Source organism: Grampus griseus (assembly GCF_964374135.1).
Source record: "Grampus griseus genome assembly, chromosome: 19".
NCBI classification, from domain to species: domain Eukaryota; kingdom Metazoa; phylum Chordata; class Mammalia; order Artiodactyla; family Delphinidae; genus Grampus; species Grampus griseus.
Genome location: NC_139013.1, coordinates 38,108,576 through 38,252,754, shown reverse-complemented (window position 1 = coordinate 38,252,754; position 144,179 = coordinate 38,108,576). Strand labels below are relative to the sequence as shown.

The 144,179-nt window shown below is 42.7% G+C and overlaps 1 long non-coding RNA gene across 1 annotated transcript; it reads right to left on the bottom strand.

The window, feature by feature from the left end:
- Positions 1-34,828: 34,828 nt before the first annotated feature.
- LOC309837432 lies at positions 34,829-129,676 on the bottom strand. The gene is made up of 3 exons (XR_014298250.1): positions 129,534-129,676; positions 73,823-73,930; positions 34,829-34,841 (listed from the first exon to the last, which is right to left on the bottom strand). It is a non-coding gene; the product is annotated as an uncharacterized lncRNA (long non-coding RNA).
- Between the last annotated feature and the right edge of the window lie 14,503 nt (positions 129,677-144,179).

Here is a 144,179-nt window from a genome sequence, read left to right as displayed (position 1 = left end):
AATTGGGGGATTGAGAATTGGAGTCCTCAAAGAAATACGTTCAAAGATGTGAAGGCAAAGGTCTTCATTCATAAAAGGGAGATGGAGTAACACGGCCAAGCTCCTTTCCTCACCCCCACCTTGCATCACCCCATCAGCACCCAACCTTGGGTGCTTTTAAAGCCACTCTTGGCTTTCTTTGAGCTAAAATCTCTCTAAGATTCATTTTCTTAAGAAGACTGACATGGAGTAAACTTTTGGGCGGTACCATTTCCAGTATTTCGGATTCCTACTTTCTCTCTCTCACATTCCTATTTCTTTTTATTTATTCTTCTTAAACTGCTGAGTCTGATAAATTAGGGCTATTAAGAGACTGTTTGTTATTCTGTCCTGAGTTACTATTTTGAGAGCTAAAAACACTCATAAATATAGGAATGTTCCGACTGTAAATGGATATATTTTAGCCAGTGAAAAATTCATTTCCTCTAATACACGTTTTTAAAGTGTCCTCCTGAAATTCTGCATGTTATCTCACCATGATCTTTCACTGTCCCTCCCATTTTTATCCAATAAAAGCAGATCTATCATCATTGCAGTTCCTTTTTCTCTGCACCATAAATAACAGCTGGGGAAGGGGAGCATCTCCCACAATACAGCGGCTTCATATTTTAACCAATTTTGGAATTTATTGTTAAGCCTTCTTGGGATGGGCACCGAAAGTACCTGCATGCCCATCAGTTATCTCATGGCCTTTCTCGTTTTGGACAAAAAGGCACTCCAAGCAGAGTGAATTTTGCATGTGATTTCAGCCTGACTTTCTGGGTGGAAGATGGGATATGGTAGGTTGTCATACACCCAGGATCTTCTGGGCCAGCCTCAGTTTTTGATTATGGGCCCAGTGAAGTTATTGAGAGCTACCTTTGTTACTGTCAAAAGTGTCCTGGCTTGGATGATAAATGATACGGTCACTGTAGATGTAGGTTTAGAAACCCAGTGTCCTATATTGCGTCTCACCTTTTCCCTGTTTCCCATCAGGTGCTCATTCTGTGTGTTGAAACCTCCCTTCCCTTCCATCAACCACTCATCATAGTCAGGAGACTTACAATCAGAGGTAACATCTCCAGGCTGGCAAAAAAGAGAGAGAAAGAAAGAAACATGATGTTATTTCCCACCGTGTGCAAGGCCCTATGCGAGAAGCTTTTCAAAACAGTCATGCTTTCACTCTAAGGGCAGCCCCCACGAGGCACTGTAATTCATCAGTATCAAGAGGCATCTTTTTTCATTCATTAATGTCTGGAAATTGGGCTGTGCCTTATCACTGCTGTCATCTTATAATTGCTGTTGGTCCTGCAGCATCGTGATGTACCTGTCATTGGCTGTGTTTGTACAAGCATCAAAACCCACAGAATGGGTGTCGGCAAGTTGGATGAAAATCCTAGAAGCGTTCTAGGAGCATTCTTTTAGACCCCAGGAATCAAACAATTGTGGAGGAAGGGATGCAGAATTGGCCGATCAGAGCTATTTAGCAATGTCTGGGGGGCAGACATCGATAGTAGACCAGTGCTACGTTGCTGCAAAGCCAGATTAAACACTCAGCAGACACGACTTTTGGCTCTTTTCAGGATTCTTGTAAGAAATGCTGCGTCACCAATAATCTTGATGACACGGAGGGCCGGGGAAAGTTACGTATCTGATGATTTTGGATGGCAGAGTGACTCTGAATATGAAGAACGTTTAGGAATACTTCAACCAGTTGGATTCATTTATCAGTTTTCCTTTTTATGTGTGCCCAAGAGTGACATGGGATAAAATCTACGCCAATTAAATCTCAAAGAGACTTTAAGCTAATTATGAAATGAAAATTCCAAGAGATAAAAAACATCAGGTCAAAGGTTTTTGGAAGTCTTCTTTCTTTCTTAGTGCTTTATAAGAAGACAGGTGTGCTGCAGTCGATGGTGTCTTCTGGTGAGTAACTAGTAATATACTAGTTACTCCTGAGCGCATTTCACAGGTGAAACTTGAAACTAGATGTGTTTTGTTTTCCCTAAGATGAGGTAGTTAGCTAGTGGCCATGCAGGAGCAGGGTTGGAATGACTCAAAAAGCTGACTTAGATAACAGTCATGGCGTTGCTATGAAGTACCAGACAGCGTCCGGGAGACCCAGCAGTGAAGGAAACAGGTTCGGTCCCTGCCCTCACAGAGCTTCCAGTCCTGGGAGTGGAGGGAGGGACGGGGGGGACAAAGAGGTGGGTAATTGTGTACGTCCTGAAGGGTCTGATGGTAGCAAGAGAATCAGCCCTGAACCTGGGGCTCTGGGGTAGCACCCAGGAGGAAGGGGCTCCCAAGTCATGGCCTGGAGAGTAAGGAGGGATTATTAGTCAAGCAAGAGCTCCTCTTCCGGGGAGAAGGAACTGTTCCACGCAGCGGGAGAGCCAGTACAAACCCCTGGTGATGCCGCTGCCAGCATCCTTTGCATGAGAGCACCACTCGGCCTTCTGGAGTTGTTGATGGTGGCTGGCTGGGCAGTGCCCTGTGAGAGACAGCCGCAGCTCTCCTGTGGAGAAATAAGATGAACTTCCCTGTGTCCTGAGGCTTTGGACCTTGGTTTCCCTAATTCTCACAGAAGCAGGGGGTTGGCATTAAAAACTCCAATCTGAAGGTGAGAAAAAACAAAGTCCCAAGTGCTAACGTGCTGTGCCCAAGGTCATATAGGTCATAAGTGATGGAGGTAAGGCGTGAACCCCAGTGGATTTCACTCAAAGTGAGTTTGCCAAATATCAAAGTAGGTCACACGCTCCGGGACAAGAGGAGACGCAGGATCCATCTGACTTCATCCCCCACACCCTGGTGTTTGGGGTGGAGGGAAACAGAGGCACCACCGGGGAGACGTGACCTGCCCGGGTCACACACGGCCAAGGTCAAGCTAGGAAGTGAGGTGTCAAGGGGCGTCTTCTCCACTCACTCGTATGCCCCTGGCTTTTATCAACTTGTATTTAAGGATCGTCCAAGCAGAGCAAACCACAGCTTTGAAGCAATTACTTGGTGATGATTAGGAGGGGCTGAGGGGATTGTTTGCTTATTTGTGTGAACCTAAAATTCCTGCTTTCTTAATTAAGCTTTAACTCTGGGTTTTGCCTCAAGCTTTCCTTTTTTTTTTTTTCTCTTTAACAGGTCTCAGCCCTCCTCCGTCACTGAAAGCCTTGGGCATTGCCTGTTTGATTTCTCTCTTCTGAGAAGCATCTGCTCCTGCCCCACCACTGAGGATACCTCCCTTTTTTAGCCCCAGTCCTCAGCTGCTTTGAATTTCATGATTATCAGCCACGAGGAATCGGTTTCTTGATGACTCAGGAGCGAGGCATGCAGGGAGTTCTCTACCTGGGGCTGCTTCCTCAAGAACTCACCCCAAGTCCCCTGCAAGGGAGCAGCCTTCCCTGATTAGCACTGAGTCTGTCTGAGGGGCTCCAGGTCTGGCCGTCATGGCCCTGGTGACCTCGTGGTTTTTTGGCTTTAAACCTCCAGCAACTGGCAAAGCAACCGGTACACAGGAGATGCGTGATAGACGCTTCTTGAACAAATAAATGCATGGAGGAATGAATGGACAAATAAACCAGGCCAGTGTTCAGGTGAGTGCAAGTGTCTGGAGGGGGTGTGGGCGGCGGGGGAGTTGTCACCTGTCTTATCAAGTAATATTGTTAGGAATCGCTTATCACAGATGGAAATGTTTAGAGCTGTTTAATAGTCACGTGTTGGAATATCTGTTTGCCCGGCCTCCTCGGCTGGACATAATTTGTGCATCAGTTCCTTCCTAGCCTGCTTGCTGGCTTTAAGAATTTGGTTGTGTCCTTAGCTCACTTCTCACCCCTAATCGGGAACCCCTTAGAAATCCCGGTGTTGCATTCCTCATTCATATTTACTGGACAGCGACTGTGCTCCCTGTTAGAGGCACAGGGCTGAGGCAGACAGACACGGGATCCTTGCCTCTGGAGACCTTTTTTTTGTTTGTTTTCTTTAAACATCTTTATTGGAGTATGATTGCTTTACAGTGGTGTGTTGGTTTCTGCTTTACAACAAAGTGAATCAGTTATACATATGTTCCCATATCTCTTCCCTCTTGCGTCTCCCTCCCACCCTCCCTATCCCACCCCTCTAGGTGGTCACAAAGCACTGAGCTGATCTCCCTGTGCTATGCGGCTGCTTCCCACTAGCTATCTATTTTACGTTTGGTAGTGTATATATGTCCATGCCTCTCTCTCACTTTGTCCTAGCTTACCCTTCCCCCCCCCCCGTGTCCTCAACTCCATTCTCTATGTCTGCGTCTTTATTGCCGTCTTGCTTCTAGTTTCTTCGTGACCATTTTTTTTTTTTTAGATTCCATATATATGTGTTAGCATACGGTATTTGTTTTTCTCTTTCTGACTTACTTCACTCTGTATGACCTTTAAGGCATTGGGAGAGAAGTTGGGCACATTCAGATGGGCGAGGTGTGGATTTCTATGGGAACGTGGAGCGGAGGCACCTAAGATGGACTTCTGTCATCAGAAGAGGCTTCCCGAGGAACCGGGTGCATGCCTGTTAGTCAACAGAGGGGAGGGAGAGAGAGTGTGGGGTTCTCTGTTACTGTGTAACTAGCTGCCCCAAAACGTAGTGGTTAAGACAGCCACCATTTTGCTGTATCTCACGATTCTGTGAGCCAGGAGTTTGGATAGGGCTCATTAGGGGAATTCTGCTCCATGTGGCATTAATTGAGGTCCTTTGACAGTATTCAGCTGGAGGCTAGTCTGGTCTGGTGGCTCCTAGAGGGCTTCCGTCTGACGCCCGGGGCCTCGGAGGGGGCAGTTGGCGGCTGGCCTCTCCAGTAGGCAGGCGGCTTTCTTGCAGGCCACGCAGGGGTCCAACACAGAGGGGGTGGCAGCTGCCAGTCTCTTAAGGTTTGGGGCCACAAGCTGGCAGGGCGTTCCCTCCCCGAGCCCCGCTGCTCAAGGCAGCCACTGAGCCTGCCCAGATTCAAGGGGAGAGGACGAAGGCCGCCCCGGTTGATGGAGACGGGCCAAGGCGTCCGTGGCCATCTGGAATCTGCCATCATGGAGAGCTGGAAAGTGGGTTCCAGGCAGAGTGCAGAGGTGAGAGCCTGACCCAGTGGGGGTGATTGGAAGCAAGCCCTCAGAGGCTGGACCCGAGGCTGCAGGGGCCGCAGCCAGGGACCAGGCTTCAGAGCGGGCAGAGGTCAAGCAGAGCAGACCTTGTTGGGACGTGTCGTGGAGTGTGGGATTTGCCCTGGGGACAACAGGAAGGCACTGAAGGATTCTGAGCAGGGATGTGACACGATCTGATTTATACCTGAGCATCACTCTGGTGGCCGTGTGGAGAATGTGGGAAAAAGTTTGCAGAGGGAGCCAGTGACACTGGCAGGGAGGATGGGGTTGAAGTCAGCAGGTGAGAGAGATGGATGCCTTCAAAAAGGCAGGGGTGGGGCTTCCCTGGTGGCGCAGTGGTTGAGAGTCCGCCTGCCGATGCAGGGGACATGGGTTCATGCCCTGGTCCAGGAAGATCCCACATGCCGCGGAGCGGCTGGGCCCATGAGCCATGGCCGCTGAGCCTGCGCATCCGGAGCCTGTGCTCCGCAACGGGAGAGGCCACAGGGTGAGAGGCTCGCGTACCGCAAAAAAAAAAAAAAAAAAATTGCAGGGGTGGTGGGAACAACTAGACAGAAGGGGGGATGTTAGGGACATGGGTGCAGAGAAGGACTTAGCACCCTGCCGGCCCCTGTCTCTGGCTGCCCAGCCTCGCTCCTGCATGTCAGAGAAGACCCCATCCTATGCCACCCCCATGACAAACGTCTGGGCAGCAGTGTGCACGTTGGCCCTGCACACACAGTTGCACAAGCAGCTGAGTTTTTTTAACTTTTTAAATTTAATTTTTTATTTTTTTAATATCTTTTTTGGAGTATAATTGGTTTACAATGTTGTGTTAGTTTCTGCTGTATAACAAAGTGCATCAGCTATATGTATAATACATCCCCTCCCTCTTGCGTCTCCTTCCCACCCTCCCTATCCCACCCCTCTAGGTGGTAACAAAGCACTGAGCTGACCTCCCTGTGCTACGTGGCTGCTCCCCACTAGCTAGCTATTTTACGTTTGTTAGTGTGTATATGTCCATGCCACTCTCTTACTTCGCCCCAGCTTACCCTTCCCGTGTCCTCAAGTCCATTCTCCATGTCTGCGCCTTTATTCCTGTTCTGCCCCTAGGTTCATCAGAACCACTTTTTTTTTTTAGATTCCATATATATGTGTTAGCATACGGTATTTTTCTCTTTCTGAATTACTTCATTCTGTATGACAATCTCTAGGTCCATCCACCTCACTACAAACAACTCAATTTCTTTTTTTCTGGCTGAGTAATATTCCATTATATATATGTGCCACATCTTCTTGATCCATTCATCTGTCAGTGGACACTTAGGTTGATTCCATGCCCTGGCTATTGTAAATAGAGCTGCAGTGAACATTGTGGTACATGACTCTTTTTGAATTATGGTTTTCTCATGGTATAAGGCAGTGGAGTTTTAATCCCAGCATTTCAAGCATCAGTCAGCTTCCCGTACTTGAAAAATGGGGATGATAGTATTAAATGTGACAAACATTTAACCATCTCTGAAGCTGTGATCTCGGTAGCAGCTGGGAAGAAATGATCAAGTGGTGACAAGGACGGAAATCAGATTTCCTGTTGGAGAAGTTGAGAAAACATTTCCTTTTTCTAAACAGAGAGATTTTCATTGACCTGACTCATTTCAAACCTTCATGGGCTTATTTTGGAACCCTCAGATCTGGAATTCGTAGGCTTGAGGGTTTCTTCCTTCCCAAATTGGTCCCCTATGTTCCAGGGAGGTGAGAAGACCCACAGAGCATGAAGTCTGCATCAGGCCTGCTTGGATTTGAAACCCTCCCCAGCTGAGTCACCCATCTGAGCATCAGTTTCCTTATTCATAGAATGAGAATCACTGATTTCCACTCCACACAGTTGGTGTGAGCATGCCATGTGATACTGCGGACAGCTGGACAAGTGCTGCTAAACTGACCCTCACACACATTCTACGTGTTCGTTCAGGGCCTTCCTCGTGCAAATGTGAGGGAATGGAGGCTCCAAGGGGTCAAGTAGTGTATCCACCCAAGTGCACCTCCAAGAAGAGGTTTGAAGCTCTGCGATGGTGACACGGGTGAGACTTTCTCTCTGGCTCTGGAACACAGCACTCGGAGAGTGGATGGGAGTCACGTGGAAGCAAGTGTGAACTCTATTCACGGAGTATCTTCCTTGCAAGTAGTTACACAGGCACGTGCGTGTGTGGTAGTGAGCTCCCCATCACCAGAAGTGTTCAAACAGAAGCTGGAGTCACCTGGTCAGAACTCTGGTTGAGAGAATTTTGTGACTCACTGGAGGGATCAGAGCAGCCCGGCTTGGAGAGTCTCTAGAACCATAAAATACATGTTTCCTGAACAAATGCTGAAATCACCCTAAAGGGTTATTTGTAGCTGGCCCCTCGACAGTGGGTCCTTTGCTGGGTGGCTTAGTGTCAGGATGAATTGGCTCTCTGAGGGGTGGCTGGCCATGCCTGCAGACACAGCCGGGGCCAGCTGGGTTTCCTAGAACACCTTGGACCACAATAAACATCACATTCCCCTGCGTACAGGTCGTCTTCTGCCAATTCCATTAGGCCTCTGTGATGGAGGCCAGGATGGACTGGCCTCGGCTTCCCGGGGTGTATCCGGTTTCTCCACCAACAGGGAAACCTGAGGAGACCCCATCTACCATCATGCTGTGGAGAAGGACTGACAGTAACTCTGAAACAAGTGGGCTAGCCGGGCCCTGGGGCCAAAAACACAGTGTAATGGAGTGTGTTTGGTTTTAAATTCAGCATTCCTCCCTCCTGTCTCTCTCACCCTGGCCCCTGCACCCACCCAATGCAAGTTTGTCTCCCTTTAACGGCTTGGTCATCTCACTCGGGGGTCAGAAAGCTTTTTCTTAAAGGACCAGAGAGTACATATCTTCAGCTTTGCAGGCCGTATGGCCTCTGTCACAGCTGCTCAGCCCTGCTGCCATTGTGCAGAGAGGGCTGTGGACAATACGTGGATAAATAAGCACCACCATGTTATAAATACAGCCAGAGACAAGACAAAAATAAATACAGCCCCATGGGCGTGGATATAAATACATGGGCGTGGATAAAATTGCATTTACAAAAGGAGGCAGCAGGCTAGATTTGGCCTGTGGGCCTCAGTTTCCTGACCCATCATTTCTAGCTGGTCCTCAACAAATCGAGAGGAAAATAAAGTACATCCCTTATGCCGAGGCGTGGTGGTGCGGGAGTTAAGGAATTCACTCCGCAAAGTGGAACGCGGCATCAGCCTCACGTAACAAGGTCTGGGGAGACGGTCAGAAGGCAGAGTCTCAGCACCTCCCTTCTCTTCTTTCTCCTCCTCCTAAACCTCCCCGCCCCCCCCCCCCCCGCAGTTAGAATCTGCATTTTCACAACATTTTCCAAATGATTCACATACACATTCAAGTTTGGAAAATACTGCGTTATGAGAGGGAGCAATCTTCGGGGTTGTGATTAACACCTGAGTTTAAATAATTTGTGTGTTCGTCATTGCTGATTGGACAGTGCGGTAGAGAGTAAGTACCACAAATTATTAGACTCTGCCAATAGAGGATCAGTGGAGAAAGGGTAATTGTGAGACTTCTTTTGATAGCTATTGTGATGATGGCTAATCTTCTCAGTGTTTGGCATTTTCCAAACTGAGCTAACAAATGAAATTCTCACAGTACTCCTTTGGATGAAAGATCACAGCTCTGCTCAGCTCCAGGGGTGCTCCTTACATGTGGCGCCCCCTGGATTTGTACAGTGCACAGCCTGTGCAGCTGTCTGCAGCAGCCCGGCCTGGAAGGCAGCTTCACAGCCTCAGATTTTCTGATGTATAAGCTGAGGCCAGCAGCTTGTGAGGAGAGGGGCATGTGGAGGTCCGTTTGGAAGAATGATTCCGTAGTTGCATAAGGGAGGGGAAGAGGCAAACAACACCTGTGTAGTGTTTGCCACGTCGGAGGCATTTCTGCGTTTTGACCCTCAGCGTCCTGTGAGGTAGACGGGTATTACTGCTGTCGCTCCCATCTTCTGCTTGGGAAAACTGGAGCTGAAGGGGGAGCCAGGACTCACGCGTAGGCCTGCCCTTCCCCGCATCACGTCCCCACGTGGGGTGTCCTCCCCGAGCCTGATGCCAGCCTTTCCTCTCAGGTGTGCACCCCGCTCCCTTTGTCCTGGCAGGAAGGTTGGAACGTGAACGGCCTGCAGGTGACCCAGATTGGGGTCTTTTAGTCTCCCTGGCCTGACCTGAGCCTTGGAGAGGTAGCCCCGTGGGGCACGGATGGGGCCTTTGAGTCAGGAGCATTGGATTCTGGGCTCACTCATCTCACTGTGGCCGCCGAGGAGCTGAGAGACCCTGGGCCGTGCACTTGTGCTTCCTGAGCCATTCTGTCTCCTTGAAGGATGAAGGCATTGTAGATGGACGCTCTCAAGCAGGCTGCCTGTGTCCAGCGCGTGAGGTCTCTCTTCCTCCCCTTGACCATGGACGTGCTGGCTGTCTTGCGTCCCCCTCAGGAACAAGCAGGGTCCCGTGGCTTTCAGAGGCGGCCCCTAAGTCCTGTTTCTGTTCACATCCATGTTCAGAGTCTGTCTCTACCGTGGGTCTAAGAAAACTGGCGTTTCATCCCTTCTCATCTTTAGAAGATGAGGGGTGGTCTCTCCAGGTCACACGGGAGTGAGCCAGGTTTCCTCTGCTCCCCCACGGCTGGCTGGCCCGTCTGGGAGGAGTCAGCACACGGCAGCTGGGGGAGCCGAGGGCCCCGTCCTTCTACAAGCTGTGTGACGGTGGGTGACTCGCTGCTCTGCTCGGAGCCCCAACCCCAAGCAGCCCCAATGAGGAAGCGCTGGGAACCGGTGAGCCCTGGGAACGTAAGGGTCCAGAGCTGGTCTCCGCATGTACTGCGTGGCTGGGCCCACGCGGGTCCTCTCACACGCCGTGTCGCTAATGTTCACCCCAAGCCTAACGTCCTCCCACTTCACAGACGTCAGAACTGAATTTCAGGTGTTCCATCACGTGCACAAGGGCACGCAGGGGCTCATTTTTTGAGCAGCCCCTAAGCCTGACCCTTGCCCAGTAGGATCTGAGATGTGGTCTGTGGGGTCTGTTGCTTTAGGGGATGCAGATGCAATGCGGTCGTAAGGGAGCCGCTGGCTCACATACGGAAGCCGGCGTCCGGCACCTTGATTATTTGCTTGGGGTTTTGCTGAAGCTCCTGCTCAGGATGAGACCATGAAAATCTGGAGTGACAACACCATCGTTCAGGGTATCCGAAGCCCTTCATGTTCCTTCTCATGCTGACTGGTGTCTGTGTCATTAAAATACATTGTGGATTAATATTTGAGCAGCCGTGCAGGGTATGCATGTCACCAGGCCCCACGTTTCTCATCCATTTCTGCTCCTGCAACTCTCGCCTCGCCCTTTGGGTTTCCTTTTATTCTCCCTTAGTCCTTCCCCATTTGGTCCACACACCCCCAGTCAGGACGGACTGAAGAGCCCAGTGCAGTCAGTGTAAACAGCGCTGAAACACCTCAGCTTGTCCCCGCCCAGCCCAGCCCAAGGCTGATTCCCCTTATACCCTAGAGCGCTCCTCCTGAGACAGTCTCTCAGGCCCACTCTCTGCTTTTCCTTCCATGCTGTGGTCTGCTCAAATGACTCCTTGCTATTTCACAAGGCAACTTGCTTGGCAGGTCCTCTGAGAGAGGCCATTGCCTGAGCTGGGGGACATCCTTCCCCAAACTCTCCTTAGTTGGAATTTCATTTTGATCACGAGGGGCAGTAGCCTCTGTTCCAGAATTTCTCCCTGAGTAACCTCAGGCAAGTCTCTTAACCTCACTGACCCTCAGTTTTTTGTCTCTAAAATGGGGGTGATCACAGTACCTACCTTTGGGGGATTGTCGTGAGAACTGGATAAGGTGATGATGCCTTTTAAATGCAGTGTCCCAAAAGCTTCAGTGCAATTTTAAGTTTTAATAACATACATGCTATAAACCTACCAAATGAATTTTGAAAGTTGAAGCTTTTCCATTCTTTAAGTGTTTAGTTTTGTGAATTTATACATTTTTAATTTAAATTTTTGTTTCCGTCAGTATTCACTGTGTTTAGCCGGAGGAGCTGGGAAGAAAAAAAGGAAATTTAAAGACTTATTTTAAAAAATTCACCAACGTGAATAAATGCAAAAGAAATGTAGACCAACTTTCAAATGAGTTTTCTGTATATTTATAGCATTTCTATCTCTGAAGCTATTAAAGCTTAAGACTTCGCTAAGACTCAGGAAGTGCTGCAGAAAGAGAAGCTCTTCTTTTATTATTTCTGTCAGAGTCGTCACAGTCACCATCATCATTCGGTCGAAGCAGTCGTAAAGGGAATCCTTCTTTGATATTAATTACTGGAGACCGAGCACCCGTGTTCTGTTTCTGCCACTCCTTTCGTGCTGGTCTCGGGCCCCCAGGGCTCCCATGCTGCTTCCTTCCACCTCCATCTTATAGAGCTTGGTTGCTGTGCTGTGATAGGCCTGCATCCCTTGCTAAGATCTTTCTTCTCACCCCCTCACTAGCTCACCTACTGAGCTTTCGTAAGACAAGTGGACTCAGACCCTGGCAGGAAGCAGGGAGTGGGGGGCAGCACATTTGTGGCAGCGCTACAGAAAACTTGCACCCATGTTCCTTTTTTTTTTTTTTTTTTTTTTTTGTGGTACGCGGGCCTCTCACTGTTGTGGCCTCTCCCGTTGCGGAGCACAGGCTCCGGAAGCGCAGGCTCAGCGGCCATGGCTCACGGGCCCAGCCGCTCCGCGGCATGTGGGATCTTCCCGGACCGGGGCACGAACCCGTGTCCCCTGCATCGGCAGGCGAACTCTCAACCACTGCGCCACCAGGGAAGCCCCCATGTTCCATTTTGAACGTAGATGTCGGCTCATCTCATCTGTATCCTTTCCCCAAATCCCACTCTGCCCTTGACTCTACCCATCACCGTCTCCATGTCAATGACACGCCTCCTTGGACCGAGCACTCTCACCTCCTTCCTTATGGCCTCCACACCCCCGCTCAGCCTCCACCCACCCTCTCCCACCTACTTACTTCCACCCCACGCATTCTGGAACCTCCGCTCCATCCATTACAGAACCTCCCTCAATGCCTTAACCTCTTCATGGGATCCTTGACCCTCATGATTCCCCTGATGGAATATTCCTCCCCTCAAAGGACATCTGTTGATGTCCAACAGAATATTGGGGATAAAAGAGATATGAAGTTTAGGAGGAAATCTTCTGCTTGTAGCCGCTGAGTTTGTAGTGATCTCGGCTACATGAGATGGATGTGAAATGAATGAGTTTGTTCTTAAATGCTGAATGCCAGGGGTCTCCGTGGGATCTAGGAGGTGGTTGGATAGATGGGTCTGAACCTTCAAGAAGATGTCTATGTGGGCATTAACCTGGGCCCCCTCAACCTGGAGGTGCTGGAAGGGCTGACCAGGGAGACCATGCTGCATGAGTGGAGAAGGGAAGAGGCTGGAACCCAGGAGAAATACAAGAGAAGCTTGTTTGGCAATGATTCTGGAAGGACTATGTCTGAGTTCACAGATGCCGAAAGGGGATGGGGATTCAGTGAAATGGCAAAGAGTGGCTGATGCTGGAGAGATGTCAAGATGGATGAAGACTGATGGAGGTGGCTCCTAGGAGACCAGCGGTGACGCTGGAACAAGCAGTGTCGGTAGGAGTGGGAGGGGGAGATGGGAGTAACGGCAGGACAGAGTGAGAAGCTAGGATGGTGATTCTAGCCAAGAGGGGTCGCAGCAGGAAGCTGAGTGTTGGTTAGGGAGGGAGAGATTTTAGAGCAGCCGATGCTGAAGCAGAGGATGGAGAGGTGTGGCGGTTTGTGGTGTTTTGAGCTCTGCCACCTTCTGAAGGTCTGATGGAAGCTCTGAGAGACCCACCTTCCCTGCAAACTTGACCCCCACACAGATCTTACGTCCTGTGGTGCAGAGTTTACAGACTCTCTGAAGCCTACCCGGGACCCCAGGAGGAGCCGCCAGGGTCAGGGAAGAAAGAAGGTGCTGGGGGGGGGGGCGCGGCGGTGCCTAACTGGGGACCCTCGGGCCTTTCCTTGGAGCCCTTGCTTCTCTCTTTGATTCAAGGCCACACTTCCTCTCTTTCACTAGGACTGTCCCCATTTTACAGGTGGGAAAACAGGCATGAGGGCTGGAGTTACCATGCTTAACTCTCTTCAGCAGAGGCAGGAGGCAACCCAGCGCTGCTGAGTCACGTGGTCTAATCAGCCTCTAATTGAGTTCCCTCGCCTTCCTCTCCTGCGTCACAGTGACATTAAATTACAGGATTCAAATATATAATTTCCTAAACTTAAATGTGATTTATCTTAATAGGACTTTGTACCAGGTCGCTTTTTCATGCACAGTGCCAGAGACCAGATCTATTATTCACAGCCACTATACTGAATCAGAGAAGCTGGAGCTTGGAGCGACCTTGAGGGGTCAGCTTGTGTTCAACTCAGCTGCCCCCAGCCCTGGGCAGCCCCTCGCCCCATGCTGGCAGCCTGTGAGTGGCAGCTGGGTTCAAGTGTGAGCAGAAAAGGAGAGGCCCAACCTTCACAAACCTCTCATCCTGCTTGGGGTCTAGCTTAAAGCCTTGCTGCTTTAAGTCTTCTCAAGTAAAGAGACTACGTGTATCATGCTGGTTCCGCGTCTGTGTGCCTGGGTTCTGGTGTGGTTAGTAACCAGGCTGTGCTGTTCACTAGATCAATGCGTCAGAGTCATAGTATCTCAGGGCAGGAAGATGGCGGGTATATCACATCATTCATTAATTCATCGGTTCATTCATTCAGTCATTTCATAGTTTAGACAGGCCAGGCTTGCTGTACAGATGGAGAAACAAAAACCAAGAGAGGAGAAGTGACTTGCCCAAGGTCACACTTGCCCAAGGGTAGCAGCAGAGCTTGGATTCAAACCCAGGCCTCCCCAGTCCCTGGCCCCGTCGTCTTGTCCTCCCTCCAGGTGACATGTGCTCTTTGAAGGTGGCGGTAGGAGGAGTAGACGGTTGATGTTTATGTCTGTGATGAATGGAGTTCCGCTGGGCAACTTGATTTTCAGCCTTTGTGACTTTGGGAAGACAGAGGGTGATCAAAAGAATGTATTTTTCTAATGAAACACACCTTTGGAAATCCAGTATACCACTCTGTCAGCCTCCCGAGTCAGGGGAGGATGGATGGGGAAGATCTGTTGTGAGCAAGCCTGCCGTTGACAAGTTGACCTAAATGTGTGCAAGCCGTTCGGTCTCTGCGAGCGCCAGCCAGGCTCCAGATACGTGCTGAAGAAATCCGAAGGCAGAGAGGTGGGGCTCGCACGGCAGTTCTGAGCTGCGGCCCTGGACCCAGGTCACTGGAGCTTGAACCCTGAAAGGCAGCTTGACCACTTAATATCTGTGTGGCCGGCCAGGCAGATACTCTGCTACTCGCTGTCTTGATTTCCTGTTCGGTAAAGCCGGGGTAGTTGAACTTAGCTCATCAGGTTGTTTTGAGGGTAAAGGAGAGAAGGGATGTAAGATGTGTAGCGTGGGGCTGGGTAGGTACACCGCGAATCCTCCACACTGCTGGCTGTTTTTGTATAACCCCAACCTGTAATGCCGGCTTTTGTTAAACACACTGTTACCTTCTTTTCCCAAACCCAGAATGGACAGAGCGCGGTCTTCCTGGGGCAGAATTTGCCCCCCTATTTGGTAAGCTCAGACACGTGCTCCTGAATTGAGCGGAGGAGTGGGTGTAACCCTCTGAGACCCTCAGTCTTTGCAAGCCCCTTCCTCGGGGGCCCCAGGGTACAAGCTCATAAAACGAGGGAAGGAAGCCCCTTTAGTGTCCCTGTTCCTGGTGTTGGAGTGACATAGGTTCCTGTTGTCAGGAGCAGTGCAGAAAGCAGGGATGTTAAAAGTGGCTTAGAACCAGGTGTTATGGTCTGAACTCGGCTGACTGGGACACCCATGTGGACAGACTGCTGCTGGGAGGTGGAGGGGATGTAGGGGCACAAATGAGAGAGGGCAGTTTTGTGGATTCTGGTTAGGAGGGGCTTCAGGGAGGTGACGTGTGAGCTCAGCACTGAAGGAAGAGGAGGAGGTTCTGAGTTTTTAATTCAATTTGACAAAGATGGGAAGTTCCCTGAATCACTGCACAGATGGAGACTTAGATGTGGGAAGGACGTTGGCTCCAGGAATGGGGGACTCATAGGTTTGGCAGGGTTGGGGAGGGAGGGGGAGAGGGGGAGAGAGAGAGAGAGAGTTGTGTGTGTGTGAGAGTGTGTGTGAGTGTGTGTGTGTGTGTGTGTGTGTGTGTAACTTGGTTAATGCAGCAAGACGAGGAGGAAGCCCGGACGCGGGTGGGGCTGGGAGAGAGGTGGCACTGAGCGTATGGCAGGCTTGGCATTTACTGCCTCAAATCAACAAGTCACTGCAGAAGAGGCAGCTAATCTCCATCAGGGGGCCTTCCAGAGGGTGTGATGCTTAAGCTGGAAGCTGAAGGCCTGGGGAATGGCTAAACTAGGCGGGGGGACTTGCAAGCACAGAATCCCAGGGCTTACAGAGGATGGAGGGAGGACAGCTAGTGGGACAGACAGCTTTGTCGCCCTGAGTCGAGGGTGAGAATGGAAGCGGGTTGTAGAGATAATGCCCGGGCAGAAGTTGGGGCCAAATCACTCAGCACCTCACAAGCCCTGCATCCGCTAGGATCCAAGACAGGTCACAGGCAAGGGGTGGATGAGATCGGGGTTCCTTCGGTTCAAAACCCCGTCCCCAGGAGACTCGAGCTGCCTGGGCTCTCCCCTCTGCACATCCCAGCAGACGATGCTGTTCGGTGGATTGGCCCTTGATGGTGCCATCTGTTTACCTGGGCACAGAGGTTGCCAGTCATCACTTAGATTGTTCAGTGCTCATAGAGACACCCCTGCCCCTCAGCCCTGCGCCTTGCTGGGCCCAATGCAGATTTGTGGCTCGTTCTGTGGAATCCATTCTGCACTACAAGAGTCTGCTATTACGCAGTGTTTATGGATGGCTGAGTCTAAAATACCCATTCTGGAGTCCGCTGAAGGATGAAATTCCTTGTTACTTTCATAGGTTCTCTTGTCTTATTTTTCTCCCCCTGTGGAAGAACATAAAGCATTCGTATTTTTAGCTTAAAGCCTGGTCATTTTTCTAATCATACCTGAGTGAGAAGGAAAAGCCTTTTAGGGGGAGATGGTTTGATGAAGACAGTCCCAGCCTGGAAGGAGTCCCCTAAAGCAACCCCCTTCCAGCCGGGGTCTCTAATGTGTCATGTTTCAGCCACATCCGGACACTGAGAGCGGCAGCTCAGACTGTCTCAGCATTTGTCAATGACACTGACACTCACCAGGACTCAGGACTTAACTGCTGGGCAGAGGTTGCCATGCAGCCCAGCCTAGACGCCCACCCAAGAAGGAAATAGGACCGGGGCTGAAGACTTGAGTCCTCGTTCCCCTCTCTCTCTGGTTGGCACGTCAGTGCTCTTGGGGATTTTATAAAATGTCCCAACGCTCCCTCATTCTGGACGGAAATACTTTGAACCCCACTAGCTGCACCTCTGTCCCACGTCCGTCATGATTCCCCGCGGCCCAGCAGGTCCTGCCTTCTCCTTGTTTGCCAAACTAGCCTTTTCTGCTGGTCCCAGGTAGAATCATGCACTCCCTGCCTTTGACCTCCAGCACAGCACCTGCCACGCACTGCGGCATTCATGCCTTTTTATGCCCGGTGCCGCCATCCTTTATGTCTTACTAACGTTTGGATCTTCTACGTAGTTTCACCTGACACCAAAAAGACACGTGCTGAATGAATGAACACATGAGTGAATGGATGGAGAAGCACTTCCACCAACAGCCTAGAACCTGTTTCACTGTAAAGACTGTACCTAACCCACCTGGAGCATCTCCCCTTGCCCACGTGTACATCACTGTGCCGTGTACACAGAATTTCACCTACGGCGTCTCACTCAGCAATGATATCATTAGCAACGACGTTAGCGTACCCCACCCTGTGTGATGGAGTTTGAACTACATGCAGCAGGGCAGTGAGACAGACACAGACCTCGTCCTCTCGGAGCATATAGTCTGGGTGGAGGTGGCCAATTGCACAGGGTACGGGGGTAGCAGAGTTCCAGGACAGGCAGAATGCAGGATGCTTTGGGAGCTCAGGACAGAGTCTCTCACTCACACTGGTAGTTCCTGGAGGGATCCCCAGGGAAGGGCTTTTTATACAGAGACAGGAATTCCGGCCGAAAAGCATGCAGAAGAGTTCCAAGCAGAGGGAGCACGTGCAGGAAGGGCTGGGGACCCAGCGTGCCTCTGGAGGGTATCCAGGCTGGAGGCTGTGGGCTGCTTTGATCTGGGTGGTTACAGCAGACCTAGCTGTGTCTACTTCACCTCTGGATGCCTTCCCTTCCCTCGGTCTGGTGCCGAAAGGCCAGAGGAAGCCCCTTTGCTCTCGGGGTGGGGGACCAGCCATGGGCAGTGCCCTGCATGCCTGCTCCTGAGGCTTCAGGGTGTGTCCTGGAGGGATGTTGTCCTCCTCAGTGAGTCAGCCCCATTGTCTCATGTCGTCTCTCCTCCTCTGAACATTGTGCAGGCAGCCGCCCAGCCCACCTGTGACTTGCTAATCTCCCCGCAGCCCCCGAGGCCTCCTGGCATCACAGGGTACCCAGAAGGCAGGCACATGTGGCTGAACATCTCTTGCTATTGATACCAGTTTCAGTCTGTCACTTAACCTCTGAGGCTTTCTTCTCCCTTAGAATGGGAATACTGCACCCAGTTCCCGGCTTGTTTTGAGGATTAAATACAAAAGCACGTAGTACGTGCTTTACGCCACCGCTGCTTTCCCTTCCTCTCCATTAACAGAATACCCAGAGCTCGTGTGCTGATCACTCAACTCTAGCTAATCCCGATGCCAGCACTTACAGCACGCCAGCACCTTGCCATGCACTTTGCCACACTGCACCCTCTGGCGATGTTGTAATGCCCACTTGACAGATTTGGAAACAGGGGCTCAAAAAGGTAGAGTTACTTTCCTAGAGTCCCAAACTAGTCAAACTAGTAAGCTGGGAACCTGGCCCTGGCAGTGTGATCCCAGAGCCCTCGCTCCTCAACACCTCCCCAGACCCCGTCCCAGGCCCTCCTGAGCCGGCTTGGTGCAGAGGAGCTGGCGGGGCCCCGTTCATACACCTTCCAGTCCTTCTTGAGAAGGTTGCTGTTAGCAGCTAACACTCGGCCAGGGAGAAGCACACAGCTGTAAATAACCATCGTAGGAGAACAGGAGGGCCGTTCTTGACCCCATATCCTGACAAGTCGTTCTCTCCCCAGGCTCCCCTTTAACTTGGAGGAACGGGAGCAGGCTCGTCAGATGCAAGCCTGCGTGCCGGGATTCAGCCAACAGACACGGGCAGTTGTTGATCACATCCAACGCGTCCCTAGGCCCATGGAGGAGGCGACCGCATGTGCTACCAGCATCACAGTTCCCTCCAGGGCGAGGCTCCAGAGCTTTTCCAAGGGAATCCTGAGGTGGTCTGGCTCAAAGCCCGGGTGGCCTGTCTGCTTCTTCCGAAGAGAGGATGATGGCCGGGAGTGCAGACTTCAATGCCTACGGAAGCCAGGTGGGTTCCTACGTCGCCTCACTTCATTATCCCATAATACCCACTAGGGACGCTTTATAGAGGAACACGCTGAAGCGCTAGGGGTAGTGATGTCACTGTCAGTCACACGGATTGTACTGGAGTCTAGATTCGAACTTGGGTCTGTCTGGACTCGAATCTATGCTGGTCTGCCTGTTTCCCAGCTGGGCACCTTCTTGGGGGTACATTGTGCACGCCGAGATTGAGGTAGGACCGCCGGCTAGGAGCAGAGGCTGCCAGAGGTGCTTTCAAAGACCAGAGCAAGATACGGGCAGTGTTCAGGTGCAGGCGTCAGAGGCACGCTCCACCTCTCCATCTCACCAAAGCCTCGCGCCACCCTGTAAAGTGGGTGCTGTCATCGTGCCCATTTGACAGTGGAAGAAACTGAGGCCACTGTGGAACGAGAAAGGCCGCTCAGTGAGGCAAGGGTGGCGGGGCTCAGGTGAGGAATCCGCACTGGAAGGTCTGCGCCAGGTGTCCTGGCGGTGCAGGGCGAATGAGGGAGGCGACTGCTGTCTGTGCTTTGGAACTGAGGCACGGGAGCGGGGACTCATGAACGAGACTGCTGCCTAGGAGCAGAGCGCATGTCCCACAGCGGGGACAGTCAAGGTGAGGGTAGCGACAGCTTTATCTCTAGGGAGGCGGTTATCCCAAGACTCAGTCTGGGACACGGGGTGGGGCTGCCTTCGGAATGAGGCAGAGCCGAGTTCTCAGGAGGAGGCCTGGGGTCTGCACCCCCCCTGCAGGGAGTGAAGCCCACCTGCAGAGAGAGGACAAGGGGGCAAGTCAGCCCCAGGTGGGGGGCCTGCCCTTCTTCCGTGGGCTGGGCTGAGCCTCTCAGTTGGGTCCATCAGCCCATGAGTGGGGCGGTGGAGAGGGGTGGGCAGGGCGGCAGCCGGCAGACAGGATGCCCCCATCCTCCAGCTCGCTGCTAAGTGTTCCATTTCTCCCATCTCCTGCAAAGCAGGTGACTGCTGGCTTCTTCAGGGGAGTGGGCCTCACTTCGTGGCTGGGCACCGCATGACCTGAGGCACCATTCGTGCTTCCAGAAAAATGCCAGTTGGGGGACAGGGGAGGGGAGGGAAGGAGGAAGATGAGCAGCCCTTCCCACCGCCTGGCTGAGCACTGCTCAGGTCTCCCGTGGTGAAGAAGAAAGGCTCGGGCTGCCTTTTCACAAAGGGCTCTGGGTTTTCCCAGCACATGACAGAACGCCCCAGGGTCTCTGTCCTCTGGAAGAGAAATGCACAAGACATCAGAGGATGGGGGTTAAGTGGGAAGGAGGGGGCAAAGTCGGAGAATCAGAGAGCAGCAGCCATCCCTGGGCAGAGCCCCTGCTGGCCATGCCCACACGGAGCTGGCTCAGCACTCAGGGTTCCGCACGGAGTCCATTGCTGAGCCTTGTGAGACATAGCCTCTCTATCCCGTTGGCTAGAAGTAATTGCTCTGCACCAGGCCCTGCCACTGGGAGGAAGGGGACTGGCATTAGGTAAGCTGGGTCTGCATGGGGGCTCCGTGGAAGAGGAGGCATTGAGCTTGGTCTGCATTTCCTTTGTAAAAGGGTTTTTCCTCCCATGTAGGGCATGCCCTCTTGTCTGGTTCTGGCTCCCATCTATCACAACCCTAGGATCTTCCCTCCTCTGGCCACACTTCTGCTTCTTGCATCTTGAATCTCAATCTCTCTCTCTCCCCCTCTCTCCAAATCACTCTGACCACAACCTACAAAAGTACTCAACTCCAACCCACGTTCAACAACAGAGAGCACCTTCACAACCTCCCAGCCTTGCATCCACCTACCTCCCTTTGAGACTTCTCTCCTTGCCTCATTCACTTCCCAGTCAATCATCTTAAAAGAACTGTCCGCATTTATTTGCTCCATCATATTCTATTCTCGTGTCACTATCACTTTTACCACCCAACTCTATGGAAACGGTTTTCTAAAACTACCAGGGGACCCCCTAAGTGTTACATCCTAATGACTCACCACTTCTTATCCTACATTAGATGCTGTTGATTATGAGTTTCTGCTCCCAGCCCCTTTCTCCTGTGAATCTGGTGACCCGTCCTTCTTCTGGTCCTTCTACGTCTCTGCTCGTTCCCTTGGGTGTTGATGGTCTTCAGGTTTTTGTCCTCATTCCTCTGTTCTCACTGTCTTTTGCTGGAACAACCTCTGGAAGCCTACGGGCTTCTTGCACCATCTACCTACACACTTAGGACACCAAAATCTCTTTCTCCTCAGCTCCACTCGGAACTTCACATTGATGTGTGGCTCTAGGGGAGCCGGAGTGATGCTTCTGATGAGCCAGGATTGGGAACTGCCAGGGTGGGTGTTTCAGAAAGATAGACTAATATGGGAATCAAATGAGTTGTTGTGAATGTAGGCAAAACAATAGCCCTTTAATTCCATTTAGATAGGAAGCAGAATTCAATTAGAAACTCATAGCCACATAGTTTTATTTGCCCACTTTCTAGCCTGCACCTTTGTCATAAATTAGTTGACTATACATGCATGGGTTTATTTTTGGGTTCTCTGTTCTGTTCCATTGATCTATGTGTCAGTTTTCTATGCCAATACCGTACTGTTCTGATTTTAATAGCTTTGTAATATAATTTGAAATAAGAGAGAGGAATGCCTCTAGCTTTGTACTTTTTTCTCAACATTGCTTTGGCTTATTTGGGGTCTTTTGTGATGCCATATAAATTTTAAGATTGTTTATTTCTATGAAAAATGCCATTGGAATTTTAATGGGACTCTGTAGATTGCTTTGGGTCGTATGGACATTTTTTTTTAATTAATTTATTTTTTGGCTGCGTTGGGTCTTTGTTGCTGCATGAGGGCTTTCTCTAGTTGCGGCGAGCAGGAGCTACTCTTCATTGTGGTGTGCGGGCTTCTCATCGCAGTGGCTTCTCTTGTTGTGGAGCACGGGCTCTAGGCACATGGGCTTCAGTAGTTGTGGTGCGTGGGCTCAGTAGTTGTGGCTCATGGACCCTAGAGAGCAGGCTCAGTAGTTATGGTGTATGGGCTTAGTGGCTCTGTGGCATGTGGGATCTTCCGATACCAGGGCTCAAACCCATGTCCCCTGCATTATCAGGCAGATTCTTAACCACTGGGCCGCCAGGGAAGTCCTGGACATTTTAACAATATTAATTTTTCCAATCCAGGGGCATGGAATATCTTTCCATTTATTTGTGTCATCTTCAATCTGTTTCATCAATGGTATATAGTTTTCATTGTACATACAGGTCTTTCACCTATTTGGTTAAATTTATTCCTAGGTATTGTATTCTTTTTGATGCAATTGTAAATGGGATTGTTTTCATCATTTCTCTTTCTGATAGTTTGTTGTTAGTGAATAGAAATGCCACAGATTTTTATGTTTGTTTTATAACCTACAACTTTACTGAATTTGTTTATTAGTTCTAACACATTTTGGTGGAGTATTTAGGGTTTTCTGTATATAATATCATGTCATCTGCAAATAGTGATAGTTTTACTTTTCTTCCAATTTGGGTGACTTTTATTTCTTTTTCTTGCCCAATTTCTCTGGCTGGGACTTCCAATATTATATTGAATAAAAGTGGCAAGAGTGGGCATCCTTGTCTTGTTTCTGACCTTAGAAGAAAAGCTTTCCTCTTTTTTACCTTTGAGTATGATGTTAGCTGTAACCCAGGTTTAAAAAAAAATTTTACTGTAGTAAAATACATATAACATAAAATTTACTATCTTAACCATTTTTGAGTGTAAAGTTCAGTGGTATAAGTACATTCACATTGCTGTGCAACCACCATTCTTCTCCAGAAGTCTTTTCATCTTGCAAAACTGAAACTTTCTACCCGTTAAATAACTACCCCTTTTCCCCTTTTCCCTAGCCCGTGGCAACCACCGTTGTACTTTCCGTGTCTGTGAATTTGATTACTCCAGGTAGCTCCTATAAGTGGAATCATGCAGTTTTGTCTTTTTATGAATGGCTTATTTTACTTAGCATGATGCTCTCAAGTTTCATCCGTGTTGTAGCATGTGTCAGAATTTCCTTGTTTTTTAAGGTTGAATAATACTCCATGGTATATATAAGCATGCACCCAGGTTTTCTTTTTTTTTTTTAACATCTTTGTTGGAGTATAATTGCTTTACAATGATGTGTTAGTTTCTACTGTATAACAAAGTGAATCAGCTATACATATATCCCCATATCTCCTCCATCTTGCGTCTCTCTCCCACCCTCCCTATCCCACCCCTCTAGGTGGACACAAAGCACGGAGCTGATCTCCCTGTGCTATGCGGCTGCTTCCCACTAGCTAGCTATTTTCCATTTGGTATTGTATATATGTCCATGCCACTCTCTCACTTCGTCCCAGCTTACCCTTCCCCCTCCCCATGTCCTCTGCACCCAGGTTTTAACTGATGAGCTTCAAGTTGGAAGCTGGTTTGAGGTCTTCTTTTGTGTCTAAGTATGAGTCTTAGAGCTCAAAGGAGTTTTACAGGAAAGAAACATGAAGATTGAAAAGTAGATTCCCCCTCCCCCCAACTACACCCATCTTTATGGCCTTTATGTTCACTGAGTTTATTTTCAATCCTTTCTCCCTGAGACTTCAGTAAAATCTTTTCCTCTAACTATGCTAAAGGAAACAAAAGAAAACATGGAAGCCCAGACTCAGGTCTTAGGTGGGAAGCAGGACACCATGCCCCAGAGTGTGTTGTAATGAGGTCAGTGGGTAGCAAACTGAGTTACCTGCAGGGAAATGGCAAAATGGGGTCAGAGCTTTGGGCCACTGGGTCCTGACATCCCACCCATCCACGGGGGTGACTCTTGTAGTTTTGGCCAGTTCTTCCTTGTACATACAGAGTGTTGAAGACTATGCTGTGTTTTTCTATTTTCTCAGCTTGTGGCATGCAGGTGGGCAGGAAGAATTCAAACCACGCCTCACCTTGGGAACTCTTCCCCTCCTTGGGCCAGAACCACGCCTTTGATACATTGCTGTTTGGAGGAGAATGTGTTGTGTCCCAATTTCTATTTTATGGCGCCTCTTTGTTCTTACACTGCTACTTTTCTACAAAGAAATATTTGTAGAAATGCTGGATGCAGTAGGAAGCTTTGGAATGAGAAAAATGGAGATTCTGTAAGCCTCCTTGGAAACCAAGATTCTGCCCAAAAGTTAAATTTATTTTGAAAAAGCCTAAAGTGATGATTCCCTGCTCCTGGTATAATCTCTCCTTCTATTTACCCTTCTCTTGCCCTGTCCTCCTCCCTTTCTGTCTCATGCAGGCTCACATAAGGGCTACAGGGGGAAAATGACTCTTGACTCTTTTGTTCTTATCCATTGAAAATGTGGCCTGTGCCTGCTGGCTGTCTGGAAACCTTACAGGCTTGCCTTCTGTCGCCCCTGTGAGTGGCTGAATTACCATTTCTCACCCTGCCCTCAAAGAGAGTTTGTTACCAAAGCCGAGGTACAAGGGAGGCCAAGGAAGCCAGCTCAGAGGCAAGTAGAGCCTTGAGGATTGCAGCAGGAGTATAGCTGGGTTGTTTTTTTTTTTTCCCTCTAAAGAAAGCTTTTAAAGGTTATCAAGTTACTCCCTTTCAGACAGAGCAGCAATACCAGAGACGGTGGTTGTTGAAGGAAAGTTGACAAAGTTTAAAGTGGCTCAAGAGGTTGGAGAGAGGAAGCTCTTCTCAGCATACTGAAAGGGCATAATCTGAATTTAGCGAGAAAAACGAGGTTCTTGGTTCAAATTCCAACCCCCTTCAGGGTCTAGTGAACTTGAGTAAATCATTTACTTTCTCTGGGCTTCAGCAGAAAGATGTTCCATTTGGTTTCATGAAAACCTGGATTTACTGTGGTACTATCACTCTCTAGATGATGTTTAGCCATCTCTCTGTGTCCTTATCTCAAAGTGGAGATTATAATGTCCATTCATTTGGGGAGGCTTTTGCGAGGAAGACTCTTAGATCACTCAAGCTCGGTGAATGTCATTCCCAGATACTGTTATGGGATGATGATAAAGGTAACTAAATGGCCCTTGCTGGAAATCCAGCTGTCCTCCCCATGCTCTTGCACAGTGCCATGGCCATTTTTTTTCATATCTCCTTTCTTTACTTTCCAAAGAGTACATATACCCACTTATACTCAGAATAGCAAAAGCTAAGGATCAAATATTTGCTCCCTCTCAAATACCAACACAACAAAAATGTATGTTACACATCCAGACATTATTTTAGAGTTATTGACTTACTGAAAATTATTATCTCCTCATGTTTTAATTTTTCTTCTTACCAGTTTCTTCATTTTTTTCCCCCTGCAAAACTGTTCATTCACTAAACTGTGTCAATTCCTGGACCCATTTCATAGCAACCTACTTAGTCATCAACTTCTTCCTGTTAATAAGAGAATCATTGTGATACTATATCATCTGAGGTATATAAGAGTCACCAGACTAAGTCTCTTAATCCTGGGCTGTTGAAGTGCTCATCGGTAATTGCTGTTTTAGCTTATACACCAGCATTTTGGCCGTGGCCATTTTTGCAAGGAGACGTCTAACAAATCCGAGCTCCGTCTACGTATGGCTCGGCTCCCTTTTTCCAGAGATGCACGGGGCTGCGCCATTTTGAATGAAACCCAGTCTGTTCGATTTCTTTGCGAGTGTGTTTATTTACCCAACACGTGTTGTTATATTTTCTCTCAGTGTGTGTCCTTCTCCCGCATTTCAAGGTAGAAGGGCCATTACAACTAATGAGAGCTCCTTTCTAGCTCATGTGCCACTTAGAATGTTCGAGAGTGTGCTCGAATTTTAACCTTTCAATGCATCTCTGTAATGGCATGTCACCTTTAAAAACTGAGATATCAGCTTCCCTCTAAAAGGAATAGACACTGATTTTCAACCTGAAAGCCACCACTCATCCTTCCAGGCGCCTCATTTATGTTGAGGACGTGATAAAACACCACGAGATAGAAAGACAGGAACTGCTTGTGGAACGTGTCCACTCTGCTGGGATCCATGTTACAAATGAGGCAAACGCCTCGAAGTATGCCACCTTCTCATTGCATTTAAGCACTGCTCCAGGATCTTGCATCACGTCACTAGGAGATGCATGGCTGGCAGCCCTATTTTTCTCAGAGGCTTCAATATCACCTAAAGTGAATTTATGTTGCCAGGAAAGGCATTTTAAGAACTGAGGCATTAGGAATAATTGTCTTCTAGATGCTCACCTCAGCTGATGGATTCATTCTGCTCTTTTATCCCCATTGCTATGGAAGCAGTCCCTCCCCCTCCTTTCATCATCAGTCATTATCATGGAAACTTCTCTCATCCAAATGAAGCTCTTAACTGCTCCCTGAACACACCAGGCGCCTCACCTGAATGGTAAAGCCCTACTTGCCTTTCCAGAGCCAGTTCAACTCTAAACTCTTCCCAGATTCCCTTACACAGAGGTGCTTGCTCCCTCCGTCCTCTGGCATCCTCTAATACTTTCTTTATAACTGCAGTGGCACTCCCACCTTGAACGGCACTTAGCTGTGTGCATGTCTGTCTCTTCTCTTGCACTGTGGGCTCAGGGATGGCTGCGGGGAACACATTTTCTTTATCTTTTATCGGCAGCACCTGCTGAATAGTGCCCAGGATATAGCTGCCACTTCTTAGAACTCTGAAGAAGAAGGAGAAGAGAGAAAAGAATGAAAGAAAGAGTGACTATTTAGAGATGCCAAAGCTGGTGTAGGTGGGAGGGGCCGGAAGGCGACTATGCTAAAAGACAGAGGGAGAAGGGACTTTCCTCCTTTATAGTAACACGCCCCTTTCACAAGGGAGTAGCTGGAGGCCCAGGAAGAGGAGGCTTCTTGCCCAAAGGTACACGTGATGCAGAGCTGGAGCCATCGCTCAGCAAGGCAGGGCAGCTCACTTTCTACAGCAAGACCTCTGAGGCATTGTCTTGAAGGAAGTGAGGGACAGGAAGTGGCTACTGAAGGATGTGCCGAAAATAAGTAAAGAATAAAGCAGACTAGACGTTTCCTCGCTTCGTGTATCCAAGTCCTTCTATAGGTGCTTCAGCCTAAATCCTAAGAACTTGTGTGCTCGGCTGGGACTGGAGAAGAGGGTGTGAGCCATGGAACGATGATGGTCATGGGGCTGACGCTGATGGTTGCCTTTCTAGATCCCATCTCCCGTCCCTGTGGCTCACAAGCCCTACTTTATACCCACGACCCTGTGCTTCCAGAGGCTCAGAGAGATGATCCACAGTGATTCAAGTCATGCATGGAAGTTCCACCCCCCTTGCTAAGGGTGGATACAGGCATGAACACGGGTCACAGTTCTGGTCAGTGACACTGGAGGACCAGTCTTCCTCACTGTCAAAATGAGACCTTTGTAAGTGCAAGATATAGTAAAACAAACAAACAAACAAACAAAGCCCAGACACCCAGTTAAATTTGAATTTCAGATAAAGGACATTTTTTAGTTTAAGTGTGCTCCGTGCACTATTTGGGTGCCCCATGCAACACCTCTGATGTATCCTCCTCCGAAATCCTCCAAGCTCTCAGAACGCCTATGAAACCCATGGGCTGGGAGCGTCACACACACATATTTAAACTTTCCAGGGCTCAGACACTTTGGATAAGGACAGTTTCATATTCACAAAGCATGCTTGCTTAAGTCCTCCTTCCGACTTAAAGGGCCGTTCGGTCCTCAAGAGGCATAGTTTTCTGTTCGTTTTTCCTAACAGCATTCTCCTCTTTACCCAGCCTCCAATAAAGTTGACCGTGTTAATGGAGGTCATAGATTTTCTCTTTTACCTGGAGATAGGGCTGTGGGCAACTTTTTAAAGCTGTGTAGGAACATCTGTAGAACATCTAGGATGGCAAGTTGGTTTGAAGGGTGGTGAGTGGTGAGTCACTTCTTCACTGCCTTGCCTAGAAAATTCACTGCAGCTCCATTTTCTCATCTGTAAAACTATTCCTGATCTCATAGTGGTGTTGTAAGAATTAAAAAGGTGAAATGTAAGAATTAAAAAGAGGTGAAATGTAAGAATTAAAAAGAGGTGAAATGTAAGAATTAAAAAGAGGTGAAGCGTGCAAATCGGTGCAGCCACTCTGGAAGGCAGTTCAGCAGTTTCTTACAAAACTACACATACTCTTATATGATCCAGCAGTTACACTCCTTGATGTTTATCCAAAGGAGTAAAGAAGTTTTATCTACACAGAGCCCTGCACACGGATGTTTATAGCAGCTTTATTCATAATCGCCGAAACTTGGAAGCAACCAAGATGTCCTTGAGTATGTATAGATAACTAATGTGTGGTAGATCCAGTCAACGGCGTATTATCCAGTACTAAAAAGAAATGAGCTATTAAGCCATGAATAAGAATGGAGGAAACTTAAATGCATGTTATTAAATGAAAGAATCAAATCTGAAAAGGCTACATACTGTATGATTTCAACTATACGACATTCTGGAAAAGGCAAAACTATGGAGACAGGAAGATTAGCGGTTGCCAGGGGCTGGGGAGCGAGATGAATAGGCGAAGTGCAGAGCAGTTTTAGGGCAGCGAAACTACTCTCTCTGATTCTACAATGATGAATACGTGTCATTCAACATAGTTTAAACCCATAGAATGTACAACACCAAGAGTAAGCCCTGATGTGAATTATGGACTTTGGGTGATAATGACGTGTCAGTGTAGGTTCATCAGTTGTAACAAATGTATCACTCTGGTGGGGATGTTGATAATGGGGGGAAGCTAGGTGTGTATGGGGCCAGGGAATATGTGGAAATCTCTTGCACCTTCCTCTTAATTTTGCCATGAACTTAAAACTGCTTGAAAAACTAAAGTCTGGGTTTTTTTTTTTTTAAGAGGTGAAACAGAGCGACGAGCACAAGGATAGGACAGAGTTATTGTTTTCTGAATGGTAACGTTCTTGCCGCTCATTCCTGGGGGCAGTGGCTGTGATGTGCTATTCTAGACTTGTCTCTGCCACTTTGGCTTTGATGACCTCTCTGGGTTTCCATCAGGCTAACGGTAATAATGTTGTGCAGAAGGATTAACTGACTCTGAGCCAGGAGGCCTGGATTTCTGCCCAGCCTCCCGCTGCTTCCAAGATAATAAAGATTGGGGAAACAAATGAAATCCAGGAAGCACAGCTATCGAAACGAAATGAGTGATCGTGATGATGATGATGATGGTAACACACTTGTACAGATGTCATCGGTCCTGAAGCTTCTTGGGGGAGATTTGTACTTGATAAGGAGACATGAGGCTATTTATTTCATTCGATCAACAGCCCTATTTGGAGCACCAGCATTGTGTCAAATCCTGTGCTGGGTATAAGACATGCAGATATAAATAAGACTTAGTGCTTGACCTCAAGGAATATCAGTCTAGTAGGGCAGAAGGCTGATAAACTCATAGTGGCGATGCCATACATTACGAGCTAACCGGATGTCGGAAAGGGAGGTGTGAGGGCACAGAGGGGAATCATGTAAATGAGGCTAGGTGGGAGGGGTTCAGGCAGGGGGTCTATGGGCCTAGATCCCTCCAGGTGATCGAATATAGAAGGGAGCCAAGCAAATGAGAAGGAGAAAAGGTGTGGCAGTAGTCATCTTTAGGGTTTAGTAGGCCCTGCAGTATCTTTGTTTTCCTCCAGCAATCCACTCAGGCTGCTGATTCATTAGCAATATTTTGTTAAGTCAAATGTAACTGCTCTGGGTCATATGTGGGGCCTATGTGGTTGTGAAGTCCTTGGACCACTCTAACAGATCAAGGGCAAAACTGGTACCTCTCAATGGCTTCCTAATACAATTTAAGGGAAAAATTTTAGAAATATAATAAATTTTGAAAACAGATTGGCATTCAGTCCAGAGTCAAAAATTAATTTTTTAATAATTCAGCATGTTTCGATTCGATCTCAAAAGTTAATCGATACAAAATGGAGGAGTATTTGCCATGTAGACCATACTAATCAGCTTTAAAATCCAGGGACTGTCACATGGCGTTAAACTAAAAAAAAGAGGACACTTTTGTATAGACCTGTCTGCAGGTTCACTGAGAAGGTAGTGTATCAACTCAGGTGTCTTCACATCCTAGAGGAAGCATGCATAAGGCTCCACCCAAGACTCTCAAAGGTAGTTGAAAGAAGCTGTCCTAGCATGAAAACTTTCCAAGGTGAGAAAACGGGGGCAGCTTAAGGGACCCTATTCAAGAAAATAAGGGCAGAAGACAAGACCAGCTCCCAATTCATGCATTTAAAGAATTAGGTAATTTTCTTCAAGAGTGACCCTTTCTGCTTAAAATCACACGTACTTTCTAGAATAATTTAGGTATTCTGGAACTTTTCATCAAGAACAAACCATCCCAAGTCTTAATGGCTTAACAAAGCAGGCTTTTATTGGTCTCATAATCCTGTGAGTTGGCTTGGTTGACTCAGCTCATCTCTCCTGAGACCACACATGCATCTACCGTGGCTGGTTTCTTGGCTGGTGACTTGCTGATCTGGGATGGCCTCACTCAGATGTCTGGCAGTTGACAGAATGCCTTGGTTCTACGTGGCCTCTCGTCCTCCAGGTGGCTAAGCTGGGCTTGTTCGTAGGGTGATAAGCAGATTTGGGTGAGACTGGGAGTGCTGGTATAAAACCAGGAGTTTGACTTTGGACGTTTTAAGATTGGGGTGATACAGATATAGAATAGGCCGATATAGAATAGGCAGCTGGACATAGGAGTCCAGAGTTCAGGAGCAAGGTCTGGGTTAAAGATATCACTTAGAGCCATGAGACTGGGCGAACTCAGCATAGGAGTATGAAGAGAAGTCTAAGGAATAAGTCCTAAGGCTCACTACTGTTGAGCTGTTGGGAAGGCGAGGAAAAAAACAGGTAAAGAGGCTAAGAAGGAGAAGCCAATGACCTATAAGGAAAATAGTGACATCCCGGAAACTGAGTGGGGGTGGGGAGAAAGTGGTAGAAGAAGGAGAGAGTCAAACACTGCCAGCAGGTCAAGTAAGAGGGTTGGGGAGTGACCACTGCATTCAGCAATGTGAAGGTCCTGGGTGACTGATAGGAACTGGTGGATAGTGGTGGTGAAAGTCTTACTGGGGTGGTTTCAGAAGATAATAGGAGGAAAGGAGTTGAAAGAAAATGGAGACAGTTTCCCCCTCCCCCATATTTTACTTTGAAAATTTTCAAATATGCAGAAAGGTTGAAAGAAGAGTACAGTAAATACCCATATGCTCTCTATACTTAACCTTTGAATAGATTTGCCTTCTCATGGCTGTTTATCCAATTGTATATCCACTTAGCAATCCATCCTTTTTTATGTTAAAGGAGTAGAGAAATGGGGCAGCACTGGGGTGAGATGGGGAGAGAGAAGACCTCTCTGTTTACGTGTACGTATCCACGTGTGTATGTGCAGGCATGGTTGTACATAGGCAGCATTTGGATGAGGATGATCAAGGAGCAAAGGCACGACTGGAGGGCTTAATATTTGGAATGATGTCTTTGGGTGGGAAAAGGAGCATGGGCTTTTGTGCAAGTGGGGAAATTGGCCTCAGATAGGTTCATCTCTAGCAATGAAAGAGAAGGTAGAAAACATGGACAGTCAGATAGATGAGACACCTTTAATAGCACGAGATCCAGCACCTCTGGTGCGTGCTCTGGACCCACCTTCTGTTTCCAGCTCTCCTGCGGTGTGCTCTGAAACTGGGAGAATAGCTTAACCAACCTCTCAGGTCTTCTGGGACCTCAGCTGCAAAATGAGCGTTAATTATGACTATCATACTTACACTACAGGGAGCTCTGGAAATTATACACTGGGGATGTCAGTTTTGTTGTTATTTTTATTACTCACATTTACCCAGAAGAAGAGCTTTGCAGGCTGTTGCGACTCTGTCCGTCACTCTGTGCAACACCTCCTCCCTGTCTGGGGACTTCCGGTTACTGGATGGACAACCCAGGAATTCACAGGCTTTGCCACCCTTAATGTTTAGCTGATGGAACGTTACATTGGAGGGCAAGGAGCTTAAGGAGTGTCCCAGACAACTTGAGTCCCTTTCCACCTCGCAGTGGTACCTACTCACTACACTTAAGGGCAGCGGTATTGGGTTCATTCCCTCCGTCCCATCCCCTCTTTGTTTTGGGTCAGTAGGGCAGAGTCTAAGGCCCGCAATCCATTGCTGTTTTTGGCTCCTGTTTATTCTAGCAAATGTGGCATTTCTGTACCAAAGTTCCTTTGTTCTTTCTGCAGCTTTCCACACCTCCTTGCAAATGCTTGGAGTTATTTATGCCTGCAAAGAAGATAGGTGGGTGACCTGTCACAAGTAACCACATACAGCAAAGAGAATCTTACTGCAAAAATATGCTAGATATATTTAGCACTGCTTAATTAGAATTATCTCTCTTGAATTCATTCTCCTTCCTTTATGGTAAGGTTTTAAATTAAAACCCAAACACCCTGTGCTTGCACTTATTATGATGGAGAAGCCACAGGACTTGGAATGAGGGGTGAATTAGGTTAAAACACAGATTCTCTCACCACTCAGCCTCAGTTTCCTCATCTGTAAACTCAGGATGATAATATTTTTCTCATAAGGGTGCTGGAGGGATTGAGAGAGATCGTGTACATACAGTGCCTGGAAAATAATAAGGTTCCTTTGATTTTAGCATAATGGATTGATGAGCACAACCCCAGCAATAATGAAAATAAACAACCACAGTTGATATGGAGTGTCTGTTGTGTACAAGGCTTGGTGTCCTGTTGTCTTCATTGGCTGCATTAATCATGACAGATAAAGAGGTTATGCAGACATTGCTTTCTTCTTTGAAAGTTAACTCTTCTCAGTAATTAAAATATGTAATTAACACCCAATCAAATTGAGGTCTCCAACCTCTATTTCTACATTTTATTCCATTTACCTTTAAAATGATTGAATGATTCTCTAGTAAGTTTGAGAAAGTGTAAGACACCTAGTTAATTCTGAATTTCAGATAAACAAAAATATTTTAGTGTAAGTATACCCCATGTAATATTTGAGATATACTTATAGTAAAAAGTCATTGTTTATCTGAAAATCAAACTTAACTGGGAATCCCGTGTTTTAATTTGCTAAATCTGGCTATGCCAGGTTCTAGGAAATGCAGTATTTGGTGTGTGTGTGCTCCAAAGGCAACAGATCTTGACCATGTGGTTTGAGGTGTGTGGATACGACAAAAGGTCATGATGACCTCCTGAGAGATAGGATTTCCCTAGCCCTGATATCTAATGTAAGGTGGGATATCACCCACCCACTCCTCTCCCACTTCTGAAGGTCATCTCCTTTGCAGGAACCTTTTCCTTTTTTTTTTTAGCGCTCAGCTAATAATGAATTCTTGTTACTTATCCCATTAGATGGTCAGAGACTATTTCTGTTTCATTCATTCCTGTATCACTCTGCCTAACAGAGGGTCTGGCACATAGGAGGTAGTCAGTGAAATTTCGCTGAGTAAATGAGCTGGTGTTGATGTGGCAGTAATACAAGTTATAATGAAGAATGACAGGCTTTAGAGACAGGGGTTCACATTTCACTGACCACCCACTATGTTCCAAACTCTCTGCTAGGCAGAAGGATCCTGGGATGAATGAAACAGATTTAGTTCCTGAGTAGCAACTGGGAAAAATAACAACTGAGAACACATTATCACTTCCCCGAGGGGGTTTTATTGCTCTGTGCCTCAGTTTGCGCATCCAATAATGAGATAATCATCTACCTCAAAGGATTATATTGGGGAAAATGAACATCCAGTCTGTGTCTGTGACTATCTCTATATCTATAATTGTGTGTGTGTGTGTGAGAGACAGAGAGAGAGAGAGAGAGAGAAGCCAAGTGGTAAACATTAGATTTACTAAGTTAATCAGTTCCCTTCTCTTTCTTTTATGTTAGAAAACTAGCATGGGGCTTTGTTTATACCTTTTCCTGTTTCATCAGGGTAAGGGTAATGCCTTGACCAGAAAGGGTTATGAAGGCCAGTACTATAACAGGTGGATTTTTTTTTAATATGTAATAAACTTTCCAGATGCATGTCTTTGATAGCTGAGGGACTTGATCACAGACTCAGGTTAAGTATTTCCACTTCCGCCTCGCGGAAGACCTCTGAAAATAGGGTGCTAATGATCTGACAGAATCTCTCCATCTTTCCCTTGGAGTCCCCAGAGTTTCAGACAGTCTGCGGGGAGGGTGGTGATGAGATCTTGCAGTTGACTGTTGTCTTTCGTGGGACACAGGATGTGTGAGTCTGGAGTAAATTAAAACCCTGAAATTGAATGTCAAGATCTGGGGAATCTGTACCCATATTAGACTCCCTGCTCCTTGGGAAGATGCTTTTGACACTCTGAAGGATGTCTAGGGAGTTAATAACAACATCTTCTAACACACTGCCTTTGTTATTTGGAGCTCATGGCTTTTTCAAGGAGCTCAAAGTCATTCACCATCTACATGTTTTCAGTATGAAACTAGGTGTTAAATGCATACACTAGGCCAATAAAACAGTTTAGCTGAGAATATAAATGCCCCAGGGTCTCAGAATACCAAAAGCGAAGACGGATGCGTGCTCTCCCTGGCTCACGTGCATCACGTGGCACTGGGAAGCACTAATTCAGCTTAAGTGGATGTGGTGCGGATGCATGAAAGATGCCACGGGGACACTGTCTTCTTCGTTTTGTTAGGGTGTGTTTAAGTCGTTTACTTTTGTACACCTACTGATGCTCAGACTGCCTCTGTGCACCAGTACCAAATCAAATCTTGGAGACAGAGTTCTGGGTGAAGTAGAAAAGAATCGTATTATTGCTTTGCCAGGCAAAGGGGGACACAGAGGGCTTGTGCCCCTCAAAAGTGTGTGTCCCACCCTGGGGAGATTTGGTGAGGGGTTTTATAGCGATGGTTCAAGGGTGGAGTTGCTAATAAAGATTGGGGTGTGTGCAGGGCCTGCATTCCTTTAATCTGGCCTCAGGTGGTGTCCTGATGAGCTTCTGAGGTTCTCAGGGTTATCAAACCGTGACTTTTTCTCTGGAACGAAGAATGCTTCATCAAGTAGTTAACGTCTTCCACTTCTTGAGGGTTTTAGTTCTGTAGAAGAGCGCAAAGATATTGTTATGTGTATCCCTTGAGGTGGAACCAGGACCCTGTCCCAAGGCCGCACTGTTGTTTTTTGACTGGTCCTCCCTTGTCTTGGAGTCCCTTCCTTCCCTGATTAGCAACTGTTTGAACCTGCCCTTTGGAACTCAGGGAAGGTCATGGAGGCTGGAGCCTATTCCCTACAAACAAGAAATGGGGGACATAGAAAGGCTTTTGTGCCCAGGAGCCCCACAGGGCCCTGCAGTTTCACTACCACCAGAGGTACCTTGATTTCAAGGGTGTGATTGGTCTTTGGAAGACCACCACAGAAGTACGTGGCCAGTTATTTGTCCAGAGCTATGCTTTCCTTGCCTTCTCTTACTCCATCTGAGGATTTAAAATCCTGAATTTCTCAGGTCTGTCACAAACTTCTAGAGTGAAAACTAGATTTATGAAATTGGGCACATGTGTTTCCAAGCTATTCAATCCAGATAATAACTCATTTTAGCATGATTTTTCCACTTAATAAGAACACTTTTTAGAACTCAATTTGGCAGCTCTTAATAATCCCAGACAGAACAACTAGAGATGCAAGATATTAAAAAGTACATTGTTGAAAGAAGAAACAGCAGCACATGAGTTGAAGAGCAGAATGTACCCAGCAATATGTAAAACACATAATAGAAGGTGATTTCATAGGATTTAAGAATCTAATAATTTCTTAGACAGAAAGGCAAATCTTAGATGTCAAGCAGAACAAATAAATGAAAAATTAAATCCATATAAGACACTATATGGTGAAATTTTAGGTCATTAAAGGAAATTCCAAAAGCTTCTGGAGTGAGGTACAGTGGGCTGGGCGGGCTGATTACCTATAAAGGGATGTGAATCAGGTTGACACCAGACTTCTCAGCAGCAGCTATTGATACACCAGATAATGGGGCAATATTTTCAAACGTCAGGGAGACAATTAACTTTGAATCTGGATTGCTGTATCTAATCAAGTTTATTCAAGCTGAAGGGTAAAATCCACAGATTTTCTGATATGCAAAGATTTAGAAAATTTGCCATGTGCAGATCCCTTGAAAAGAATTATGAGCCAGGGGGGGAAAGCATCCAAGAAGAAGAAGTAGGATAAAAGAAACAATTGTGGGGCTTCCCTGGTGGCACAGTGGTTGAGAGTCCACCTGCCGATGCAGGGGACACGGGTTCGTGCCCCGGTCCGGGAAGGTCCCACATGCCGCGGAGCGGCTGGGCCCGTGAGCCACGGCCGCTGAGCCTGCGCGTCCGGAGCCTGTGCTCCGCAACGGGAGAGGCCACAGCAGTGAGAGGCCTGCGTACCGCAAAAAGAAAAGAAAAAAAAAAAAAAGACAAAAAAGAAACAACTGTGAACAAATAAACCAGGAAAAACCTTATTTTGATGTTTAAAAAAATTAATTTTCTAACTAAGATACTTCAGCTGATTCCAAATGCAACATGCTTGTGCTGCATAAAGGGGCAGATGGAATTTAAAGCATGCTGAGACTCTTGTTATAGGGAGAATATACATGCTGATTGTCCTTAAAATTGTCCCGAATAATCCATGTTCAAGTACGTTTATCAAAAGTGTAAAGTAATAATTATAAAAGTAGACCTAGAGTACAGTCCCTAAGCCACTAAATATTCAGGTCAGGAGAAGCAGGGCAGAAGAACCTCAATCAATTCAAGAGAAGTCAGAGAAGAAACAAAGAATAAGGAAATAACCAGAAAGAGCAGCAAACAGAGACTGAATTAACTCATTCACAGCATTGTAATTACTAATATACACTTGGACACTTATGTCCAATTCTATGAACGAGTTAATGTCACTTGCTAAAAGACAGTGATTCTCAGATTGAGAGATAAAACCCAATCATTCTCTATGCCATGTGCCACAGGGACACTAAATCACAGCCATAAAAGAATGTTCATGATGAAGGGATGTAAATATTTCCACAGATTACAGAGTGCATTTAGGGCAGGGGCCAGGAGGAGGACCAGATACAGAGGATGGAGGCTCTTCAGGAAGTGTAAGAAACTTGAAATCGATCCTGAGGGGAAATGAGCAATAAGGGAAAGAATGTAGTGACTTAATGAGATTTACATTGGAGAAAGATTACTAGGGCGGTAGGGAAAGTTTAGGGGGCAGGTCAAGCTTGGGGGTGGGGCACATGCAGGAGATATTCAAGGAATTCATGCATGAAGTGATAAGGAGCTGAGCCGTGTCATAGAGGTCGGGGTGGAGAAAAGATGCTATTATTGATTATAAGAAGATAGACTCAGTAAGACCTGGAGGTGAGGGGGAGGAGAATTGCAAGATGGTGCACAGGTTCCTGAAGTGCAAGGCTGGGTGGCCTCTTCACCAGTATGGGAGCACAGAGGGAAGAAGATGTGGGGAGGGAGATGATGAACTTACGCCTTGGTGCACTGGGGTGTTCAGTGATAACTGATTCTCAGGATACAGATTTTGGTTGGATATGCAAATCTTGGAGTCACTGTCTGACGGGGGGAAGGAGTCATCATTCATTCATAACCAGAGCTTGTGCTACAGAACCAGACTTGCTCATAAGAGGCAATATTGTTTAGATCCATCGTGTGAAAAGCTGGAACTCTGACATGAGTCCTGACTCTCTCCTTTTACATTCGGTAGAGAGAACAATGAATGAAAATAATCATGTCTTCCTAAATCCAATTAGGAAAGTTGAAGGTTTGACTAAGCAAAGATCAGTGCCTTCCCCCATCTCTGTCACTGAATTCTCGTGCCTGTGCAGTCATGGGAATGGTGTAGGTGAGAAGGGGAATGGGATTGTTCTTGATGCCTTCTGGCATTAAATGAAGCACTAATAGCAAAACAGTTAGGAAAATTAAGAAGCCCCTTGGTGCTCTCTGAAGAAAAGCAGCCCCTTGGGTGAAATGGTTGCTAATTATTCTTGGATCTAATCATTAGTTGAATGTGATAATTGACTTAACAGATTACAAATGACAAGCCTTTTTCAGAGCTTTCCCCAGAAAAAAAACCCACTCCCCACTCTCCACCCTCCACATACAAAATGAAAAGACCTACAGTGGAAAGAGGGGTGCATCACGGTGTAGTCTGCTTGGAAATTCCCAAGACCACTGATTGGGGTAAGAACCTCCCAGATGTTGAGAAGCTTCAGCCAAAAGGGTGGAAGAGTTTCCTAGATTCCTCCTCTTCCTCGTGCTCCAGAGAACTTCTGGGAAACACCTATTTTTGTGTGGCTCAGCAGACTCCAAATCTAGTTACTTCCCAGATCAAACTGTATTCCCCAACCTGTCAGGAGGAAGTTTAGATGGAACCCAGTAACCCTGTTTTCAGTCCTTGGAATTTGCTATATTTTCCTGAAAGTTTAAATTGTTCATTGGAATGGCTTCCCAAAGGAGCTGAAGTTTGAGCCACAACTTGAAGGAGGGAGGCATGTTCCAAGAGTAGAACGGCATCAGGTTAGTCTTTTTTCAGAGAGAATGGCGCTAACGCTCCCCTGTGCTTCCGCGGCACTATGCAAATACTTCCATTGTAATTCTGGGATCTGTTTTGGATTTATTTGTAATACTTATAATACTGTTCTTTATTATTAAGTTTATGCTTTGAAAATTAAAATATGCTCCTGAAAGAAGTCAGGATTTGGAATCTCCTGGGTAGAGTTAAATAATCTATTCAAATAACCAGTTAATGAGTATGGATGTTAAGGATGGATGCAGTTGCCAATGGTTATAACTAACTGCAGCTGAGGAAGGAGGAAGGGGGGAAGACCCAGTCAGTAGAGTGGTGGCCCTAATTCTTTCTCTACAAGTTTTCCCAACCCAATGGATTCCAGTGTTTGGAGAGCTCGCGGGATGTGTTGCCATGAGAGCCTTCGCATGAGGAATATAGACGCCCTAGAAAGATCGGAACCCCAGTGGCAGAGTGGCTGACGAGGAGAAGGATGGGGCTAACGTCTACTGAGCTTTCATTCTGTGCTAGTTACTACTCTGAGCACTTTATGTGCATAGGACAGGACTGACCTTTTATGTCCAAGGAAAGAGGAACAATTACTATCCCTTTGACAGGTGAGGAAACTGAGACTTACAGAGGTTCACTAGCATGCTTAAGTAGAAGGAAAAAGGGTCCCTTACCTACGGTCTATGAGTCCCATTTCAAAATTCTATTTGAGCAAAGAACAGTTGCAGTTCAGAGCTTTTTCTAAGCTTTTCTCCTAATAGCCCATCAGACCAAGGGGTCTGAATTGAGAACTGGGAACCACGTTTAAGAGCTGAGGTGGGTAGGGGGTGGGCATCAGCATAGCAGTGAGTCTAAGAGCACGAACTGTCTGGGTCGAATGGGCAGGTGCCCTGGAGAAATACTGAGGCCAGAGGCCAGCAGCATAGCTCTGTTTACAGAACTCTTAGCAGGCTGTTTCTAGAAAGTTGTAAAGTCCGTTGAAAGGTCCTGGAAGGAACGGAAACCTAGGAACAAGTAAAGCACACTTTTTAGAGGGAGGGTGCTGCGTTTCATATTTCAGGAAGGCAGTTGTGGACTAGAGTAGGGGCTTTGGAGGAAGCAAGAGAAGTGTGTTATGTGATGGACTAAACGTTACCTTTAATCAGGAAGATTCAACCTTGAATCCAACTTAACTTTTTACTAGCTGCTTGACCTGCTTGACCTTGGATAAGTACCTATCCTCGCTGGACCTCTCTTTGTTCATTTTTACAATGGGGGCCATAATACGGACATTACATGGTTGTAGGGAGAATTCTGGGGGATAATGTAGATGAAATGTACGCACTATTTTCCTCCCTCCTTAACCTCCCCCCTCCTGGACACAGTCACCTTGGTGGCTGACAGAGCATAAAAGGAGGAGTAGGGTGCATACTCCAGTGGAGCCACGAGAACTCAGGAACATACGACTGACACCCTCAGCTCCTCCCAGGACTGTCTGGGAGGGAAAGGGCAGGATGGTGGGACTTGTGCAATTGTAACTTGGTGCACAACCAGCAGAAATCCTTTTTTAAGGAGTTACTGTGGACTTACTATCCAGTAGGCTGACCTGACCTGGTACACCCAGGTTCTATTTGAACAAAATACAAGGAACCGTGCTAAACACTTACTCATTAAACACTTAAGCCCCCTCGACTGGGAAAGGATGTTGCACCTTGAGACCAGGCTCTGGGAAAAAGGAGTGACCATCTGTTGGCCCTTTCCTGGGTCAGAGCCCAGCCTTGCTGAGTGTCTCACAGCTGCTGCCTCTGGGAGAAGCAATTTGTCAACTTTATACCTTTCTGCTTTATGGTCTGATGACTTAATAGGATTCGACCTTCCCTGTATTCCATTTCAGTTGGATCAGACACTGCATTTCAGATTAAAATGTGGGCTCTGGCACAGGTGATGACGAATTGGTGAGGTTTGTGGACACGTGCCCATAGGAGGGCTCTAGCTTCAGAAGTGAGCTGATTTGAAGTGAGCTTTTGAAGAGGAGAAGGACTTGGGCAAGCAGGCATTGGACTGGGGGAGGGTTAGTCTGAGGGGAGGCAGGGACATGGGCAAAGGTGCAGGGGTTTGGCATCATGCCATGTGTAGGGAACAAAGAGTGGTCCATGGTGTCTCGGGCTGGAGTATTCCAGGGAGACCTGGCCTGGTGATGAGCATGTAGCCAATAGTAAGAGCTAAGGCTTCCTGGGAGATTGCTACGGGCCACTGTTTTAAGCACTTTATATGTATAATATCTATGTTTATATCTATATCTGTCTACATCTGGACACTGATTTGAAAGGAAATAAATTATACTTATTAAATCTTCACATCCCTATGTTACTATGATTCCCATTTTATGGTTGATGAAACTGAGGCCAAGAGAACAAAATGTGTGAGTAACTTGTAGGGTCACTTGCAGCTTGGTCAGCAGGATGGGTTTCAAAGGGGAGAGACGGTGAGGAGGAGAGGAAGGAAGGTTGAAGTCTCCCAGAACTGACTCCCCTGGACGGGGCCCACTGGAATTCAGTTTCCAGGCAGAGTCCACGTGTGCAATGCACAGCCTCTCGAGGTTGGGAGCACCCCCCGTCCCCATGTCAGCTCCGCTCCCTCCTGAGTCCTTCTCGTGGCCTTTGTGGGCACAGCAGTCTCTGAGTCATGTGCTCTTGTGCATCTCCTGCTGTGGTCACATGGTCGATGTCTTTTGGTTCTTCTCTAAATGAAGGCATCACTGAGACCCAGCTCAGGAGGGATCATCGTGGAGCGTGAGTAAGGGCAGGAAGGAGGTGGTTGGGGACCAGTGTCCTGTGATGAACCAGGAGGCTGACCATCTGCCCACCATGTCCAGAAAGGCATCCTACGAGTTGACTTCAAAAGGGCAGAAGGTCATTTTATCTGGCATTTAGAATAATGGGCACCAGCCAGGGGTTTAGAATCTCCCCTTGACCATTTCAGTAGGTTTTCATCGCACCCAAGAGCTACTAAAAGTGAATAATATGAGTTTTTGGTTTAAAAAAAAAAAGAGTTTGGTCAACTTTTGGGGCACTAATCCTTCAGAAATAAAATGAAAGTATTTAATTATGAATGTTTATCGTAGCACTGCATGTGTTAAACAAACAAAAAATAAAAATAAATATCCTGGAAACAACTAGAATGCTAGCAATCCATTAATAGGGGAACGATTGGAGAAACTGTGGTGTTTTGGTGCACTTGTACTGTAGTGGATCACAAAGCTACTTCATTGAATGATAAAGATCAATGTTAATCTGGAAAGATGTCCAGGAAAACACTGTCAATGACATAAAAAGAAGCTGCAGAATAATGTATGAAATATTACGATTATTTTAGTGAAAAGCAAAAAGACGGAAGAAGAATAAGGAAGCCTGTATATCTTTGTCTCTCTGTCTATAAGCATAGCAAAAGAGAGAAACAGAATGATAAAAATGATATCGTTTTGTTACCTTAAGGCACTAGTTTGAAGAAAAAATCAATTTTAAATTCTTTACAAAATTTCTTATTTAACTTCATAAAAAAACATGCATTTATTTTATAATTAAACCCCCCCCCCCAAAAAAAAGGTCATGAAGAACCTAGGGGTAAGATGGGAATAAAGACACAGACCTACTAGAGAATGGACTTGAGGATACGGGGAGGGGGAAGGGTGAGCTGGGACAAAGTGAGAGAGTGGCATGGACATATATACACTACCAAATGTAAAATAGCTAGTGGGAAGCAGCCGCATAGCACAGGGAGATCAGCTCGGTGCTTTGTGACCACCTAGAGGGGTGAGATAGGGAGGGTGGGAGGGAGACGCAAGAGGGAAGAGATATGGGAACATATGTATATGTACAACTGATTCACTTTTTTATAAAGCAGAAACTAACACACCATTGTAAAGCAATTATAGTCCAATAAAGATGTTAAAAAAAAAAAAGAAAAAACAAAACAACCCAATAAGCTAAGCATTGTTCGTGGATGAAATTGAAGAAACAAAAATGGAGTTAAATTACACAGTACATTAAATGCCAGAATATAGGCTTTGTGCTTCGTATTACACACAAGAATGTTTAAATACAGTACCATGGAATACTGCTAAAATACTTGCTGATAAAATAATTTTTGGAATTTGCCCAATATATTACTAACCCATGGAACTTCAATACACTTATCAATTTACTTATCAATATCTTATCAAAAGCACTGAGAAGTCCTGCATTTAAACACATTTTTCAAGTGTATTAACCTAGTTTCCCAGATGCATTTTTCAGAAAATCTCTTTTTGTATTATACTTAGCCTGTGGAACACTCGCTACAACGCTTGAGAATACAATCCTTGTTTTTATGGCAATGGGAAGCTTCTGGAGGTTTTGAGGCAGAGGAATAATAAGACTTGAGCTGTTTTCGGGGAACTGTATCCCAAGGGCCATGTGCTTGGTAAAGGAGGGATCCAGGGTAAAGAGGACCAGTTAGGAGGATGTTCCAGCTATTCGGGGAAGAGGAGACAGTGGTCTGAAAGAGGACGTAGCTGTGGAGGTGGACAGTAAGGACAGCTGGGACTTGTCAGGATAATATCACCAGGGCTTGGTGAAGAGGGGACATGGAAAGGTTGAGGGAAAGAATGCAGAGAGCTTATATGTTTGCCTGCGGGGTGTCTGGTGCTGGTCTGAAATGGGGGATGAGAGGAGGGGCAGTCTGGGGGTCCAGGAGGAAGGTGATCCTGAGTTGCCTTTGAGGAGCTGGAAGAAACGTCCAACAAGCAGTTGGATGTACAAACAGCAAACTCCAACTCTTCTGAAACCACACGAATCTATCACTTGTCAGGAAGGAGGATGTTGGCCTTATTGAGCTAAATTCTCACCTGACCAACCCTGAGGCCATGAAGTAGAACTGAGGTCCCTTCTACAGGAGGCAGGCCCCCAGCAGGAGATTCTGTTCCTTAGAAAACTGGATCTTGCTAAGCAAGACCTTAACAGCACAGGGGAACGCCTTCTTGCCTTTTTTTCTGAGGTTCATTCTGTTGTGCCTGGAATGCCGAGAGGACAGACCTCAGGCTGTGGGCTCCTGGGTGGTGTGATTTCATGGAGGCCAACCTACTGCTAGAATGGAGATGCCCCAGAGTCCAGAGATCAAGTCGAATCTGCTAAGTCGAGTGATCCGATTTTCAACTTTGACACGATCCTCTGAGTTGATTTCCCTTTTGTTTTGCCTAGGTCTTTCATCAGCCTGAGTTGGAGGTTCCGGCTCTTGTTTCAGTCATGGCACAAAGAATTTAGGGCAGGGTCCTGTGCCCATACTGGGGATAGCAAGTTTACAGGGGAAACAGCACCCCCAGAGGCCAGTGTAGACTTGGCAGCAGGAGGTGGTGAGAAGTCTCTTGAGGGTGATTAGCAAGGGATGGGTTTCACGCTGGGAGGTCCAATCACTCCTCCCCACTTGGACATTCTTCCTCTTTTCAACCTTGAAAGGAGGCTTTCCATACAAAGACCTAAGACATAGTGATGAAATGGTTCTATTCCTCCAGTCATTAACCATCTTTAGGTCACAATGACTGACATTTCTAGGTGATGAGAAAAGAACCTAAGGGGTTTTCCCCATTCTGTTCATAAAATCCACCAAAATGCCTTTGTCTCCCCTATTTTGTGAGAGAAACTGTCTGTATCTGGAGGATGGATTGGTGAGGTTTCAAGTTCTCCTTCACACCACGTGTAGAACTATATTGTGTCAGGAAGAAAGGTCGCTGTCACACTATTAACACAAAAAGGGTCAACCCTTCTGGACATGCCTCATACACCCTCTGTCTCTGCATAGAGATACAGACCTGTGTCTGTATCTGCTACACAGGATGGCAGGAAACCCCAATAAGCACCTCGAGCTGTGGTCTGTTGGGAAGTGGCTTTGTTTCAGAGCAACATCAATGGGATTGATTTGAAGATAGGCTATCAGGTTGCCAGCAGGCCCTGGGCTTAGGATCAGAAGGAACTGACTAAGATCTTGAGACTTCCTGGTAATTCTGACTCCAAATCCAGTTAGGATCTGCCCAGAGCTTTGTATTTTATTTTTCTCTCCTATGAAAAACACACTGTGGATTATGTAGTTCATTGGAAGCGTATTGCCCTGAGTAACCCCTGAGAGCATCTCCTCCCTGGCTCTCAATTTCAGCAAGGGAATTATTTCTGAGAATGGGAACTGGTTTTGGTCTCAGATCATGCAGGTTGTTTGGGGGCAGAGCCAGGCATCCTGACTTCCTGGTGAGCGTTAGTCATGACATGTGTCTTCCCCGGTTGAACATAAAGACAATGGTTGAATGTTTACCAAGTGCTGGGCGCCATGCTTTGTCCTGGAGAAACAAAGATAGGAATTAAGTGTTCTTTGCTGGAGATACCGACAGTGCACTGGAGGAGCCTCATATGGTGAGGCAATCGTAAATCCCATGAAGAAAGGGGTTTAATTTCTTTGATCCATTGCTGTATCCCCAGGGCTGGACACAGCGCCTGGTACAAAGCAGGTGATGCATATATAGCTGTTGTATGAATGATGGTTGGAGGCTTGTACAAGGTGCTGTGTTCTCATCACTTTTGAAAGTGATTCATTCTGCTAACAAAGTCACAGGAATTCAGAGAAGGTGCAAGAGAGGGTTGTTGGTGAGATACATTTTAGAGGTTGAGAAGAAGCTCACAAGGAAACATAGATAGGAAGAGATTCTAGGTAGAGGAAAGAACACCAGGAGTGTAGCCTTAATTTCATGTTAAGGTCCTGGGATGGGGGCAGTCTCAGCCCTCTGTGTGGTCAGAGCCCAGCTGTGGGTGGACTGGAACAGCAGGGAGAAGAGACCAGGGGCCTGATCACAAAAAGTCTCTCAGCCTTTGCAAAGGAGAGTTTATTTTTTGGCAGTAGTCAACTAGAAGGAGACTTCTTGCTCTCGGTAACCACTTCTGACCAGCAGAGCGGGGTAAAATGATTTTTTTTTTTTTTTGCTGGTGACTATAACATTTGCTTTCTCTGAGAAATGTTCCAGATGAGATCTGCAAACAAGTGAAGACCAAAATGTCTCATCGCTCTTGTGGCAGATGTACGACACTCTGGTGCTTCTGGTCCAAGCTGGTCCCTTGGAAACCAAACAGTCCCTACAGTCCTGTAGTGTTTGCAGGAGGCTTAGCTAGCTCACTCCCATTAAACGCCAGATTTCAGGGAAGGGCTGGGGGAGAGCTGTGAGATGTGGTACAAATGATCTTTGCAGTAAGTGCAGGGGAAGAGTGTGTAACAGATGGGAAAGGGAGGCAGATAGTCTTAAAAAGCGAAGTAGCTTTGTTTGGGTGGCCTTGAATGGGGGCTGGGGAGACACCAGTTTTAGAATTAGATGGGCTTGGATGCTTAGGACTTAGGGGATTGGGGTTTTTGCTTAACCTCTGTGAGCCTCAGTTTTCTCATCTGAAAATTGTGGATAGTAGGATTATCATGCAGGGTTGTAAAAATGAGATGAGGGACTTCCCTGGTGGCGCAGTGGTTAAGAATCTGCGAGCCAATGCAGGCGACACAGGTTCGAGCCCTGGTCCGGGTAGATCCCACATGCCGTGGAGCAACTAAGCCTGTGCGCCACAACTACTGAGCCTGCGCTCTAGAGCCTGCGTGCCTAGAGCCAGTGCTCTGCAACAAGAGAAGCCACCGCAATGAGAAGCCCGTGCACTGCAACGAAGAGTAGCCCCCACTCACCACAACTAGAGAAAGTCTGTGTGCATCAATGAAGACCCAATGCAGCCAATAAATAAATTTATGAAAACAAATAAATAAAAATTAAAATGAGATGAGATGCTAGTTAGTATTGCTCTCTGCCTCTTTTCTCTCCTTTGTCCAACAATGGAGGTTGACCCTGCGGGGCATTCAAAGAGGGAGAACTGGTATTCCTGGCTTTTAAAGAGCTGATCGCTATGGTGGGATGTAATTGACCTTAGCATGTGGTGGACAACAGCCAGGATGTGAGAAAGGTCCAGATGCAGGGCAGTGGGTGCTCAGGGCAGGGTATGGACCTTCCCACTAGTGCAGAGGAAGAGTAGGGTAGGCCAGAAGACCTTGAGGCCTAGGATGGGTGCTAAGAATTTTGCCATTTGGGAGGTGAAAATAAAAATGGGGAGAGAGTTTTTGAGCAAAGGGTATTTAGGTTTGATTGCAGTGTAAGGTATGTTGGGGGTGGGGTGGGCTGCGAAAGAGAAGAGGAGCAATAGGCTTTCAAACTTGAAATACATTAGGGGAAATTTTGGAGACCATAGCGTCTTGAGATAAGGCATATGGACTTTATTTGAGGTTCAAAAAATCCCAGCCAAGAAGAAAAAAGCAGGAAAGGAGATCCTCCCAGACCCTTCCTTCTTTTCCTCCCCCAGCTTTGGGAGTTAATATCCTGGTGCCTATGGGTTAGGTCCTCAACAGAAGATGCCTGTAAGATCCTCAGTGCTGGGTCTTCCCTGGATGAAGAGGGTAGACTGTGGGGAAGGGAGTGTGGACAGCATCATTCTTTCCTCCATCACTTTCTCCTTTATGATGATGCAAAGCCATCCTCCCAGGTCCTGAAGGTAGTTTCTCTTGTGCCCCATCCTGGGGGTCTGACCCGTGTTGTTGATCAGATCTTGCTCTCCAGAAGCCTGGGCCAGATGCCCAGTGGAAATCCAGTGCTGATATTTAATTTAAAAGCCAAAATACTACTTGGTAAAGTTTGCTAAGTTGTATTTCAGCTCTTCTTTAGACCAAAGCCCCTTCCAGTGAGGATGGGGGTTCTGAGAATTTAAAATACCTCTCTGATAACTTTCTTTACAGTGGGGGCATGTAAACAGTGGGACACCATTCTTCCTGGATGGAAAAGTGTCAGATGGAAGTCCAAAGGTCCTGTTACAGATAGGGAAAGCAAGGGTCAAATAAGTCCCATTTGTTTATTTTTGCTTTTATTTCTATTGCCTTTGGAGTCAGACCTAAGAAAACATTGGTATGATTTATGTCACAGAATGTTTTGCCTATGTTCTCTTCTAGGAGTTTTATGGTGTCTTGTCTTATATTTAAGTCTTTAAGCCATTTTGACTTTATTTTTGGCACGGTGTGAGCGTGTGTTCTAACTGCATTGATTTACATGCAGTTGTCCAATACCACTTGCTTAAGAGATTGTCTTTTCCCCATTGTATATTCTTGCCCCTTTTGTTGAAGATTAATGGTCCATAGGTGTGTAGGTTTATTTCTGGGCACTGTATTCTGTTCCATTGATCCGTTTGTCTGTTTTTGTGCCAATACCATGCTGTTTTGATTACTGTAGCTTTGTAGTATTGTCTGAAGTCTGGGAGGGTTATGTGCCCTGCTTTCCCCTCCCCCCCCTCAGGATTGCTTTGGCAATTCTGGGTCTTTTATGGTTCCATATAAATTTTAGGATTATTTGTTCTAGTTCTATAAAAAATGTCATGGGTAATTTGATAGGGATTGCATTAAATCTATAGATTGCTTTGGGTAGTATGGCCATTTCAACACTATTAATTCTTCCAATCCAAGAACATGGGATATCTTTACATTTCTTTGAATCATCTTCAGTTTCCCTTATTAATGTTTGGTAGTTCTCTGCATGTAAGTCTTTCACCTCCTTGGTGAGGTTTATTCCTAAATTTTTTTGATGAGAACACCCATCCTTCTCCAGAAAATGGGCATAGAGGGAACCCACCTCAACATAATAAAGGCCATATATGACAAATCCACAGCAAGCGTCATACTCAATGGTGAAAAACTGAAAGCATTTCCAGTAAGATCAGGAAAAAGACAAGGATGTCCACTCTTGCCACTCTTATTCAACATAGTTTTGGAAGTCCTAGCCACAGCAATCACAGAAGAAAAAGAAATAAAAGGAATACAAATTGGAAAAAAAGAAGTAGAACTGTCACCGTTTGCAGATGACATGATACTATATGTAGAAAATCCTAAAGATGCCACCAGAAAACTACTAGAACTAATCAATGAATTGGTAAGGTTGCAGGATACAAAATTAATGCACAGAAGTCTCTGGCATTCCTATACACCAACAACGAAAAATCAGAAAGACAAATTAAGGAAACACTCCCATTTACCACTGCAACAAAAAGAATAAAATACCTAGGAATAAACCTCCCTAAGGAGGTGAAAGACTTGTACTCAAAAAAACCATAAAACACTGATGAAGGAAATCAAAGATGACATAAACAGATGGAGAAATATACTATGTTCTTGGATTGGAAGAATCAATATTGTGAAAATGACTATACTACCCAAAGCAATTTACAGATTCAGTGCAATCCCTATCAAACTACCAGTGGCATTCTTCACAGAATTAGAACAAAAAATTTTACAGTTTATATGGCAACACAAAAGACCCAGAATAGCCAAGCAATCCTGAGAAAGAACAACGGAGTTGGAGGAATCAGGCTCCCTGACTTCAAACTATACTACAAAGCTACAGTAATCAAGACAGTATGGTACTGGCACAAAAACAGAAATATAGATAAATGGTACAGGATAGAATGCCCAGAGATAAACCTATGCACATATGGTCACCTCTTTTATGACAAAGGAGGCAAGAACATATAATGGAGAAAAGACAACCTCTTTAGTGGTGCTGGGAAAACTGGACAGCTACATGTAAAAGAATGAAATTAGAACACACCTAACACCATATACAAAAATAAACTCCAAATGGATTAAAGACCTAAATGTAAGATCAGACACTACAAAACTCTTAGAGGAAAATATAGGAAAAACACTCTTTGACATAAACCACAGCAAGACCTTTTTTGACCCACCTCCTAAAGTAATGAAAATAAAAACAAAAATAAATAAATGGGGCTTAATTAAACTTAAAAGCTTTTGCACAGCAAAGGAATCCATAAACAAGACAAAAAGACAACCCTCAGAATGGGAGAAAATATTTGCAAATGAAACAACAAAGGATTAATCTCCAAAATATACAGACAGCTCATGGAGCTCAATATCAAAAAAAACAAACAATCCAATTAAAAAATGGGCAGAAGACCTAAATAGACTTTTCACCAAAGAAGACATACAGATGGCCAAGAGGCACATGAAAAGATGCTCAACAGAGAAATGCAGATCAAAACTACAATGAGGTATCATCTCATGCCAGTCAGAATGGCCATTAACAAAATATCTAGAAACAATAAATGCTGGAAAGGAGATGGTGAAAAGGGAACCCTCCTGCACTGTTGGTGGGAATGTAAATTGATACAGCCACTATGGAGAACAGTATGGAGGTTCCTCAAAAAACTAAAAATAGAACTACCATATGACTTGGCAATCCCACTCCTGGGCATATACCCTGAGAAAACCATAATTCAAAAAGTGACATGTACCACAATGTTCATTGCAACAGTATTTACAATAGCCAGGACATGGAACCAACCGAAATGTCCATTGACAGATGAATGGACAAAGAAGATGTGGCACATATATGCAATGCAATATTACTCAGCCATAAGAAGAAATGAAATTGAGTTGTTTGCAGTGAGGTGGATGGACCTAGAGCCTGTCATACAGAGTGAAGTAAGTCAGAAAGAGAAAAACAAATACTGTATGCTAACACATATGTATGGAATCTAAAAAAAAAAAAATGGTACTGATGAACCTACTTGCAAGGCAGGAATAAAGATGTAGACATAGAGAATGGACTTGAGGACATGGGGTGGGAGGGGGAAGCTGGGGTGAGGTGAGAGTAGCATCAACATTTATACACTGCCGAATGTAAAATAGCTAGTGGGAAGCAGCAGTATAGCACAGGGAGATCAGCTCAGTGCTTTGCAATGACCTAGACGGGTGGGATAGGGAGGCTCAAGAGGGAGGGGATATGGGGACATATGTATGCCTATGGCTGATTCACTTTGGTGTACAACAGAAACTAACACAGTATTGTGAAGCAATTATACTCCAGTAAAGATTTTAAAAAAGGGATTGTTTGTTTACATTCCCTTTCTGATATGTCTTTGTTAGTGTAAAGAAATGCAACTGATTTCTGTACGTTCATCTTGTATCCTGCTACCTTGCTGAATTCATTTATCAGTTCTAGTAGTTTTTGTGTGGAGTCTTTAGGGTTTTCTATATAATCTGCATATAGTAACAATTTTACCTCTTTCCTTCCAATTTGGGTACCTTTTCTTTTTCTTGTCTGATTGCTGTGGCTAGGACTTCCAATACCATGTTGAGGAGAAATGGTGAGAGTAGGCATCCTTGTCTTGTTCCAGATTTTAGTGGGAAGGCTTTCATCTTTACACTGTTGAGTATTACATTGGCTGTGGGTTTGTCATAAGTAGCTTTTATTATGTTGAGATATGTTCCCTCTACCCACTTTTGTGTTTTTATCATAAATGGATGTTGAATTTTATCAAATGCTTTTTCTGCATCTATTGAGATGATCATGTTATTTTTATCTTTTCTTTTGTTGATGTGGTATATCACATTGACTGATTTGCATATGTTGAACCATCCTGTGACCCTGGGATGAATGCCCATGTCCTTATTGAAGTGCCTAGTTTGTTCCTCTGTAGGACTGATCATAACTTAAAATCAATTATTCATTTATTTTCCAATACCTTCCTGATCCATGGGGCTGTAAGCCCTACTATGCCAGACAATATAACTGTCTTATTTACTGATGTGTGAACCCTGCACCCAACATGAGCTGGACATAGAGAAGGTGCTGAGTACATGTTATGGAATGAATGAACATGTGCATGAACAAATGTGTGAAGGAAAGTACAGACCCCTCCTTTCCATGTGGTTCCTGGTGATCCCAGCATTGAAGCCATTCCTGATATTATACCACTAACAGTGGTACTCTAACTGAGCAGAACCCAGGGCATTGTGCCCCTGAGGAGACAGTGACTATTTCCGAAATTAGAGAAAGCTGTCCATAAAAAGTTCATTTTGATCTGGTTTTGGAGGATGAGGAGGTTCCCCCCGTCCCAAGACTCTGTAGGGCAGAGGATTTCAGGCGGAGTAAACAATATGCCAGATTAGATAGATACTTTTTTGTATGAGTATGTCCCATGCAGTACCTGGGATATACTTATCCCAGAACATATTTGTTGTTTAACTGAAATTCGTATTTTACTGGGCATTTGTATTTTATCTTGTAATTCTACATATATTCTAGTATGGACCAGCAATACCACAGCATGCTTGGGCTCAGGGAAAGGTGAGGGGCACATGTAACTCAGAGTGTCTTGGGGAGCATGGGATGTCAAGCACAAAGGCTCAAGGGCATTGCTGTGTGAAAGTACAGTAAGTCACCTACATACAAACCTTCAAGTTGCAAACTTTCAAAGATCCAGACGTGCGTTTCCATGTCCAATCATGTAAGTTAGTTCATGTGTCTGATGTACATTGTCACGTGTGCGCATCCTCTACAAGTGGTTGTGCGTTTGTGTTCTTTACTGTACAGAACTGCATAGAGTACAGTAGTACAGTATCTTTATTTCAAGCCCAGGGTGTCCAGAAGCAAGCATAAAAGAAGCGGTGGTGTAGGTGGTACTACTGTACTTTTCAAGGTACTGTACTGTAAGATTAAAAATGTTTTCTTCATTTGTTTGCATTTATTTTTTATGTATTATTTGTGTGAGAAGTATTATAAACCTATTACAGTACAGTACTATATAGCTGATTGTGTTAGTTGGGTACCTAGGCTAACTTGGTTGGACTTACAAACAAATTGGACTTCCAGTTGCACTCTTGGAACAGAACTTGTTCGTATTTAGGGGACTTAACTGTATCTACACATTGGGCCAAGGAGCATGGCTTTCATTCTATGAGCGATGGTTTATAGACAAGAGAATAGCCAGGGATTTCCCTGGTGATGCAGTGGTTAAGAATACACCTGCCAATGCAGGGGACACAGGTTCGATCCCTGGTCCAGGAAGCTCCCACGGAGCCGCGGAGCAACTAAGCCCGTGCACCACAACTACTGAGCCTGTGCTCTGGAGTCCGTGAGCCACAGCTACTGAGCCTGTGTGCCGCAACTACTAAAGCCCATGCTCCCTAGAGCCCGTGCCACAACTACTGAGCCCACGTACCTAGAGCCTGTCTCCTCAACATGAGAAGCCACCACAGTGAGAAGCCAGCCCGGGCACCATAACAAAGAGTAGCCCCCACTCGCCACAACTAGAGAAAGCCCGCATGCAGCAACGGAGACCCGTTGCAGCCAAATAAATAAAATTTATTTAAAAAAAAAAAAAGAGCGAATAGCCAGATCAGATCTGGTCAAACCTCTGAGCACCAACCCCACCTTCTTCCACCACAGAGACGTTCTCCCAGCTCCACTGGAGCTGGCGATACACATTCCATAGTAGAATAGGAATGTGGCTTGCCTTTGGTCTGACTGTACTATTATTTGTGGGAATTGATCGGAGTTCCAAGTCTGTGTGAGCTGGGTAAGTTGCTCCCCCTCACTGGGTGTTGGCCATCCCGTCTCTGAAATGAAAGGCTTGACCAGATGTCTTGAAGGCCGCTCTGAGTTTAAACAACATGGAGGTCTTATTTTGAGACCCTAGGACACATTGTAGTACAATACCCAGAGCACAGTTTCGAGGCAGAGTCTTCGGCGTCCACTCGCGATGACCTGCCTGTGCGACGTCCCCCCTTCTTCCTTAGACAGTGTCTTCGGATGGGCTCCCTAGCAGCAGAGCCTGAGGCAGGGGTGCTTTTCGTGCACGTGACTTATGGAAGGAGTGTATTAAGGAAGAGGAAACTGAGAGAAGTAAAAATAGGGTAAAGGAAAATAAGCTAAGAAAGGATGTTTTGTTTTTAGCTGGAGACCTGTTTTTAGCCTGATCTCACGAGGAGCTCTGGAGAGTTATGGCCCCATCATAAAGTAAGGGGCCTGGGCTTACATACTCTCACATGAGTCATTCATTGGCTATGCAATGCCCCTGTGGGGGGCACAGCCTGGGAATCGCCTCTCAGTCCACTGAGGTCATGTGGCTCCCATCAGTCAAGGGCAAGTCACCTGAGAGGGTTGCAGCTGTGAGCCATCAGCAACCGGCATTCACAGCACTTGGGAGATGGGTGCCCCCACCTGGAAAAGAGGATCTAGGCAGAATAACTAAAGGTGTTCACTTCAGGTAGTTAGTTCTCAGAGCACTTAAGAAAAGATGTGTCATTGGAAGTGTGAGTAAATAAGAGCCTAAGCAGACCCTGCATAATACGTTAGAGAACAAAGACTCTAACGTATTATGTAAACACTTTCAAGGCACGTCTTTTTGTCTGGGACTCACATTCTATATCTATGAAATGGGAACAGTGGGTCACATTTTCTCTAAGGAGTCTATCAGTGCTCCAGTATTTGCAGTCTCTGGAGTTCATCTGCCTTAGTCCAAACTCTAGCTCTTCCACAAATGTGTCTGTGTTTGCCCAGAGGAATGTTCTTTGGATTTTAGTAGTCACTGATTACAAAAACATATTCCATCAGGTTGAGCCTCATCTGTAAGATGGGAGCAATGATAACAGCACAGACCCTGTATGGTTAGTATAAAGATGAATGGGAAAATGTATATAAAGTGCTGAACCTGCATCTTCTTCCTCTCCCTAGTATCAGTCATGCACACCTTAGTAAGAAATTTAGAACATGTTGTCCTGGGGAATTTCTTAACAAGCTCCATTTTTCTGATTGAGGAATGAAGGCATGTTTTCTTATCATTTAACAATTAATAAGAAAAGAAATTTAAGGAGAGGTATCTGCAGCCAGGCTGGGTATTTAGGAATAGGGTTCAAGGTCTTGCCTGGGCTTATGAAATCTACTACAAGGCAGTCACCGTTTTTCTAACCCTTGTGCTTTCTGTGCATATTCAGATAGTGTCATGGGAGGCTTAAGGAAGTGGGACAGACCTGGACGAACCTTGTTCTCAGCATATTGCCTTAGGAAAACCACACACAGATGGGCTTGTTCTGATTTGAGGAAACAGAAGGAAAATAATTCATGGTTTCAAAACTTGACATTTTTTATCTTCCCACCAGATCTGTCATGTGTACTATATTTGCTGCACTTCTTGGCCTCACTTTCTCAAGCTTTCTCAAGCTCAAGATTCAGGAATTATACTTGACGTTTCCTCCTAATATGGTCACGAGAGACAAAGAGGAAGGCTGTGTGTGGTGGGGAAAGAAACGTAGGCTTTGGAGATGTCCAGACCAAGGTCCGAATACTGGCTTCAGTATTGCGTCATCATGGGATCTTGTTTACATCTCCTCTCTCTGAGCCCAACTCCCCCCATCTGTAAAATGGGAATAATCCCTGGTTCCCAGGGATGACACAGAGGACCAAGGGGGAGTCACCTCTACACAGGGCTCAGTCAGGCTGCGTGCACGGTGGGTCACCCTGCATCCCGATAAGAACTTATTTAAATAGCTCTCAAGAAGTTGTTCTCATCCCTAAGAGAACTGTTCAAGCGTCTTACAGCTGTCCATGTTAGAGGCAGCATTCCAGCAAGCATGCCTCACTCTGAAGGAGGGTCCTTACCACTGTCCTGTTCGGCCTCCCCCGTTAGCTCCCTCTCTCCTCACAAGCCTGGCAGCCGCACAGCCATGGTCCCTGTGTCTCAGGAACTGACCTCCTGTGGGGAGACCTCCCAATGGACAAGGTGGAGGTGATCTCGGAAATTGCTCACATAGAGTGAACCTGACCCCTCTTAGCACTGTCGGATCAGTAGTTCTAACAGTGATGAGGATGAGGGCCCAGAAGCTCTATGAGTGACACAACCTGGCAGGGAGGATGACATGCCACGTGATAGACGTGGGCGCCAAAGCAGGGAGGTGGAGCCGATTTGGACCCACACCTGTGCATCGTGGGGAGGCCTGTGGGAGCCTCCACAGAGGCTGGCAGGTGAGGGAGGCCGAGTTGGGATCAGGACCTGGGGAGCCCATCTAATGGTACAATTGGGTGTCAGGTTGGGGTCCCAGGTAGGAATAAATCCCGCTGTCCCGGGGGGGAGATTGGCTACCTCTAAACTGGCATCCACACACAGGGTAGGCTCAGCATCAGGGGGTTTGTGTTGGCATCAGCATGGCTTCAGGCACACATTGGCATTATTGCCCCATCGTGGTCCCTTTACCCTCTGAGCCTGGACCAGCACAGAACCTAGAGTATCGGGGTGCAGGGTATCGTCCTGCCGTCCTGGGGGAGCTGGGGTTGGCAAAGTTCTGTGTTGTCAGAGCCTACTTCTGGGCTCCAGGTTGCCCAGTGCAGCTGGAGGGTTCAACAGAGAAGGCATGAGTGTGGGGGGCCCCCAGTAGTAGGAGGAGGAAGCTCACTCCAGGTGCTCTGGGCTCTGGCCTTGAGGAAATGACCCACTAGGTGACTCATGGCAGGTGGACTCCGTAGGCTCCACGTCCCCACTTCCTGGACCATCTGTATTTCCATCAGAAAGGCTGGGGGTGACTCAGCTGCTCAGTTTGTGATTTTATCTCATTTCCTTCGGAACCCCGGCAGGTCCACCCTCAGCTGTACATCAGCACGCTCGCTCACTCTCCCAAAGCCTTCCCGGTGCAGAAGAGGAGGCTGGGTTCCCTTCCGTCCCATCGTTGTCCCACTCTCCTGTCGCCATCTTCCCCGCATCTGGAAGGGAACGATCTGGCCTTCATCCTGGTGGCATGAAACACACACACACACCACGCCCCATTCTCCCACCTCCTCTTCAGCCTTCCCATGTCACACTGCCTGCATCTACCCCCGGGGATGGCGACTGTGACCCAAAACTGTCAGCTCACTCTTTCACGCTCACTTACAGCACATTACAGACATATTGTGCAAAGAGCTTCCATTTACAGAAGCATCAGTGTGCAGTTTTTGGGCTGTGAAGGACAAGTGCACTCCTGTCTTTTACTGACCAGAAAAGGAGGGCTACACGTCTCCCCCAGCCTGAGAGTGGGCTGGGGGCTGAGGCCCAAGAGGTGCAGGCCCCTCCCGTGACTGCAGGGGCGGGTGGTAGGGTCTTCCTGCTCAGCACCCCTGCTGGTCATCCACGCCCCGTGCCCACCCGGCCCCAGGGCACTCTGAGGCTGCAGAGAAGTCTCCATCTCTTGATCCACATGCCCCCACGATTGTTCTTTCTGAGCCCTTAGAGCTCCTTTAAAATTGGAACAAAGGATATCCTCCCACCCTGGGTAGTTCCCCTTGAAAGTATGCCCTGCACCCCAACCATGCCGTCTGGTTGTCTTTCCTGGGCCCATGTGGCTCTGCTTGGGTCTCCAGCCCCCCAGGACCGCCTGCTCAGGGTGTGTGCTGTGAGCATGGCAGGGAGGTATGGTCACATTACATCAGGATACCAGAAGTGGCCCCATGATTCTCTCTTGTGGGACTCTGCCCCCACCCCCAGCACAGCACTGCTGTCTATGGCTGAGCACATCCTGTCCCGAGACTGTTCTGCCTTTTCTCGCTCCCCTTCCCTCTGCATCCACTCTCCTCCAGCCACGGTGAGCATCCTGAAGACTTATTGCTGCTCTGTGGTGCCATGTCTGTGCCCATGCTGTGCTACTCTCCCTGCTGGGGTGCTGTTTCCACTGTCCGTTCCTTGAATAATTGCTGCTTGCTTATTTTCAGCACTGACCTCAGGGGTCATCTTTTGGGGAGAGCCTACCCAGGCTCTGCTTCACCTCTGTCCATCTCAGTTTGGGGCCCTCTTCTGTGTCCTATAATACTCCATCTAAAAATCTGTATATCTCTGTAGTGGGATGTTGGGATGGCCAGAGCATGGGCCACTGTCTTAGCCTGTCCTGACTATTGTAACAAAATACCACTGACTGGGTGGCTTACAAACAACAGAAACTTCTTGCTCACAGTTCTAGAGGCTGAGAAGTCCAAGATCAAGGTGCCAGCATGGTTGCCTTCTGGTGAGGGCCCTCTTCCTGGTTTATAACTCATGCCTTCCGCTGTGTATTCATACGGTAGATGGGGCTAGGGTTCTCTCTGGAGCTTCTTTTATAAGGGCACTAATCCCATTCATGTGGGCTCCACCCTCATGACCTAAGCACCTCCCAAAGGCCTCACCTTCTAATACCATCACATTGGGCATTAGGATTTCAACACAGGAATTTTACAGGGACACAAACATTCAGACCATAGCAGCCACTCTAGCTATGCCTGAGCAAAGTCCATAAGCATCACCAGGCCTCAGTTTCCTCATCTGTGAAACAAGCAGAATGACAGCAGATCCTCTGTCACAGGTTAGGGCATGGCCTCGATTAGATGATGCACATGAATGATGGATGGGCGTGGCATGGTGCCCAGCCTACAGTAAGCTGGACCACCCCCAGCTACTCTTTGCAGTGTCTCATATAGTGTTGGTGTGGTTTGTCTTTCAGTGAAGGGGCTGGTGATGCTTGTCCCTAACACTCCAGTGCCCAGTACAGGGCTTAGCAGAAACTAAGTGCTCAGAACAAAGGGAATGCATAAAGAAGGATATAGTAAGGAGATGCATAGAGTATCTAACCATCACTATGAAAATTACAGTAACTGGTTGAAAGCAGTGGGGCAAACAGGTTTGCCTAAAAAGACAAAAATAATAGTGGTATGAGTGATAGTTTACGGATCTTTCATTCTTAGTCTGCTTCTTAGACTGATTTACATTATGAGCATGAGTGTGTGAATGTGATTGTGTATGTATTGGGGGAGGGTGGTTTCCTGGCCTCATAGCACCGATTGAAAACCCTTGTCATCCTGGCAGGCAACAGCCAGGGGACAGATCCCCAAGGGGTGGGTTTATCCCTGGGTCAGTTGCTGAGGAAGCCTGAGCATCTGCTGTTATTCTTGTCCAAGTGGCTGTGGACAGGGCAGTTCAGAATGTCTGAACTGCTGCTGGGGTCCCAGGGTGACTCACACCTGGGGACTGATGATACGTGTTGTCATATTTCTGAATAATTAAAGAGCAGCTTCCATTTGTGGGGACTTACTTTGAAGCCATCACAATGTATTAGTGGTCAAGTAGGCTTCATGTGTGAGAGTTTAAAAGGTGAGAGAGGGATTGCTGGGTCGTATGGTAGTTCTATTTGTAGTTTTTTAAGGAACCTCCATACTGTTCTCCATAGTGGCTGTATCAATTGACATTCCCACCAACAGTGCAAGAGGGTTCCCTTTTCTCCACACCCTCTCCAGCATTTGTTGTTTGTAGATTTTCTGATGATGCCCATTCTGACCGGTGTGAGATGATATCTCATTGTAGTTTTGATATTCATTTCTCTAATGATTAGTGATGTTGAGCGTCCTTTCATGTGTGTGTTGGCAATCTGTGTATCTTCTTTGGAGAAATGTCTATTTAGGTCTTCTGCCCATTTTTGGATTGGGTTGTTTGGGTTTTTTCATATGTATATGTATAGCTGATTCACTTTCTTATAAAGCAGAAAACTAACACACCATTGTAAAGCAATTATACTCCAATAAAGATGTTAAAAAAAAAAAAGGTGAGAGAGGAAACCCACGGCCAAGAAGTTAAAGTTTAGCACTATAAGTAAGCATGAGCCGTACATGGTGTCCACATCCCAAGAAACACCGTTTCCTGAAGGCATGCCTTCCAGGCCCCTTTGCATTTGTACACCATTCAGTTTCTTTAGCAAAACTGGCCCAGAATAATCTGTAATGAGGGCTGAGAGAGGTTTGACGTGCCTCTTGAGGCCAGGCATTTTCCTAGCCATGGGAACATTCAGACCAGGGCTTCTTAGAACCGAGGAGGTGACCTCATGAGCAACAAGTGTTTCTCTCTGAGCCTCAAGCTTTTGTTTTTCTGTAAAATGGAACTAAAGGTGTAGGACCTGCCCATCTTATGGGGTTGTGATGATGACGGTCAAATTGGGTGATGCATGCGATGTAATGAGCATTTGGGCTGATATAAGGAAGTGTCACTTGTATGAAAAGATGTGACTTCATTCCTTTAATTTGTGGGGTCTGCCTGTGTGTGATTCTAGGCATTCCTTTTCCCTTTGTAGCTTGGTGAACAGCAAGAGGTAGGTTTCTGTCTCAGAAAAAGAAACAACAAAAAAACCCGATTATTTACAAGAGCTGGAGTATGCCAACTCCAGAAGCGGACAGGGTGTTTCCTGGGGCCTCTGAAGACTGAACTAGAAATTCTCCCCTTGCTGAACCCAAAGGAGATATGGGCAGGAACCAGAAGTCACTCAGGATTCAGAAATAGTGGCCATTTACAGAGTAGAGCTACTAAGTTACGCCCAGCCAGCTGTCTTTAGAATGTGATTATAGGTGACCCAAAGGAGCAAATCTAGCCCAAACTCAAAGGAATGAATGCTTCTTCATGTCATGACGTGCAGGGCCAAACACCAGCTACCACTGACAGAATTTACATGAAAAATTATAGGGATAGATATGTTCCATGCTGGGTGTCTCTGAGTTTGCTCAAATTAATGTTATTTAGCTTTAAACAGTTGCTGATAACGTCGGTAGGTAGGTAGATGAAAGAAAAGGAAGTAAGGGAGGGAAGGAATAGGGGATAGGTAGGTAAATATAGATACAGCTAGAATGAACTAGTTTTTCTCAACTTCCAGTCTTTCTTTTGATGAAAGAAATGCTCATACATTGAAAAGACATAGGGAGAGACTCGTGTTCAGAGTTGAGGGGTCTATAATAGAATTCCAGCTATGACAATTCCTTGAAGCCCCCATGTGTGAGCTCACGCCTACTTGTGCACATGGTGTGTCCTATAAAATAAAGGAGTTGGTCCAGATTCATGCATAAAGCCTATCCCAGCTTCAACAGCCTAAGCTCTACTCATAACAGGGAGGTTTAGCTGAGAAATTCTCAATACCTGGGCCAGTGTCATGACATGGCTAATGGGGCAGCCAACGTATATTTTAATTATGGCAAGAAAGCAACTTTTTGATAGAACGGGTGAGCGCAAACATTTGGCAACTTCCTGCATGAGTGCAAATGAAAAGCGATTATATTAGGACTGTTATTTTTTTCAAGAATGACTTCCTTTGTGTGGCAATAGGAGGGTTTCAGGAAATTATTCTTTCTGGCACTGCCGGTGTTTAAGCACCAGAATTAACCTGCATTCAGTAATCTAAAGTAACTGTTTTCCAAGTTAATTAAGTGAATGATTCTTGATGTTTGACAATGAAATATAACATGGGAACAGTATGAGGCAGTTTTCCCCTTTAATTTAAAAAAAAGGGTCTTGTCTACTCCATTTCATATTAGATCCGCCATCATTATCTGTAAGCAGACACAGGGCTGATGAGCTTCTTTGGGTCAGACGTTTTTTTTCCCCTATGCATAAAACAATCCAGACTAGCACTTCTCAAATTTTAATGTTCATTAGAATAATCTGAAGATCTTTTTTAAATGCATAGTAGGATACAGTAGTTTGAGATGGGACCTACCGGCGATCCTGCATTTCTATCAGTCTCTCAGGTAAACCTTATGATGTTGCTAACTCATGAACCCCACTTTCAGATCTCTGTATCTATGACATATCTTCTTATCTATATATGGGGGGAGGGAAAAGAGCGAAGGCGGGAGAGAATGAACCAAGTTGTTCTAAGATGCTGGGGCTGTGATGGGCTATTCTTACCCATCAGCCAGGACCCCTTGCCCTGTGCATTAACTAAGCTGGGGAGCTCTCAGGGTGAATTGAGCTGTCAACCACAGCTGTGGCTGAAATCAGATGCGGGTCAAAGGGATGTTACTCTGGGTGCCAAAAGCATCCGCTGTATTAGGACACGGAGGAGAGTGAGGAGAAGATTATGTCTGGCACCCAGAGCGGCCAGACATGAATGTTAACTACCGGGTGCACCAGGAATCCATAGACATGTCCCTGAAATAGACCCATGAACAGATGCTCAGAAGTAGACACCACGAAAGCCAGGTACAGATGCTTCAAAGTCTTCAGACTTAATGAAGAGAAGCACCTGGGTGTCAATCTGGTGTCTGTGCCCTTGTCACGGAGTCACCTGAATGTGCACTGGCTTCTACCTGTGAGGTCAACTTGGTCAGCTTGGGAGCTGGAGATGGAGCTTGGGCAGGGGTGGTGGACTCCACATGCTCAGAAATCCTCATAGAATTGGACTGAAATAACCCTCATTCCTACGCACTTGGCTAACTGGCCAAGGTTCCAAACAAGCCCAGCTCCAAGGCTGCCTTGCTTTTCACTTAGGCTGTTAAAGGAACATTCTAAATGCATCTTGTTTCATTCGTCCCTTACGAACAGCTGTTGACCAGAGAGGTCTCTTTTGGCATCAGACAGGGTTAAAGGAGGAGAAGTACAGTTGTGAAATATTCTTTGACATTTCAAATATAATAAGTAACAGAACATCCAAATCAGGAAGGGGGATTCCCCTGAGGTTAGGCTGTGGGACTCAGAGGCACTGCCAACTCCCTCATCAATTTTAGGACTCACAAAAGTGAAGCTCTGTCACTCCCCACACCCTGGTAAGGCCATCTCCTTTATGGCTGTGCAACCATAGAGGCTCAGATGATTAAACATCTCTAATGAGCCTAAAAGAAGACAATGGCATCTGTTATTTACCTAGGGGGAAGTCAGGGGGGAAAATGTGTGTGAGCTGGGGATCATTTATGCAGCATTTAACTAGGGCTGGGATGGAAGGGAGCTGGAGGTGGAACATCAGTTAGGCCTAAGCATATGGGAATATTTTCTGATCAAACATAGGACGACTCTGTGTTGTTCAGACCAGGGCAGAAAAGAGAGATGGCAACTCACATAACGCAGGAGTAAAGGGAAATGGCATTTACAGAGCACCTACCATACACCAGGAACTAACCCTTTCGCTTCTACATATTGCTTTTTCTAGAATGATACAACAAACTCAGTAAATAGTGACTTAAAAAGTTTCCATTTTATATGAAGAAATAGATGTTCAGTGACCTTAAGACTTACTTATTCCTTCAAAGCTAAAAATTACTGGAACTTTCAAATGTAGATCTGTTTGAATCCAAGGTCAAGAAATTCCCACTTTGGGTAATTTTTAAAATGTTATTATTATATAATATTAAGGCTGTGGATGAAAGAGGCAAATCGTTAATATACAACGTATGCAAATATGTTTTCTCTAAGTGGGTATTAATTTTGACTCTGTGCTTCCCAGAAGGGAAGTCAGGGAGGGAAATAAGGAATGAAGGTATATTTTGCAGAACGATGAGGCCTGTAAACTCTGAAGACAAGGTGTTTAAAGTTCGTTTGGTGGCATCATCTTCAGACTTTATGCACGTAGCTCTTCAGTAAAACAAACAGATACAATTATATGGTTCATTCATATATATTTATATAGGGCCTCTTATTCCAGCCCTACTCCCCCTATAATGCCTCCTTGAAACCCCACCTCTAATGGTATCCTTCCTGGACTGCTTTAGTCTTTGTGGTAGCTCCCAGTTGTGCATTCCACAATTTTTCCAGTTCTTGAGATACAATTGACATACAGCACTGTGTAAGTTGAAGGTGTGCAGCATACGGACCTAACTTAGATATACTGTGAAGCGATTACCACAGTAAGTTAACATCCATCATTTCATATAGACACGCACACACACACACAGAGTGTTTTTTCACTTGTGATGAGAACTCTTAGGATGTACTCTCTTAGCAACTTCCAAATGTACCATCCAGCAGTGTTCATTAGAGTAAACACATTGTACGTTACGTCCCCCGTACTTATTTATCTTATAACTGTAAGCTTGTACCTTTGACCACCTTCATCCAATGCCCCCCACCGCCCGCCCCATCTCTGGCAACCACAAATCTGATCTTTTTCTATGAATTTTTCTTTTTAAATTTTTATTGGAATATAGTTGATTTACAATGTTGTGTTAGTTTCAGGTGTACAGCAAAGTGAATCAGTTATACATATACGTACATCCACTCTTTTTTAGATTCTTTTCCCATATAGGTCATTACAGAGTACTGAGTAGAGTTCCCTGTGCTATACAGCAGGTCCTTATTAGTTATCTATTTTCCATATAGTAGTGTGTATATGTCAATCCCAATTTATCCCCCACCCCTTACCCCCGGTAACCATAAGTTTGTTTTCTACATCTTTATTTCTGTTTTGTAGATATCTATGAGTTTTTCTTTAAGATTCCAAATGTGAGATCATACAGTATTGTCTTCCTAATTCTCCTTAGCATAGTGCTCTCAAGGTCCATTCATGTTGTCGCAAATGGCAGGATTTCCTTGTTTAATGGTTGAATAATATTTCATTGTGTATCTATGTTTATATGTATATATAGTACTTATCTAAAGATATTATATCACAATTTCTTTATCCATTCATCCATCGATGAATACTTAGGTTGTTTCCACGTCTTGGCGCTTATAAATAATGCTATAGTAAACACGGGGGTGGAGCTATCTCTTCAACATGTGTTTTCATTTCCTTTGGAAATACACCAAGAACTGAGATTGCTGGGTCTTTTGGTAGTTCTGTTTTTAAATTTTGGTGGAACCTCCATACTGTTTTCCATAGTGGCTTTACCAGTTTACATTCCCACCAGCAGTGTACTAGGATTCCCTTTTCTCCATCTCCTTGACAGCATTTGTTCTCTTGTCTTTTTCATAAGAGCCATTCTAACAGATGTGAGAAGATATCTCATGTGGCTTCGATTTGCATTTCCCAGTGACTAGTGACGCTAAGCACCATTTCATGTACCTGTTAGCCAGTTGACTCAACTATCTTCTTTGGAAAAATGTCTATTCGGGTCCTTTGCCCATTTTAAAAAAATTAATTTATTACTTTTGGTCTTCATTGCTGCCCACGGGCTTTCTCTAGTTGCGGCGAGTGGAGGCTACTCTTCACTGTGGTGTGCGGCCTTCTCATTGTGGTGGCTTCTGTTGTGGAGCACGGGCTCTAGACACGCGGGCTTCAGTAGTTGTGGCTTGTGGGCTGTAGAGCGCAGGCTCTGTAGTTGTGGCGCACAGGCTTAGTTGGTCCACGGCATGTGGGATCTTCCCGGAGCAGGGCTCGAACCCGTGTCCCCTGCATTGGTAGGCAGATTCTTAACCACTGCACCACCAGGGAACTACCTGCCCATTTTTTAACTGAATTATTTTTTCCTACAGAGTTGTATGAGTTTTTAAATATACTTTGGATATTAACTCCTTATCAGATATATGATTTGCAAATATTTCTTCCCATTCTATAGTTTTTCATTTTGTTGATTCTTTTGTTGTGTAGAAGCTTTGTAGTTTGATGTAATCCCACTTGTTTATTTTTAAATATCTAAAAAAAATCATTGCTAAGACCCATCTCAAGGAGCTTTTTTCCTATCTTTTCTTCTGGTTTTATGGTTTCAGGTCTTTCATTTAAGTCTTTAATTCATTTTGAGTTGATTTTTTGTGAAGGGTAGAAGATAGGAGTGTAGCTTCATTTTTGTTTATAGGTGCTTTTTTCCCAGCACCGTTTACTCAAGCATTCTTCAATTTCTCCACTGAGCATTCTTGGGTCCCTGGTTAATTTTAGTTGGCCATATATGCTTGGGTTTATTTCTGGGTTCTCAATTCTGTTCCATTGTTCTATGTGTTTGTTTTAATGCCTGTACTGTACTGTTTCAATTACTATAGCTTTATAATGCAGTTTAAAATCAGAAAGTGTGATGCCTCCTACTTTCTTCTTCTTTCTCAGAATTGCTTTGGCTATTTGGGGTCTTTGATGGTTCCATATATTTTAGGATTGTTTTATCTACTTCTGTAAAAAATGCCATTGGAATCTTGATAGGGATTGTGTTGCTTCTACAGATGCCTGTGGGTAGTTTGAACATTTTAACAATATTAATCCTTCTAATCCATGAACACAGGACACCTTTCCATTTATTTGTGTTTTCTTCAATTTCTTCCATCAATGTTTTGTATTTTTCAGTGTAGAGATCTTTCACCTCCTCGGTTAAATGTATTCCCAAGTGTTTTATTGTTTTAGATGGAATTGTAAATGAGAAAAATTAATTTTTCAGATAATTTTTTGTTAATGAATAGAAACAGTACTAATTTTTGCATGTTAATTTTGTATCCTTCAACTTTACTGATGTTGTTGATTAGATCTAGGAATTTTTTGGTGGAATATTTAGGATTTTCTATCTATAAAGCCATGTCATCTGCAGAGAAAATTTAACTTCTTTCTTTCCAATTCTGATGCCTTTACTTTTTGTTTTGCTTTCTTGATTGCTCTGGCTAGGACCTCCAGTACTGTGGTGAATAGGAGTGGTGAGAGTGGGCACCCTTGTCTTGTTCCTGATGTTTGTTAGAGGAAAAATTTTCAACCTCTCACCATTGAATATGATGTTAACTGTGGACCTGTCACATATGGCTTTTATTATGTTGAGGTGTATTCCTCCTATGCCCAATTTATTAAGAGTTTTATCAAGAATGGATGTTGAATTTTGTCAAATCCAAATTTTTCTCTATCTGTTGAGATGATCACACAATTTTTTGCTTTCATTCTATTTGTGTGATGTAACTAATTTACATATGCTGAATCAGCCTTGCATTCTAGGGGTAAATCTAGATGATGGTGAGTGATCCTTTAAATGTGCTGTTGAATTTGGTTTGCTAGTATTTTATTGAGCATTTTTATATCTATATTCATGAAGGATATCAACCTACAGTTTTCTTGAATCTTTTCTGGCTTTAGTATCAAGGTAATGTTGGCCTTGTAAAATGAGTTTGGGACTATTCCCTCTTGTTTGATTTTTTTGAAGAGTAGAAGGTTTGGCATTAATTCTTTTTTAAATGTTTGGTAAAATTCACCAGTGAAGCCATCTGGTCCTAGGCTTTTCTTTGTTGGAAGGTTTTTTTAAAATTACTAATTCAATATCCTTACTAGTTTATTTTTTTCAGTTATACATACATACATATGTATGTGTATATATATATGTGCGTATGTGTGTGTATATATATTCTTCATATTCTTTTCCATTATGGTTTATTACAGGATATTGAATATAGTTCCCAGTGCTATACAGTAGGACCTCATTTATCCACTCTATATACAGTAGTTTGCAGCTGCTAGTCCCAAACTCCCAATCCAGCCCTCCTCTACCCGCCCTCCACCTTGGAACCACAAGTCTGTTCTCTATGTCTGTGAGTCTGTTTCTATTTCATAGATATGTTCATTTGTGCCATATTTTAGATTCCACATATAAGTGATATCATATGGTATTTGTCTTTCTCTCTCTTTCAGACTTACTTCACTTAGTATGATAATCTCTAGGTCCATCCATGTAGCTGCAAAGGACGTTATTTCATTCTTTTTTATGACTGAGTAGTAGTCCATTGTATGTATGTATATACCACATCTTCTTTATCCATTCATCTGTCGATGGACATTTAGGTTGTTTCCATGTCTTGGCTGTTGTAAACAGGGCTGCTGTGAACACAGAGGTGCATGTATCTTTTCAAATTATAGTTTTGTCCCAGGAGGGGGATTGCTGGATCATATGGCAACTCTTTTTAGTTTTTTTGAGGAACTTCCATAGTGTTCTCTATAGTGGCTGCACCAATTTACATTTCCACCAACAGTGTAGGAGGAACCTACACTCTTTAACTGTTCTTAATATTATAGAGCAATTTTAATACTTTTCATAATTCACCAGTTCATATACTAAGTACTCACAGGGCACAAGCCACTGTCCCAACCTTGTAATTGTGCATCTCACAGAATCTAACAGCATTGTTAAAGCACTGTGGTCTCAGGCCCAAACTATCATCTCAGCAGATCCAAGTCTGTACTAAGCAGTCAGATCCATGTATTTGGCCAAAGGTTAGTTCAGTTTGAGAGTATACATCCCTGCCACCATCCCAACTCACACTGCTCAAACTGCTTTCTCCTGATCATGTGTGTGACACCCTTTTCTCCACACCCTCTCCAGCATTTCTTATTTGTAGACTTTTTAATGAAGGCCATTCTGACTGGTGTGAGGTGGTACCTCATTGTAGTTTTGATTTGAATTTCTCTAATAATTAACAATGTTGAGCATCTTTTCATGTGCCTTTTGGCCAACTGTATGTCTTCTTTGGAGAAACGTCTATTCAGGTCTTGTGCCCATTTTTTGATTGGGTTGTTTTGGGGTTTTTTGTTATTGTATGAACTGTTTGTATATTTTGGAAATTAAACTCTTGTTGGTCACATCATTTGCAAATAACTTCTCCCAGTCCATAGGTTGTCTTTTCATTTTGTTTATGGTTGTGTTTTCTGTGCACAAGCTTATAAGTTTGATCAGGTCCCATTTGTTTATTTTTGTGTTTATTTCTATTTCCTGGGGAGATTGACCTAAGAAAACGTCAGTATGATTTGTGTCAAAGAATGTTTTGCCTGTGTTCTCTTCTAGGAGTTTTATGGTATTGTGTATTATATTTAAGTTTTTAAGTCACTTTGTGCGTATGTGTGTATGGTGAGAGGGTGTGTTCTAACATCACTGATTTACATGCAACTGTCCCAGCACCACCTGCTGAAGAGACTGTTTTTTTTCTCATTTTATATTCTTGCCTCCTTTGTCCAAGATTAGTTGTCCATAGGTGTGTGGATTTACTTCTGGGCTCTCTTCTATTCCATTGATCCGTATGTCTGTTTTTGTGCCAATACCATGCTGTTTTGATTACTGTAGCTTTGTAGTATTGTCTGAAGTCTGGGAGGTTATGCATCCTGCTTTATTCTTTTGCCTCAGGATTGCTTTGGCAATTCTGGGTCTTTTATGGTTCCATATAAATTTTAGGATTATTTGTTCTAGTTCTGTGAAAAATGTCCTGGGTAATTTGATGGGGATTGCATTAAATCTGTAGATTGTTTTGGGTACTATAGCCATTTTAATAACATTAATTCTTCCAATCCAAGAGCATGGGATTCAATATCCTTACTAGTAATTGATCTGTTCAGATATTCTGTTTCCTCCTAATTTGGCGTTGGTAGGTAATATATTTCTAAGAATTTTTCCATTTCTTCTAGGATGTCCAGTTTGTTGGTATATAGTTGTTCATAGTAGCCTCTTAGGATGCTTTGCATTTCTGTAGTACCAGATGTAATGTCTCCTTTTTTCCTTTATTAGTCTAGTTAAAGACTTGTCTATTTTTTATCTTTTCAAAGAACTACCTCTTAGTTGTTTTTGTATTGTTTTCCTGTCCTGTTTCTGCTCTAATATTATTTCCTTCTTTCTGCTAACTTTGGGTTTATTTTACTTTTTCTAGTTCCTTGAAGCATAGTTAGCTTGCTTATTTGATATCTTTCTGTTTCTTAATGTGTAGGCCTTTATTATTATGAACTTCCCTCTTAGAACTGGATTTGCTATATCCCATCAGTTTTGGTATGTTGTGTTTCCAGTTTCATTTGTCTCAAGGTACTTTACTATTTAATTTCTTCTTTAATCCATTGGTGGTTCAGGAGAGAGTTGTCTGATTTCTGTGTTCAAGAGTTATCCAATTCTCTATTGTTATTGATTTTTAGGTTCATGCCATTTTGGTCAGAGATACTCAGCATGATTTCTATCTTAAAGTTTCTAAGACTTTTGTTGCCTAATATACCATCTATCCTAGAAAACACTCCATATGCACTTGAATGTGTATTCTGCTGTTGAAGAAAATGTTTTGTATAAGTCCATCTAGTCTATAATGTTGTTCAAATCCACTGTTTCCTTACTGATTCTCTGGATAATCTATCCACTATTGAGAGTGGGATATTAAAGTCCCCAACTATTACTGTATTGCTGTTTATTTCTCCTTTTAGTTCTGTTTTTGGTTTATATATTGAGGTGCTCTGATATAGGGTAATTGTAAATATTACAATTGTTAGATCTTCTTGAAGGACTGATGCCTCTATCATTATATAATGTCTTTGTCTCTTTTAATATTTTTAAAGTTTATTTTACCTATTATAAGTATAGCTACTCCTAGCTTTTTATTACTGTTTGCTTGAAATATCTTTTTTTTTCATTTCTTTACTCTCTCTATGAGTATCTTTAGAGCTAAAGTGAGTCTTGTAGGCAGCATATTGTTGGATCTTGATTTTTTTAATGCATTCAGCCATGCTGCTTCTTTTGATTAGACAATTTAATTCATTTACTTTTAAAGTAATTATTGATAGGTAAGGACTTACTATTGCCATAATTGTTTTCTGACTGGCTTGTAGATACACTGTTCCTTGCTGCTTATCCTGTTCTTTTGCATGTGTGTTTTGAAGCCTTTTGGTATTAGTATGCTTTAACCTGATTATTATGTTCTTTTGGGTAATTACTACAGTTTTTATCCTTGTGGTTACCATGAGGCTTACATAAAGTATCTTAAAATTAGAACATCCTATTTTGATGTTACAATTTACATATTTTTAATATTTCACAGCCGTAACAGGTTATTTTTACTACATTTGTTTTTAGTTTTTAAACTAGAGTTGTAAATGAAACATTCCCCCCATTACCATATTGAAAAATCTGTGATTATAAATTTACCATTACCAGTAAGTTTTATGACATACCTTATGTTTATATGATGTTAATTGGTGTTCTTTTACTTCCACTAGAACTCCCCTTAGCATTTCTTGTAAGGCAGGTCTAGAGGTGATGAACTCGCTCACCTTTCGTTTGTTCAGGAAAGTTATTATCTTTCATTTTTGAATAATTCTTGGTTAACAGTGTCTTCCTTTCAGTGTTTTAAATGTACCATCCCACCCACTCCTGGCCTGAACGCTGCTACTGAAAAATGCACCTATAGTCTTGTGGAGATTCCCGTTTATGTAACTTCCCTCTCTTCCCTTGCTGCTTTCAAAATTCTTTGTATTTGACAATTTAATTATGTGTCCCAGTGTAGTCCTGTTGGGGTTCAACCTATTTTGGATCCTTTAGGCCTCATGGATCTGGATGTCCTTTTCTCTCTCCAGGTTTGGGAAATTTCCAACCATTATCGCTTTAAATATACTTTCCTTGTTTCTTCTCCTTCTGGGATTCCCATAACATGGCTGTTTTTTCTTTTAATTTTGTCCCATTTATCCTGTAGGCTTTCTTCACCCTTTTCTCTTGCTCCTCTAATTCCAAATGCCCCGTCTTCTAGATCACTGATTCTTCTGCATGGATGAATCTACTGTTCAAGCTCTCTATTGAATTCTACTGTAGTTTCCTTTTCCTTTGGGATTTGTTGGTTGAACTTTTGTTCATGAACTGTTTTCCTAATTTCATTTAGTTGTCTTTGTGTGCTTGTAGTTCACTAAACTTTTTAAAAGAGGTTTATTCCAAATTCTTTGACAGTTCATAGGTCTCCATTTCTTATGGTCAGTTATAAGAGCTTTACTAGTTTCCTTTGGTGGTGTCATATTGACCATTTTTTGGGATCCTTGCTTTCTTATGCTGGTATCTACATGCTTGAGTAAGGCGTCTCCTCCTCCAGACTTTACCAGCCCACTTAATTGGGTTTCTGCATGTGTCAGTCTGCAATGTCCTTGGCAGGTGGGGTCTATTTAGGCAAGGCTTTTGCCCGAGCTCTGAGGTGTTGCCACTCTTGATTTTGCTCCCTGCCCCAATGAGACTGTACAATGGGCTCAGCTATTTCCTGGGTTCTCTGGTCAGGCTTTCTCATTGGGACGGGGTATATATTATACTCAGCAGTAGAGAGGGCCATGAATGAGCGTCCCTGTCCTGATGGGGCAGCAGAAAAAGGCATCAAGGTCTGGAGGACTCATTGTTTGGGGAACTGAACTAGGCAAGACTACGCCCTGAATTTCCTTGCCTGACAGGGCCACCATTTTGTGCTGCAGATGGGGATAACCCTGGGATTTGCTTTCTCTTCACTGTAAGCAAGGCTGTTAAATGGGCTCCACAGCTTCCTATGTGCTCTGTTTAGGTCCCCTGGTTAGCAGGCTGTAGTCAGAATTGAGCTCCTGCAAATTAGTTTTTCTGCTCAGACAGGGCCCTTTGTAGGCTCTAAGGCTGGCAAGGCTCTTATTTGGAGGTCAAATTAGGCAGAACTTGGTACCAAGTTCCCTGGCCTCAGTAGCCACTGTCCCAGTTCTACAGATGGGTAGGACCACCGACCAGGTTCTTGGTGGCAGTGTAACTGGAGGTGCAAGATGGGCTACACAGATTCCTGGGAACTCTGGTTAGGGTTCCTTGTTGGGTGGGGCTGTACGTTAGCTTCCCTGCCCAGCAAGGGCTTTGTTTGGGAATCAAATAAGACAGACCTGTATGCTAAGCTCCCTGGAGAAGATGGGTCACCATCTTGACTCTGCAGGCACAAAGCCGCCGGTCATGTTCTCTCTTCAAATACCACTGTAATCAGGCCTGCAGGTTATGCTACCAAGATTCCCAGGAACACTGGTTAGAGGCTGTATGCAGCAGTGGGCAGGGCTACAGCTTAGTTTCTCTGCACAGGGCGGGCAGGGGAGCCACAGAAAAGGCCCCAAGGCTGATAAGACCCATTTGGGGACTAAGGAGGCAGTCCTGTCTATCAAACTGTTTGCAGAGACCAGCCAGTGACCCCAGATGGGCAGAACCCCTGGCCAGGCTCCCTGCTCAGGTGCTGCTATGCTAAGTCATTTTCCAGGTGCTGCAGCTTCCTGGTTGAGCAGGGCCATGAGTTAGCTCCCCTAAGGGTATAGGGGCCAGGCTCAGCTTTTCCTCTGAGGCCCCAAATCAGGCAGACCTGTACCCCACTGAGTTGCCACCACCTCAGCTCAGCAGATGAGTGAAGCTAGTGGTTAAGACTTCTACTTGGGCACTGCAGGTAGGAACTCAGTTGGCCAAGATCCAAGTGTTTGTTGGTTGTTCAAACCCCTCCCCTCTTCTCCATCACAATCTGATTCTGAATGGGGACTCCCTCCCCTAAGTTACCCACGTTGCTGGGGCAGCTGGATGTCCACCCTGGGCCTTCTTTTCTCACTGGAGGAGCCCTCCGGGGGTGGTGCTGCACCAGCCTGGGGAGGGGCAATGTGGTCAGTGTGTAGCTGCTCGTCTTACCCTTCTTGTGTGGTCTGTCTCTGCCCTGTGTTCTAGGATTTTCTCAGCCGTGTCTTGTCCAGGAATAGTCGCTCTGTGAGGGGGAATGAAATCAGTAGCTCCCCATGGCGCCATCTTGATGGCATCACCCCCACCCCGTAATTCATACCTGTGCAGCCTTCTCGTTTCCTCCTGCCTCTCAGGGTTTCCTGATGGCAGTGAAATCACTGCATCCTTCATATGTCTCTATTACAAGGTACAGTAGAGATGGATGGCTCACCCACTGCTGTTGGAAAGTTCTGGTTTCTTTCCCCCTTGGAGACCTGATGCCAGCAGGCAAGTGTAACTTCGGTGTGAATAGAGCGTGAATTCAATTCTTGCTAATCTTCCAAAGAATGCTACGAGGGAAGCTTGATGAGTAAACAGGCCACAAAAGGAAAGGTAGGATTCCCCAAATCGTTCAGCCAGTAGGTTGTGGCTCTGGAGGTGGAGGAGGAACCTCTTTCCCTGGGCCCTCCCATCCTACTTGGAGTTTACGAAGCCTACCTTTGGTCAGGGCATTTATATTTCCTTCTGCCTAGAACCCGGTTTCTCTTGTTCTTTTCTTGGTTGTGCTTTTCAGACCTTCATCCATCAGGTCTTTGCTCAAATGGCAGTCCTTCAGAAAGGCCTTACCTGACCACTTAATTTTTTTCGTAAAGACTTAACATGATCTGCAATTTTTCAGTAATTTAGTTGTTTGTCTGCTTATTTATTGTCTGGACTTCCTCTAGAATTTAACTCCTTATTCACTACAGTAGCCCCTGTGCCTCAGAATCTTCATGTGCTCCTCCCAGATAGTGGGAGAGTAAATGAACTGGGGGTAAAGTATGCCTTAGATGGTTCCTGCCTGGTAGGAGCATCACCTGTATTACGTCACTGCCAGAAATGCACAGCCTCACCCTAGAACTAGAATCCGAGTGGGGACCCAGCACTCTACATTGTAACAGGCCCTCCAGGTACTTCTGATGCATGCTCCAGCTTGACAGCTCCTAGTGGGGCAGTGCTTCTTTATTGATCTTGAACATGCATCTGAACAGACCTAGGATACCTTAGTAGAATGCAGATCCTTGTTCAGTAGGTCTGGGTGGGGGGAGGTGTCAGGGAACCTGCATTTCTAACAAACCCAGGTGGCACTCACGCTGCTGACCACTTACTTGCCACTCAAGTAAGTGGTCAGCAGCATCTTTGCAGTAACCTGGGAAGCTGTAAAAATCACTGATGCTGGTCCCTCCCTTAGATGTTCTGATTTAATTGGCCTGGAGTACAGCTATACTGGGTCTTTTTAAAAGCTCCTCAGGCAATTCTAATGTGCAGGCAAGGCTGAGAACTGCCACCCTGGAAGGTTTTCAGGTGTGTGCATCCTCAGAACACCACTGGGTGTGCAGACAGGTGACACACAGCAGCTCTGAGCCAGGGTATGCATAGAGTTCAGACACCATAAGACACAAGACCTGAGAGTTCTGGGGGAGACCTAAAAAAGGAAGTCTATGGGGAGACAAACTCAAGGAGAAACTGTAAGCAGTGGGGGAAACTAACTCCCTCAGCCCACTTACCGACCTAGATCTGCAAACACGTCCGCTCGATACAAGGATTCGATGCTGCTCAATCCACACTGATCCAATGAGTACAAAAACCAGTGATGATTTCGTCTTCAAGATAAAACTCCTATGGATAAACAAATGTTCCAGGGATTGCATTAGCTGGCCAGGTTAATTGAAAATGACTCCAGTAATTAGTTTTGTGCATTCAGTTTGTTATTAGTGCAGATGCTTTTCATAGAAGGGACAAAAGCTCCTAAGTGAAACCTCTCTGGCTTTTCTGTCATTCCTCTGAACTTGTGTTCTAAAAAATGGATCATGCATTCAGAGGGTTCGCTAGGTTTAAAATAAATCATCCCTTTGGTGTACACAGCCCCATATACATTGGGTTATATACCTTGAGATGAAGAGACATAAACAGGTGGCGTTTTGTTCCTATTAACATGCCCAGTGGGACTTCTTAAAAGAGGGTTGATGTTTATTAGGATGTTTTCAAGAATGCTCTCTAAAATGAACAAGAACATGAATATAAATACTGTTCCTAATAAATTAGATTTTTAAAAGAGGAATGTGAAAGAAGGCATTATGAATGTAGCAAACAAGACGCAGGAAGTGGGTTGTGAACCCTGAATCTACCTCCCAGATTCTCCATTTCATCATCTCAGGATGCTATAGGGATGAACAGGAAGTTCTGGGAGGCATTATGCAGAATACTGTTAAGATATCACGTTTGACTAAAAACAGAACTACCATATGATCCAGCAATTCCACTCCTGGGAATATATCCAGACAAAATGCTAATTCAACAAGATACACGTTCCTCTATGTTCACAGCAGCACTACTGACAATAGCCAAGACATGGAAACAACCTAAATGTCCATCAACAGATGAATGGATAAAGAAGATGTGGTGAGGGTGTTGGCCCCGCCCACTCGAGCCTGGGAACCCTACTGAGCTCTTATGCCAGTCCCCTGCCCTACAAAGCCCTCTCCGGGCCACGTGGGTCCTGGGGGCATAGGAGGGAGGCAGGTGGGAGGGGCACTCCAGGACCTGAAGAGCAGGAGAGGAGCAAGGACATTGGCCCCGCCCACTCAGGCCCGGGAAGCCTGCTGGGCTCCCAGGTGGGGACCCCCACCCTCTGAGACCAGAGGCAGGAGGCACGCCTGGGCCCCTTCCATTCTATAAGCCACACCCCCAGGGCATTTTCCAGCCTTCTGGGTCCTAAGCATAGGCCCTGCCCTCCACAGCCAAGGCCTTTTCCACTTTCTCCCCCCCCCACACCCCCACTGCACAGCTTGCAGAATCTTGGTTTACAAGCTGGGGGTCAGGGAGAAGCTCCTGCAGTGAGAGCTCTGAGTCCAAACCACTGGACTAACAGAGACCCTCGGACCCCCAGGGAATATTCATCTCAGCACCAACCCGGCTCTACCCAACAGCCTACAAACTCCACTGTTGGAAGCCTCAGGCCAAACAACCAGTAAGACAGGAACACAATCCCACTCATCCAAAAAAAAAAAAAAAAATGAGATGGCAAAAAAATATGTCACAGATGAAGGAACAAGGTAAAATCCTACAAGACAAATAAATGAAGAGGAAATAGGCAATCTACCTGAAAAAAGAATTCAGAGTAATGAGAGTAAAGATGATCCAGAATCTCAGAAATAAATAGAATGGAGACATGGATTGAGGAAATAAATGTTTAACAGAGATCTAGAAGCACTAAAGAACAAAGATGAACAACACAATAACTGAAATGAAAAATACACCAGAAGGAATCAATAACAGAATAACTGAGGCAGAAGTTCCTGGTAACAGGAACATACATATTAATAATAACCTTGAATGTAAATGGATTAAATGCCCCAACCAAAAGACACAGACTGGCTGAATGGATACAAAAACAAGACCCATCTATCTACAAGAGACCCACTTCAGACCTAGGGACACATACAGACTGAAGGTGAAGGAATGGAAAAAGATATTCCATGCAAATGGAAATCAAAAGAAAGCTGGAGTAGCAATACTCATATCAGATAAAATAGACTTTAAAATAAAGAATGTTACAAGAGACAAGGAAGGACACTACATAATGATCAAGGGATCGATCCAAGAAGAAGATATAACAATTATAAATATATATGCACCCAACATAGGAGAACCTCAATACATAAGGCAAATGCTAACAGCTATAAAGAGGAAATCGACAGTAACACAGTGATAGTAGGGAACTTTAACACCCCACTTTCACCAATGGACAGATCATCCAAAATGAAAGTAAATATGGAAGCAGTAGCTTTAAATGACACAATAGACCAGGTAGATTTAATTGATATTTATAGGACATTCCATCCAAAAACAGCAGATTACACTTTCTTCTTAAGTGCACATGGAACATTCTCCAGGATAGATCACATCTTGGGTCACAAATCAAGCCAAGGAAAATTTACGAAAATTGAAATTGTATCAAGCATCTTTTCTGACCACAACGCTATGACACTGGAAATCACCTACAGGAAAAAAAACTGTAAAAAGCACAGATACATGGAGGCTAAACAGTGCACTACTAAATAACCAAGAGATCACTGAATAACCAAGAGATCACTGAAGAAATCAAAGAAGAAATAAAAAGTACATAAAAACAAATGACAATGAAAACACAACGGCCCAAAACCTATGGGACACAGCAAAAGCGGTTCTAAGAGGGAAGTTCATAACAATACAATCTCACCTCAAGAAAAATCTCAAATAAACAATCTATCCCTACACCTAAAGCAACTAGAGAAAGAAGAACAAAGAAAACCCAGTCAGCAGAAGGAAAGAAATCATAAAGATCAGAGCAGAAATAAATGAAATAGAAACAAAGAAAACAGTAGCAAAGATCCATAAAACTAAAAGCTGGTTCTTTGAGAAGATAAACAAAATTGATAAACCATTAGCCAGACTCATCAAGAAAATAACGGAGAAGACTCAAATCAATAGAATTAGAAATAAAAAAGGAGAAATCACAACTGACACTGCAGAAATACAAAGTTATAAGAAACTACTACAAACAACTCTATGCCAATAAAACGGACAACCACAAGAAATGGACAAATTCTTGGAAAGGTACACTTTTCCAAGACTGAACCAGGAAGATTTAGAAAATATAAACAGACCTATCACAAGTAATGAAATTGAAACTGTGATTAAAAATCTTCCAACAAACAAAAGTCCAGGACCAGATGGCTTCACAGGCAAATTCTATCAAACATTTTGAGAAGAGCTAACACCCATCTCAAACTCTTGCAAAAAACTGCAGAGGGAGAAACACTCCCAAATCCATTCTATGAAGCCACCATCAACCTAATACCCAAACCAGAAAAAGATATCACAAAAAAAGAAAATTATAGGCCAATATCACTGATGAATATAGATGCAAAAATCCTGAACAAAATACTAGCAAACAGAATCCAACAATATATTAAAAAGGATCATACACCATGATCAAGTGGGATTTATCTCAGGGATGCAGGGATTCTTCAATATATGCAAATCAATCAATGTGATACACCATATTAACAAATTAAATAAAAATCATATGATCATCTCAATAGATGCAGAGAAAGCTTTTGACAAAATTCAACACCCATTTATGATAAAAACTGTCCAGGGCTTCCCTGGTGGTGCAGTGGTTGAGAGTCTGCCTGCCGATGCAGGGGACACGGGTTCATGCCCCGGTCTGGGAAGATCCCACATGCTGCGGAGCAGCTGGGCCTGTGAGCCATGGCCACTGATCCTGTGTGTCTGGAGCCTGTGCTCCACGACAGTGAGAGGCCCGTGTACCGTAAAAAAATATATATATATACTTTCCAGAAAATGGGTAGAGGGAATCTACCTCAACATAATAAAGGCCATATATAACAAACCCACAGCAAACATCATACTCAATGGTGAAAAACTGATAGCATTTCCACTAAGATCAGGAAAAAGATAAGGATGTCCACTCTCGCCACCCTTATTCAACATAGTTTTGGAAGTCCTAGCCATGACAATCAGAGAAGGAATAAAAGGAATACAAATTGGAAAAGAAGTAAAACTGTCACTGTTTGCATATGACATGATACTATACATAGAGAATCCTAAAGATGCCACCAGAAAACTACTAGAGCTAATCAATGAATTTGGTAAGGCTGCAGGATACAAAATTAATGCACAGAAATCTCTGGCATTCCTATACAGTAACAACGAAAAAATCAGAAAGAGAAATTAAAGAAACAATCCCATTTACCACTGCAACAAAAAGAATAAAATACCTAGGAATAAACCTCCCTAAGGAGGCAAAAGACTTGTACTCAGAAAACTATAAAACACTGATGAAAGAGATTAAAGATGACATAAACAGATGGATAAAAATGCCATGTTCTTGGAAGAATCAATATTGTGAAAATGACTATACTACCCAAAGCAGTCTACAGATTCAATGCAATCCCTATCAAACTACCAATGGCATTCTTCACAGAATTAGAACAAAAGAATTTTACAATTTGTATGGAAACACAAAAGGCACTGAATAGCCAAAGCAATCTTCAGAAAGAAAAACGGAGCTGGAGGAATCAGGCTCCCCAGCTTCAAATTATACCACAAAGCTACAGTAATCAAGACGGTATGGCACTGGCACAAAAACAGAAATATAGATCAATGGAACAGGACAGAATGCCCAGAGATAAACCCACTCACATATGGTCAACTAATTTATGACAAAGGACGCAAGAATATACAATGGGGAAAAGACAGCCTCTTCAATAAGTGGTGCTGGGAAAACTGGACAGATACATGTAAAAGAATGAAATTAGAACATTCCCTAACACCATACATAAAAATAAACTCCAGATGGATTAAAGACCTAAATGTAAGGCCAAACACTATAAAACTCTTAGAAGAAACCATAGGAAAAACACTCTTTGACATAAACCACAGCAAGATCTTTTTTGACTCACCTCCTGAAGTAATGAAAATAAAAACAAAAATAATCAAATGGGACCTAGTTAAACTTAAAAGCTTTTGCACAGCAAAGGAAACCATAAACAAGACAAAAAGAGAACCCTCAGAATGGGAGACAATTTTTGCAAATGAAACAATGGACAAAAGGATTAATCTCCAAAATATACAGCAGCTCATGAAGCTCAATATCAAAAAATCAAATACAATTAAAAAATGGGTGGAAGACCTAAATAAACATTTCACCAATGAAGACATACAGATGGCCAAGAGGCACATGAAAAGATGCTCAACATGACTAATTATTAGAAAAATACAAATCAAAACTACAATGCTGTATCACCTCACACCGGTCAGAATGGCCATCATCAAAAAATCTACAAACAATAAATACTGGAAAGGGTGTGGTGAAAAGGGAACCCTCCTGCACTGTTGGTGGGAATGTAAATTGAAACAGCCACTATGGAGAACAGTATGGAGGTTCCTCAAAAAACTAAAAATAGAACTACCACACAACCCAGCAATCCCACTACTGGGCATATACCCTGAGAAAACCATAATTCAAAAAGAGACATGTACCAAAATGTTCACTGCAGCACTATTTACAATAGCCAGGACATGGAAGCAACCTAAATGTCCATTGACAGATGAATGGATTAAGAAGATGTGGCACATGTATACAATGGAATATTACTCAGCCATAAAAAGAAATGAAATTATTAGTAGTGAGGTGGATGGACCTAGAGTCTGTCAGAGTGAAGTAAGTCAGAAAGAAAAAGAAATACCATTTGCTAACGCATATATATGGAATTTTAAAAAAATGGTACCGATTAACCTAGTGTCAGGGCAAAATAAAGACGTAGACATAGAGAATGGACTTGAGGACACAGTGGCAGGGAGGGGGAAGCTGGGGCGAAGTGAGACTCGCATCGACATATATACACTACCAAATGTAAAATAGCTAGCTAGTGGGAAGCAGCAGCATAGCACAGGGAGATCAGCTCAGTGTTTTGTGACGACATAGAGGGGTGGGATAGGGAGGGTGGGAGGGAAGCTCAAGAGGGAGGGGATGTGGGGATATATGTATACATATAGCTGATTCACTTTGCTGTACAACAGAAACTAACATAGTATTGTGAAGCAGTTATACTCCAGTAAAGATCTATTAAAAAAAAATTCCTCACTACTATATATAAAATAGATAACCAACAGGGACCAACTGTATAGCACAGGGAACGATGCTCAATATTTTATAATAATCTGTAAGGGAAAAGAATCTGAAACGTGTGTGTGTGTGTATAAACTGAATCACTTTGTTGAACACCTGAAACTAACACAACATTGTAAATCAACTACAATTTTTTTAAATGATGAAAAGTCATATAAAAGATACGGCGTATATATATACAATGAAATACTTCTCAGCCATAAAAACGAATGAAATAATGCCATTTGCAACAACATGGATGGACCTAGAGATTATCATACTAAGTGAAGTAAGTCAGAAAGAGAAAGACAAATACCATATGATATCACTTATATGTGGAATCTAAAATATGACACAAATGAACCTATCTATGAAACAGAATCACAGACACAGAAAACAGACTAGTGGTTGCCAAGGGGAAGGGGGTTGGGGGAGGGATGGAGTGGGATGCCAGGGTTAGCAGATGTAAGCTATTATATATAGGATGGATCAACAACAAGGTCCTACTGTATATAGCACAGGGAACTACATTCCATATCTTATGACAAGCCATAATGGAAAAGAATATGAAAAAAGAACATACATATGTATAACTGAATCACTTTGCAGTGCAGCAGTAAGTAACACAACATTGTAAATCAACTATACTTCCTTTAAAAAAAAAAAAAAGACCAGGTTTGGAGAGTCTAGGAGGTGACATGACCACACCCTTTTCTGGGAAGGATCTCTTACAGGCCCCACCCCCGTGGAGGCAGCCAGCCAGAGCTGGGCAAGGTCTGTAGTAAATGACCCTGTCCTCCCCGGTCATAGTTGATTGGTAGACACAGTGTAAACCTGGCTAAGTTCTCTCTCCAGAAAATCAGAAAATTGGAAGAAGGTGATACCGAGTCTGGGAGTCTTAGGAATGAGCCACTTGAATGCAGCAGTCGAGAGCAGTGCTCTGCTGTAGGACCTTCTCAGTGATGGAGATGTCCTGTAGCTTGCACTGTCCAATACAGTAGCCACATGTGGCTACCAAGCAACTGAAATGTGGCTACTGTGACTGAGGAACCGACTTTTTAATTTTACTTCAATTTACATTTAATTGCTAGTGTCTATTGTATTGGACAGCACACCTCTAGAGGCCACTTTTACGGCCTTCAGCTTCTACTACGGAATCCCCAGAGCCTCTTTGGTTATCTCCTTTGCCAAGTTCAGCTGTTGCATCAGTTTCACAAGACACCCTAGGAGCTTTCCAGTAAATCCCCCAATTTACTTCAGCTAGCCAAAGGTGCCTTAATTAAGATAGGGTGTTAATTAAGTTAAAAGCTTAAATACCATCCTTTTGCAGAGGGATGTCTGTCCATCACATTAAAACCATCCATATGTGAAGATGCTGGACCTCCTCTTGCCCATGGGTATTCTACCAAAGTAGGAATGAAGAAGGTGGATTAATTCTTTAATGCCTAATACCCTAAGCAAACTATCTTCTGAAGTCACAGGGCGATCCTATTTGAAACAGAAAAGAATTAGTGGCAGGACTTACTTATGTCAGAGTTACATGGGACTCAGCATTAGCCTGGGGATCTGGAAAATCTGAGCTCACAGTCTACCTTTCCCCTTTCCCTGGATGAGGTGTGACAAGCTATGTAGTCACCATAAGTCTCAGCAGCCTCATGATTTTAAGGAAGCCTTAAAACCAGACTATCATTAAGGTCATTCTACTTCTATTAGACTGTAATAAGCTATAAGCCGTGAGGGCCCTGCCACTGTCTTACTCACTGTTGTGTCCTCACAGAGCCAGTGTGGAATAACACTGTAGTTGATGGCATCTCGGATTGGGTCCAGGGGGAAAATGGAAACTTCATCTTGAAGGTGAACCAGATTTGGGCCAAAGGTGAACAAACTCCAGAGGTTATACAGGCAGTCATTCCATTGGGAGTGTCCCAATTTGACATTCATGGGCACAGTCTGACTACGGGTGACCTTGAGCCTCTTCTCTATGCCATGAGCTTTGGTTCCCCTGATCGTAACTAATAAGACAAATGGGGACTTTCCAATTTAAACATTGCAACCATTATCACACAATAGTTTATCTAACTCTAAAAGTTTGTGAGGCATCCTTGTCTTACCATCACTGCCACCATCATCACATCATTGTTACTCCTTTGCAGATGGGGACACCAAGGCTCAGAGAGAGGAAGCCAGCTGATTCAGATCCCACTGTTAGTAAGTGGATGAGGCAGAATTCACAACCGGGTCTTCTGACTCTAAATTCAACACTTAGTAGAGAAGAACATCTGTATCTGCTTTAAAATTGTACGGAGACAGATGAAATACCATATGTTTAATACTTTGGAGAGAAAATGTGAAGCAAATAAAGTTTGCATTTTAAGAGATGAGAAGGGCAAGGGTGTCATTCTTTTCTGGGTCTGCGTTTTGAGGTATGTTCTTGAAAGTCTGGTGCGTGGTTGTTACCTACAGTATAAAAGTAGACTAACAATTATGGGGAAGTCTTGAGAGCAGACCTTCCATGTAAGCCAGATTACTGTTGTCCTGTGTTTAATTGTAGCCAATTCTTTTGGCATCTTCTATTGTTCTCAGTAAACCCTTAACAACAGCCCAATGTGGTCAATACTACAATCCTTCATTTTAATATGAAGATGGTTTGATACAGAAAAGCTAAATGATGTGTCTAAGATCACAGAAATACAAGCTGACCAAGCCAAAATTCACATCTCAGATCTGACTGCAGAGCACAAGTTCTAATGCGACAATTTCCTTCTTGTTAATTACGAACCTTTAATAAAATTTCACCTTAATGATTCATCTGTGTTTTATTGGTACCACATGAAAAGAAGCCAGTATCCACACTGGTGATATCATAGGACTTCTAGGGGTCAATATGATGGTGACAAAAGCATCGGCATGAGAAACCCCAAGGTGAGGTCACACTTTCCTAGATATTTCCTCACTGGTGCCAACATCAGGATAAAGTACCATGGATTTTCTTAAACGTGGGGGTGGGGGATGAAGCAGAAAACTACCTTAACACTCTTACTAGATCATATCTGACAGAATGCCCCTTATTCATCTTGGTACTACATAACCAAGCTCAGAGCCAGATGCAGTAGAAGCTGTTGGATATATGAATCATTCTGACTCCTAATACTGATAATAGGTAAGCTCACACACACTGTGCTCCAGCCTTTGTCTTATTTTAATCTCCTGTAAAGCACCATTTATGTATTACATGTGAAGAAGGCAGGAAGATGAATGTGAGGTTAACACGTATTATATTTTCTCATTAAAAGTTATAGTCGGGCTTCCCTGGTGGTGCAGTGGTTGGGAGTCCGCCTGCCGATGGAGGGGACATGGGTTCGTGCCCCGGTCCGGGAGGATCCCACATGCCGCGGAGCGGCTGGGCCCGTGAGCCATGGCTGCTGAGCCTGCGCGTCCGGAGCCTGTGCTCCACAACAGAAGAGGCCACAGCAGTGAGAGGCCCGCGTACCGCCAAAAAAAAAAAAAAAAAGTTATAGTCACCTATTACAGGAACACCATCACTTGAGGTATGTGGTTAAGGAAGAACCTGTATCTGGACCAAAATGAGGTCCCCTCCAGAAGGTTCTACCATATCAGGGACATCATGGGGCACGGTGGGAATTTTTTGAACAGGCCAGGCCAGGTGAGCATCCGTGAAACACATGCTGAGGATGCATTTGGGGGACCTTAGATATTTAGGTCATTAACACCTGAAGTTACTCCTCTCACAACAGGCTACCTTGGAGATGGACAGCCACCTACTATGAAAGTGAGATTTCATGGTTTCTAGGTTAGTGATGACTTTGATGTTCCAGTGCTGGGGATTACTGATCTGTCTTTGGTCTGAATTCACCTAACCTACTTTATGGTCTATAATAAGGGACTGTTGGACTAGAGAGTTTCTATCAGTATCAAGGGCTGAAATCACATACATGGCTCTTTTGTTTGTAACTCTCATGCTCCCAAGAGTGAGAGGCGGTCAAAGACGGTGTGGCCAAGAATGTAGAGAAAATCAGGTAATGGCATATTATCGAGAACTGGAGGGCACTGAGATGGTTAGTTAGGAGGAGAGATGCTCGTAAGGAAGGAAAGATTTGTTTTTCACATTCCTCTAGGGCTGGTTATTCAATGATAATCAAAATGTTCTGTTTGATCCAAGAATTAATGGGAGGGGGGATCACGGAGAAGGAGATTTTACCTAGACTGAACGTGCCTTAAGACAAGGGGCCGTGTCTACGCCATAATCTCCATGTGTCACACTGTGTCAACCACGCCATGCAATATTAACAACTGTTTGTTGACAAGCTGAATAAAGTGATTAAACGTATTCAACAAGGGACTTTATAGGAGTCAGAATTGTCTGAAAAGTATAAGGACTTCCTGGGCTGGTTATCAATTCTGTCTCTAGATGCTTATTATCAGAGTCTGGAGAGTCGCCTGTCAGGTGATCTGTCCGTGTGAGAGATGCCCTGATAGGCAATTTTCTAAGATGCCACAGTGGTATAAACATAGTCCACTATGGTGGACACATTACAATATAAATCACTAATCACATATCAGTCCTTGGAGTCAGTTGCCTTAGTGAAGTGGGTTTGGGATTTGAGTGGCAAAGACCCTGAAGTGCGAGGGAGAGCTCTGACTGGGGAGGAGGACATAGTAGGGGAGGCCAGGTCTTCGACTAAAAATGTACCGTTAGAACAACCAGTTATAACGTTGCCCAGGAACCTAATGTCTTTCCCCCCAGGACCTGTTGGCTGCTCTGCCAAGGTCTTGGGGGGTTACCTTTTGTGAGTCTGGCGGAAGTAGAGAGGAACTTCCATCTCTTATGAACTAGACACATTAGTTGTCATTTCTCTATTATCAGCTTTTCCCCACACCCTTGAATCAAGAGTTTGACAGATACCTACTTACAATGCATACATGCATACATGCATCTATCCATCCCTCTCTTCCCCATTCCTGGAAAGTACACTGTAGTGGGCTTCAAGTGATCTCCTGTAAACTTCCATGTGACCAGGGCCAAGGCCCTTAATCTCTGTAAAAGGAGACATCTGCTGAGTTTCCTCCTAGAGTCTTTCCCTTTTCTAATGTATCATTACACAATGTGCAGTACAGGCATAGTGCAGGCTAAAGATATAACACCTGTTTCCTAATCTAAGGGAACTTTGGACCTTGATCTGTAGAATCACACAAGTGATAACACAAGGCAACAACCAAAGCCACATGACTGGGCAGAATATGGTTGTGTTGAAAGAAAAGAGGGAGCGGTAAGTTCTGCTAAGGGTTAGGAGAGGGAGAAATCCCAGGGAGGAATTCATGGAAAAGCTGGATAGAGAGCTAGGTTTTTACTGATAAGAATTCAACTGATGGAGAGAAGCAAGGAGGGATCGGATCAAGATGGCAGAAGAGTAGGACGTGGAGCTTACCTTCTCCCACAGAAACATCAAAGATACATCTACATGTGAAATGAGATTCTCACAGAACATCTACTGAATGCTGGCAGAAGACCTCAGACTTCCAAAAGGGCAAGAAAAATCTCCACATAGCTTGGTAGGAAAAAAGAAAAAAGGCAAAAAAAAAAAAAAAAAAGGAATCAGGACAAGCCCTGCACCCTTGGGAGGGAGCTATGAAAGAGGAAAGGCTTCCGCACCCTGGGAAGTCCCCTCACTGGCGGGGAGATCAGCCAGGACAGAGGAGGAGCTTCAAAGACTTGGAGGAGAGGGCAGCAACCAGTTTGCAGAGGGCAAAGCAGAGAGAGACCTACACAGACAGTCCGTGCCACTGCCTGGCACTCCCCAGCCTGACATGCTCCCCTGCTGGGGCAGGCAGGGCCTGGGTGCTGAGGCTTAGGCTTCAGAGGTCAGACCCAGGGAGAGGACTGGGGTCGGCTGCATGGAGACAGCTTGAGGGGGCTAGGGTGTGGTGCACCACAACCAAGGGAGTCTGGGAAGAAGCCAGGGCCCGCCAGAGAGGCAAGGTGCCATTGTTTGGGGGTATGCGAGGAGAGGGGCAGAACCACCATAGGAGCTTCTTTATCCAGGCATGCGGTCTCAGGTGGCAGGGTACTGCCTACATGCACTCCAAGGGCAGGTGTGAGCTACTGCTGCCATCTAAGACTCCAGAGGCAGGCACGGACTCCTGCTGCCTCCAAGGGTCCCACAACTGGGCACCAACCACTGTCCCCATCTCCTCAGGCGTGTGCACAACCCACCACCTCCAAGGGTCCCATGCCTGGGCACCAACCACTGCCCCCGCCTTCTCGGGAATGCACCTGGGCCGCATACCTGCACACCCTCTACCAAGGGGATAATGGCAAGCACACACTGAGTAAAGAGATGGCAAGCATCCAAACCAAAAAGAGCCCCCATGCCCAAAAGAAATTAAATCCACACAAGTTACGCAGGGATGCTCGCATGTATAAACAGTCCTCCAAGACTAAAATAGATAATCACTTCTCCTAAATTCACAGAGTAAGAGAAATATAAGCAAAATGAAGAAGCAGAGGAACCACTCCCAGTTGAAAGACCAAGAGAATTCCCCTGAAGGAACAAACAATGAAGCAGACCTCTTCAGTCTAATAGACACCAAGTTCGAAAAGGAGGTAATGAAAATAGAAGGAGTTAATAAAGGCTATTGCCAGAAACGCAGACTAGTGTTAAAAGGAACTAGAAACTATAAGTAGGAGCCAAGAAAAATTAGACAATTCATTTGCCTAGATGAAAGCTGAGCTAAAGGCAATGAATAGCAGAAGGAATAATGCAGAAGAAAGAATAAGTGATCTGGAAGATAGAATAATGGAAATTACCCAATCAAAACAGTGGACAGAAAACCAAATGAAAGCAATATAACAGACCTATGGGATAATATAAAGCATGCCAATCTATGAAAGCTGAGCTAAAGGCAATGAATAGCAGAAGGAATAATGCAGAAGAAAGAATAAGTGATCTGGAAGATAGAATAATGGAAATTACCCAATCAAAACAGTGGACAGAAAACCAAATGAAAGCAATATAACAGACCTATGGGATAATATAAAGCATGCCAATCTATGGGGATTCCTGAAGGAGAAGTTAGAAAAGGGGATTGAAAATGTATTTGAAGAAATTATGGCTGAAAACTTCCCAAACCTAAAGAAGGAAACAGATATCCAGATTCAGGAAGCACAGAGGGTCCCAAACGAGATGAACCCAAACAGACCTACACAAAGACATATTATAATAAAAATGGCAGAAGTTAAAGAGAGGATTCTAAGGGCAGCAAGAGAGAAAAAAAATAGTTAATTACTCTTTTAACTTTCCCTTAAGGGAACTGCCATAAGGCTATTAGCTGATTTCTCTACAGAAATGCTGCAGGCCAGAGGGAGTGGCAAAAATATATTCAAAATCTTGAAAGGGAAAAATCTGTGACGTAGAATGCTCTACCCAGCAAAATTCTTTCTCCTCCTATTCTAAATGATAAAGAATTTCAGACAAGCAAAAACTAAAAGAACACAGCAATACTAAACCCACCCTAAAAGAAACACTGAAAGGTCTTCTCTAAATAGAAAAGAAGAAAATATAGGAAGGAGGAAATCTCAATTGGAAAGTAAATCACTTAAATTAGCCAGTATACAGATCAAAAAGAAAAAAAAAACTATTTGTGAAAGCAATGATGTACACAAGGAATAGCAAAAGGATAAATATGAAGATGTAAAAAAGGACATCAAAATCATAAAATATGGGGAAGGAGGGTAAAAAAAAATGTAGATTCTTTTTTTTAGAATGTATTTGAGCCTATATGCCTATTAGTCTAAAGCAAGCAGATACAGGAAAGGGTTAACATACTTGAAAAACTGGGCAACCACAAATCAAAAACATACAATAGATTCACAAAAAACAAAAAGAAGAGAACACAAGCATAAAATAAAATCATCAAACCACAAAAGGAAAAAGAAAGGAACAAAGAAGAAACATAGAATCAACAGGAAAACAAGGTTTAAAATGACAATAAATACAATGTATCAATAATTACCTTAAATGTCAATGGATTGAGTGCTCCAATCAAAAGACAGAGTGGCAGACTGGAGAAAAAACAAGAGCCTACAGTATGTTGCCTACAAGTGACTGACCTTAAGGCAAAGGACACACATAGATTGAAAGTGAGGGAATGGAAAAAGATATTTCATGCAAATGGAAATGACAAGAAAGCAGGAGTTGCAATACTCATATCAGACAAAATAGACTTTAAAACAAAGGCCATAAAGAAGGATAAAGAAGGACACTATATAATGGTAAAGGATCAATGCAAGAAGAGGATTTTACACTCATCAATACATATGCATCTAATATATGAGCACCTGCATACATAAAACAAATATTAACAGACATAAAGGGACAAATTGATGGGAATACAATAATAGTAGGAGACTTTAACACCCCACTCCCATCAATGGACAGATCTTCTAGACAGAAAATCAGTAAGGCAACAGAGATCCTAAATGATACAATAGAACAGTTAGACTAAATTGATATTTTCAGGACATTACATGCAACCACCCCCCACCCAAAAACAGAATACACATTCTTTTCCAGTGCACATGGAACATTCTCTAGGATTGACCACATACTAGGGCACAAAACTAACTGCAACAAATTTAAGAGTAGAAATTATTTCAAGCATCTTCTCTGACTACAACAGCATGAAACTAGAAATCAACCACAGGAAAAGAAATGAGAAAAAAAACAATCACACGGAGACTAAAGAACCTGCTATAAAAAACCCATGGGTCAACAAGGAAATCAAAAAGAAAATTAAATAAATACCTTGAGACAAACGACAATGAAAACACAACCATACAAAATCTATGGGATGCAGCAAATGCAGTTCTTAGAAGAAAGTTCATAGTGATACAGGACTTCCACAAAAAACAAGAAAAATCTCAAATAAATAACCTAACATACCACCTAGAATTATAAAAATAAGAACAAAAAAACCCCTAAAGTCAGCAGAAGGAAGGAGATAATAAAGGTCAGGGGGCAAATAAGTAGAGATTTTAAAAACAATAGTAAAAATCAATAAGACAAACAAAATTGATAAACCTCTGGCCAGGCTCACTGAGAAGAAAAGAGAGAGAACCCAAATATACAAAATAAGAAATGAAAAAGGAGAAATCTCAACCAATACTGCAGAAATACAAAAAAATCATGAGAATACTATGAATAATTATATGCCAACAAATTTGACAACCTAGAAGAAATGGACAACTTTCTAGAAACATACAGCCCACCAAGACTGAATCAAGAAGAAATAGATAATTTGAACAGACTGATCACTAGAAGTGCAATAGAATCTGTAATTTAAAAACTCCCTACAAACAAAAGTCAAAGACCAGATGACTTCACAGGCTACTTAAACATAAGACATGACACCATAAAACTCCTAGAAGAGAGCATAGGCAAAACATTCTGACATAAATTGTACCAGTGTTTTCTTTGTCAGTCTCCCAAGGCAATAGAAATAAAAATAAACAAATGGGACCTAGTCAAACTTACAAGCTTTGCACAGCAAAGGAAACCATAAACAAAGTGAAAAGACAACCTACAGAATGGGAGAAAATATTTGCAAATAATGTGACCGACAAGGGCTTAATCTACAAAATATACCAACAGCTCATACAACTTAACAAAAAATAAACAACCCAATCGAAAACTGGGCAGAAGACCTTAATAGACATTTCTCCAAAAAGACATACAGATGGGCAATACACACACGAAAAGATGCTCATCGTCACTGATTATCAGAGAAATGCAAATCAAAACCACAATGAGGTATCACCTCACACCAGTCAAAATGGCCATCATTAAAAAGTCTACAAATAACAAATGCTGGAGAGGGTGTGGAGAGAAGGGAACCCTCCTACACTGTTGGTGGGAATGTAAATTGATACAGTCACTATGGAGAACAGCATGGAGCTTCCTCAGAAAACTAAAAACAGAACGGCCATATGATCCAGCAATCCCACTCTTGGACATATACTTGGACAAAAGTATAATTCAAAAAGACACATACTCCTATATCCATATTCACAATAACCAAGACATGGAAATAACCTAAATGTCCATCAACAGATGAATGGATAAAGAAGATGCAGTACATATATACAATGGAATATTACTCAGCCATAAAAATAATGAAATAATGCCATTTGCAGCAACACAGATGCAACTAGAGATTATCATACTAAGTGAAGTAAGTCAGAAAGAGAATGACAAATACCATATGAGATCACTTATATGTGGAATCTAAAATATGGCACAAATGAACCTATCTACAAAACAGAAACAGACTCACGGACAGAAGACAGACTTGTGGTTGCCAAGGTTGGGGGTGGGGGAGTGATGGGTTGGGAGTTTGGGGTTAGTAGATGCGAACTATTACATTTAGAATGGATAAACAACAAGGTCCTACTGTATAACACAGGGAACTATGTCTAATCTCCTGGGATAAACCATAATGGAAAAGAATATTAAAAAAATAATTTACATATATGTGTATAATTAATTCACTTTGCTGTACAGCAGAAATTAAACACAACATTGTAAATCAACTATACTTCAATTTTTAAAAATAGAGGAAAAAAACAAAAAAGAAGCAAGGCAGAAGGGCTTCCCAGAAATGGTGGAGAAGGCACATTATGTATGAAATCATAAGTACTGAAACAGGTGAAGAGCAATCTAGGTGTTTTGTTTTATATGGGTCAGTTATGAGGCCAGACAATAGACATCTTTAAAAGCCAGGCTAAGGACATAGGGCCTTCCAATCAACGTAATGGGGAGCCTTTAAAGGCTGAGCAGGGTAATGCCTTATAAATAGCTTTTTGGGGAGAATAATCTGGCAGCCTGGAGGAACGTGGACTTATTACGTGGGACAGAGTTAGAAGGCAGAGAAACTAGACAGAAATGTCTTATTCCAGGTTGGCTCTTCTTCTGCTGGGAAAAAAAAACCCCTCAGCTTCCAACAAACTGCCTTTCATTATGACACAAAAGCCATAAAAGTAGTGACGTATATAAAAGCAGTACAGGATGTTTTAAGTGGCTTTATGAAATAAAAGCAGCAGTAGATAGTTAAAATTGGAATGTCCTGCATCAGGTTATAACCATCTGAGTCTGGGAAGTTGCAACAGCAATGCAATCATATTTTTATAGCTCACCTTCGTCTTTTCACTCAGATAACTGAACTATGGGTGGGTGAGAAGGGAAAATCCAGCCAATCAGTGCCATTAAATAGCAAAGGACGAGAGTCTTTGAATTTCATTGGCCACAGAAATGACCAGATTGATAAAAGAATCCTTACTTCCCCAAATCAGAAAGATGTGTGCTGTGAAGGGGTAAGATTGATACTTGGGAAAACAGGTTCCCTAACAAAAGAACGTGATTGGTAGAGAGCAGTCACATCTGGCACTTTGATACCTGTGACTTCATTTCGTACCTATCTCAGTTCTGCGTAGGACGATTTTCACAAACTCACAGATGTAGAAGCTGGGGTTCAGAGAATTTGAGAAACTTGCCCATGGCCAAACAGTGAAGACGTGGTGTCCCTGGATGTTTCCCAACATGGATGCTATCTCTCATGTGGTGTCTTTTGAGGCCACATGAAATTTTTCATAAACTTTGATCTCTTTGCTGGTCTGTGAAGACGAGGTATCTTTCTGAAGCTACCAATGCGGGTCTCAGACTGGAGTGTTTCGTTTCATTTGTTCACCTATGACTGAGACAAATCCTGCTCGGGGCTTTTAGAAAAGACTCCTTTCTATTGGCAAAGTTGACTGTCTAGGGTCTTTTGTAGGCTAGGGATGGAGGTAGATGGCTCTGATGATTACATGATCAGGTGAAGAATGGTTTGCTCAAGATAAATGATTTGCTTGGTACAATGTGTTCTGAGAGATTTGGGTATTAATGGGTATTATTTTGCATGATACACACCGTGAAGACTTTCTTTGATTTTGCCCCCATTCCATCCCAGCTTGAGGATAGCAAAGTGCTAACTTAAAAATTATTGTATCAAGGAATAAAGGGCAGATAAGGTATTTGAATATATATGATGCTCCCCAAACTAATTAATTTATACTGATACCCTCGTGACCCAAGGAGAAATCTGAGGCCTGGAGCGGTCACGTCATCGTACATGAAAGGCAGCTCACAGACTGAAAGCTAGATCGGCCTCACCCTTAACACCCACACTTAACTGGCCTCATCTAACCCCTGCCATACACATTCTTCTACTAGCACATATACACAAAGATGGTTTTGATCTGGTAGCATTCAATTCTGTGAAGACGGACAACGTTTATATCTCTTCATGGGTTAGTTAATAGAGAGAATAATGTAGTTTAAGTCAACTATCATGTTGAAGTACCTCCAAGAAGCTATAAGAAAGAGAAAACATATGAGAGTAAAAGGATTGGAAATGAAAGTATAGGCCCCATGGTCAGCCAGGGTTTGCCTCCTCACTCCGTGATTTACTAGCTGAATGAGAATTGTACCTGCCTGTAAGGTGGCGGTGAGAATAAAATGACATGATGCACGTGTGCTGCTCCGCTCTGGGCCTGGCACCTACTAAAAGTTCCAATCATGATAGATATCACAGTAGTAACAGTAATAACATAATATGTATTGAACACTTACTATGTGTCAGGCATTGTTCTAAGTGATTTATGCACGTCAACTCATTTGGTCCTCATGACAACCCCTTGAGGTAGGTATTTTTATTACCATCTTCTATTGTAAAGTTGAGGTAACTGAGGCATGGAGATGTTATGCAATTTGTCCAAGGCCTGACAGCTGATAAGCGGTACCCAGTAGTGGGACTCCATAGTCTGTATTCTTAACCACTATGCTATGTGTCTTCTCTAGTAGTTGTGGAAGACCGCTTGTAGAGTACAAGGACGTGTCCAGTTCCTACAGTTAGAGGCCAAATCTGTAGGCCATTGGAAACCAAGCCAGGGAAAACTTTGGGGTGCAAAGGAGGGGCCACATCCCATTGAAAACATCAGCATGGCTCATGAAAGACAGGATTTGAGATAGGCCTTGAAGGATGAGTCAAGATAGGTACAGATGAACAGACAGGAGAACATTCAGGTAGCATGACTATATAAAGAACAGTTTGAACTCTGTTACATGGGACTACTCAACAAATATCTCAGTCATTGGGTTATAGCCCACCTGACTTCCCATGAACTATACAGCATGATGCTGGTGTCGGGTTCAGACAGATCTACATCAAATTCAGCTCTACCACTCATGAGCTGTGGCTTTGACTCCTCTATCTCAGTATATCAGTCAGTAAATGGGGTTATCACACCTCAAAGCACTGCCATGATTCTAAATGAGATGCTGTAGATAAAGGGCCAATGGTGGGTTTCAGTAAGTATTGGCTTCCAGGTCAGGTCCTTGCCATGGCTTCCAAGTGAGACCTACGCAAGTTCAGAGTGAGAGCTGCTGGGTGAACCTGAGCTTACCCAGCCAAGTATATTGTATATGTCAATTGTGATTTGGAATTCTTGCTCTGCACACCTTTGGAGTATCTAGACCTGTATCACGTTTGTCTAGAAAACACATCCTAAATCACCTCTGAGATTTTCTTCCCCTATATTTTTATAAAATTCTTAGAACTTCTGTCATGGGAGACAGTGTTTACTATTTCTGAAGGGCACCTTTTTGTGCCCTTCAGAACAACCTTACAAGCCTAGGGAAGGGCTCTGATATACCACTTCTCACCGGCTCATGTGACATGAGCCTCTAAAGGAGGGTTGCCAAATGAAATACAAGATGCCCAGCTAAACTTGCATTTAACATAAATAACAAGTATTTTTAAGTATAAGTAATACTGGGATACACTTATACTAAAAAAAAAAATTGGTTGTTTATCTGGAATGCAAATTTAACTGGGTATCATATATTTTTATTTGTTATATCTGATAACTCCATTCCTAAGGTCCAGGGAACTCTACCCAGTGGTACAGTTTTGGAATCAGACAGATCTGGGGGTTCAAATCCTGATTCAGCCGCTTATTGGCTGTAACTTTTCACTTCACCTCTGTGAAGTGAAAACCCCTTGTATTAATCATGATAATTATAGGTGAAGATACTCCTTTTAGAGACACTGGAAAGATAAAGTGAAATGGCCTAGGCCAATACAACTGGTATACCTCCCAGTGCATGAAAGAAGTGCCACATCTGTGAAAGGAACTTCATGTGTTTGCAAAGCACTTGGTCAGTGTTATTCCCAGAAACTGTACAAACTGATTGTGGCTACTTTTTCCCCAAGGCGTTAGCTCAGATGTCCAGACTCCCACTTCCGAGCTTTCTCTGATGTCTCTGGGAGACTCCCTCACATGAGTCATTGTTGTCTTCAGTCAACTGGAGGAAGACTCAGAATGAAATCAAATCCCAACATTTGCAGCATGGTTCATTGCCATGGCTTGCTTTCAAGTAGAGTCCTTGAAAGCAGGATTCCTCAGGAAAGCCTTTTTCTCTTTGATGATTTTGTTCCTGAATATGGAAAATCCATTTTAAGTGAAGGAATGAGGGGTATGGTGGTGGAGCCGGGATCAGTCTCACCCAGCACGTAAAATCTACAACAGCACCATCACTGAACACGAACCATGAAGACACAAACTCCAGAACTCACACCAAATACTCAAGGTATGTGTTATGCCCAGTTCACAAAGGAAGAAATCGAGGCTTGTTGGCATTATGTAATCTTCCCCCAATCACATAGACTGTAAGTGGCAGAGCTGGGATTCAAACCCAAGCCCAACTCACACCAAAAGCCACTTCTTTTCTACCACCCAAGGGTACTTCTTGTTTTTCCCAGTTTTTCTCAGCAATGATTAAAAACAACAACAACAACAAAAAAAAAACACCACAAACAAAACACAAAGCATCTGTTTCATGAACCAAGAACGTGGCTCTTCTGGCTCCCTTCCCTCCCATCCCAGCCCCTGAAAGGGGAAAAAGAAACAGTGTCTTGTGACATTTCTACCATATCCTTAGGGACTGCAGCCACAATGCCTGGATTGCTCAGAATTTCACCTTCCACATTTCCTCAGCCACAAAAGCCATTCACTGCCACCACAGCCCCAGCATAGCTGGTCCCTTGTTCGAAGCCTGAGAAATCCCCTCAGGATCTTACTTCAAGCAGAGGGGCCATGCCAGGTCCTGGAGGTACTAGTGATCTAGAGGAACAGGATCTGAGACAGGCCTGTTTCATTTATTACCACATCGTCTGGAGAGAGAAACCCTGTCATACTGATGAGGAAGATCAACCTGTCCAGCTAATGGCTACTGGTTGCGACGTGACCCATACTCAGAGCACAGGGTGTCCTGATGCGTCCACAGAGACAGAAAAAAGAGCAGAACTCAGGGTTCTGGGTCTACCAGTTGAGTGCACCTGGATAACTATCATTGTTGTCATTACTGTCATGGTACAGTAAGTTCCAGGCACTAGGGGACTGCTTAAACATGAACAAAATACATTAATCCTCCCTCTTCCTCATTAACGCCACTCCACCCTACAGTCTGGTGAGAGACACAGACTCACAGAGAATATGAGAAGTTCTGAGAGAGAACGCAGGGAACCCCGAGGGAAAGCTGGCTGTGAGAGACCTCAGGGTAGCTTCCTAGATGAGACACCATCTACGTTGAGCCTTGAAGAAAAAGAAACAACGTTCCAAATAGACAGACTAGAGAGCACGTTCTAAAGAACAGATGCAGAGTGACATCATTAAGATGGTGACATAGGTTGTTCTGAACTTTAGAAAATCTATGAGAAGACCAACTGACCACTATCTATGGACAAGAGAGTGCTGTAAAAATCCTAGAACGTGGAGGTGAGGCTGAAGTATTCCCTGTAACACAGAGAATGAGATGGGCCACGTCAGAAGAGTAAGAAGCACAGCTACACTTTGAGGGCCTTGCCCCTCCTCCAGACTGGTGTAGCAGCACACCAAGAGGGCACCCCACCCCAAACCTACAGTTCCTCTAGTGGCGAAAGAGCCCGAGGTGGACATCCAGCTCCCCCAGCATTGTGGGACGCTTCTCAGGAGGCCCACTCACATCTCAGTTCATATGGATTGTGGGGGAATCTGTGAAACTTGAACACTGGGAATCAGGTAGTGATGGAGGAGAATGAGGCTTACAGCAACCAGTGCTTGATCTTGGCAGACCCAGTGCCTACTGAGACAGTAGCCGTGTATATCCCAGAGGCACTGCTCATCTGCAGAGCCAATGGTGGCCCAGTTTGAGCAGGGAATTCATCCGGGAGTTGGTCTGTCCGATTTAAGAACCCAAATAAGAAGCTATGTTGGCCTTGAAGCCAGTTCAGCCACTCCCCTTGGGCAGGGAAGCTGATTCATAGCCTCTCCTACTGCTAAGTGTAGCTCCCATTCCAACCTGACCAGGAAGCCTGAGCAGAGCACATGGAAAGCTGCTTAGACCAACAGCACTTTAGTGGAGAGTATGGCCAGTGGCTCTGCCCATCTGTAGAGCCAGGGCAGTGGCCCCATCTGGACTTGGTACACAGTCCTGCCTGATTTTGTCCCCAAACAAAGAGCCTTGCCAGCCCTGGGGTCTATTCTATGGCCCCACCTGGGCAGAGAATCTAATTTACAGCCTTACCCACTGTTGAATACATCCTCCAGCCTGCATAACCAGGAAGCTTAACCAGAGTTACTGGGAATCTGTAGCTCATCCTGTAACCCTGATTACAGTGGAATCCAGCTAGTGGTCTTGCCTATCTGCATAGTCAGGGCAGTGGCCTGTCAGGCCAGGGAACATGGTGCATAGTTCTGCCTAATTTGGTCCCAAACAAGGACCCTATAGCCTTGGGGCTGTATGGTGGTCCTGCACAGGTAGGGAAACTAATTGAAAGCCTGACACTGCTGAAAATAGCCTTCAGCCCGCTTGACCAGGGAACCTAACCAGAGCACATGGGAAGCTGTGTAGCCCATCCTATGGCTCTCCATACAGCAGCACTTGAACAGAGAGCACAGCCAGTGCCTCTCCCTGTCTGCAGAGTAAAGCCAGTGGCACCTTCTGACTGGAGAATTCAGGGTGCAGTCCTGCCTTACATGGGTCATTTAACAACCAGCTGTGCTGATCTTGGTGCCTGTTCTGTTACTCCACCTGGGCAGGGAAGCTAATTCATAGCCCTACCTACTGCTGAGTATAGTATCCAGTTCTGACCATCTAGAAAGCCTGACCAGAGAATCTAGACCACTGCAGAGCCTATGCTACAGCTGCACTAGTTCAGGGAACCAAGCCAATGGTCTTATCCAAATGCTCTCGGCCAGTAGCACGCCCCCACCCAACTTTAGAGCTTGGGCAGTGGCCTTCCCCCCATGTAGACCCAGACAGCAAGCCCCACTGCTGCTGGGATGCTACCAGCTGACATGTCCAGAACGCCAAGCTAAGCTGACTATAAAGAACTGTCTCTGCCAAAGTGAAAATGCAAAGTCTGGAAGAGGGGACAACTTACTCAAATGCACAGATACCAATGTAAAGAATCAAGGATCACGAAAAATCAGGTAGGTTAACAAGACACCACCAAAGGAAACCAATAAAGCTCCAATAATTGACCCTAAAGAAATGAATATCTATGAACTGTTAGACACAAATTTCAGAATAATCCTCTTAAAGATGTTTAAGGACTACAAGAACACCAGACAGACAACAAAAAGAAATTGGGAAAACAATGCATGAACAAAACAAGAAGTTCAACAAAGAGATATAAAACATAAAAAAAAACCCAAACATAAATCCTAGAGATGAAGAATACAAAGGATGAACTGAAGAATTCACGAGAGAGCTTCAACAGTAGACTCAATCATGGAGAAGAAATAATCAGTGATCTAGAAGATAGAACATTTGGAATTATCCAGTCAGAGAAGCATAAAAGAAAAAGGATAAAAAAGACTGAAGAAAGCCTATAAGACTTATGGGAAAACATCAAAAGAAACAATAAATGCATCATGGGAATCCCAGAAGGAGAAGAGAAAGAGACATAGTATACTTAAAGCAAATCTGAAAATTTCCCAAACATGTGGAGAAAAACAGACATCCAGATCCATGAGGCCCAAAGGACCCCGAATAGGTTAAACGTGAATAGGGTAGCACTACACATTAGAGTTAAACTGTCAAAAGTCAAAGTAAAAAAAATAATTTTGAAAGCAGCAAGTGAAATGAAACAAGTTACATACAAAGAAACCATGTAAGATTATCAGATTTCTCAACAGGAACTTTTCAGGCTAGGAGAGAATGGGATGATATAATCAAAATATTGAAAGAAGAAAAGTCAACCAAGAATTATATACCCATCAAAGCTGTCCTTCAGAAATAAAAGACAGATAACAATTTTCTCTAACAAACAAAACCTGAAGGAGTTCATCACAATCATACTGGCCATAAAAGACATGCTAAAGGGAGTTCTTTGAGTGCAAGTAAAAAGATGCTCATTAACATTATAAAAAAGTATATCTGAAGATAGTGTCAAACTCACTGGTAATGGTAAATATATAGTCAAATCAGATTCTCTAATATGGAAATAGTGGTATGTAATTCACTTACAACACTACTTTAAAAGTGAAAAAACAAATGTATTAAATATAGCCAGGACTACAATAATCTATTATTGGATATACAATATAAAGTACGTAAATTGTAATATCAATCAACTAAAATGGGAGGGGGGAAGTAAAAATGTAAAGTTTAGAAGTGCTATTGAAGTTAAGTTGTTATCAGTTTAAAATAAGGTGTTAAAATTTAAGATATTATATGTAAGCCTCATGGTAACCACAAAGTAAAAGCCTGTAGTAGTTGCACAAAAGATCATGATAAAGAAATCAAAGCATACCAAAAAAAAAAAAGTCATCAAATTACAAAAGACAACAGCAGGGTAAAGGGGAATAAAGGAACTAAAAACAGAAAATGTTTAGCAAAATGGCAGTAGTAAATCCTTATGTATCAATAATTACTTTAAATATAAATGGATTAAATTCTCCAATCAAAAGACATAGAATGACTGAATGAATTAAAAACAAGATGCAAAAATATGTTGTCTACAAGAGACTTTCTCTAGCTTCAAACACATACCTAGACTGAAAGTGAAGGAGTCAAAAAAGGTATGTCAAGCAAATGGTAACAACAACCAAAAAAGCGGAGTAGCTATGCTTATATCAGACAAAACAGACTCTAAGCTAATAATGTTTAAAAAAATGTAAAGCAGGTCATTATATAATGATAAAGGGGTCAAACCATCAAGAGGATATAGTAATTATAAATATTTATGGAACCAACATTGGAGCACCAAAATATATCAAGCTATACTAACAAAACTAAAAGAACAAACAATAACAGTTGTGGATGTTAATACTCAACTCTCAACAATGGATACATCATCCAGACAGAATCAATAAGGAAACAGATTTGAACAATACTGTAGACAAAATGGTTCTAACAGACACATAAAAAACATTCTATCTAACATCAGAAGAATACACATTTTTCTCAAACCTACAGAAAACATTTTCTAGGATAGATCATATGTTAGACAACAAGACAAGTCTTAGCAAATTGAATAATACAGAAATCATACTGAGTGTCTTCTCTGACCATAATGATATGAAACTAGAAATCAGTAACAGGAGGATTGTTAACAGGAGTAACAGGAGGAAAATTGGAAAATTTACAAATACATGTAACAGCACTCTTCCTGAACAACCTATGGATCAAACATTAAAAAAAAGGGAAATTTAAAAGTATCTTAAGAGAAACAAAAATGGAAAAAAATCAAAACCCATGGGATGCATAAATAATAGTTCTAAGAGACATTTATAAAGAGACATTTATATGCATTCTAAGAGACATTTATATGCATTTATAAATGCATATATGAACTAAATAGAAAGATATCAAATAAACAACCTAACTTTACACCTCAAAGCACTAGAAAAAGAACAAAGTGAGCCCAAAGTTAGCAGAAGGAAGGGAATAATAAAGATTAGAACAGAAATAAACTAGAGAACAGGAAAGGAATAGAAAAGATTTAAAAAACTAAGAGTTGGTTCCTTGAAAAGATACACAAAATTGGCAAACCTTTAGATAGACGTATGAGGAAAAAGGAGAACCAAAATTTACAGAATTATAAATGAAAGAGGAGACATTACAACTGATACCTCAGAAATAGAAAAGATCATAAGAGGCTACTATGAACATATGTATGCCAACCTACTGGACAACCTAGAAAAGCTAGATACATTTCTAGAAATTAGAGCCTACCAAGACTGAATCAGAAATAACAGCAAGTCTAAACAGACCAATTACTAATAAGGAGATTGGATCAGTAACAAAAACAAAACAAAGCAAACAAACAAACAAAAACTGTCAACAAATAAAAGCCCAGGGCTAGGTGGCTTCACTGATGAATTTTACTAAACATTTAAAGAAGAATTAATACCAATCCTTCTCAAAATCTTCCAAAAAGTTAGAGAGAAAGGAACACTCCCAAACTCAGTTTACAAGGCCAGTATTACCCTGATACTAAAGCTAGATGAGGACACTACAAGAAAACTACAGACAGACCAATATCTCTGATGAACATAGATGCAAAAATTCAACAAAATACTAGCAAACCAAATTCAGCAGCACATTTAAAAGGATCTTATACCATGATCAAGTGGGATTCAAACCTGAGATACGAGGATGGTTCCACATACACAAATGAATATGTGATACATCACATTAATAGAATGAAAGATAAAAATCACATGATCACCTAAATAGACTCATAAAAAGCATTTGACAAAACACAACCACCTTTTATGATGAAAACTTTCAACAAAGTAGGTATAGAAGGAATGTTCTTCAATGTAGTAAAGGTCATATATGACAAGCCCACAGCTAACGTCATACTCAATGGTGAAAGGCTGAAAACTTTTCCTCTAAAATCAGAAACAAGACAAAGGTGCCTACTATCACCACTCCTATTCACCATAGTAGTGGAAGTCCTAGCCAGAGCAATCAGTCAAAGGAAGGAAGGAAAGGAAGGGAAGAAAGGGAAGGAGGGAAGGAAGGGAGGGAAGGAAGGAAGGAAGAAAGGCATAGAATTGAGAAGGAAGAAGTAAATTGTCTCTATTTGCAGATACTTGATTTTATATACAGAAAATCCTACATACAGAAAATCCTAAAGACTACCAAAACGCCATTAGATCTAATCAACAAAATTAGTAAAGTTGCAGGATACACAATCAACTTACAGAAATCAGTAGCATTTCTATACGTTAACAACGAATTACCCAAAAGAGAAATAAAGAAAACAATCCCATTCACAATAGCATCTAAAACAATAAAATACTCAGGGATACATTTAAGGAGGTGAAATAACTCTACGATGGAAACTATCAGACACTGATGAAAGAAATTGAAGTTAACACAAATAAGTGATATTGTATGTTTATGGACTGGTAAAATTAATATTGTTAAAATATCCATACTGTTCAAAGCCCTCTTTTGATTCAATGCAAATCCTATCAATGTTCTGATGGTAATTTTTACAGAAGTAGAAAAAATATAGATCCGTAAAAGACCCCACATAGCCACATCAATCATTAGGAGAAGTCAATGCTAAAGACCCCACATAGCCACATCAATCATTAGGAGAAGTCAATGCTAGAGGCATCACACTTTCTGATTTCATGCTACCTTACAAAGCTATCAAAACGGAATGGTACTGGCATGAAAAATAGACACTTAGACCAATGGAACAGAATCAAGAACCTAGAAATAAACCCATGCACATACAGTTAATTACTATTTGACTACTAATTACTCAATGGAGAAAAGGCAGTCTTTTCAATAAATAGTACTGGGAAAAAATTGGATATTCTCATGTAGAAAAATGAAACTAGACCCCTATCTTCCACCGCTCACAAAAATTAACTCAGAATGGATTAAAGACTTAAATGTAAGACATAAAACCATAAAACTGCTAGAAGAAAACATAGGGGAAAAGCTTATTGACACGGATCCTGGCAATGATTTTAGCATATGATACCTAAAGTGCAAGCAGCAAAATAAAACACAAGTTGGGTTATATGGAACTAAAAAGCTCCCGCACAGCAAAAGAAATGATCAACAAGATGAAAAGGCAACCTAAAGAAAAGGAGAAAATATTTGGAAATAATATATCTGATAACAGGTTAGTGTCCAATATAGATATGAAACTCAAAAAACTCAACAGAAAAAAAAACCATACCCAAACAATCCAATTTAAAAATGGAAACATTTTTCTAACGAAAATATTCAAATGGCTAACAGATACATAAAAAGGTGCTCAACATCACTAATCATTAGGGAAATGTGAATCAGAACCACAATGAGACATCACTTCATGCCTGTTAGAATGGCTTCCATCAAAAATACAAGGGATAACAAATGCTGGTAAGGTTGTGGAGAAACAAATCCTGGTAAGGTTGTGGAGAAAAGGGAACCCTTGGTGCACTGTAGGTGGGGATGTGAATTGGCAATGCCTCCATGGAAAACTGTATGAGGTTCTTCAAAAAATTAAAAATCGAAATGCTGTATGACCTAGCAATCCCACTTCTGGGATATGTCCAAAGAAAATGAAATAACTATGTCAAAGATATCTGTACCTCTATGTTCATTGCAGCATTATTTACAATAGCCAAGGCTTGGAAACATCCTAAGTGTCAACCCACAGATGAGTGGATAAAGTACATGAGATGTGTGTGCATATGTATATATACATACATACACACATATGTATGTACAACAAAATACTATTTATTTCCATAAAAAAGAAGGAAATCTTGCCATTTGTGACAACATGGTTGGACCTTCAGGGCATTATGCTGAGTGATATAAGTCAGAGAAAGACAAATACTGTATCATCTCACTCATGTGTAGAATCTAAAAAAAACCTCAAATTAATAGAATGAGATCAGATTTGTGGTCTCCAGAGGCAGGGGGAATTGGGTGAAGGTATTCAAAACATACAAACTTCCATTTATAAATGCTGGTGATGTAATGTACAATATGATGAATATAGTTAACGATGCTGTATGGTATATTTGAAAGTTATTAAGAGTAAATCCTAAAAGTTCTCATCACAAGGAGAAAAATTTGTAACTATATAAAGTGATAAATGTTAACTAAACTTACTCTGGTGATCATTTCACAATATGTACATGTCAAGTCATTTTGCTGTACACCTTAAACTTATACCACCTTGCTTGTCAGTTATATCTCAAAAATCCTGGGGAAAAAAGAGAATACATGCAAAGATCTAGGGTTCAAAGAGACATTTTTACACCTTTTCACATTCATGTCTCTTCTGATGATGGGAGCCCCACCTCATTTTTATCAAACATAAATACACCCACACAGCTCACGTTTTACTTTCAATTTTCACTTTTGGCAAAAGAAGATTATTTATGTAATTTCATCTGTTCTATTTATACAGAATTGTGTAAGGTGAGTTATATTTGACTAGTTACAATGTATTGTTTTGTGGATGTTTAATTAAATGTTTATTCATTTTGATTTGTTTTCTTTTCACATATATAATCTAATACATCTATATTTTCCAGACCTCACTTTTGCAGGCTCTTGACATCACTGGCCCTAAGCATCTTGTATATAGGGCTGACAGGATGAACCAGTTCTGAAAAGGAGTAGGACCTTTTCAGGGTCTCGCACGGCGTTGTTTGCCCAGGGAGCAGACGGTGAGTGGGGATGGCGAGGGTGGATACTTCTTGCAAGATGAGGGGGGGTGGGCAAGGGCAAAGGACATTCAGGAGCTTATATTTCAAGCTGAGGACTTCAGGCCAAAATAAACGCAGAGCCATGGAAGATTTTTAAGGATGGGGTGACGATCATAGTTGCACACTGGTTGGTGGTTTGGAGGATGCCCTGGAGGTGGGGGATGGTGAGGAGGCTGCTGCAAGTCTCCCATCTCGGAAGCAGCAGAGAGACTTCCTAGAACACAAGGTGAGGACGGTGAGAAGCCCGTAGAAAAGAGACAGAGCAGCTGAGGGCTGGACAGGAGGCGGGTCTGGGGAGCAGAGTTTGGGCCATGCTGAGGACGGGACTGTTGGTGGGAGCATCTGTGTGATGTGTGGGGATCTTTGTAGCAACCGGGCTGCTGGGACACCTCATCCTTCTCAGGCTGTAACCAGAGGCTGAAGGTATCCCATTAGCGCCATGGGGCTTTTCCTTTTGGAGGAAGGAAACTGTGAGAACCAGGAATCTGACCTATGACCCTGGCTGGTCCTAAGGCCTGCCAAGTGTGCTTCTTAAAATGTCAGCAGCCATCTCTTCTGTGGGAAATATCTTTCTTTCTCAGCCCCTGGCTTATGCAGACCCCAGGAGGGGGGCCAAGGGGTCACGGGTGATACCAGAGTCCTCACTCCCTGCTGTTCCTAAGTCTGAAAATAGGAAGGCAGGAAACTCCAGAATTGACGGTTGACATGAACAGCTCTAAATGAGCCCAGCAGATGCAGAAATAGAGCATCTTACTCTCAGGCAAAGAGGTCTGTCATCCTGGGAATGGCAGAAATAATCATGAGGATGGTATTGACACCAGTCCACATTTATCGTGCGTTCACTGTGTACCTGACATTGTGCTAAGCACCTTATGTGTAGTTTCTCATTTAATCCTCATGACTTTATAAGGTAGGTTCAGGGAGGAGGCGCAAGAGTTAGGAACAGACAAAGCTGGGATTCTTATCCAGCTGCCAACTCTAGAGCCCACTCTCATTTGACGTTTCTGCAACTCTTATCCTTTTGATTCATCTCATTCAGTGATTTTTCAACCGGGGATGATTTCTGTGCCCTCAGCCCTCCCACCCAGTGGACATTTGACAAGATCTGAGACATACTAGATTGTCACAGCTGGGGGTGTGGGGTTCCTACTGGCATATCGTAGGTAGAGGCAGAGATGCACAGAACAGCACGTAGCACAAAGAATTACCCAGCCTCAAATGTCAGTAGCTGAGATACCCTGACCCAGTGACAGGGGCCAGATAAACATCCAGTCGTAGCAGCACAGTTTTGGGATGAACACTTTCCTCCACCTTCTCCCCTTCCTTTCTTCTACATTCAGTTGTTGTTACTCATTTGTTCCTTCATTCAAGAAATGGCAACACTCTTCTGAAGGTTTTCCTAGCTTCCTTGATATAAACAGGTGGCTTGTCTTCCTTTTAATTGGAAAGGAAATCACACCCTGTTGTTTTCACCTGGCTGATAACTAAACTTGGGTAGAGAAGATATTCTCCCTGAAAAAAAAAATTGTGTGTATGTCAGTACTTCTCTAAAAAAAATTCACAATTCGGGGTATTAGCTGGAAGTCTAAGGACAGTGTTGATCTCAAAGCACTGTGTGTGTGTGTGTGTGTGTGTGTGTGTCTGTGTGTGTGTGTTTGTGTGTGTGTGCGCGCGCGCGCAGTGGTGGCAGTGGATGCCCTAAGAAAATCGGTCTGATCCCAGAGAAAACAATTAGAACCATGTGGTTTAGCATTCACCACTGTTTTCAGAAGCACTGCCATAACATTTGAGATGAAGACAAAGGGCTCATTCATGCTCAGCAGCCCACACTGGGGGACAGCAGAGTCCCCTGGATGGAGAAAGGCAGGCGGTCTGCCGGCCCCCACCGTTAGGGCTTTAGTAATGGGGCAAACACAATTTAGAGAGTCAATGAGGGGTCCAAACACTACTGCTGGTCAGGGAAGAATCCTCCCCAAGCAGCCCCCCTCTGTGCCTGGGGAGCTCGCATACAAGGGCTCCCCACCTAATTAGTGTCCTTCTGAATGTGCAAAGGCAGAAACCCACAAGGGATTTCTGTGACTATTTAATTACAGTTGGGTCTCTTTTGTCTTAAAACAGGCTGGAGTCTGCTAGTCCAGTGCAATACCGTAGGGAAGCTGTACAAAGTCTCCTAATGAGTTGGCTTCTCTGTGTTTCTGTCCTTCCCTGAGGGTGAGAGAATTGTCTACTTCGAAAACTGACCAAGTGGAAGTAGCAACCTATTGAACTTCAGGAAGCTCCAGAAGTAATGAGATTCTCATCAGCAGAGCAATTCTAACCTGGGCAGAAGAGTCTCTTGGCATGGAAATGTAGAGAAAATTTGAGAATGAAATTCACAAAGAAGAGGGAAGAGAGATGCCACTAGATTTAAGATGCTCCCCAGATCTGGGATTTTAAGCTTAGAAATAACAAAAAAGTCCTTATGTACAAAAGATGCCTGGTACGGTGCGGTGCGGGGGGAGCTTAATGTTCACTAAATGACTGACTGAACAAATGAAAGAATAAAGGCCCAGGGGACACTTAAAGAAATAAATATTTTAGCATAAATTCCCCATACTAATGCAAAAATTCCTCCATAAATTTAAGTTAGGGATCAAATCTTCATTTGAAATTGGTTTTTGGTTATAAAGAGTCCTTGGCTTCATAGGACCAATGGCTTTTTTTTTCCTCTTTGATACATTCTTGTTTTATACCCTCTAAACTTCAGGGAAAATCTTTGGGAAATAGTAATTTTGAGATCTTAGGGAAAAGAGTATAAGCCCAAGGAAACGATTGTTATTCTTTCCCTTGGAGAAAATTAGTGGGTAAGTGCTGAGTTGTAACAACTTGCATAGAAAGCTGAATATAAAACCCCAAACAAAGGGCAGCAGTTGAAGCAAGGAAATATCCTTGCCTTTTTATTTAAAGCAAAGTGACTCAGCAGGGTGTGTGGAAAGTGAAGTTTAATGATGTGAAGTTCAGAGGTTTGCATACAGTCTCCTGCTCTGCCAATGACTTGCAAGGTGACCTTGAAGAATCACGTTGTCTCTCCCACTTCCTCTTCTGTAAGATGGAAGCAGTAATGTCCGCCTAGCAAGCATTCTGAGTATTTCTGAATACCAGGTAAGATAGTACCCATGGAGGCTATTTAAAGATTGTATAACCCTATAACAAACGATCTTATGGTCATCTTTTTACGGTTATCTTGCTGCAGTGCCCAACCTCAAACACCAGGTTTTGAGACTGCAATACTTCTGCAAGAACTCCTCACTGTAGAAATTCTATTACTTCTATATTAACTATTCTTCTTGAACTAGAAGAAAATGATATAGGAATATCATTTTTACTAACTATCAAAATATCTACATCGTCACATTTTATTTATAGACATTGCCAAAACAGCCATAAAATGGGAGAAAAGACTGGACCAAGAGAAAGGGAACATGGGAGTGGGTACATTGTTTTCTTTTTTCTTCCCTTTTTTGTTCTTTCCTTCCTCCCTTTTTTCCTCCCTCCCTCCCTTCCTATATTGACATGACTGGCATATATTATGTCTCATGATAAAAAATGAATGAGACTGACTCCCTGATCTCAGTGACTTTGAAATTTATTGGTGGTGAGGGTCAAATCAAAAGAGGATTGAAACAAAGTATCAAATGCATCTCAAAAAAGCTAAGGGGGGCATGTATCTAGGGAGGCTTCTTGGAGAAAGAAATGCCTAGTTTGGATTTTGAAGCATAAATGGGAGTTTGGAAGGAGACAAAGGGTGAGTGAGAATACAGAACAAGGAAACTGCACGTGGTTCCACAGAACTGAAGGGAAGGGTGTTTATGAGCACATTCTAGGGAATAGGAGAAAAATAGGTAGAGAGATGCCTGATTGGGAAGGGCCTTCTCAGCTAAGAGGTGTTTTGATTTCACTTGAGGGTTATAGGGAACCATGGAAGACCTTAAAAGCAGGGTACTGATGTGATCTAATTATTTTGAAAAGTCATTCAGTCATCTATTGGAGACGGGATTGCAAGGGGGAGACTAGAGGCAGGAAGACCAGTTTGGGGGCTGTTGCAGTGAAGTAAAAGACAATGGTCAGCCTGCAGATCAAGGAAGTTAAGGAAAGAGAAGAAGAGGGCATCTGAGTACCTGAATGTTGCACACCAGACAAGACCATTGCAATGAGTATCTGCAGGTCAAGGGGGAGCAGAGGGCTTCCTTGTGCTGCCCCACCTCAAGCTTTGACCCCAAGCACATCATTTTGCCTCCTTTAAAATGTTCAAGTTTTCCTAATGCATAAAACAACAAGTTTATATAGTTCACTTTTAGACAGTGATTGTGTTTAGGGACCACACGTCTCCATCACCTGTTGGAGAACATTCCAGGTAAAGTGATAATTGGTTTGTTGGTTTGCTTTTAGAGATGGGACAACATTTTAAGAAGATGAACTTGGACATCTTCCCTTTCTTGCTTTCTATGTATAGAAGCAAGCAGTTCCATCATCTTGTGTCGATCACAGCAGGTCAAGTAAGGAAACGGTTTTAATAGGCCAGTCATTTTGAAAGCTTATAAACTTACTACAATAAAAAAATTTGCCATTCGTCCATGGATTTTGCATTGGACAATTTAGATGATGTGCAGTTAACACCTGGGTTGTAACCTACAATAGTATGATGTGGCTTTTCCACACCTAATTCACCAGAATTGATACCTTGAATTCCTTCCTTTTCCTTTGTCTTTTATTTTCTCCTGTTGCACACTTATCCACATGACCTCATCCACTACTATGATGCTGTTTTATCACCTACAATTCAAACAGCTATTGTTTCAGACAGCTGCAGTCCACTCGGATATATTTGCAGCCTTCTGTGGGCCTCGATTTCCAGAGAAACCTTTCTTTTGTATGTAGGTTTCTTATTTTAAAAGACAGTTCCTTCACAGCCCTCTGCCTCCGCCGTCCTCATTCTCATTTGACCTCAGCTGAGAACTCAATCTTGGAGATGTCCTATCTTTCTCAAGACTCAGGCAGTTAAGGAAAGGGACCAAAGCCTATGCAAAGGTTTTCCTTTGGAGAAACCATGACTCTGTCCAGTGTCAAACCCAAAGCCTTATCTTCCTCAGAAACGTGGATCACTGTCTCTTTCAACTCCTTCAGCTCTAAGTCACTGTGTGATTTAGGGCATGTTAGTGACTGAACCTCAGTTTTCTCACTTATGAAATGGAAATAATCATGTCTATCTCACAGAGATTTTTGCAGATTCAATCTCTAATATACGGCTTGGCAGGCACGTGTATCCGTAAGGATAGATTAGGTTCTGCTGCATTAACATTCAAATCCTGCTTCTCAGCGGCTTAAAACAACGAAGGATTGCTTCTTGTGCAAGCTGCGTGTCCAGTTGAGTCTGGGAGGGGGGGCTCTGCTCTCTGCAGTCCCACAAGGATCCAACCTGACGGAGATGCTACCATCTTATGACATCAACATCTCAGTATTCCGGGGCTTCAGGGTGACTCAGATAATTCATGGTCACATTTCATCAGATAAAGCGAGTCACATGGCTATGGTGAACCTCAAAGGTACAGGGCAGTATAATCCTTCCATGTCTCTGGATAGATAAGAGAACTAGAAACATTGGTGTGGGAGGAGTGATGTAACCAAGGTGGCGACACAGGTCATTCCTGACTTTGCTCCCCCTCACAAGAAGAACAACTAACACAACTATTTATGAAAAAGACACCACTGTGAAAACCCTAGAACACAGGGGTGAGGCAGAAGTATAACCCCTGCGCCACAGCACTGAGACAGATTGCATTAGAAGGGTAAGAGAACTTCCCTGATCCCATAGTTCCTCCAGGGGGAAAATGAGGGCCCTGGTAGACATCCTGCTCCCCCAACATTGTGAGTTGCTTCTGGGGAGGCCCACTAGGGTCCTGCCCCATGGGGATGGTGGGGGAATCTGCAGGACTTGGCCACTGGATTGTGATGGAGAAGAGGGGAGAGTCTTGCAGGAACCAGCATCTGGATCTTGACAGACTGAGTTCCTATTGCCAGTGCCCAAGTAGAAGTCCCAACCAGCGGCTGTGCTCAGCTGCAGAGCCAAGATGGTGGTACAGTCTGATCAGGGAATCTGGTGGGGGCACACGTCTGCCTGACTTGGCACTTCAGAAAAAGAGTCTTGCCATCTCTGGAGCCTGGTCTGCCTCTCTGCCTGGGCAGGGGAGCTAAGTCATAGCCTTGCCCACTGGTGAGTATAGCTCCTGGCCGGTCCCAACCAGGAAACCTGGCTGGAGCAACCAAGAAGCTACTTAGCCCAGCAACACTGGAGGTAAGAGCTTGGCCAGCAGCACTGACCATCTGTAGACCAAAGCCAGTGGCCTTATTTGGCCAGGGAACTTGGGGTGCAGCTTGGCTTGAGTCAAGACCCCAAACGCAAAGCACTGCCAGCCTTGGAGCAGGTTCCGCTGCTCCCCCCGGACTGCGGAGTTAATTCCTAGTCCTGACAATAAAATACTATTTGAAAAAATAAAATACTATTTGGCAATAAAAAAAAGGAAATGCTGTCATTTGCAACAACACAGGTGTACACTGAGGGCATCATGCTAAGTTAATTAGGTTAATTAAGTCAGAGAGAGAAAGAAAAATACTAATCTCACTTATATGAGGAATTTAAACACAAACAAAAAGCCCACCCAACAACAAACTCACTGAAAAAGAGATCAGACTTGTTACTAGAGGCAAGGGGTAGGGGTAGGGGAATTGGATGAAGTTCCTCAAAAGGCACAAACTTCAAGAAAATTCATTATTCTTATGAATAATAAGTACTGGAGACACAGTGTGCTACTTTGTGAGTTTGGCTTACACTGCTGGTGGTATACTTGCAGGTTGCTAAGAGGGTAGATCCTTAAAGTTCTTATCACAAGGGTAAAATTGCTTTTTTTATGTCTGTATGAGATGAGGATATTAACTAAACTTATTGTTTTAATCATTATGCATCGTATATAACTCAGGTCATTATGCTACACATCTTGAACTTACACAGTACTGTACATCAATTATATCTCAATAAAAGTGGAAGAAAAACACATTGATTTGTACAAAAACACCTAAGTATCTAAACAATGTAGCCAGCTCCCACTTTAAAAATTATATCAGTAGGCACAATGAGACACTTCTAAAGATCAAACACACATATGAAAAAACTGGAGTGTGAGCGAGCGAGTGAGTGTGAGATGCTGTGTGGGGCTGAGAGTGGTAAGTTAAGGGGAGCATCACAAATATACTGACAGTAATTGACTTTGGGTTGTGTTAATGATATGCCAGTTTGCTATAAATTTTTAGAGATTAAGGGGGTAAATAATTGGGTTAACCATTCAGTTAATAATGCATTTTGAATACATATTAAAATAAGGCCCACAGAAGCTGCCTGATATCCAGAAAGATCTCTTTGGCTTCCAAGAAGAGCCAAAACTCTCAGAGAGAAGGAGAAAAAAAATCTAGTAACTTTCTTCATGATCCTGTTGGGTTACCAGCAAAATGGTATTAGATGGACTGGTAGCTGTGTGAGGATAGGCAAGGTGCATCAACTCTCCCACAGTTATTTTTCTTAAATGTAAAACAGCAACAATAATACCCTATTTGGTTTCACAATCTTGCATTTAATGCACCGTCAAGTATCATTTAGGCTCCCGGTGACAGGGAACTTATTACATTGACAATGGGGCCATTTCCTTCCCATGTAGTGCTTTTAAAAACTTCTTTCTTATGTTAATCTGAAATCCATAGGTCATTAAGGACAAGCATCTCCTTCTGTCTCTGCCAGTCCTTCAAGGATGCAGTATCTCCTTAGGTTCTGCCCACATACTACCTAAAATTTTCCATTTCGTTCATTTTGCCCTGGTATACATGATGAAACCATTTAAAAAAATATATAACAACTGTACTGGATACCACTTATGCTCTCGAACACTGCCAATTTGTCTTATATAAAATAAGCAGAAAGGAGGATAAATGAAAAAGAATAAAAGGGAGTATGTCCAGTCAGAATGGCCATCATTAAAAAATCTACAAATAACAAATGCTGGAGAGGGTGTGGAGAAAAGGGAACCCTCCTACACTGCTGGTGGGAATGTAAATTGGTGCAGCCACTATGGAGAACAGTATGGAGGTTCCTAAAAAACTAAAAATAGAGTTGCCATATGATCCTGCAATCCCATTCCTGGGTATATATCCGGACAAAACTATAATTCAAAAAGATACATGTACCTCATAGAGCACTATTTACAATAGCCAAGACATGGAAACAACCTAAATGTCCACTGACAGATGAATAGATAAAGAAGATGTGGTACACATATACAATGGAATAGTACTCATTCATAAAAAATGAAATAATGCCATTTGAGTGGATATAGAGATTATCATACTAAGAGAAGTCAGAAAGAGAAAGACAAATACCATATGATATCACTTATACGTGGAATCTAAAATATGACACAAATAAACCTATCCACAAAACGGAAACAGAATCATGGACATAGAGAATAGACTTGTGGTTGCCCGGGGAGAGGGGGGGTGTGATGGATTGGGAGTTTGGGATTAGCAGATGCAAACTTTTATATATGAAATGGATAAAGAACAGAGTCCTAGTGTATAGCACAGGGAACTATATTCAATATCCTGTGATAAACCATAATGGAAAAGAATATGAAAAAGAATGTATATACATGTATAACTGAATCACTTTGCTATACAGTAGAAATTAACATTGTAAATCAACTATACTTCAATAATTTTTTTTTTTTGCAGTACACGGGCCTCTCACTGTTGTGGCCTCTCCCGTTGTGAAGCACAGGCTCTGGACGCGCAGGCTCAGCGGCCATGGCTCACGGGCCCAGCTGCTCCGCGGCATGTAGGATCTTCCCAGACCGGGGCACGAACCCGTGTTCCCTGCATCGGTAGGCAGACTCTCAACCGCTGCGCCACCAGGGAAGCCCCAATAAAATTTTTTTAAATGCTGTGTGTGTGTGTATGCACGCTCATCTTTATTTCTGTAGCTGGTCATAAGGCCATGGTTGCTGTTGACAACTTTCCCCTTACCGGTTATCTACACTAATCATCATTCTTTAGCAGGTGGATAACCCAATCTTCATTCCTGTATGGTCTAAATCCTCAGTTGTTTCGCCTTTTTTGGTTGCTGCAGTTTTCTATTAGCTTCTAGTACTGCACACGGGAATACTAAAACTTGCCCAAGAGAATCCTCAAGGTTCTAGACACAGTGCTTTCTGACCCATTATGTAGCAGCAACTCACATTTCCTCTTGACAATCAGGAACTAACATGTAGTTAGGACAGTACAGTAACTTTTCCCTCTGTTGGATTAGTGGTGGAACAAGCCTGAAATGGGCAGATGGCCATCGAGACTGCTGATTCAGTGGAACGCTGTGTCCCCTCGCATAAATATTTCTCCATTGGGGACTAAAACTTTCAAATCAGAAGAGCTCAAAGGGGACAGGGAGCAAATATTCTGTGAATGGGTATAATAATGAGAGGAGTTGTTCCCACTTTTGATTCTCAGACACATATATTCTGGCTGTGGGAGAAATAATTGTATATCAGTTGCTTACTGAAAGCATATACCACATATTTTAAGATATAACCCCAAGCTTTCGGGGTGTTGTTTCCTATTAGGCAACTATAACTGACTCTTCAGTACACCATTCCATCATTCTAGCATACTGGATGCTTTGGGGAGAATGGGACACATAAGACCACTGAATTCCATGAGTGTAAGCTCTTTTGCTATAAAATGAGTTCTGTGTTCATAAGCTATGTTGTGTACTCTTCCAGGACAGCAAATAAAATGTTCTCTTAGTCCACGGATGGTGGTTCTGACAGTACACTGTGGGCAAGAAAGACAAATCTATATCCAGAAATTGTATCTACTGCAGGGAAGACAAACCACTATCCATTCCATGATGAAAGGATCTTCAATGTAATCAACCTGACATGAGAGGGTTTCCCCAAAGAAATGATGTAATTATGGCCATACAAATCGTAATATGATCGTATATCTTAGCCCGATGAATCCTTTGGTGGGAATTTATTCTTAATAAATAATCAGATATAAAGAAAGTCCTTTATGCCCAAAGATATCAATCACAGAATTACATGCATTAGCGAAACCCAGAGAACAACCTCAGCATACACAGTGGGGAGCAGGGGATTAAGTGATGGTGCATAAGCTCAATGAATTATCACACGGCATTCAGTAACAGCATATAATAATAATGTTAAGTAAAAATAATCAGCGTATAGTATTTGTGTACAGAAGATAATACTATTAAGATAAGGAGAAACCTATATGTAAGAAAGAAAAGCCTGGAGCGAATCCCGTGTCCAGTCAATCACCACGCACATTCAGTTGCTCTTCCTGAATATCTCCTGAGCCTGTGAACTTCTCTCCTTGTCCGGAACTACCATCTTCCTCCTGGCCATTGTTGACTATCATCAGGATGACATCAAGAGCCTCCTGACAGCCTCTCCCCATGCACCCTTACCACATTCAGATGCATTCTCTACAGTGCAGTCAGGGCAGTTTTTAAGATGTGAATATGATTAGAGAATATTCCTTGTTTAGAAATCTTCAATGGCTTTTCATTTAAGAACAAGTTCTAAAATCTTTCATGTGCCTTAAAAGGCTATATGTGATTTGACCACAGCAAACCTCTCCACCTCATCTTTTCTTGCCTTATCTACCCAGCCATGCTGGGACCCACAGTCAGTCCTGATTTCTGTCCAGATGCTTCTGTTAACAGGTACTAAGCACTTAACCTTGGATGTTAGCAGCAGTGAGCTTTAGGTAATAGGCTATGCAAATTTTATGTTTTTCCCCCTACTATTCTGTTTTCTTAAATATTCTTCATGGAATAAGAACCTCTGTTAACTAAAATCTCATTGATACTAAAAGAATGAATGCCTTCTTAGAGATATTTTTCATGTTCCCACTAGACTAGGAAGATTTACAAAAGGCAAGTTACTTCCAGGGTTGGCTAATCAGCCCAGGAATTTCAAGCAGAATATCTACCACTGCACAGAAAGAAAAAGAGGGACTAAGTATCTGTGTCACCCATGTATAATTATGCAATAATCATAAATTAAGTTGAGAAAACGTTACCATAAGGCTGACAGGACTCAGAATAAATCTTCATAAAAGAGCATTAAGCAGTTGCCATGACAAGACTGAAGGAGTGAACAAGCGCCCTCACCTTTCCAAGCTTTGCGGGGGGAGTGCGCACTTCCAGCTCCCCCAAGCCTCACCCCATGGCCTCCCGTCTCCCACTCCCCAGGTGATCTCAACATGAACCCCTGCCGGTGGACTCACAGGGTTCCACTGCAGAAACAAAATCCTGCATGTCTCACAGTTCTGCTGTTGCCAACAGAATTTTTAATCTATATAGGAAATTTTTTTTCTTCTTCTCCTGTTTCTTTTTATAATTCAGCAGAAAAAGCAGTTCTCAGATTCTATCCCATCTATATCATTTAAATCTATTCACAATTATTTAAAAGTGCTACAAGTGGCCATTTACTTTCACACATGTCCCTGCATGGAGTGATGTGTTTGGTGGTACCCCCTTTCTCCCTCCCAACTCCAATCACAGCTCTCCTGGTCCAGGGCTCTATCATAGAGGATGCTTTCCCAAACAGCTTACATCCAGGATACAGCCTTGCGCCATGATATCCAACGTATCACTGGATTCCTTTGCTGGGTCTGACACAGCAGTGCATGGTTTACTGCTCAACTGATTTCAAGGTGGTGGCCATGGTCTCAGCAAGTGAAGGGGACTAAGCTTCTGTAACCGCGTGACTACTTCCTAGGTGCCAGCAGCAGATTTAGATGGCAGCTCCATTATTACTTCCCCAGGGACATATTCCTGGATTCTCCTTGATCAGTTCACATTGCTCTATTATAGGCTCTCATAACCACATGCTCTCATTTTACATTTACTTGGTTATTTCCCTGTGTCTCTTTTAGTAGACTGTAGGTTTCACAAAGATGGAAATTATACCCTTTTTTTCTTCTTTCACTCCCTTTATGTTTTTAATTTTACCATTTTATCTCCAATGTCTAGCCCAGTACAAGGCACATGTAGGGGTTCAACAAACACTTGTCAAATACATGAATAAAGACTACTCAAGACATTCCAATGTAGATATCAGTGAAGCTTGCATTGAACTAATCATTCCAGAAAAAAAAACAAAAAATATGGATACAACATAAGAAAAGGAAAAAAATTAGAGGAATCCAAGAGTGCCCCAAAGTAGACATAAGCCAGTAAAGATTTGATCCTTGAAACAAAAAGAGACCCTAGGAGTTCTTTCCAGAGATCCTGGGACATTGAGGAGGAAAATTCTGAGAACGAAATCACAGAAGAGAAGCTCCAAAAACTCACATATGAATTCCTTTCTAATCTTAGCCTAAATACTTAACTATGAATGCTGGAATGAGGCTCTGTGGAGCCCAGAGGCAATATTAACAGCGGAAGGATAAGAGAGCTAAGCAGAGATTTAATCTACTGCCCACCAAAGAGGTATAAGAGCATGGAGTTAGAATCCCTCTACATGAGAGGGGCTTGGTAAATATCTTTTGCTTTGCAAAAAAGTTGAAGAGAGGCTGTAACTTAGAAGTAAAGACTCTGAGAACTAAGAGACTTTAGGACTAAGGGCAAAGCCAACATAGCCCCACCCTGATAAAGTCTAAAACTGAGCTGCTGCAGGATCAAGGTGATCTGTGAATAACTACTCAACTGCTAGAACAGAAAAGCAACATTGCTTCAAATGAGCTAACACAATTCAGAGTCTGTACAACATAATAATGATGCCCAACATACAATTTTAAAAACTACCAGATGTGTGAAAAAACAGGACAATGTAACTCTTAGTTATGGAGAAAACAGTCAATAAAAGTAGATCTGAAATGTTCAGAAGCTGGAATTAGCAGGCAATCACTTTAAAATAACCAAGGCATTCAGGGAAATGGCAGTGTAAGAAATCCCAGCTTCCCTGTCCTCCCACAAAATTCGATGACAAGTCAGCTACCCACAAACACACACAGCTCCAGGAGACCTTTAGATTCCACTTAGGACGTTTCAGGAACACCATGGGACAAAATATCTGAGGATAAATGCACAAAAAGAAAAAGAAGGCGGCTTGATTTTGCCTGGCTCATCTCATGACCCAAGCTGGCATCGTTCAGCTCCAAGAAAGAACTTCCCAGCTAGTGAAAGTTCCTCTCACCAGGAAAGGAAGAGAGGGGCAAGTGACTAGCTTCTTTAGCCTTTCCCAGCACAGTGTGAAGGTCTAGCTCAGTTTTATCCTGCCTAGATAAGCAAAGAGAGCTGGATAGGGAAAAAGAAAGAAGAGCAGAGACTATTATTAGCAAACACACAGTGGGAGTGATTGTGGTTCAGGGAGACCTTCCCTGCAGACAAATTTGGCAGCTCCCACCATAGACCAAGTCATGGGCTGGCTGTGCAGATCTTGCCAGCTGCCCCACAGGTATTTATGTTCACCAACATCAATTATGCCTCAGTCCTTCCCTGCTCCCTTCATACCCCCACCACCTGCTAGGGCTTGCACCCACACCGGTAGCCATCCAAGGTCTCTGTGGCAGTGCAAATGTAAAACATCAGCCACTTGGGTCCTCCCTCTCCACCAGAGCCCAGGAGCTATGCTCACAGCCAGCCTGGGCTTTTGCAGCTGTGTGACTGAGGGTTTTTGAAAAAGATAAACAAAATTGACAAACTTTTAGCTAGACTAACTTAGGAAAAAAAGAGGACTGAAAAAATAAAATGAGAAAGGAGACATTACAACTGTTACTACAGAAATACAAAAGATCGTGAGAGACTACTATGAACAATTATATGCCCATAAACTAGACAACCTAGAATAGATACATTCCTAGAAACATACAACCTACCAAGAATGAATCATGAAGTAACAGGAAATCTGAACAGGTAAATATTAAGGAAGAAGATAGTATCAGCAATCAAAAACCTCCCCAAACAGAAAAGCCCAGGATCAGATGGATTCACTGGTGAAGTCTATAAAACATTTAAAGAAAAATTAATGTCATCCACTAACCCCTACAAAAATTCAAGAGGAGAGAACACTCCTAAACTCATTTTATGAAGCTAGCCTCACCCTGATACCAAAGCCAGATAAGGATACAAGAAAAGAAAACTACCGACAAGTATTCCTGATGAATATTGATACAAAAAAGTCTCCACAAAATGTTAGCAAACTGAATTCACCAGCACGTTAAAAAGCATTATTCACTATGATCAAGTGGGATTTAGGATGCAAGGATGGTTCAATTTATGCAAATCAGTAAATGTGATACAGCACATTAATAGAATGAAAGACAAAAATCATGATCATCTCGATAGATGCAGAAAAAGCATTTGACAAGGTACAACATGGTTTCATGATAAAAATGCTCAACATATTGGGTATAAAAGGAACATACCTCAACACAACAAAGGCCATATATGACAACCCAAAGCCAACATCATTCTCAATGGTGAAAGTTTAAAAAATTTTTTCTAAGAGCAGGAACAAGACAAGGGTGCCCACTTTCACCATTCCTATTCAACATAGTACTGGAAATCCTAGCCAGAGCAATTAGGCAAGAAAAAGAAATAAAAGGCATCAGAATAGGAAAGGAAGAGGTAGAATTGTCTTTGTTTGCAGATGATATGATTATATATACATATATATATACATATATTTTCGACCGAAAAACATAACTAATCAATGAATTCAGTAAGAATGCAGGATACAAAATCAACATACAGAAAACTTTCAGTTTTGTATGCTAATGGCAAAACATGAAAAAGAACGAAAACAATCTTGTTCACAATAGCATTAAAAGCAATAAAATACTTTGAAATAAATTTAACCAAGGAGGTGAAAGACCTGTTCACTAAAAACTACAAGACTTTGATAAAAGAAATTGAAGACAAACAAATGGAAAGATACCCCATGTTCATGGACTGGAAGGATATTGTTAAAAATGTCCATATTACCCAAAGCCATTTATAGATTCAGTGTAATTCCTATCAAAATTCCAATGGCATTTGTCACAGAAATAGAAAAACATCCATGCTGACGTTCTTATGGAGCAACAAAGGACCTCAAATAGCCAAAGCAATCTTGAGAAAGAACAAAGCTAGAAGCATCACATTTCCTTATTTCAAGCTATACTATACAGTATTCAAAAGAGTATGGTACTGACATAAAAACAGAAAAACAGACCCATGAAATAATTCAGAGCCTAGAAATAAACTCCCACATATATGGGCAACTAATATTTGACAAGAGTGCCAAGAATACTCAATGAGGAAAGGATAATATCTTCAATAAATGGTGACTGGAAAAGTGCGTAACATGCAGAATAATGAAACTGGACCTCTATCTTACACACTGACAAAACTGAAATTGAAATGAATTAAAGACTTAAATTTAAGATCTGAATCCATAAAACAATTATAAATAAAATAAGAAAAAACTCCTTGACATTGGTCTCAGCAGTGATTTTCTGGATGTAATAACAAAAGCACAAGCAACAAAAGCAAAAATAAATACATCAAACTAAAAACTAAATACTAAATCAAACTAAAAAACTAAACTAAAAACTAAATACATCAAACTAAAAAGCTTCTGCACAGCAAAAGAAAAACAACAAAATGTAAAGGGAACCTAAGGAATGAGAGCAAATATTTGCAAATCATATATCTGATAAGGGGTTAATATCAAAAATATATAAATATCTCAATACAACTCAATAGCCAAAAACACCCTAATAGATAATTAAAAAATGGGAGGAACTTAATAGACAGTCTTCAAAAGAAGTCATACATATGGCCCACAGGAAAACGAAATGGTGCTCAACATCATAAATTATCAGGGAAATGCAAATCAAAACCACAATGAGATATCACCTCACACCAGTTAGAATGGCTATTACCAAAAAGACAAGAGGGAGACTTCCCTGGTGGCACAGTGGTTAATGCAGGGGACACGGGTTCGAGCCCTGGTCCAGGAAGATCCCACATGCCACAGAGCAACTAAGCCCATGTGCCACAACTACTGAGCCTGCTCTCTAGAGCCCGCGAGCCACAACTACTGAAGCCCGCAGGCCTAGAGCCCATGCTCCACAAGAGATGTCACCTCAGTGACAAGCCCGTGCACTGGAATGAAGAGCAGTCCCCGCCCTCCACAACTAGAGAAAGCCCATGCACAGAAACAAAGACCCAACACAGCCAAAAAAAAAAAAAGAATCCGCCTGCCAATTCAGGGGACATGGGTTTGAGCCCTGGTCCGAAAAGATCCCACAAGCCACGGAGCAACTAAGCCTGTGCGCCACAACTACTGAGCCTGTGCTCTAGAGCCCGTGAGCCACAACTACTGAAACTCGTGCACCTAGAGCCCGTGCTCTGCAACAAGAGAAGCAACCAAAATGAGAAGCCCGCGTATTGCAACGAAGAGTAGCCCCTGCTCACTGCAACTAGAGAAAGCCCATGCTCAGCAACAAAGACCCAACATAGCAATAAATAAATAAACAAACAAACAAACACGTAAGAGGTAACTGTTGGTGAGGGTGTGGGGAAAAGGGAACTCTTGCGCACTGTTGGTAGGAATGCAATTGGTACAGCCAGTGTGGAAAACAGCATGGAAGCTCCTCAAAAAAAAAAAATAATTAACATTACTACCATATAATCCAGCTATCCCATTTCTGAGTATATGCCCAAAGAAATTAAATCAGCATCTTCTAGAGATAGCTGCACTTCCATTTTCACTGCAGCATTACTCACTATAGCCAAGACATGGAAACAACCTGTGTCCACAACTGATGGATGGATAAAAAATTATGTGATTATTTAAACATATACAGAGAGGAATATTATTCAGCCACAAGAAAGAAAGAAATCTTGGAGTTTGCAACCACTTGGGTGACCTTGAGAGCATTCTGCTAAGTGGATAAGTCAGAGAGAGAAAGACAAAAATACTGAATGATATCACTTATATGTGGTATCTAAAAAAGACAAACTCAGAGAAACAGAGAGTAGAGTGGTGGTTCTCAGATGTTAGGGGTTGGGTATAATGGGCAGATACTGCTCAAAGCATACAGACTTCAAGTTCTAAGATTAACAAGTTTGGGGATCTTGAGTATGGTGAGTATAGCTAATAATACTGTATCATATACTTGAATATTGCCAAGAAAGTAGATCTTTAATTTTCTCAGTATAAAAAAGAGACGCACACACAAAAAAAAAGAAACAGTAACTATGTGACCAATAGAGGTGGGTAGCTAATACTATGGTGGTAATCATTTTACAATTAGTAAATGTATCAACTCAAGGTATTATACACCTTAAACTGACACAAGGTTACCTTGTCAATTATATCTCAATAAAACTGGGGGGGGGGGAAGCATTTGCACTTCATTAAAAAATAACCAATATGAAAATGTTAAAAAAAAGAGAAAATGTTAGAGATAATGATAATAAAGAAATGGATAATTTCAGAAGAGATATAAAAACTTAAAAAAGAAAGGAATCAAATAGAGATCTTAAATAGACAAATACAATAGCTAAAATTTAAAAGAAGCATCATTGGATGGGATCAACAGAAGATGAGATCCAACAAAAGAAAGTATTTATAAATTTAAAGATACATTAATAGTAATTATCCAGACTAAGAACAGAGGAGAGAAAAAGAAAAATTGGAAACCCCCCCCAAAAACAAACAAAAAAACTAACCTGTAACTGTGTCTAAGAACAGAGGAAAGTGAGAATTAGGGGGAAAAAAAGTATATGTTGGAAGAAATGTTGTCCAAACTTTTTCAAAGTTTGAGCAAAATCATCAACCCACAGATCCAATAAAGCCAGAAAACCTCAGGCAGAACAAATACAAAGGAAATCACGCCTGGGCCCGTTACCGTTAAACTGCTGTCAAACATGGTAAGCAGAAAACCTCACAAGCTCGGGGGAATGGAAGGTGGGGAGACGTATACAGGAGAACCCAGAGAAGAGACAGCAGATTTATTATGTAAAAAGACAGACAGAGAAAGCATGGAGACCAGAAGATAAAGGGATGACATCTTTAAGTGTCAGGGGGTGATGTGCAGCGAGGGACTATTACATAGATTGCTCTACCAAGTGTGAAAATATCTTTTTAAAAATGAAGGAAAAACTGAAGACATTTTTTCAGGTAAATGAAAGCTGAGAAAATATATTGACTCACACTACAAGAAATGCTATAGGAAGTTATTCAGGTTGAATGTGAATAATACCAAATGAACCATAAATCGGAAGGAAGGAAGGAAGGAAGGAAGGAAGGAAGGAAGGAAGGAAGGAAGGAAGGAAGGGCACTACAAAGAGTAAATATGAAAAGCTATATTTTCTTTTCTCAAATTTTCTACTATGTAATGAACTCTGTAGAGCAAAATTAATAACAAAGTTGAGGCTGATAAAGTAGTGGTAAAATATGTGATGACAGCACTGAGACAGGGTGGGAACATACTATTCTAGACTCTTCCATTATATGTGAAATGATATAAAGTTAATTCACATTAGGTTTAGATAAGCTAAGGATGCATACTGTTATCAGAATAACAATTTGAAAAACTAAATAAGAATGAAAATGCCAATAAAGGAGACAGGTTAAAACAATTTCAAAAGCTTGATTAGCCCAAAAGAAGATAGCAAAGGAGAAACGAAAGAACAAAAACTGAGAGTACAAATAAACAATTAATAGCATGCTGGCATAACTAATCCAAACTATATTAATATTTACATCAAATGCAAATAAACTACACATTCCAATTTAAAGGAAGAGGGCTTCCCTGGTGGCACAGTTAAGAATCCGCCTGCCAATGCAGGGGACACGGGTTCGAGCCCTGGTCCGGGAAGATCCCACATGCCGGGGAGCAACTAAGCCTGTGTACCACAACTACTCAGCCTGTGCTCTAGAGCCCACGTGCCACTACTACTGAAGCCCGTGCACCTAGAGCCCATGCTCCGCAACAAGAGAAGCCACCACAATGAGAAGCCCTCACACTGCAATGAAGAGTAGCCCCCCCTCGCCGCAACTAGAGAAAGCCCAGGGGCAGCAACGAAGACCCAATGCAGCCAAAAATAAATAAATTTATTTAAAACAAGATAAAGGAAGAGATTGTCATCCCGGACATAAAGGAAGAACCAAGTACATATTGTTTTTAGGAGATATACTTTAAGTATAAACACATGGATGAGCTGAAAGCAAAAATATAGTGCAGATGGTGCATTCATAAAGATAGACCATCTGCTGGCCCTTAAAAGAAGTCTCAATAATCATCCACTGGTTGGAATCATACAGAGTATATTCTTTGCCAAGAGTAGAATATCATTTGAAATCAGTAACAGTAACATATCCGGAAAATTCTAAAATATTTGGAAATTAGTAGAAATCACAAGGTGGGGTTAAAAATATTTTGAAATAAATTGTAATGAAAGCACAACATATCAAAATTTGTGGGCAGGAACTAAAGAAATACTTAGATGAATGTGTAAGTTTTAAGTGCTTATATGAGAAAAGGAGATAGGCTTAAAAATCAGTGATCTAAGCTTCCACCGTATGAAGCAAATAAAAGTACAAATTAATCACAAAGTAAAAATCAGGAAATAATGAAGATGAGGTTAGAAATCATGACATAGAAAACAGACCAACCATGACCAATGTTGAGCCATCAAGTCCACAAGGCTAAAGCTTGTTCTCTAAAAGGATTCCCAGACCAACTAAGGACAAAAGGAGAAAATATAAATGACAAATACTGGTATTATAGAGGAGAAATAACTACTGTATTGGTGGTCCCCAGGCTACCCACGTTTGCTAGAAGGACTTAAAGACTCAGCATATAGACATACTCATGGCTAAGAATTTTTTTTTTTTTTTTTTTTTTAACAGCAAAAGAATACAAAACAGAATCAACGAAGGGAAAAGGTTCATGGAGTGAAGTTTAGAGGAAACCAGGTGTAAGCTTTCAAGATTCTGCTCTCAGTGAAGTCACATAAGACATGTTTAGGTTCCCCAAAGTTACTTATGACAACATACGTGAAATGTCTAATGAGCTTATTAGAGATTTGGTGTCCATGGATGGGGAGGGGCTGGTCATGTATGCAGCCTCTGTTCAGCATGTAACAAAATTCCAGAAGGAAAGCACATATTTAGCACACACCGTGTTGTTCGTACAGTTTAGGTACAGTGTGCTCCTCTTATCAGATAAGGACAGTGAGGACCCTCCCCAAATCTAAGTTTCTAGATGCCACCCAAGGGCCAATCTTGAAATCATTTCTTCCAAATAATAGCAGTCAGACCTGCTGTGTTAACTCTTTTCTGCATGATTAGATACCCTACAAATATTACAGAATTGACAATTTCATGCTAATGGAATGACAGGAGAAATAACAGCAGATCCCATAAATGTTACAAAACTAACAACTTTGTGTCTACTTATTTGTCAACTGAAACAAAATGGCAAATTTCTTGGTAGTGACAACATACCAAAGCAAATGCAAGAAAAATTTTGAACAGTAATATATCTTTTAAAGAAATCGAGTTAGGAAAAGAATGTACTGACAAAAAAAATTCCAGACCCATATAGTCACTCATAAATTCTACAAAATATTTTAGGAAGAAATATCACTAATCTCACACAGACTCTTTAGGAAAACAGAGGATTAGGGAACACATCTGACTTGTTTCATAAGGTCAACATTACTCTGATACCAAAACTTGACAAACATATTATTAGTAAATAAAATTATAGTCCAATATCCCTCATGATTACAAATGCCAAATTGCTTAAAAGTATGCTAGAAAAATTAATCCAGAAATATATAAAAGGGGTAATGAATCACTGGGATTTATTCCAGGTATGCAAGATTGACTGATCTGGGCATGCTAAATCAATATAATTTACCACATTAGCAAAATAAAGAAGAAAAACTATATGACTGCCTTAATAGATGCAGAAAAAGCACTGAACAAAATTCAATTCCCATGAGGGTGGAAAAAGCCCTCTCAGCAATCTAGGAATAGAAAGAAACTTTTTCAAGCTAATAAAGAACATCCATGATAAACCTATAGCCAATATTGTACTTTAGGTGAAATGCTGGATGTGTTCTACCTAAGACTGGGCACAAGACAGGGGTTTCTATTCATAACACTTCTGTTCAACATTGTGCTCCATATTCTAGCCAATGCACTGAAGCAAGGAAACTAGAAGGCGTGCATTAAAAAGAAAGAATATCTTTATTCACAGATGACACAATTGTTTACATAGAAAATCCTAAGGCATCTAAAAAACTTACTAAAATTAATGTCAACTTAGCAAGGTCACAGAATACAAATCAACATATAGAAATCGTTCTATTTCTATAGACTGGATTGGTATCTATTCTCTAAAATGGTCCTCAGTGACCCTTGCCTCCCACTATTTTATTCCCTGTCTAGTCTCCACAGACGTTGAATCAGGGCTGCCTTAAGTGACCAATAGAATAAAGGCAAAAGTAACAATGTGTGATTTCTGAGGCTAGGTCACCAAAGGCACTGCACCTTTTGTCTTGGTCTTTTGGATCATTTACTGTAGAGGAAGCCAGCTACCCTGATGTGAAGATAGTCAAGCAACCCCATGGGGAGTCTCACATATGTAAAGTGATCAGCATCAAATCGCCAACCATACAAGTGAGCTTATTTGTGATGGGATCATCTAGTTCTGGTCAAGTCTGAAGATCACCGCAGCCCTATTTTACTTTTTACTGTAAACTTAGGAGAGACCCTGAGTTGAAACTTCCCATCTAACTGACTCCAAATTTCTTACCAATAGAGACTATGAGGACTAATAAACGATTACTGTTATTTTGAGCCTTGTTGAGTGGTTTACTATACAGCAATTGATAACTAAAATACTGACTAGAAAATGAAATATAAAGTAATACCATCTACAACATTAACAAACATGAAGAAAATATTTGAGGATACACTTTTAAAAATAATTTAAGCCAGGACTTTATGCTGAAAACTACAAAACACGGTTGAGAAAAAATTTAAAAGACCTAAATAAAAGATTCACCATGTTCATGGATTGGAAGATTCAATACTGTTAAGATGTCTTTTTTCCCCAAAATTGTTCTTTAAACATTAGTGTCTTTCTCAGACTCTTCAATAAGTGGTGCTGGGAAAACTGGACAGCTACACGTGAAAGAATGAAATTAGAAGACTCCCTAACACCATACACAAAAATAAACTCAAAATGGATTAAAGACCTCAATGTAAGGCCAGACACTATCAAACTCTTAGAGGAAAACATAGGCAGAACACTCTATGACATAAATCACAACAAGATTCTTTTTGACCCACCTCCTAGAGAAATGGAAATAAAAACAAAAATAAACAAATGGGACCTAATGAAACTTAAAAGCCTTCGCACAGCAAAGAAAACCATAAACAAGACGTAAGGACAACCCTCAGAATGGGGGAAAATATTTGCAAATGAAGCAACTGACAAAAGGATTAATCCACAAAATTTACAAGCAGCTCATGCAGCTCAGTATCAAAAAAACAAACAATCCAATCCAAAAATGGGCCGAAGACCTAAACAGACATTTCTCCAAAGAAGATATACAGATGGCCAAGAAACACATGAAAGGATGCTCAACATCACTAATTATTAGAGAAATGCAAATCAAAACTACAATGAGGTATCACCTCACACCAGGCAGAATGGCCATCATCAAAAAATCTACAAACAATAAATGCTGGAGAGGGTGTGGAGAAAAGGGAACCGTCTTGCACTGTTGATGGGAATGTAAATCGATACAGCCACTATGGAGAACAGTATGGATGTTCCTTAAAAAACTAAAAATAGAACTACCATACGACCCAGCAATCCCACTACTGGGCATATACCCTGAGAAAACCATAATTCAAAAAGAGTCATGTGCCACGATGTTCATTGCAGCTCTACTTACAATAGCCAGGACATGGAAGCAACCTATGCGTCCATCAACAGATGAATGGATAAAGAAGATGTGGCACATATATACAATGGAATATTACTCAGCCAGAAAAAGAAACAAAATTGAGTTATTTGTAGTGAGGTGGATGGACCTAGAGACTGTCATATAGAGTGAAGTAAGTCAGAAAGAGAAACAAATACCATATGCTAACACATATATATGGTATCTAAAAAAAAGAAATGGTTCTGAAGGACCTAGGGGCAGGAGAGGAATAAAGACATGGATGTAGAGAATGGACTTGAGGACATGGGGAGGGGGAAGGGTAAGCTGGGACTAAGTGAGAGAGTGGCATGGACATATATACACTGCCAAATGTAAAACTGATAGCTAGTGGGAAGCAGATACATAGCACAGGGAGATCAGCTTGGTGCTTTTTATCTACCTAGAAGGATGGGATAGGGAGGGTGAGAGGGAGAAGCAAGAGGGAGGAGATATGGGGATATATGTATATGTATAGCTGATTCACTTTGTTAATCAGAAACTAACACACCATTGTAAAACAATTATACTCCAATAAAGATGTTAAAAAAATTAATGTCTTTTTAATTAAAATTCTAGCAAGCCTATTTGTACTAATTGATAAGGGGAGTCTAAAATTTTTATGTAAATGCAAAGGCTCTACAATAGCCGAATTATGTTGATAAAGAAGATAGAGGACTTTTTAAGACTTAACAAAAAATTTCAATAATGAAGATTGTGTGGTTGTATTGTAAGGATAGACAAACCAATCAATTGGAACAAAATGGAGAGTCTATAAATAAACTCGTATCTATAGATGTCAAGGCAACTCAATGGGGAAAGGAAAGTCTTCAAGAAATAGTATTGGAAGATGTTTCTAACAACGCTTACAAAAAAACAAAAAAAGAAACAGTGTTGGATCAACTAGATGCTTGTATGGAAAAAACCAGGGAATTTCAATCCTTACCTCATACCTTTCACAGAAGTTAATATGAGATGGATTGTATACCTAAGCATAAAGCTAAAACTAGATAACTTCTAGAAGAAACATAAAAGAATATCTTCATGCCTTAAAGTAGATGAAAATTTCTTAGATAGGATTCAGTACTAATCACAAAAAGAAAAACATATTAAACTTCAGAAAAATTAAAATCTGCTCTTGAAAAAAAAATCAGACTGGGAAATATATTTGCATAGAAATTTTATCCAGAATATACAAAGAATTCATGCAGTTCAATAATAAAATAACCCAATAAGAAAATGGACAAATGACTTGCAAAATAAGATATGCACCTAGCCTATAAGCATATGAGATGATGTACCACACAGTTAGTCATTAGGGAAGTGCAAATCAAAACCACCATGATATCACTGTGACAGATATCATTCTGACAGACATCAGAATGGCTAAAATTAGAAAGACTGACAATACCAAGGGTTGGTAAGGATGCGGAATATCCTGGAACTTGATGGGAATGTAAAATGGTTCAACTATGTTGAGAAATAATTTGGTAGATGCTTATAAAAATAAAAATCCAGCTACCTATGACTCAGAAATCTCAGTCTTATTTATCCAAGTGAAATGAATGCATATTTCCACAAACATCTGTACAAGAATGTTCATAGCTTTACTTGTAATAGCCAAAACTGTTATCAACCCCAATGTCCATCTACAGGTAAATGGATAAACTGTGATACATTCTTATAATGGAATACTATTCAGCAATAAAATGGAAGCAATTTTTACTGCACACGACAGCAGAGACAAATCTTGAAAACATTCTTTTGGGTGAAAGAACCCAGACATAAAATAATATTGTATGATTCCATTTATATGAAGCTCTAGGGCAAGCAAAACTCACCTTGTGATGACAGAAATCAAGATGGTGTTTGCCCCTGCAAGGGAGGTGGGGTGAGTATTGGCTGAAAGGGGCAGGGGGAACCATTTTAAGGGGCAGGGGGAACCATTTTGGGGTGATGGAAATATTCTGTATTTTAATTGGGATGGTGGCTACAGGAGTAATACCTTTGCAAAACTCATTCAGCTGCACCTTTTCAAAAATCTCTTGTATGTAAATAATTCAGTTAGAAAAACTAAAAAGCAAAACAACGTTTATCCTTCTGGGATAAGACTGGTTAAGGGAGAAGCTGGGACAATCCTGGTTCTCCAGGCCAGGAGTCTCCGTAAGTTCCATGCTTGTTCTTTTCTGCCTACAGTCCCCTGAGAAGCCCTCACCCTGGGAAGGGGTGACCTTTGGCTTGGCCGCAGAGAACCCTCAGCCCTCTCTCCGCCGCAGGGCTTCCAGCAGCCCACCCCACCGACTGTTCAGAGCCTTTCTCCACTTCTGACTCTACCCCAGGCTCTTTGATAAAAGCCTCCCTGCTGGAACAATTTCCTTCCTTATGCCCCTGAGCTCTCGAAAATTTGAGGCTGATTTGTCTCAAGGGAACAACCTCCACTTAAAGTCACAGCCACCAAGGGGCTCCTCTAATCTCAAAAGCATTTGTAGACCTGAAAGCCATGTTTTCATTCCCGGGGTAACTTTCCCGCAATCATCAAGCCTGCCTCGTTGTACTTTTACAGTGAGTGCAGCCAAACAGGCCCCGCTTTCCTTAAATATTTCTGTACCTGTAGGTGATGCCGAACCTCGCAGCAGGATGGCTTGTTGTCCTGAGTTGTTGCTCTCCAACACGGGGACAGAAGCGGCGTACCCCTGCTTGCTGAATCCCTACCAGCCGCGCTGGGGCACAAGGATCTTACATCGCTACCACCAACCCCTCAGGCGGACAGCCGTCTCCCTTCCCGGCTCACCCTGCGCGCAGCCACTCCTCCTTCACAAACAATCATTAATGATGTCTTCGCCCTGGGCTGACACCTGCCTTATTAGAAACCTGCTCCACTCAGCAGCGCCACCTGTGCAGAGCCCCCACCCCACCCCCCACCCCCGGGCCTCCAGCCTGCCTGAGGGCAAGCTGAACCCAGGAGAGGAATGACTCAGTCACTTTAGAAAATCAGAATTGAGACTCAGAGACTTCTGAATGGTTGTGTCCCTGAGGGAGATGTTATGATCCATGGATATTTTCAGAGTCACCTCTGAAATTTGATTTGACGTGGGGGCTTTGCTAGTCTTTATTTAATGGCATAATACAACAAGCTTTCTGGATCTAGGCACATGTGGTTTGCATTTGGGGGCGCTCCTTCCTGCCGGCAGATGCACTCACACACGGGCTAGGGGAGTTTGGAACTCAGATAACAAAGTCTTGAGAAGTCACCCGCATTCTTTTTGTCAGCTCTTTGCAGATCAGCGAAGAAGGGCAGGGACTCTTCGCTGCCTGCATCTGAGGCGACAGCTTGTAAGGACGGGAAATGCAACCTGGAGTTTGCACGGGGGGGGGGCACTGAGCAGGGAGGGGGCGGGGACTTGAGAAACATCTTGTTATGATTAGAGGAAACAGTCGAGCAGACTGTCCTCCAGACATTTTGCTACCAGAAAACCTGGAGACATTCTGGGAACCTGATTTCCTTGAACTTTTCCCAGGCTGGCAGCTCCAGGGGATCCAGCCTGTGGCCATGGGAAGGCCTTATCCGTGTGTCTCAGGCATAACGAACACAAATTTCTAGTTCTGACCCCACCACTGGGTTCCAAATGCTGGGCTGATCAGGAGTCTTTATTTCCAGTGCTATTGATCACACGTGCCCAGATCTGTCTGCTACCTGCCCTCAACATGTGGCTTCAGTGATCTTGCTGGTACAGGCCTGGCTCCTACAGGCTGACTGTGACCAAAAGGGGGACAGGATGGCAGTTGAAACTAGAACAGATTTTACATCTTTAGAAAATGAAGCAGAAAGGTATAGCGGCCAACCGCTGGGCAATATGGAGCAGAATCAAAAATAAAGCCTAGGGTCAGGGGTGAGACAGTTGTGGATTTGAATCCCAGCTCTGCTTCCTGCCAGCTGTGTGGCATTGGGAAAAAATATTGACCTCCCTGAGACTATTGTTTCTTTCTCTGTGGACTGGCGAAAAGATATCTTGTCTGGTTGCTGTGCGAATCCAGGTAGTGAATAGATGTAATCAAGTGCTCAGGTCTGGGCTTAGCACACAGTAGCTGTGAGTAAGTGGTAGTCTCGGCTTACCAAGTTTAATCTTGAGTCCTTACACCTGAGTTTGAGACCAGCCTTTGTCACTTAATAGCTATGCCACCTTGGGCTACTAATACAGAATCTTTCAAACTTCATCGCCCGTACTGACAAGACAAAGAAAGTAATGCCCAACTCATGAAATTATTACACCTCTGAGAAGCCTTCCCTGGTCCCCCGCCTTGTGGAGTATTGCTTCTCAGACTTTAATGTGCTCTTGCTAAAGCACAGATCCTGATCTGTATGTCTGTGATGAGGTCTGAGAGTCTGAATTTGTAACAAGCATACAGGTGATGCTGATGTTGCTGGGCCATGGACCACACTTCGAGCATCAAGTATGTAAAGTTAATCATTCCTTAGAGGGAGGGAGGGAGGGAGGGAGGGAGGGAGGGAGGTTGTGTGTGTGCGTGCGTGCGTGCGTGCGCGTGTGTGCAAGCATGTGCCTTTACGCATGTGAATGTGTGTATGTGCGTGTATGTGTGTGTTTGCCTTTGTCTCCTATGTACGGGCCAGGGACCACACTGGACTATATTCTCTCCATTCCTCACAATTGGGTCCACCATTGTCCAGGGCTCGAGACAAGTTTCACAGGCAGGAGGCTCCAGCTCTGTCTCGTGAGACTTTGAATGAAGTCACCTAGTGAGCTAGGGTGGAGAAGCCCAGCTGCGTCTGCTGGGGAGCCCCATTTTTCCATGCTGGGTCTCCCACACTTGCCTTCATTCTCAGAGTCCTATGTCCCTAGGCTGCCTTGCCCATACACGTAACTATCTATTCACCACGCTTCCCCACCCCAAATCAACTCCTAGAATTTTCTCCTGGTCTTTGTGCCCAGGATCCAGTGTCCCTCCATCCTAGTGCTGCTATACTCTGCTCATGGACCAGAGGCTGTCCTCCAGGATGGGGAACATATGTGCGTGGATATAACTAACCCTAACCCATCTGACTGTTCAGGACTGACCCTTCCTCTATCAGTGACCTTAGAGCTAGAAATCCAACTTAGCCCTCAGTGCCCTGTGGAAGCTGAGTCTGACCCCTGCGATGGACCCGAGCTCGCTCCCCTCACACCGCTTTCAGGCCTACAGGACTCCACTTCAGAATGACCCCCTGCTGCGTCTCAGCGTGCAGAGTTATAAACCAGAGAGTCACTGAGCTGCTGAGAAAATGACTGGAATGGGGGAAATACTAATGGTTTTTAAGGAAGAGTGGAAGAATGAAGATAAAACATCTTTTTGAAACTTACAGAAGTGCTTGAGGTATTTAGGGGTAGATGCGGCAGAGGGCAGAGCGTAAGTTAGAGAAAGCTTTCCAATCCTGTGCCTGTCCAAGGCCCCTTCCACACATCCATCCATCCCATGCACACGCATACTCTCCTACACCTCCATCCATCACACACACACACAGCCTCAGGCACACACTCACCTCCAGCCTCAGGCTCAGTCTGTATTACAGGCTCCTCTCTCCTCAGAGCCTCACAGCACTCCTGTTGGTTTCTACTTTCTGTCTCACTCTGAGTCTCTCTGTCTCTTTCAATCCTCCTCGCGTGTGTTTCTTTTCTTTTCACCCCCTGTCCCTGTCTGGCTCCTCTCTCCCTGTGCCCCTCTCCCTCCCATCACCCTGTTTTTCTCCTTCTCTGCCTTTTCTTTAGCTCCGTCTGCTGTCTCCAGTGGGTTCTCTTTATTCCTGGGGCTCCCTCTCTCTTGTCCTGTCTCCTAGGATCTCTGAACTTCTCCCTCTTTCTCTCTCTTTCCCCAGCTTGTGGGGATATTTTCCATCCTCACATACCAAAACCAGGCTGGGGAATGAGAGCAGGGAATGGGCCAGCTCTTTTCCTCATCAGAGCCTGACAATCTGGCCTCAAGCCCTGGAGCTGGCCAAGCTTCGACCCGACCCAGCAGGCCTCTCTGTTTTTTTGGCAGGAGAGGAGCTGGGGGGCTGTGCCTGAGCTGTCCTGCCTCTGCATCATACAGTGGGCAGCACATGTGGGTCAGACACAGCGCATCAGTGATGCAGATGGCTGAGGGACACACACACACACACACACACACACACACACACACACACACACACACACTTTTCAAGTATCCGCTTCCCAAATCTCATTGTAAACACACCCTCCCACCCCTGCTCTGCTCCTTCGAGGAGAATGATTTCCTTCACCTTTATTGTCTGCACTTAGGGACTCGCTGGAGGATAGGCTTCTTTCTGCTTTCTTCACCCTTTCAAATAATGTACAATGACCACGAATGATCTCTGTTAGAAGAAAACAGTCATGAAATAAATTAGAGTGTTGAGCTTGGTCATCTTTGGGCCCACTTTTCGCGATTCCATGATAGTTCCTGACTTTGCCAACTCAAAAACAAGAGAGTGTTACATGTCAATTATAATCAATAAAAAAAAGAAAGAGAGAGACCAAGAACCTAAGCACGCATGGGCAGGTGTAGGCTTCTGCACTGAGGAAAGTCGTTCTACACAGAAAGGGCCTCTGCTTCTCTCAGAAGGAAGAACCTAAGAGGTGATCGATATTTTTAAAATATTTCAAAGCAAGAATGATGGATTAGTGGGTGATCGTTACCTGCCAAGGCAATTACTTGGCTACTCTCAGCTTCCAAAGCACTTGCTTCATCAGGTAAGGTAGAGCATTGAAGTGGTCCAAAGATGCCCAGTGAAACACCAAAATCCTGTGGATTTTGCAGGTGACACCAAGAATATCGAAGATGCCCTGTACACGAGGAGACTTCCCTTTGTTGCTTGAGTCATTTTACAAAAGGGGGACAAGGTCTATGGCATTTGCTGACACTTTCTCTTATATCCTTCTTCATAGCATCGCAAAAACAAAATGCCCCGTCTAATTCCATGTGCAAGCCTTAGCTGTCTATTACATTGTCCCACAATTAGCACAACAACGGGTGATCTGGGAGAGTGAAATGATATTGCCGTGAGTGACCTACTATTATCTGCAGATTACATTTTCCATGGAAATTAAATGAATTTTGTCAGAGCTCTGGGGCCGGGGAGAGAAGAAAATGCCTCATTGTTCAGTTCCGCGAGATGGAGGGACTGCACGGGGCGATAAAGAGACCTGTGTTTGTGCAAACAAGGCGTTGGTTTCCCGTTTGAAAGATGCATTTGTTACACCAAAGCTCAAAATAGAAAACATGTGTAGGCAGAAACAGTGGAGATGAAAGGGGGAGAAAACTAATTATTACTACCACTGCATACGCATATTGGGGTATTTATATAACGTGCTAAACTTCTTCTGTTGGGAAAACCTTTGTCCTATCAGTGAGAATGAAACTCTACCCTGAGAGGGGGTGTTCTAAGGCTTCACACTTTTAGCTCAATGTGGTTTTTTTCTTGAAATTATCCTCTGCACCTTTCTCTTCTCTCCACTTGTCTTTCAGTGAGCTCTATCTCCTTTCGCCTCTTTCTTTGGTTCTCTCAACAAGTGTGCTTTTAATTTTTCTTTCTCAGGAATATGGCAGTTATCAGTATCAAGGAAAGGGTGAGAGGAGAAACAGCACTTCCTGAAGCCACAGTGATGTGTGGAAACAATATTACAGCTGAGAAATCTATAAAAGGTCAGAGACTCATAGAGACCTTAGCTCGGATGGGAAAACACCCTGAGCTAAGTGCTCTGAAATGTGGGGAGAGAAATGAGAGTGACCTCATCCTTTTGGGGAAAGGAGTTGAGTTCTGACCAGTGATCATGTTTCCTCAACTGTAAAAGGAGATGGAGATGTTTGAATCAAGTCTCTCAAAGGTCTCTTCTACTTCTGATATTCACGCAAGACCGATTAGTATCTTGACTCATTCACCGAGCAAATATTTATGAAGAAACTTACCACTAGCAAGGCATTGTGCTGGGTGTTAGTGAAGATTAAATTTGGGGACAGTACATACAGCTAATGAGCTAAATCCTAAATATGCCCTTTCTACCAAGCACCCAATAAAACTTTTCCCCCCTTCCCATTTTTTGTGCACATGCCTCCTTTTAATTTTCTTTTTCAAAATTAATTTTTAATTGAGGTAACATTGGTTTATAACATATGTTTTATGTGTACGACATCATATTTCAACTTCTGTGTATACAACATGCTCATCACCAAAAATTTAGTTTCCAACTGTTGCCACCACAGGGAAAAGAATGAAACTATACCACTATCTCACATCATACACAAAAATCAACTCAAAATGGATTAAAGACTTGAATGTAAGACCTGAAGCCATAAAACTAGAAAAAAACATAGGCTGTAGGCTTTTTGACATCGATCTTAGCAATATCTTTCTGGATACATCTCCTCAGGCAGGGGCAACAAAAGCAAAAATAAACAAATGGGTCAACATCAAACTAAATGCTTCTGCACAGCAAAGGAAACCATCAACAAAACGAAAAGACAACCTACTGAATCAGAGGAGATATTTGCAAATCATATTTCCCATAAGGAGTTAATATCCAAAATATTGAACATATAAAGAATTTGTACAACTCAACAACAAAACAACAACCCCTTCCCATTTTGAGAAGCCTTGTTCTCAAGAGTGTGAAGACTATCAACATCTCTCCATGCCTACGGATCTTTGTGTCTAAAACAGGAGCACAAGGACCATGATTGTAAACCCAACTTCAGTTCATCAGCAAGAGGGTTTAGTGGATCTAGAACAAGCCTGCAGCTTAGCCGTTAGAGTTGTTGGGGTGAGGGTCCTCTATGTATGTTTGAATAATGACTAGTAAAAATCAGATTTCCGAGCTCATCCTCTTAGTCAAGTGGGGCTGCAGACACACTGAGTAATTTGTTGCTAGATTTTTTTTTCCTTTTGGATTTTCTGGTACATAATGTATCATGAACAAATAACAAATAAGGATTGGAAAGAGAAGTAGAAGAACATCTTCCCCATCCGTTGTGAATATGATGCTGGCCATGTGCATTTTGGCCATTAAGGGGTTTGAATCTTTTTAGGAAATTGCTGAAATGCTGTACTAAACGCTCAAGGAAGAATAATGCAGCATTGTTTAAACTGGTGTGTATCAGAATCACCAGTGGATACTGTGAAGCACTAAGACTCTGGATACTACCCTCCCATTCACCTGATCTGATTCAGTTGGTCTGGGCTGGGGCCAGAGAATCTGTGTGTGACCTTCCAGGTGACCTTATAGGCATTCTTTGTCCAGGTTGAGAGAAACAGTGGTGCAGGGGTGAAGTACTCGAATTCTGCCCATATTAGTTGAGTAATTGTATGCAAGGTCCTACAACATTTAGAGCATTTCCGCTGAAATCCCAAGGGAGAGAATGGCCATGAAGATTGAAAGTTAATCTATATAAAGCACCTATGTCAGTCTCAATTTATACTTTGCGCTTAATACTACTGACTCATTACCTCCAGCCAGTGAGAAGGGTGGAGGTTCTGGGGTGTAGGTATGATTCATTGACAGTTTCCAGGCATATCATATAATGGTAGAAATGGATGGATGGGGTCTGGAGTCTCCAATCAAAATGAGGCCAAGAGGCTAAGGCATGGCACTGGAAGAGGGGAATTTAACTTAGAAAAGCTGGGGAACAGGATCATGCTGACAGGAGATGGTGTGGAGAAACTTCAAAAGCAAGACACTGTAGTGGCCTTTTATGAGATCCCAGTGTAATCTGGAGCTGGCCTGTGGGGCTCATTTAAAATGGTCAGAAGATGGTAACCACAAGTTTTGTGGTGGCTGCAAAGACTCCAGGTGACTACACATCGACCATCAGGTGCTCCAGAAGGATCTTACTTGTGAATCAGCCCTGATACATGCTTTTTTTCTTTTTCAGTGTGTCATACTTGATTATTAGTTAATTTCCTAGAACACTTCTAGAAAAGGTCTATATGCGTTAAGTCTGAGTCAACAATTCATTCCCAAATGAATACTAAAGAAAAGAATCACATTCAAAGTTGAGCTCTATGAAGGAAGTCACTCAGTTAACATTCATTTTTGTAACTAGCACATTCCAAGATAAAAGTTTGTAGTTTGCTATATAAAGAAGCTAATTAATACTGAATATATATAGTGAATATATATACGTTTTATATATATATATTCTGTAAGATGTTATAGAAAATCCCAAATGAACTTTTTGGTCAATCTAATATATATCTATATAGTTTTAAAATTATTTCATTGATCCAGCCCTGTCAAATCACTTTACAATTAATTTTCTCATTTTGGCATAAAGGTTGTTGATGTTATAAATAGGTCTTTCCATTAACTTAATTATTTCTAAAATTTCAAAACATGCTTTTGAGCTATGAGTTTGGGGATAGGCATACCATTTATGAGATAGTTCCCTATATTCTAGAGCAGAATGGTAATTTACACGTAATACAAATTTCCATGGAAGCATAAAAGGTTTGTCTTTATTTCATTTAAAAATGAACACTGGAACAGGAAAAGAGCCTGGAGTCTCACAGGTGAAAAGAAACATTTTCATAATACCAGGCCCCAAATGTGGGCCAGTCTTATTCATCTTTGAACCTTCAATCCATTATCCCTTTTTTTAAAACTAAAAAAATGGTTTATTTAGATATAATTTACATATAATATAGTTCACCCATTTAGAGTGCACAATTCAAGAGCTATTAGAATAAAATCGTGCAACCGTCACCACGGTCTCAATTCCAGAACGTATTTATCACCCAGAAAAGAATCCCCATACCCATTAGCAGTCTCTCTCTCTATCTCCCCAAATCCAGGACAACCATTAATCTACTTCTTGTCCCTACGGATTCATCTATTCTGGACATTTCATATCAATGGAATCATACAACATGTGGTCTTTTCTGACTTTACACCTGGTATAATGTTTTCAAGGTTTATCCAGATTATAGCATGTATCAGAACTTCACTCCTTTTTATTGCTTTTTATCATATGAGTAATGCACGTTTTATTCATCCATTCATTTTCTGTTCAACATTTGAGTTGTTTCCACTTTTTGGCTTTGTGAACAACGCTGCTCTGAACATTCATGTACAAACTTCTGTCTGGATATATGTATTTACGTATCTACCTAGTAGAGGAATCGCTGGCTTACGTGACAACTCTACGTTTAAATGTGTAAGGGACTGCCCAACTATTTTCTAAAGTGGCTGCATCGTTTTACATTCCCACTGACATTGTGTAAGAGTTCCCATTTCTTCACATCTTTGCCAACACTTGCTATTATCTGTTCCATTATAACTATCCTACTGGGTATGAAGTGGTATCTTACTGTGGTTTTGATTTGTATTTCCCCAATGGCTAATGATAGGAACACTTTTCATGTGCTTATTGACCATTTGTGTAACTTCTTTGGAGAAATACATAGTCATACCCTTTGCCCAATTTTTAAAATTGGGTGTTTTATTATTAAGCTCTTAATTTCATTTTCAGATATTTCATTCCTAGTGTATAGAAATACAGTTAATCTTTAGTATATTGCTCTTGTATCCTGGAATCTTGTTAAACTCATTTATCATTTCTAATAGGTTTTAATATTAAGTGAATTCCTCAGGATCTTCTAAGTATAAGATCCTGTTACCTTCAAATATGGTTTTACTTTCCTATCCAATCTGAATGCTTTTTATTTCTTTTTCTTATCTACACGGCCTGCCTAGAATCTCTGGTATGATGTTGAATAGAAGTGATGAAGGCAGTCATCCTTGTCTTCTTTCTCATTTTAGGGGAGAAAGCATCCTGCTTTTCTCCACTAAGTTTTAGCTGTGGGTTTTTCATAGGCATCCTTTAACAGGTTAAAGAAATTATCTTCTATTCCTAGTTTGTTGACTTTTTTTTTTAATCGTGAAAGAGTGTTGATTTTGTCAAATGCTCTTCCTGCATCTACTGAGATGATCATATGGTTTTTATCCTTTATTCTATTTATATAATGCATTGCATTAACTGATTTTTGGATGTTATATCAAATTTGCCTTTTTTGGATAAATCTCACTCAGCCGTGGTGTATAATTCTTTATATATGTTGCTAGGTGTGGTGTGCTAGTATTTTGCTGAGGATTTTTGCATCTATATTCATAAGAGATGTTAGTCTGTAATATACATACAGACTTTGCTGTACAGCAGAAATTAACACAACATTGTAAATCAACTATATTTCAATAAAATTTAAAAATATGACCCAGAATTGCTAGAGCAATCCTGAGGAAAAAGAACAAAACAGGAGGCATAGCCCTCCCAGTCTTCAGACAATACTACAAAGCTACAGTAATCAAAACAGTGTGGTATTGGTACAAAATAGACATATGGATCAATGAACAGAAGAGAAAGCCCAGAAATAAACCCACATACCTACTGTCAATTAATCTTTGACAAAGGAGGCAAGAATATACAATGGAAAAAAGACAATCTCTTTAGTGAGTGTTGTTGGGAAATTTGGACAGCCACATGCAAATCAGTGAAGCTAGAACACACCCTCACACCATACACAAAAATAAACTCAAAATGGCTTAAAGACAAATATAAGACAGGACACCATAAAACTCCTAGAAGAGAACATAGGCAAAACATTCTCTGACATAAATCATACCAATATTTTCTTAGGTCAGTCTCCCAAAGCAATAGAAATAAAAGCAAAAATAAACAAATGGGACCTAATTAAACTTACAAGCTTTCGCACAGCAAAGGAAACCATAAACAAAACAAAAAGACAACCTACAGAATGGGAGAAAATATTTGCAAATGATGCCACTGACAAGGGCTTAATGTCCAAAATATACAAATGGCTCATACAACTCAACAACAACAAAACAAAACAACCCAATCGAAAAATGGGCAGAAGACCTAAATAGACATTTCTCCAAAGATGACATACAGATGGCCAACAGGCACATGAAAAGATGCTCAATATCACTAATTATTAGAGAAATGCAGATCAAAATTACAATGAGGTCCACCTCACACCGATCATAATGGCCATCATTAAAAAATCTTCAAATAACAAACACTGGAGAGGGTGTGGAGAAAAGGGAACCCCCTTACACTGTTGGTGGGAATGTAAATTGGTGCAGCAACCTTGCAGAACAGCATAGGGGTACCTCAAAAATCTAAAAATAGAGTTGCCATATGATCCAGCAATCCCACTCCTGACCATATATCCAGACAAAACTATAATTCAAAAAAATACATGCACCCCTATGTTCACAGCAGCACTACTCACAATAGCCAAGACATGTAAACAACCTAAATGTCCATCAACAGATGAATGGATAAAGAAAATGTGGAGTGTTTGTGTGTATGCATACACACACACACACACACACACACACACACACACACACATACACACACAATGGAATACTACTCAGCCATAAAGAGGAATGAAATAATGCCATTTGCAGCAACATGGATAGACCTAGGGATTATCATACAAAGTGAAGTAAATCAAAAAGTGAAAGACAAAAACCATATGATGTCACTTACATGTGGAATCTAAAATATGACACAAATGAACTTATCTACGAAACAGAGACAGACTCACAGATTTAGAGAACAGACTTGTGGTTGCCAAGAGGGAGGGGGTGTGCAGGAGGGATGGATTGGTAGTTTGGGATTAGCAGATGCAAACTATTATATATGGAATGGATAAAGAACGAAGTCCTACTGTGTAGCACAAGGAACTATATTCAATATCCTGTGATAAACCATAATAGAAAGGAATATGAAAAAGAATGTATATGTATGTATAAGAATGTATGTATGTATAACTGAATCACTTTGCTGTACAGCAGAAATTAACACAACACTGTAAATCAAACTTGCTTCAATAAATTAAAAAAATTACCAGTCACAAGTGTAAATTATTATTTGATTTAATTTTCATGCCTCTTACTCTGAATTTGGACATATTTAAAACCTTGTGATCCATTTTGATTTGCTTTCCTGTGTGTGTTTATTCATAACCTTGCCATTTTTCCTGTGAAGTTTCTTTTCTTTGTCAGTATGTAAGGTTACTTTAAATATAGTAAAACCAGGGTCATATGCAATGCAAAGACATTTGGGAAGCACTATTTTCATATTAACTTTGTGTGTACTATATTGTGTTATAAAATTTTCTTTCAATTTTGACTTGAGTTAATGTATCCATATTTTCTTTTAAAGTTTCTGGGTTCTCAGATTTGACCTACAGTGTCCCCAATCCCTATATATCTTATGCATATTTCTTCATTTTTATGTAGGATTTTATTTTTACATTTAAGACTTTAATGTATATAAATATTCTTGTATATGGTCTTGGACATTGCTTTTATTCAGATGGATAGCCAGTTGTGCCAAAACCATTTTGAAATAATCCACTCTTTTCCTGTGGATTGAAATGAATCTTTGCAACCTTTGCTGCTTCTCACAGGTCTTAGTCTTTGGTATATTACTGGTTCAACTTGTTAACATTTAATACTTGTGCTTACATATTCATAAGTGAAAGTTCTCTGCAGTTTTATACTACCTTAATTAGGTTTTGGTACTTTGCTGGCTGCATCTTAAATTGGCTAGTTTTCTATTTTTTTCCTATGATCTGAACTTATACAACATTTGATTGTGTATTATAAATGATGGATGAAAGTCAACTTTGAACTAGTCTGTCTTGTTGCCTTTTTCAGTGATAAATTTTAAATTACGTTTCTAATATTATCTAGGGTAATATAGTATTCTATTTTTTCCCTTCTTGAGTCAATCTTTCTAGGAAATTATACATTTCTTCTAAGTTTTCCAATTGATTCCATAAAGTTGTAGGTATGATTTCTCCTTAGTTCTTTTCATCTCCTTTCTATTTGCAATCATGTCTTCTTTCTCATAATCTTGCACATTTCTCTCTCTCTCTAACAAAACTCCTGATTTCTCTATTTTATTGGTCTTTCCAAGGAAACAGTTGTTGGGTTTCATTGCTACTTTTAAACTTTTATTAATGACAGACTTTATAAAATTCTTTCTTGTTTCTTTCTTCTGATTAAAGTTATTACATTTCTTAGTTTTTTCTTATTTTTAAATTCTGAAATGAATGCATTTAATTTATGAATTTAATTTGTAGCTATACATTTTCCCCTGAGTACAGTTTTTGTAAAAAAAATTTGAGAATTACGGAAATTTAGGGAATGGAACAACATTCAGTAAAAGTATTGCTGTCTGTTTACTAACACTATCTTCAAGTTTAATATCTAACTCCATCCCTAAATGAGGTTAAAGAAATTAGCAAACACCTCTTTTTTTCAGTTTTTCTCTTTTCTGCTTTGCCTAGACTGTTGACTTAGCATTTTCATCAACCCAAGTAAAATAGAGTTGTCTCCTTCCACGTGAACATCAAGTCTTTTTTCAAAGTTAATGACATCAGTAGCAATTAACTAACACTCAAGCTATCTATTAGTAATTATTATTAATGTAATTGTTGCTTTGCAAGAATCTGCATTAGTCATAATCTTGCTGTGCCTCTAGTCTGTTTTGCTAGCTATTTCATTAAATTATAGTTAAATAAATACCATTTCTAGTAACAACATATACACAATAAATGTAAAGCATTTCTACCCTCCCAAGATGGGAGACTATAATATTGTTGAGACTGTTGGGCTAGTTTTTCCCCTTGTGAACCTTACATTCTTAGTGACTAGTGGTCAAGTTTGCATTATTCTGTTAACTCTCCTAATTCTCTGAAAGTTAGGAAGGACATGATTGTTCAATTATAAGGAGAAAATTTGGGGCATTTTTGATTTATATATATTTTTTACAATACTATTGTTCCAAGAAGTTGAATAGCTATTTTCTGCACACTCTCTCATAGAGTGAAAATAAAGCTTATTGCAAAATATGTTGTTACTGAGTACAGTTTTTTTTAACTTCCGTAGGTTTTGGTATGTGAGTATTTACCTCTTCACTGCTTTCTAGGTTTATAATTCAATTATTTGGGAGTATTTTTCTTAATTTTCAAGTAATTTTGATTTTGCTTATTTTTGGTAACTATTTCTAATTTTATTGGATTTTGATTAAGGAATGTGAATTTTATAGTCTCTTCTTTTTTTTAACATCTTTATTGGAGTATAGTTGCTCTACAATGGTGTGTTAGTTTCTGCTTTATAACAGAGTGAATCAGCCATACATATACATATATCCCCATATCTCCTCCCTCCCTCCCACCCTCCCTATCTCATCCCTCTAGGTGGTCACAAAGCACTGAGTTGATCTCCCTGTGTTATGCGGCTGCTTCCCACTAGCTATCAGTTTTACATTTGGTAGTGTATAGATGTCCATGCCACTCTCTCACTTCATCCCAGCTTACCCTTTCCCCTCCCTGTGTCCTCAAGTCCACTCTCTACATCTGCATCTTTATTCCTGTCCTGCCCCTAGGTTCATCAGAACCATTTCTTTTTTTAGATTCCATATATATGTGTTAGCATACGGTATTTGTTTTTCTCTTTCTGACTTACTTCACTCTGTATGACAGACTCTAGGTCCAGCCACCTCACTACAAATAACTCAAATTTCGTTTCTTTTATAATCTCTTCTTTTTAATTTTATTAATTTCCTTTGAGATCAAGTATGTAATTTCATATATTGATGGTGATAATAAATTAGCATAGTGATTTGGGAAAACAATTTGTCAATGTCCAATAATGCTGTAGATGTGTGTATTCTGTGACACAACCATTTCACTTACAGATTTATATGAAACATATATATATATACAATGTCTCCTTGTGTATATGTGTGTTTACATGTTTGCACACACATATATGGAGAAGAGAATGTATGTATATATGTATATATGTGCATGCATATATAGATAAAACCTTAATTTCAAAAAAATTGGAATATTTTCAAATGAAGCAACTGACAAGGGCTTAATCTCCAAAATATACAAACAGCTCATGCAGCTCTATGTCAAAAAAACAAACAACCCAATCAAAAAATGGGCAGAATATCAAAATAGCCATTTCTCCAAAAGAGACATACAGATGGCCGAAAAGCACATGAAAAGATGCTCAACATCACTAATCATCAGAGAAATGCAAAACAAAACTGCAATGATGTATCACCTCACACTGGTTAGAATGGCCATCACCAAAAAGTCTACAAACAATAAATGTTGAAGGAGATGTGGAGAAAAGGGAACCATCTTACATTGTTGCATGGG